Source organism: Lytechinus variegatus, chromosome 1 (genome assembly GCF_018143015.1).
Source record: "Lytechinus variegatus isolate NC3 chromosome 1, Lvar_3.0, whole genome shotgun sequence".
Classification (NCBI taxonomy): domain Eukaryota; kingdom Metazoa; phylum Echinodermata; class Echinoidea; order Temnopleuroida; family Toxopneustidae; genus Lytechinus; species Lytechinus variegatus.
Window position 1 is genome coordinate 87,350,808 of NC_054740.1, and position 110,971 is coordinate 87,461,778.

At 35.8% G+C, this 110,971-nt stretch overlaps 2 protein-coding genes and 1 long non-coding RNA gene across 3 annotated transcripts; 2 read left to right on the forward strand and 1 right to left on the reverse strand.

Moving 5' to 3' along the window:
* Positions 1 to 25,709: 25,709 nt before the first annotated feature.
* LOC121426693 (testicular haploid expressed gene protein-like) lies at positions 25,710 to 31,428 on the reverse strand. Its single transcript, XM_041623070.1, has 5 exons — positions 31,300 to 31,428; positions 31,095 to 31,167; positions 29,057 to 29,121; positions 28,584 to 28,650; positions 25,710 to 28,150 (listed from the first exon to the last, which is right to left on the reverse strand). Exons 1-5 carry the CDS (start codon positions 31,316 to 31,318, stop codon positions 27,598 to 27,600), a joined length of 777 nt encoding a protein of 258 aa, XP_041479004.1. The 5' UTR covers positions 31,319 to 31,428; the 3' UTR covers positions 25,710 to 27,597.
* Positions 31,429 to 35,890: 4,462 nt separating this feature from the next.
* Positions 35,891 to 94,446, forward strand: LOC121426705 (structural maintenance of chromosomes flexible hinge domain-containing protein 1-like). The gene is made up of 43 exons (XM_041623080.1): positions 35,891 to 36,056; positions 55,867 to 55,945; positions 56,961 to 57,122; positions 57,352 to 57,434; positions 58,151 to 58,299; positions 58,965 to 59,064; positions 59,195 to 59,314; positions 59,553 to 59,716; positions 60,038 to 60,345; positions 60,551 to 60,668; positions 61,113 to 61,296; positions 61,819 to 62,013; positions 62,677 to 62,805; positions 63,165 to 63,271; positions 63,522 to 63,604; positions 64,128 to 64,238; positions 65,047 to 65,124; positions 65,453 to 65,572; positions 66,801 to 66,945; positions 67,244 to 67,416; positions 72,671 to 72,816; positions 73,662 to 73,799; positions 74,167 to 74,347; positions 76,045 to 76,258; positions 76,591 to 76,720; positions 77,301 to 77,540; positions 78,113 to 78,238; positions 79,058 to 79,140; positions 79,557 to 79,714; positions 80,159 to 80,345; positions 81,239 to 81,323; positions 82,007 to 82,138; positions 82,553 to 82,699; positions 84,072 to 84,192; positions 84,863 to 84,982; positions 85,649 to 85,734; positions 86,344 to 86,466; positions 87,047 to 87,237; positions 88,043 to 88,155; positions 88,587 to 88,657; positions 88,999 to 89,164; positions 90,404 to 90,562; positions 90,732 to 94,446. Exons 1-43 carry the CDS (start codon positions 35,910 to 35,912, stop codon positions 90,881 to 90,883), a joined length of 6,024 nt encoding a protein of 2,007 aa, XP_041479014.1. The 5' UTR covers positions 35,891 to 35,909; the 3' UTR covers positions 90,884 to 94,446.
* On the forward strand, positions 42,420 to 44,375 carry LOC121426714. Its single transcript, XR_005971620.1, has 2 exons — positions 42,420 to 42,676; positions 43,281 to 44,375. It is a non-coding gene; the product is annotated as an uncharacterized LOC121426714 (long non-coding RNA).
* Positions 94,447 to 110,971: the final 16,525 nt, after the last annotated feature.

Below are 110,971 nucleotides of genomic sequence, written 5' to 3' on the forward strand. Positions count from 1 at the left end.
TTACTTTAGAGCTCTGTATACACAAAAGAATAACAAAGGTTGGGTTGAGAGTTGAGGCTTAGTACTTCACTTTGCCCTATTTTTGGCTCTCCCCCTTGCTTGTTCTTCTTCACAAAATCTTGCCTGTACTGCTGCAGTAACAAACTTTTGTTTACAATATTTACTGGATGGAGGAGCACAAGTGTACATTGTACATGTATGTGTCCAAGCAGTCCCCCTGAATATGAAACATGCATAGTAGATCAGACAGATCATACATTTTATCAACCCCCTTTTCCCCCCAACGAATGACAAATCAGACAAGTCAATTATCATATTTACTCATAATCCAGGTCAATGTCGCTACCTGTATAAATATCGTCTGCATCTGGCTACTTAAGAAGAATAAACCGTTCAAAGTTAAAGGGGAATTTGCCCTGACAATTAAAGTAAACAACAAATAGGTGTTTTTTATTTTGTTTACAGGTACATGAAATAAGTCACTCCAATGAAATATTAGAAGATTAACAAAAATTAAGGCAAGGCCAAGCCCCTGTAAAAGCACATAGTTGAAGGGCAGATCACTGCAATCAGCCAGGTCTTTGCTATAGAATATCGCTGATGATCTTGAAATGATGAAATGAAATGATGTTCTTCCCAAACCTGCCTAATGTAACTTGATGAATGTGTTTTTTTTTTTAAGACAAATGAATCCCCAAACAGATTTCTTATTGAATGATGTGTACCTTATTCTGTTTCACATATGAAATTGCTAGGAATTACCATCCAAGATGATCTGAAGTGGAATCTCCACGTGGAAAACATTATATAGTTTCATAGGCATCTCGTAAGTTGTATATTTTGTGTATTCTTAGGAAGTGCAAAACACCAATTTTAGACATGGTGATGGTTTATTTTTGTTATATCAGGCCAGTTCTCGAGTATGCATGCCCAGTTTGGCATACCTCACTGACAGAAGAGCTAGCAGATAAAATCGAATATGAGCAAAAGAGAGCACTTCGGATCATCTTTGGCCGAAACTATTGCATTGGATGTGTGTGGACTGCCCTCACTCCGCAGTAGGCAGGATGCCCTTCTTCATGAGTTTGGATTGAAGCTATTAAATTCTGTCCGACATAGGCATTTGCTTTCACCATCAAAGGCGAGTAGATGTAGGAGACAGTTAAGGAGCATGTCTGGTTTAAGTATCAACAAATGCAATACCGAAAGATATCGGAAATCAACAATACCCGTTTTGTTGAGACACTTACAAACTTGATTTTTATGACAAATTTAACTGCATGCATGCCTTTTAATTTACTTTTTGAAATTGTTATGAATAATGTTGTAACCCGCAAGTGAAAACCTGAACTGTACCGTCCAGTATAATCCAATAATTTGCAAGCGGGACCCGCTGACCAGTCTGGTTTTATCCCGCAAGTCAATTTATCTTTGAAAAATGAAAAATATTATTTCTGCAATCCCCACACTATACAGGCTCAAATCAGGAAAATATATGCCAACTACATGTATTAACCTAGCCCAGAGTGAATTTACTTACAATTTGCAAATTCGCCTTTTATTCCGGAGAGAAATTTTTTTTGGGTGACTTTGTACCATGAAATGGGTCCGCTCTGATATCGAAATTGAAAGCATTACCCAATTAACTCCTCGGATCGGAGCCGCAGCTCAGCTAGCACATGCTAGCTACGTAGCCAAGGCTGCCTAGCAGCAAAGATCAGCAATGTTGTTTTAGAGTCCAGGTCGGTCGACACGGCGACTCACAACAATTTACAATATTCAATTCTATGGGACCTTGTCTATAAAGTAATCTCCATATTATTTCCTTCTGTTTTTGTATTTCTTCCAATTCTTTGTAAACTACATGTAATACTAACGTGCACAGGGCACCCATGAACTTACATAAACAGCTTGTGTTTGATCTTAAGCTGCATTTATCTTTCAGCTTAATTCGATATGCAATTGATTTTGACTGCGCTGCACTGGCGCTCCTTTGAAAGAGCAACTGGATGTATTATGTCGAACTGTCTCAGTCCTGTTAACTGTTCACAAGACAAAAATACGCCAGCATTTTTTAAAGGAAATATCGACGTCTCTAAAAGAATCCGCCACTTAAGAAACACATGATCCTAACTCAATTTTCATTGTTAATGTTTTTATTATGCGTCGTTACTTCTCCCTTTTTTCGTATGACGATCTGCGGGTTTGAGAATGAACTCGGCCCGGCCCGCAACCCGCGATCGGGGGCATACCGGCAGGTTTACCCATACCACAACGGGAGCGGGTTACAACATTAGTTATGAATTGTTTGTACTTTCAGACGTTCTCTCCTCTTCGTCAACTTCCCCCTCTCTTTCTTTCCCTTTTTTTTCTCCTTCAACACCATCCTTCTTTCCTCTCTCTTCTTTATCTTCTCCTTCTTCATCTTTTTCTACTTTGTCTCTTTCTTCTTTAATTTAATTCTCCTACTCCCATTCTTCTTATCTTTCCTTGTTTACTCTAATATTTGCCATGAAATGTAGACAGAAAATTAGATAATAATGATTATTATATCATATTATATTTGTGAATGTGTAGAATGTTCACAGAGATGCCAACTTTTGGAAATCAGAATTAGGGAGGATTTGCAACCGCCACCAAATAATGTGCGTGTAGCGCACATCTCGAGTGCGGAGCGCTCGACCCTTGCGGCCGGGGTCCAGGGCCCGCCTTAGGGCCCTGGAAGCTCTGGGTTTCTAGATGCTCTCTGGTGCAATCTGACCCTTATTTTGGGGCATTTCACATGTTTTGAAATAAACATTGTTCCCACTTTTTTAACATTAAAAATATCAAATATGCATTTTCACATGCAAATAAAAAATGAGGGGACAAAAGAAGTACCTGTTTAACAACAATAAGGATGAATTATCACTATCGGCTATAGGCAAGTTACATGTACATGTATGTTCCACTATAAATCCAGTAAAGAAAAGCTCAGCGCTGGTCCCTTGCTTGGTGAAATAAAGACAACAGGGTACTAGTGGAGCTCGAAGATCTTGTCATCGCAATCCGTATATATAGGCCTATGCCGTTTGCTCCCGAACGTTAAGTGCTTCCGAATTATCATCACGACCTCCCTGCTAAACTGAAATGTCCACGCTGCAAAATGCATGGTAAATTCCTCTTTCCGACTTCCGAACACACAGGTACTGGAGACTGTATTCAGTCTTATACTTCTGAGACCATTTCTTGGCCTTCTTTTGTTGATTTTCCGCCATTTCGTGTCAATATCAACCCATCAATACGCCAAAATCACACACCGATATTCCACCGCACGACTCGACAAATCCAGTGGCCGCGAGCGCACACGCCTCGCGAAGCTAGCCGGGCCTACCGGCCTGGTGCACAGTGGATTCCCGTTGGGCATATCACATGCACCAGCTTTTCGCTGCTCCTTATTTGTCTACTTTTCACACAGAATTTAGTAGCAGCGAACGTAATGGAGTTACTACATGCTAAAGTTAGCAGACGATACATGTCCTTCCAATCCAATTTGATCAATGCAAAAAAATCGTAATTTCGGGAGGATAAGGATGGTAATCGTAAGGGCGGGAGTTGGGATGAATTTTCGGGAGCCTCCCGATGAAATCGGGAAGGTTGGCATTTCTGTGTTCACTAATTTTTTTGAAAACATTTATGTTCTTGGTGTCTGTCTCCTCTTTAGTCTCTCTGACCTCCCTCTATTTCCCGTCTCAGGTTTCTCTTTCTGTAATACATTTCTACTTCTATCCCCCTGCTCTCTCACATTTCTTTCTCTTATCTATCCTTTTGTATTCAAGAAATACATATATCTCAATGTAAATTGATTTTCATAATGCCATTCAATCATTAGGCCAACATACTGTACTTGTTGTTTTATATTTTGTACTATATTGCTATTGTAAATTGACCCTTTCAGCCCTGCTGCTGGTCAATACATGTATATGTGCATATACCAATAAATAAATAATAAATTGACTATGCACTAAAATTTTGAAGTTGTGATAAATTTGCATAAAACAGATTTTAAAAAAAGAAGAGAGTTTGAAATTGAATATCGTCAGAGTTCGCGCAAGAAATCCATGCAATATTTCAACCGATTCTGAACCAACTTTGCCCAAATAAATAATCCTAACAGACACTGAGAGCCGAATGCAACATACATGTACTATCAACCCTAAATTCAATCATGCAGGTCGAAAACAAAGGCACAAAGTACTGAATTTTTTTTTATCACAGTGCAACTAGTAAGGTTAATTATTCAAAGTGATGAGAAAAGTACATACTTAAACACAATAATCATTCATAATGCACTACCAGGAAAATTAAACCCTGTAAACTGAACATATTTACTTTTTAATCATTCAGGGCAGAAAAAAATACTTGACTGCAACCCAAGAATAATGGATGCAAACAATAGTGCATTGGGAGTTCACTGATGGTTTGAGTAATTTCAAACATGATAGAGAACTTGTGATGGCTGATATATCAGGCCAGTGATCAACATCTGTTACAACATTATGCAAGCCTTCTGATCTTGATCACAAGTACTGTACGTGCGATTTGTCATGTACATGCACACATTATAAACGAAGGCCAAAATGAGTCATGCAGGCTGCCGCATGAGTGTTAGACTTTCACTCAAAATCTGACATTCTTTACAGAAACCATGCATATGATTCTATTACCAGCGAGAGTTCCTGAACAATTACTTCAGATTTGGAAAAGGAAATCATCCAAAAGAGTAGGCCTACGGTATGAAAAGCAAACAAAATAATTTTTCAGAATCTTTGTTTTTAAGACAATGTTCACCCCGAAATCAATAAGTAGTAAAACATAGGTCTGTGAAAATCCAAGCAAGAATATCAGAGTTGATGAAGAATTTTTTTTAATTTTTAAACACCACATACATGTACTTGCAAGCAGCTGTACATATCAATAAAAATAAAAATTACACAAAACCTTATTTATAATGGTTCATGATGATTGGAAATATTGTACTCATTGAAGCATGTATCACTGTGTCTGACAAGAAATTTAATGCATAGGTACATACATGTACATACTGTTTAAATATTATGCACACATTGATTAAATATTTAAATATTAGTTGCTTACATGTACATTTGAAACTTTAAATCTTCATTAACTGTTTATCTATAGGCCTACATGGTGGGTTCCAGACTAACTTTCAATACTATGATTTTCTAAATTTTTCATTATGAAAAAAAAAATTAATAATTATTCGTTGCACATTCATGGCCTTGAATAGCTTTGTTGAAACTTCTATGGTTTTCAATAAATTCTTTATCAGATTTTGAACATTAATGTTTGATGAACAAGTCAGAGTTTAGTTAGCTACATGTAAGTAGTCTGCAGTACCAGACCCAAAATGACTTGAAGAAAAAGTGGTTTCGAGACAAGTGTGTAACTTCCATTGGGTCAGATGTATAAAAAGCAGCAATTGCTTTTGCTTGATACCATATGCATAGAAATGAGCGAGCAATTGCTTTTGCTGATAAGATCAAAGAATAGCTTACTAACTGCTAGTATTTCCTTGACAATTATACTTTATGCAGCTATTGCTAAAAATCGCATGTATAAAGTGAACATTAAAGCACTTGCTTAAAGGGTTTTTTCAAGCTCCGTCAGAGCAGCTTGGGCATTTGCTTGATCAGGGCGTTAGTAATTTTTTAACATGTTTATGCACCTGAGAGAAAACTCCAAGTTTTACTGTAGCCTACATGTACATTTTTTATTCCTAATTAGTGCAAATCGATTGCCAAATATTTGTTGAAAAGAATCAACTTAATTTGACACAATGTCTGAGGAAAAAAATGCATGAAAGCAGTAAATTGCACTGCCATATTAATACCTTCAAGTCCTGCCTTTTCTGTGAGTCGTGTTCACACCAGTGTAACGTCGCTAATGTTGAAAACACTAGCAATTGCTTTTCTGTGTTTTTTTTATTTCTTCAAAGTATATCTTTGCACAAAATGTGGTCACTTCTTAAAGGACAAGTCCACCCCAACAAAAACTTGATTTGAATAAAACGAGAAAAATTCAACAAGCATAACACTGAAAATTTCATCAAAATCAGATGTAAAATAAGAAAGTTATGGCATTTTAAAGTTTCGCTTCATTTCACAAAAGAGTTATATGCACATCTCGCCGATCTCGGTCGGTATGCAAATGAGGAACTGATGACATCACTCACTCACTATTTCTTTTGTATTTTATTATATGAAATATGAAATATTTTTATTTTCTCATCATTTTCATGTGAAATGAAGTTTCATTCCTCTCTGAACACGTGGAGTTCCATTATTTTAACATTTTGTGCTTCAGGCAAGGAGGTCCTAATCGTCAAATTCGTGAAAATTTAAATATTGTATAATTCAAACAATAAAAAACAAAAGAAATAGTGAGTGAGTGACATCATCGACTCTCTCTCATTTGGATGTAACTGGCTCGTTCATATAACTATTTTGTTAAAAATAAGCGAAACTTTGAAATGTCATAACATTCTTAATTTACATCCGATTTTGTTGAAATTTTCAGCATTGTGCTTGTCTGATTTTTCTCTATTGATCCAAATCCACATTTTTCTGAGGTGGACTTGACCTTTAATAGCAAAGGTGTTACAGCTCAAGAGAAATGTCTTACATGTACACTGTACAAGCCTACATGTACATTACCTTTTTTCCAATAAATCCATTATTAATTCCATTTCTGTATTAAAATGTTACAATAAAAACGCAGTTCATATCGAAATAAGTTAGCCAACATGGCCTTCAAATACACACTGCAACTTGGTCTTAAAGACCTGTGTATGTAGTTCCTCATTGTTCACAATAAAGTACGGCCAATACATAATTATCTTCAGCAAAATACCTCAACTATACAGGCATGCAGTGTGATCTCGGTCAGTACTCGCACATGAACGTCAAATTCCAAATTAATATTTACCTGCTCACAAATGAAGCTCATTGAATTCCCTTAAAGACTAAAGATACTTAAAGTTAATTCACATCTTTACCAGCATGTCTGTACAGTTCCAACCTTTGCAAACAATACCACATTATGCTTTGTTGTTCTCCAGCTCTACTCTGACAATGTTATGCATTACATTATCCAATCGTTCACTACAAACACAATAGCAGCGGCTACCATCGTTTGGAAAGGTTAAATTCATTATGCATGCTCAAGTGCAAGCACAAGGGTCCCTGGCTGAGTAGTGAGTAGTCTATGATGCAGACTCTCTTAAATGTAACACTGTAATAAAAACACTTGTGAACTAACACTTGCATGTACTAACTAGTGTAATTCTTTATGCACTACAAATAGCAAGAAAGTTATTACAAAGAGTACATTTACAAATAGCAAGAAAGATGTTACAAAGAGTACATGTACATTTACGTGTAATTTATCAATTATAATAAAAATGTTTGCACATTACATGTATACATATGTACATAAGCCAGTAACAGTTATTTAAAGTTCTTCAAAATAAAAAAAAGAAAAAGTTTGCATGAAACCAATTGGAAGAAAAATACATCTAATAAAAATAACCTACATTTAATAGTCTAATAGAATTCTGGACATACCGGGATGTGACTACATGTACATGTAGAGCTCTTTTGCCTGCACATGGGTGCTGAGTAAACATAATCACATACACGTACACTGTACATGTAAATCCTGCAATGTTCTCCGGAGCAAACATTATGGAACCGAATGTTGAGATCAAGACCAATTATAACCATACATGAAAGTTTTGAAATTCTTGACAAGTTTTGTACAAAATGCTTTGAAAAGAACCAACTGAATGTGTGGCAGGGCTGTATAAATGGGGAGGGGGAATTCCATGTAATTTTTTTTAGCGGCAATTAGGTTTTTAACCCCTACGAAAAACAGCTGAGCATTTGCTGATAGGGTGTTCAATCCCACGAGTGGTAAATACATAAACAAAAATAAATATACAAAATAAAATAAATCAATCAAAAAATAAACAAGAACTTTTTTTGCTTGTTAACAAATTATTGACAGAGAAATAATTCAAATGGACTTGTGGGCTTGCACACTCAAATATTAGTGCCACATACAAAATTATTTTACAGAAGCTTTTTGACATGTGATGTCATGTACAGTATGCTGTCTGTACATTTGTCAGCACTCTATTTCAAAAGACATCTGATTTTTTTTCTGTAAACGATGACTCACAACTAGCTATGCCTTGATCACACTGAAAACCGGGTTTAAACTTGGCAAATTCTCAAGATCAACTTTTGTTATTACAGACAGGGTGCAAGTAAATATATTGCTCTCTTCCATGTACATGCACTTGCATTGAGTATGGGAACACCACATTTGTTTGCCATTGCTTGCAGACATTTCACTTTTTTATTACGTCAAATTATTATTTCAAGTTAAAATTTGCTTTATCGAAAGTCTAAAAACAGCACAAAATATGCTGTTTCTATGAAATTTAAATTATAACAACAATAAAAATAAATAAAAGAAAAAGAGGAGAGCATGCATATTTTTTTTATTTTTCATATACATTTGTAAAATAATAAGTTCATAATTCTTGAACCCCATGTAAAAAAAAAAACGGTTCAGGAGACTACTCAGCACATTCTTTTGTGAAAAGCCACCCCCATTCTGTTGTATTGAAAGGGTGCAGCCTCCGGGGTAGGGGGGCACTCACATGATTGTGGTACGGGGACTTGCCGCTTTGATGACCCTAATTTTAAGATCTCTAGATACTCCAAATGACAAAAAGTTCTGTTCAAAAGCCACCTCACCCTGCTCTTAAGACCTCCGCTACAAAACATCTCAGTTCTCTAGCCCTGCCAAAATTGTCCAGCACAAGGACATCATGCGAGAGCTGCACGCACAGCTTCACAACTCCCTCAGCTAGCAGCTCCATGCCGCACCATACACTGCTAGCGCCCACGTATAAATGCACAGTGCTAGCGTGCACCGTATAGTGTACCGCGATCCCATATTGTAGACCCTATCTTTAACACCTCCCAGCACCCTATATAGTTCACAAGACCCCAAATTTTACCCTTGTGGTCAGTTCCTTAGACCCCATTTCAGGCTTTCGTGAGGCACACCCCCATCAAAATACAATTTGAGTTCACCCACCCCCGGGACAGCCCCCCCCCTCCAATACACCCCCACTCTGCAAACACAGACTGTCATCACAAGCTCTCTTGCCTCCCAGGGTAAAAAAAAACTTTAACAGTTGTCAATTTATGATTATTACAGTATTTGATAGCAAAGACTTGTTATTCTCCTTCCCTTGCTTTCAATTTTAGGGATTAACATGTATGGGAACTGGTCCAGTGGGCTTGTGTGGAATGCAATGATCCTAAAAATCCTGTTGGGAGCTTTTTATAAAACTAAAATAGTATCCAGTAGCCTACATGTAAAGTCTGTTTTATCTGACAGATAGCATATATCAGGCACCTGTAAGCGCTTCTCAGCTAGTGCCCACATATAAATGCACAGCACTAGCATGCACAGTATAGTGTACCGCCATCCCATTTCGTAGACCCTGTTTTTCACACCTCCCAGTACCGTATATGGTTCCCAAGACCCCATATTTTACACTTGTGGTCAGTTCCTTAGACCCCCATTTCAGGGGTTCGTGAGGCACACCCCCATCAAAATATCATTTGAGTGCACCCCCCCTCCCCCGATCAATGTCATTAGATCTGACAACTTTACAGATTACATAAAAAAGGTTGAATTATGCTCTCTTGATAAAATCTTGTAAAGGAATATGGTCTTGAACCCTATTCATGAATGTAGATCAATCTAGCATGGCTTGTGAAAAGAAACCAAGCCCGGAAGCGAAACTGACTGCATGCAAATTTCATGAAGCCTGAGATATCACTGAAGGTGCAATCAACCACAACAAAGACACCCCCCCCCCGCAAAAAAAAATAGTTGTGCCTTATGTGGTGATTGCATGCAAGACGATGATTAGTCTATTTCTAGACGATTTTAACCTGTACTCCGAGGGTACAGGTTCTCAGTTTTGCGCGCACACTCGGCTGGGCATACGCATGGGATAGTATGTATACATGTATATTGGTGAAAATAGATTCGATCAAAATCGTCTAGAACTAAACTAGACGATGATGTGCTCATGATGCCATCTCATTACATTGAGAATATCATGCAGAAACCCAAACATGTCTGAAGTGAAGCCATAACTCCAAAGACCACAAGGATTTTTGCCAATTGGACTTGGAGGAGTACTAGAGAGGGGTGGCTTGAGTGGGAAATACTTGTTGCAAATATCGGTAAATACTGCTAATTTCATGTACATGCAGGGTGACCAGATGTCCCGTATTTCACGGGACTGTCCCATATTTTGCTCCTTTGTCCCGACAAACCCTTCCCGGGACGCCTATTTGTCCCGTATTTCAGAATATTATTATTTCAGAACATTTAACAGTGACGAATTTTCATTAAATAACCAACAGATGACGAAGCAGAGACAACAATTAAATCGATAGCTGTACATAGACTTTTGCAAGTTCTGCGGTCATTTTCTTGCTAATAACCCAATACATTGCAAACGAACTGGCCTCCGTGTGTGGCAAGCTGTTAGCTAGGCATGTACAGTAGAATCGGAGCAAATTCTCAATGGTGCAAACAATCTCACATGATCAACAGTTTTTCCACCAAAATAATCACAAAAATAGGCGGGAAATTCTTATAATTATATTATGGATTCTCAGATTCATTATTTGGAGATGTAATTGGAGGAACAAGTTATTGACTTTTCATAGATCTAGTTATTTCAGCTTTCGTTTTGAGTCTTGGTGTGTACGATGCCGCAATGTTTAATCTAATTTTTTTAAGTTTGACAATATGTTTCACTTTGAAATTTTATTCATTTACTTTAATGAAATTTTAAAAATACATTTTAAAAACCCAAATAACATTATGTTTTTTATTAGATGATTGGATTTGTTTTGTTTGCTTGAAGTTTGAACTTTTTTCTTTCTTTTCTACCCTATCCTTCCTGCTTGCCCTTTTTTGTTCCATCTATCTTTATTTCCTATCTTTCTTTCCTGAATATTTTTTTTCTCCCTCTCTGTTCATTTTTCTTTCTCGACTTCTTTCTTTTACTTTCCTTTTTTATCAAATTTCCTTTTTTATTTCCTTCATTCTTTCTTTCCTTAAAAATACCTTGGCTTCCTTTTGTCTTCCTCTCCTGTTTCTCTTCGTTCTTTCTCTCCTTCCACTGCTTTCTCTTTGTTCGTTCTCTTCTCCCTTCATTCTTTCATCCCTCCCTCTCTTTCTTTCTTCCTTTCTTTATTTTATTTTTTTCCTTCTAATATTTATTCTTTTCCCTTTTTCTTTCTTTCCCTTTCTTCCTTCCTCCCTTCCTGTTTTCTTCTTTCTTTCAAAGAATGAAGGAAACATTACTTAACCACGTTTTCCCTTTAATTCTTTCCTTTATTTTGTCTTTCACACATTTATCCATCTTTCCTTCCTTTCTTTTTTCTATGTTCATTTCAAAGAATGACGGAAATTTATCTCTTTTATTCTTTCATTCATCCTTCTTTTATTCTAACTTTCTGTTATTTTTTTCCTTTTTCCTTCATTTTCTTTCCTTCTCAATTCATCTCTTTTCTTTCTCTCTTTCATTCTTTCGTTCACCCATCCTTCCAATTCCTTATATTTTTTCACAAGTCTAACACTGTGTGTGGGCTTCTTTGTTGATCTTTGTTTGTCAATTGTCCCGTATTTCATTTTGTGAAATCTGGTCACCCTGTGTACATGTATAAACCCATATCAGACATCCGAGCTGGTGTTTGTACCATATTGCCAAAGATTTCATGAATATTGGGAAGGGTTAGGCACATTATTTGTATTTTCCTTGGTCTTTCTGTGCAATTAACATTTGCATGCAGAGACAAAGCAAAATATATCTTTGTATTTTCCCTGGTATCACATCCGAGGATCTGAGGACATGTGGAAAGAGATACCGGTATGTGGCCTACTGTATTGATCTGTGCAGCAACAATATACATCATTATGAGACAATGCTGGATACAGGCCAGGGTCGCAAATTTTCAATTACATGTACCTGTACAACGGTAAAGCTCAGAGGGCTAGCATGCACATGATGAAATAGAATCCCATATTCAAATGTAAAATATCTTAATTTTCACAATTTTGCTCTAGATGTCTGATCTGGATTACAATAAAAAGTATCAACTGGCTACATGTATTCTTTTGGCGAACATCAAATATATTGCCCTTTACACAAGAAACATGATATTGCCCTTGTCTAAAGACTGAACAAGTGGAATGCCTAGCTGGTAGTCTTGACTGCATTTAATACACAATTCTATGTACATGTACATGTACTGTAGTAGCAGTTCTGACTTAAAAAAAAAGGATGACAAGGATCATGTGACCTGAAACTTGCCATTAATGATCAGTAATACCTGATTGGCCTATTAAAAATGTCCAAGTTTCATGAAGTACATGTAGGCCCACATAACTGTACATGATAACAGTTCACAAATCTAACCTTGATTTTTAATTAGACTTCAATGTTGACAACACAACATAGTAAAAGTTCATTGACCTTTAATGACCAGGAACAGTACAAGATGATCAGCGATAATTACCCTTATGCCTACATGCAACTGTCATGAACTAGATCCTTTCAAAGTTATGATTACATTTTAAAAAATTCCCCTAACATACATGTAGTCATAGTTCAGTGACCCTAAATGACATTTGACCTTTAACATGTAATCTAAAACTCACTCAGGACCAGCAGTGATACTTGATCAACATTATTTAAGACGAGTTCATGAAATCGATTCTAATACTTTCAAAGTTATGATATTTCAGAAACTTAACCTTAAATTAAAATGTAAATTCCAGAAACATGGTTGGTTTGCCGAGCAAACAATTTGATTTTTTTTTATTTTTTAAAATTTTTTCATCCAGGGCACTTGCTTAAAGCCGGAAAACTTGAATAGTTTTCTTTGACAATATGTCAGAATAACCTATAAATAACCCAAAACTGAAGCAGTTAGAATGCTGAACAAGAAATTAATACTCTTATGTATAATATATCTGCATGTATCTCAGAAGTATTTTGTTTATGTAAAAAAAAGGGAAATTAAGTTTTCTTCATTTGATTGAAAGTCAATGTAAATTTAGCGTATGGGTGCTTACATGTCAATGAAAGTAAATCAAACAAGTTACATGTATGTTGATGAGTATATACATGTAGTAATGTACATGTAGAGGGCGTAGGAAACCGCATTTTGGTGAATGGATGTTAGTTCATTACAGATCTGAGAATAAAGTTTACATACAGAAATCTTATGACATTTTTATTAGGAGAAACTGACGTCAAATAGCTTTAAAGTGAGCGAATGAATATGTAAGCATTATTAGTTCACCAACCATAATAGCGGTGATGAAGCTAATATTCTGTTTAATTCGTGCAAAGCATGAAGGGGTGATTTTAGTTAGCTCATCAGTTTTTAAGTTAATTATAGGATTTGACAAAGACAAAATTATTGAGAATATACCAATTTTTTTAGAGCAAAGGGTATAAGGTGATAATTTATGTGAAAATAAGCACTATTTACTGCTCATCAGACTCGTGAATAATCATACCAAGTCAGAGGTACTGAAATAATTTGAAGAATGTTTACACTATACAAAAGGAACTACTTCCTTTAAGAGTATCTGTATGCATATAAAGTCAATGAAGATTTTATTTCAGTTTAAACATATTTATTTCTATATGACAACATACATGTACATACGTACATGTAGCAAGGAGGTCAAAATTAAGATAAGGTGTAACATACATGTATGTGTACCTTAATTCACTTTAAATACATGAAACAGATCATAAAGTGCAAGGCATGGATGTTAAACAGTGATTAGATTCAGTATTAAAATCAAACTGTAAACGAGTGAGTCAAATAATGTTTTTTGACAAAAAATGTGTATTTTCAGCATACATGTAGTTATGATGTTTTTCTATTTCTTTTTCTGATTGTATGGCAAGTTCCCCCAAGTCTGTGCAGTCCCCCTTGTCTATGTACGCGTATCTGCACGATTCTAATAAAAGATACACAACGAACACAAACTTTAAACAAAAAGACAGATATTCATTAAAAAATCTGACTCAAAATGGTACAAAAATAATGAATTTTGGGCATTTCATGTGACAGCCTTAAACTGCAGCCTTTCTCATCAAAATATCTGAATCGTGTGGAAAGTGCATTGGTGCGCAGACATGGGGTACCATTTTTTTTTCAATCTGAAAATGACTGCCCGAGGTTTTTTCCAAGAAAATTCTATATTTATTTCAAATTTTTATGAGATATTTGGTACACCTACTTATAATAATATAAGAAACATTATTAACTGAAACATATTGTGAAAAAAAATCATTTTAAATATTTAATTACTCAAATCGTTAGACAAGTTAAGGACCACCGTCATAAAGATTGAATAAAATCTATTTACAAAGTTAGACTCAGAGCTTGAAAGTTTCCTTTCTCCGCACTTGTTCACTGCTTCCATGATATATCATAAACTTGTTCATTGAATGAGAGCTACCACCCTGCCTGTGGGGGAATCTACAGACCTGTAGGACTATGGTACCGGTATGCCAATGTTGTACAGAGCACACACTTTAAAAAATCATTAAAATATTAGTCCACTTTTGTGACCAAAATTACTAATTTCCATACAGTTGCAATTCATTTTTCATTAGTAACTTGGGAATAATTTTTGTATTCACCAGAGCGCTCAAAAACTTGAATTTTGGGCATGTTTTTGTGTACGCCCTCTATTGGTGGAAAGTAATATGGCAAGACAATTTTCATTTTTTGATCTCTATTTCTAATTAAGAAAAAAATGATTTAAAGAATCAAATTTGAATAAGAGCCAAGTTGTATGAAAAATAGGTGTAATGGAAACTGTCAGTGTAAAAAAAATCAAGCATTTTTCCAAAAGAAAAAGGGAAAATAGCCAAACATTGCCACCCTTATTTTGCCACACATAGGATATATACCGTAACTGAGAACAAGGTGAAGGTTTTCTTATAACCTTGTTCAAGTTCATTGAAATTTGAATGAGTGTTTCTCCAGTCCAGTGATCCAGACCAATTGTCAAAATTAAAATTAAAAAGTAAATTTGGGGTTTCTCCTCAGTATGTAACTAGGTATAAACATACATGACATAACAGTACCGTAGTCTAACTTAGATACACTACAATATACCACCAATATGGTCCTATTGACCTATTCACAAAACCCGTGCCCCCAAAATACCTAAATTCCTCGGCCCAGTGCCCCGCGGGCCAGACCGGGCCGTCTCACACCAGTCACTCGCAATCAAACGCCCGATTCAGTCGGTTTGGTTCGGAACTAAATTTTGCACTAAAATAAAATTATACCGAGTCGGTAGTGCCGACCGTATCTATTAAAAACATGTCATTGAATTTATTGTACATACCGTAAGTAACTCTATCTCACCAACGGCTCTATATGGCTGTACTTGAGCTTTACAGAGTAATTTAAAAGGGAAAATAACAGATGATCGAACCTCTTCCCGATATCCCGTGCTTGACATCTAACGAGATTATAATGCTCATTGAGCCCGGCCCACGGGGGACGTGGCCGTGGGGAAGGGGGGCCGGGGGGGGGGGTGTTACAACGGCACCAGCTGGCGCCCTATAAATATGGGCAGAGTTATCAATAGACAGAGTCAAAGACTTGGTCAAACGTCCTGGACGATTTTTACTGATTGGGCAAACCATAACCAACACACACACGCCCGGGCCCGCGCCCTCCACTGATTCACTTACCCCCAGTGATTCACCTTACCCACTGATTCACTTTCCCCGAAAAAAAAAGTTGTTTCATATGACTATTCAGGGTGTGTGTATGCGTGTACTGTTATGGTGTGCTGGGTGTTTGGTAGTCGTGTCGTACAAAATAACAACAGTCCATCCAGGAGGTGGACCAACGAACGTAGAGGGCAGCAACACACAAGCGTGTTGCTCTAAGGAAGGTCAACTCCGCTCGAATTTTGTGACCACTCTAAAAAATAAGGGGGACTTTTCGGAAATTTGTCGAGTTGATTTTTTTTTTATTTGTTAATTTTTAATATTTTTAATGAACAATTATTAGGTCGGTTATTCTAGGTAGAAATATTACAAATATTAATTTTATTTTTAAAGAAATTATTTAGCTTAAATAATCATGATTTTGACATTTTTTCTCATTTTGGAATATTAAGTCTATGACGAGGATACCTCTTATCTCTTATTTTCCTCTGCTGAATTTCGCTGCACCACTAATAAATGCATAGAAAACTACCGTAATAATCGAGGTCAATTTTCTGGCCTGGGCGCGCCGAGTCTGGGCCGGTCGCGTAGCTACTAGTAACGTTGATGATGCGCTGGGGCTTCAGTCGACTCGTCTTAGATCTTCTAGCAACATACACAATGACGTCTAATTTGCCTGGTCTGATTTGAAGTGCAATTGCTTCAGGGCTGATGTTTATCAACGATGATTGTTCAAGGTCAGATTTCAAATTTTAAATTGCATTTACTTTTAAGTCTATAAATCTTCATACAAGGCGTCGAATACCCGAAATCCGGGTCTAAATTTCAACTTCGAGTCCGAGACTATGGACGGCGAAAAAAAAACTCATGCATCGGATGCATTGCATTGGCTGCGCGCTGCGCTGCAGCTGAGCTGCACAGCCAGGCGCTGGCGTCGCGTCGAAGGTCGATAATCATTGAGCAACCAAACTTCCAAAGCCAAATTAAAGCTTGAATAAAATGTGAACATTTTCCCTGGTTTTCTTCAATAATTTCTAAGAAAAATCAGCCAATTCTGGGAAATTGATTGCAATGTTACATCGTTTGCAGAGTGCCATCATCGTTTTGCGTTAGACCTTAGTTATACTTAGATCTAGGCCTAGACTAGAAGAAATGGGAGCTAGATAGATTTTACACCATCTTAATTTATGATTTTGGGCAGTGAAGTAGATTTGATTGACAGCATCCATATCTTAATTTGACCATTGATTCTGTGCAATCAAAGACTTTTACATAATTTGTTTGCCATATTGCAAGAATTGGTAAATTTTCCTGGGCCTGCATGGCCTGGGCTTGGCTGGCAGAACACGTACTTTTTTGGAGAAATTTCGAAAGTGAAAGAGCAAAGTGACTGAGCTCGTCGTAATTTAATTTTATGCATTTTCTAACTGAATTTTAAAGATTTCATGCCTAACGGTAAGGCCTAACGGTAACTTTTCAACCATTAAATCTTCTAGTTCTAGATCTAGACTTTACCCTGTTCCTGTAGGCATTTAACGGACTAAAAAAAATCATAACTAGCGGCTAGCCCATGCAGGCTGGCCTTAATTGAACCAAACTTAGCTTGCATGGACCAACCCTCAAATGGTCTAGATTTAGGCGTCCTATACTATAAAGACAATGTGGAATTCATCTGTTTTTAGTTTATTATTATTTCAGTATTTGTTATTGTTGCATAGACTATCTCATACCAACAAGTCGTGCTAGATCTATATTCTAGATCTACTTAGATATCCAGTGTGGAACAACATCTTCAACAAACAGATCGAGACTGGTCAGAGCATTTGTCTAGTTAGACAAATAAAGTTAGATCTTTAGACTTGGGTCTATCGATCAACTAGACAGGAATAACCGTCGTTTCTGGGGATTTATTCAACAATTTCTGACATTTTACTATAATCTCCATCGGTGAGTGAGCCAGCGCAGTTCAGCAGAGCAACCAAAATACAGAGACTGAAGCTTTTGGTTTATCGATCAACCGATCAAGATCTAGGTTAGATGTAGACTTCACTTATTACTGATTGGAATGTATTTAAGTTTTGGGGAAAATGGTGAAAAGAAATGATAACATACTACTGATAGATACGTGAATTATTTTTTTAATACCCATTGGCATTGCTGCCCGGCTGCTCTAATAAATAAATAAATAAATGAGTCACGGCCTATATGGACTGCAGATAAATGCTGATCGACGCCTAGCAGAACAAGTACCAGTGCTAGACTAGGGGGTTGAAATCTAAGCAGACGACGGAGCATAATGTAGCTTATGCATAGAATGATGATGGGTTCAGCGAAGAGCCCAGAGAAAATAAGGGGGACATATTCAATCCCGAAATGCTTTGCGAGTGGTCACAAAATCGTCTCGGCGCAAATCACCTAATTCAGCCGTCTGGTGAAATCGCTGATAACAACAATCACCGATTTGGTAATGATTTTAGTTTCCTGAAACTTGCATTTGTAAAGTTTTAAATATCGAAGTATGTTTTCATATTTATGTATATCCTTCAACATATTTTTTTATGTTATCTTTGATATCGTTGTAGTCATATTCTTTCATATTCGTTTCTTGATCACTACTAATTTGTTGTTGTATTTGATCGGCATTTGATTTCGTTGTCATGAACAATAAAATATGCGCGCAGCTCAGTTGCATGCGCGTATCGAGTTGACCTTCCTTAGAGCAACACGCTTGTGTGTTGCTGCCCTCTACGTTCGTTGAGGTGGACTATAGACAGAGTGGCGACACGCGCACTGAAAACAGGATACGCGCGGTCAAAGGTCAGCCATGGAGGGCTGAATAGTTCCCCCTGCGCACATGCGATGATTTGGCAATCATCGCAACTGTATTATTCCTGATTAATAGATTTTCTGCAAACTAGCCTTGGTCTGGAAGAAATAATAATCGCGTCTAATTTGTACAGCAATTGTTGATAATATTATGTTATTTCTCCTCTTTGGTGTAGAGCTTGTTGATGGATCCCCGGGTGGATCCCCCAGTAACATTTTGTTTTTTCTGGCATTATTATTTATCAAAGATCAATTCCATTTTTTATTGAAAATTAATGTAAAGAATCATAAAGGTTTGATTTACTCAATCTATAAATAAAAATGAAAATATAGGGGAAAAAAGTAACTAAGAAATATGGGAACACGAAAAATTAACAATGATGCTGGACATAATGAACTGGAAAACTCGGGGAGGGGCAGGGCAGTTTTCTACTTCTAAAACACTACATTGAAATTTTGTAATCACGACGCCGGTATCGTACGAGAATAAGAAGCAAAGTAAAACTGATCACAAAATATATAGGAAAAGCATACATTTTGACGTTATATTTATTTTATTTAGATTTAAAGTTGCATGAAGCAGCTAGAATAGTCCCTGAAAAATATGGGCTTTATTAGGGGGTCAGGCCCAGGTGGCAACTCCAAGCTACACTATTTTCACTGTTAATCAATTTGAAATAGGGGCATTGTACTCGGATCGAATTTCATGTCTGAAAGTGATCTCGAATAATTTCAACAGTCTGAATACTAAAATTTAACTTGTCAAAGGCTTTGTAATCGGATGGGTCGGCAAACCTGCCCCTCTTTATGTCACCTTCAAATTAACAATTTATCTTTATGTTTTGTATAACGAAAGGGGAATAATACTGATTCTTGTTTTGTTGTTGTCATTACTATTACCATTATTATGACGATCATCAATGTCACTGTTGATTCTTATTATTGAAATCATTATATTTACTATGATCATCACTGCCATCGTTGTAATCATTATGAGGGCGGCGAAAATTCTTTCTCTCTTTTTTAACTAAAAAAGTTGAGGTGGTTGTTGCCACCCCCCCCCCTTGGCGATGCCCTTGATCAGCACTATCATCTTTTAAATAGGGGGAAAAGGATCCATGCGTTATATAAATTTTTTATCAAACAAAAATAAGGGGTATATTTAGAGTGACAATATACCCATACAATCGAGAACAGTACTAATTCCCTTCGATTTTCTTTTCTTTGTTTAGACCTATTTCAATGAAAAGTAGTGGGTGATTGCCTTTCAATCCGTGACGCCCGATCATCGTGTAAATATCTGAAGAAATGTAATTTATAAATGTTTCTATTCTAACTTTCATCACCGGCCGTCATGTTTTTATTCTGAGTGAAATGATGTAGGCTTATTCTGAAATTATTATCCATTTAAAAGCTAATGATTTTCCTCTTATTTTCGGCACTTTTTGACCTTCCTAGTAAAAGCAATCTCACTTGATTATAAATGTGCGGTTTGACAATAATTGTTACATTAAAAAAAATACCTCCATATTCTCTGATTGATTTGATCTGACAATTCTTCTGGCAAATGGTGCAAATTGTCAATAATCTTTTTGTTGTGAATGTACATGTTTATCAGTACTACCCATCCCTTTATCCCTCCCTTTGCCTCTCTCATCTCTGGGTCTCTCTCCCCCGCTTTCTCTATTTCATTCTCCGATGTCTCTCTTCCTTTCTCTCACGTAGTGTAATGAAAAAAAGAAAAGAAAAACAGAGTATCGACTAATTAGATGCTTGTAATGCATGTTTAATATGGAAAGCTTATGGCTATAGCAGGATTAAGGACCGTGACAAATATTGAATATGAGAGAAAATAAGTAGACTGCATAACCCGGCCATAGGCGGATCTATTTGCGGAGCAAAGAAAAAAAAGGAAAGGGAGATAGAGGAGGAAGGGGGGGGGGAGACGAGTGAATAAAACAAAGTGAGGGGAAGAGTTGGAAAATACCAAAAAAAGTATCTTTCATATCGCAATATATTGCATGTTTGATGTCTGAGATCTTGCTCAATAGGCTGATATGGAGCTTGAATATCAAGTTTTGACATCAATATAATACAAATCATATTTCAGTTCGGACATTTGAGTTTTCATCATTTTCTTTAACAAATTGATTTCTGGGAAATATTATCTTTCATATTGGAAAAACAGTTTAAAAATTGTAGTCATCTCTTTGATACTTACTCCAAAAATGTATTCAAACAATCAAGAGCTTAAATCATACTGTATAGTTTAATTGATTTACATAAAATTGCATAATTCGTTGAAATAAAATTACAAACGATTTAAAACGATTTTAAAACAATACAAACAGTTTTTTTTTATTATTAAAAAACGTTTTTATTACAACCCTGATGTTAAAATATTATTTCATGCATTCTATTCATAATTACAAAAGTGCTGAACTAAAAATGTCAAGTTTTCAAGCCTTGATATCAACAAATTTTGCGTTCTCATTGGGCTTATTCGATAGTAAATCTTTCATTAATTTCTTTTTGAATTAGGCTTATTCGATAACAAAACTTTCATGAATTCTGATAATTTGATTATCCCTTTTTCACAATGGAATATTAACAAATTTCATTTGGCGTTTAGGAACAGGAAAAGGAAGATTTCCAATTTTCATATGACAAAATGTCCTTAGAATATCCCAGTCCTAGGTTACAATAATGTAAGAAATTTCAGCTCGCGCTTCACGCTCGCATCATCTATTACATGCAATCCATATCCACTTCACAATTTTCATTTTCAGTGCCTGTCATAGGGCTTTAATGATCATTTTTCAGATCAGAATATCAACAATTTTAGGAAGATACCTAATTACCCATCTTCATTGTTTACAAAACATGAATAGAGAGTCCTGTTTCTAGCTGGAATTTGTATTTGTATTTATTTATTTACCGAAATTCACAATAAAAACATAAAAAAAGTGTACAAATGAACATATAAAAGCAAGATATATATATAAAAAAAATAGCAAGTAAGAACAGACAATATACAAACAACAATTTAAAATAGACATGAGAAATAGTGAAATCGGAAGGACAACCGGTTCAGCTCTGCCCATAGACAGTACTGCTCTTCCACGGGGTCCAAGGATTAAAACACAAGAATATAGTTCTTGCTTTTTTTCTCGCTCGCATTTTTCAATAATATATCTGTTCTGTTCATGATGACTACAAAAAATGCTTAGAATGTCCATTTTCCTTTAGGTCGGAATGTCAAACAGTCCTTAACAGATTCCTTCTCTATCAGGCCAGAACATATGTTAAAAGTTTTGCGCTCGCAGTAATTAATTTAGTTATATACGCATCTTGTTCAGGATCACAAACATTACCCAGAATGTTCAATTTTTAGGACAAACTATATGATTTTTTTTTAAATTTAGAACCCGCTTCGTGCTCGCAATAGTTTAAATAGGGCTTTTTATATATGTTGTTTTGTAAGAATGAAGCTACTGTTAGGTCTACCCCTTCAAAGAAAAAAAAACTTTGAGCAGTCGATCGGGGAAAATCTTGGTGAAAAAATTCTGCCCCCCCTCCCCCCACTTGGCGAAAGCTGGATCCACTCCTAATAACCTGAACAGATGCATTTGAAAGAGAAAACAATAATCAGATATCATAAGTGATTACCATGTACAAAATACATTTCTCTATGCACAATAAGATGGATCCAAACAATACTTTGTTTTTAATCCTGCGTTATGCCACTTGATCCTTCACATCCACTAAAGCTCATAAATAACTTTGATTTGCGCATGCACATCCCATATATAAGTCTATTAAGAATGACAATAAGAATGAAATAAATCTCAATCAGAAAATCATATCTTGGTAAAAAGAATAAGGGTGAACATTTTTTTTATTTTCCCATTTACATTATCACATACATTGGATTAAAACACCAGGCTGTTGAATCAATTTCAAATAAACTAGCTTTTTTAATAACAAATTTAAAATTTGAATAACAGACACTAAATTGAACTGTATTTTAATATAAGATAAAAATGATGGGTATACATGTACATGGGAATATAACTTTACATCCTAACACATAAGGTGATGATAAGGGAATTTTATTGAAAATGTAATACAATAGTCCCAATGACATGATGCATTTGTAAACAACAAAGAGGAAATACCCTAACAATTATGAAACTAAAACAACAACAATCATACATAAAATTACAACTTGTCCATTCTTTCCAAATTGCAATTATAAGGGGGAATGAAAATATAATTTACTTTCAATATTTCCTGATTGTGTTAACTTTCATTCCCTGATAAATTATATAAAAAACATTATCAGCTGAGATGTTTATTAGATTATGACTTACCAGAAACCACTTTTGAAATAAGTAAACTCTGTTCAGCTAGTTGTTTCCAAATTTGATGCTTAAAACTTGTAGTCACTGAGGTCATTACCATAATTGCATGATCTTTGAAAACACATGCAATTATGATAACAAAATTAGTGATCAAGTACAATTACCAGCAGATAATCCATAATGAAGATATGAGGTGCTAAAATGTGGCTACACATTAGACCTGTGCAATTTCCATCATCAGTCCAAGCAAGCATTGTTGTCACAGTCATATTAAGGTTAAAGCACATGTAAACACATTTTGAATACTACACTGACATACACTAGGAGTGAATAAAATGACAGTACTGTCAATCTAGCACTATTACTGCTATTGAGGGCATAGACAAAAGCACTTTGTGTCATCATTCCTTCTGTTTGTATTAACTAGAATCTAGATTGATTCACCTGCTGTCTTGAGAGGTAGATTTAAGCTCTTTTATTGGATTTTAACCTCTAAATATCAATTAGTTAGAATCGATCTTGGCCTAACTTATGCTAGGTCTACATCTACTATAGATATTCACCAACATTAGACCCTAGTCCTGAGTATAGACTTGAGCACTGTCTGTAGTTCAGTTGTTAGTTAACAAAGTTTAATCTAATAACTGCACTGCATGCAGTGCTTAAGTCTTATTAACCTTACCACTTAGGCCTAACGTTAGGTCTATTTAAGTTTTCTATAATTTTTTTAACACATTTCCTTTATAAAATATAACGAAAACAGAGTCTAGGGTATAAATAGGAATACTTTCCTCTATATATTAGTAGATTTAAGATTAAGACTAACAAAAAATTTAGTAACTTAGAACTAGGCCTAGGCTAGACTAAAACTAAAAAGTGCCTCCACCCATGATTGGTGGCGCCATCCCTGCAATTAACCGCCTACGGCCTATAGGGTGGGCTAAGGTTTCCGCCGCCGAAAGCTCCGGCGGCGCAGCTCCTTATCTTTGGCTGGGGTCTCATGAAGGGTAGTCCCATATGCTAAATTTTATGAACTGTTTTTGGTAGAAATTAAATGGATTTCCCCCAAAATAACATGAAACAACTTGTTTAAAGATCATTCAACCTTGACAGTCATAGTAAATCACTATTTTCAACACGTTGTGGTAATTTGTGCAAAACATGGTAACACAAAACTTGAAAAAATGCAATTTTTCTCTCTTAACAAACACTTTTTTTGACATTATTTTGGAAGCCGATTTATGCAAAATAAAACCAGATGTATCTACAAAAAGGCAACTTTATATGTTAGAATACTCACATTGGCGTCTAGAAAATATATCCATGAGTTGAAAGTGTCGAGGTATTTAATCACTAAATGTGAGAAAACGTGTAGTTTATTGATATTTCCGGGGGCATGCACCCAGCAGAAGATCACAAGCGCAGAAAATATGCCAGAGGGAACTAATTGGAGCTCCATGAAATATCGGACCAATCAGAGCATACTTCCGGTTTCGCCACTCTGTCTATTGATAACTCTGAATATGGGCAATGAACATTGAAATATTTTTGGATGATATATGAGCTAATAAAACAATTCGAATATTGGATTGATATACAAAGAATTTAATGATTGAAAAATGTGATTTAAAAAAAATCAATTCAACTTTTCTTACTGCAATGAAAATATACATAGGCCAACAAACACGACAGAATAAAATTTTGATATCATAGCCTTCTTTTTTTTTTAATTTCTGTAATTTTGGAGTTCCCTTGAATCATTTCATATATGGTGATTTTTTTTCCTGAAAAAAACAACAGATTTCATGAAGTCATGGACAACTAGCAAATTAGAACCCTACAAGTATCAGCCCCACCACCTCCTCGAAACATAGCTCTCCCCAATGACCCCCCCCCCATAAGCAGCAAAATATGGGAGAAATTACTGGATAATCATTACAGACAAGATAGAGGTGAATCAATGGAAAAACAAATAGAAGTAGGAGAAAAGGAAGAAATGAGAAACAACCTGAGAGCAGTGGTTGCTTAGATTTTAGCGACAAAGTTGTCCTCACTTTCTAAAGTGATCTCTGGTAAATTGATCATATATATCCCAATTTATTCAAAGTCTCCCTTTCTCACTGGTATATCAAATTGAAAAGTCATCATGAATAATAAAATCTATGGATAAAATTTTCTTATTTAGTTGAGCTTCCTTAAGAAGAAAAAGGGTGGGGGCAATAAACTATAATGCTGAAAGAATATATGGAACCAGTGTTCAAGAAAATGTTTTCTTTATAGTTTTAGTTTACATTATTTTTTTTTTAAATGACAAGTATATCCTATTGATACTGAAATGGGGAAATAAGATTGAGTGAATATTAAAACTATAATTTTCAAGCATTTTTTATTCATCAAATGCAGCATCTGTATATGCTGTATTATCGAGAAATGCTACTATTAGTTTTTCTGGTCATAAATATTTACAACAAAATAGCAGAGTCCCAAACCCCTCCAATGCCTCCAACCCCCCCCCCCCCAAAGTTCCAGAGATTGAATAATTGCCTTGGTTGAGACTGTATATACTCGAACAACAAACAAATTGGAACTGAAATTCTAGTACAAAGACACTATGACAGCAAAATATTTTAAGGACCAAGTACCAACTGATTTATTGATGTTTAGCTCCTTTGAGACACACAAGCATGCAACAAAATTATACCACCACCAAAAAGTAACAGATAATGACAAAGAATAATATATTTACAGACATACTGTGCATAGGTAAGTTGTGTGGACGGTAACACGATTTGCATAGTAATATAAAAAGATTGCTATAAATTCATGATAGCAAAATTACTTTTAAAATACTGTAAAGTATTAGCACAATATCAAGAGTATATGGCTTTTCATAGTAATGTCATAAATGGGGCAATATGCATGCAGAATTGCAGATAAAACCTAATTTTCAAAGTTTAATACAGCATCATTTAATTATTTATTGCCAATAAAACATTTGTCAAAAGAATTGTGCATAGTTAATCTGATTTTTTTTTCATAAAGTTCAATGGCAAAACAAGATGCTTTCCATTACATACAGATCATAACAATTTTCAATGATGCTAGCTAGCATTAAGAATAAGAATACATTGATTCATTTACTACTTTCAATGCCATGATTTCATTTCCAAGTTTTTATAAATATCTGGGGAAACACAGAAAGATCATATAAGTTTGCATGTATGAGATAATATTCTCATAGCAGTAATTGTCATACAAAGAATGGTAGCAGATCGACAGACACGTCAATCAATGACTAATCTGTTTTTCTACAATGAGCTCTAATGAGATGGTATAGTATGAGATACACCATGTACATGAACATGTAAAAACAAGTTGAAACTCCATGTAAATAGTCCTATTCTGTCAAAACCACTAAGCATTGCAAGTTTTGGTGTTTTTACTATCATTTTATTTCATTCACTGACTTCTTGTGCTTGACAAAGTTTCAAGTCACTCTTCTGTTTTCACAAAGTGACAGTTGGCAATTCATAGTATTTGTCACTTTAGGAAAATCCCACTGAACATTAATTCAGTTATCGATGTAGAACACTATTGCAATCAATCTGCTCTTGTAGAATTCTATATACACTGTGTAGTCATTTAAAACACGATTTCCTTTCTTTGTTTGCTCATGTCACTTTGTGAAAACTGGAACACTGTAAATGTACTTAGGTTACGAGTGAAAGAATGGTATTGACACTTGTATAAATTTTAATCATGTTAGTTGCTATACTGCTAACCATTATGGTATATGTAGCAGTGCCAGTGGCAGAGCTAGCCAGATAAGCAACAATATTATAGAGGGGCCCCCATTGCGTAAAATAATGTGACTCATTCATCCAGCTAGATGTGCTACTGAATGATTGTAACAGGTAATTTGCATGTTTTCAATTCTATTGTCCAATGATGTTGCATATACATTTGGAATAACAGATCACCTTGGTATCATGCAGAAATGTAAAAGAAAAAAAAGGTTGATACATGTATAAACTCCACTTTTAACTGCTATAAAAAAGTTATATATAATTCCATACACATGAATTATTATGTAAATAGATGCTATTACCAAACAGTTGAAGTATAGAGTTATCATAAAAAACACCTTCTGAAGTATTGTGTCATCATTAGGCACTGGAAGCAAACTGACGTCTTGAGGAAAATTTTGATAACTTGACAAATACACATATTTTGAGAAAATTAAAGAATTTTTCTTTTGGGAAGTTCATCAATAAATCAGAGTTTTAATAGCACACCTATCAAAATTCATAATGACTGTGTGCATACTTAGAATATAAATATTGCAACATACATATGGCATCAAAAACGATGAATAATGGTAGTATATCATATGATATCATATATCATAAAATATGAGTAAAGTTTTCTTTTTTTTTCTTCTGTAAGCTTACTTGACTGAGGTACATACAAATTAGATAAATATATTCAACAATATTAAAAAGAATACTCAGTTTATATTTCCTAAGGCTTCTTTTGACGCATCTTCCGTGGTATAGGCGCACATAGTTCATCTATCCTAGGAGTGGATCTAGCATGAATGGCAGCTGAAGAGACTTTATATGGGTCATATTGCTCATTCTTCCCTCGACTCTTGGGCCGAGCTAGCTGTTGCAGTCGCAATGTGGCGATGGCTTTCAATGTAGAGTCCTCCGTGTTCCACCTTATCGGCTTGGCGAAACGGAAATGGTTGTGCAGTGCTTTGGGTTCAGCCAGAGTTTCGAGGCGTTCAGAACACCGCGCATTCTTGGCAGCGGATGAAATTTCATTGTCCCATTCGTTAATGTCATAGTCCCAGCTTTCCTTGATCTTGAGAGGTTGGTATGTCTTTGGCTTTGCCAAGAATTCAATGCGCTCTGATGCGGTGGCTTGCTGTGCACCTTTGGTGACGTGTGTCATCACGGGTCGGTGGAGGGTGAAATGACGAGCCCAGTCCTTAGGCTCAGCAAGAAATGCAACGCGCTCACTCGCTTCGGCATTCTGGGCTGCTTTGCTGACTACTGACTTCGGTGAAGGCCTAGGGAAAGTGAAAGAGAAGAAAAAGATTATGATATAACAGATGTTCAAGACTTCGAATAAAATAGTATTTGTCAATTCCCCAAATAAGTTTTTATGTAATTCATACAATCATACTACATCTTTTCAAGTAAATATGATGATAATATTTGACATATTGAATGAGCCAATGGCTCTTTTGATTATAAAAAATACACACACTTTATTTTATAAGCTTGTTTGTATGAATTCTTGATTATCTTGTGATTTTAAGCAAAAAGACTGTAAACTTATGCCATCAGATACCCAGCACCTTCTGAAATACAAAATAAGAAAATATATTAAATTCCCCATGAGCACATAGGATGGGATAGGAGTTACACATCAAAATGTAATTTAATATCCATAACCAGATAGGATTCAAAATCTTATTTGACCTTTACTGGTGCTCTTACCTGTCACTGACATATCTGCTGTATATGGGCTTGTGGTTGCTAAGGGCTGCTACCCAGTCTGTACAAGCTATAAAGATAATCAATGAAACAAAAGAGGTCAGACAGTTTTATACTTGGTGCGTAACTTCATGAACTTGTATTGAAATATATCTATACCTAAGGGCTGATGAAAAAGAATTAAAATCAATCAAGTAACATCAATACAAATAGAGCTAATCATTATGTGGTCATTTACTGATTTGCAAATGAAATCATAGAACTTTTTGGAAAAAATAAACACAGGAGATTGAAAAGATCTTAAAAGTTAAAAGTCAAGTCCACTTTGACAAATCTTACACTACATCCAAATATGATTTTTTTTTTCAGTATAATGTTTGTCACTTTTTCCTTTTTTTTGTTGAGGTAGACTTGCCAACTAAGAATATTAGAAAATGAGGCAAATCAATAAACATCAACATTCAGCTTCGACTTACCAAATTTTGTTGTACCATCTGATCCAGGCATAAGAGGGGGCTTGTCTAACCAATAAACAGACCTCCTGCAGAATCATGGGAAAACAAAAATGACAAAGTAAATTTTAAAATACCATACATGTACTGGTAACTTCTGAATAAGGAGGTACAATTTAACTGAATTTTAAAGCCTCACTGGTAGCGATGCGATACCAATTTACAAAAGAGGATTATGTAGATTTATATAGCTTCATAGTGCACACAACGAATTAAACAAATAGTATACAAAATATCCATACATGTAGTTTTGAAGTTGAAACTGAATTTTAAAAAATACATTATGTAATTGTTTTGGTTTATGCAGAGTATCTAGGTTGTACTATTATATAATGTACAAGTGTAAATTTCTTGGGATTGCTCTAAAACCTTTGACATGTATGCAAAGCATAGGACAATGCCTACTATGTTACCAACTTGAATGCACACAACAATAGGAGAACTTGGGTCAAGGCAGCAACCAAGAACATACACAGTGTTTGAAAAAACAAGCTAGACACAAAAACTGGCCATTGTAATCGAAATCAATAAACATCCCTCATGTATAGAAATAAAGCACTCAGGCATAGCCATATGTACCCTTGGACTGCTACATGTACATGTAGGTCATTTACAAACACAGCATTAACATGTAGTCCTAAGGAAAGTACTGTAAGTAACAGTTACATGTAGTTAAGAAAAAACAAAAACAAGATGAATTCAATGGGGGGGGGGATCTCTACTAAACAGCATTCTGTTTTTCTTCTGGAAATTTGAATTAGCTGTGGTTATGTCAATATGTTTTCAATAGAAATCTCAAAACCTGTACAAAATGCACAACTATAATAATTTAGATTTTTTGCAGCTGATAATCCATAACAGTATGACTAAATTGTTTAAGCACATTTATTTCTTATGATAATATATGAAAATATTTTCAGCACTACATGTAGATGAAAACCACAGAGAAATAAGCAGAGAAAAGTTATGAAAATTACATAGCATTTGATCATCCTATTCATATAATCTCTTCAAATGAATAACAAATAGACTTTGCACTTATCAATCCATTTCAATTGTTTATTTAACATTCAAATCAGATGAACTATAAACAGAAATTGGAAACTGTTGCAAACTTGTATTGGTAATTATTAAGCAATTTTGTAGAATGCATTCCTCTCTGTACTGGGTTCATAAAGTTCAAGTTTATTTACATCATTAATAAAAGCAATTTGATGGTGCGCAATGTACTGCCAATCAATACCAACTGTGCTCTTCCCAACCAAAGAAGACAGGCATTAAATTTGAAAAAAAACCCCACTATATTGGCCATCTCCATGTTATTTTATAATATACATATTTTAATTAACCGGTGATGCAAACAAGAATAATTATAATACAAGAATTGTACCATTCACTTTTCACACATCGCAAGCTTACACTCCATTTTACAATTACATGCCAAAACTAAAAGTGTTCTGATAATGATGACATGGAAACAGAGAAGAGATCTATGATATATTAAAGTGATCAGTTTTTTTTATCAATGTCTTTAATCTTAATCATGAAACTGCTATCGTGCAACTGGGCCATGCAATTACACCTCTGGCTCTGCATACCTGAATGCACCATTTCTATAATTATAGAGTCTAGACATTTTGCGATAAGCTTGTAAAAGAAAGAAAATTGAACAGGCCGAATATTTCACAAATAAATAGATCTAGGCCTATATGCAACAAGAAATCACAATCATAGTTGGATATTGGACCTTAGACATTTTTAGTCTAACTTGTATTGATGTTTGTTACATGTTTTTTTTTTGCAATTTCACTTTTCACTTGCAGACTGGGGTTTAACTTATATGTATTTTATGATATTAATACTGGCTTGCCAAGATGCAAATTTAGGAGAATATGAAGCCCTACTACTGGTTAAAAAATTACCAAAGCCCAGGACAAAAGCTGAAGCCTGAACTTAAGGGATCAGGAAGAAGGCCTGAGAGGAAAAAAATGAAGTAACTGACCTGTCCTCGCGATATGTTGGAGGCAGCTGCTTCGGGCGCGCCAGCACGTCCAACCGGCGTGTCGACTGAGGCGCTGAAAATGGAGAGAAAAAATAAAAACAGAATTGATTACCGGTACTGAAAACCGACATAGTTTATATACAGATAACAGTCTCGGTAAAACAATTTCATAATTTTTCTTTAAAAAATCACCAATGTCACTTACCTTCAACTTCAGTTGCCATATTATTAAAATAACAGCCAAAAGATAACCCAAAAAGAGAGATGAATGGAATGTGTGTGACGTATAGCTAGTGACCACTGCACGTTGCCAAGGCTAGGCTGATTTGTGTGTTGTTGAACGGTAACTACGCGATCGAGCTTACTTACTTCCGCATTACTGATGAATATTCATCACACGGCTGTAAAGGTTAGTCTGGAAAATGTAATTTTATTTATTTTGTAAAATAAGTTTTTGGTTTATAATCTTTATTTGAATTTTAATACATAAGTATATATAACAAAAATATTGTGTTGATAAATAATTTGAATTTAGTGATAAAGTAAGAAATTGCAAGTGTAATTTTTTTTATGTATATATATGAGGGCCTAGAAACAAGTCGAACCGTAACGAAAGTTAATTTTTATTTCCCTATTTCTTATGAATATTCATTACGCACGTGTACACTTTGGTGTTTTGTTGTTTACTTTTCGTCAAGAGAAGATTTTTCCCTCACATCCGTACTTTCCCTATGTAAACGAAGTATACATCACGTATAGAGAGATATACCAAACTGGTAACATTATATTTATTTAGAGTATGGTATATACATCCCGGGGGGGGGGGCACTTCCATTCACGAGTGGATACCATGCGCGACCACGGGGTCTCGAAAAGCACCCTAAACACGTAATTTCCATATTATGAAAATGCACCCCTTAACAAGTATGGGCGTGTGAAACCCTACCCTTAACAAGTATTGGAAACAAAACGATACTCTTGACAAATATTCCCTGAAATGAACCCCTAAACAAGTACAGGAATGTTTTATTGTTACGGGTCCTTCGGTCGTCGGCTTTACCTTAATTGGTTTAGTACGACCCCACCTTCGGACACGAAGTGTTGGGGCAAAAAGGACATCCTTTATAAAACATTTTAATTTTGTTTTATCATCCCCGCAAATTCGACCCTAAACACGTAATTTTCCTAGCGAAATAGATACCCTTTTTTCATTATTTTTGTGTTTTTGACACCCTTATCACGTTACGTACGTAACGTGCCCTATCGTGAAAAGGGCATCCTTTTTACGTTTTTTTTTGGTCGCGCATGGTATCCACTCGTCAATGTAAGTGCCCCCCCCCCCGGGATATACATGTGCATACTATATGCTTATGCTATAAAATGATAACATTTCGATTTATCTGAGCCTCTTTTCAGATTTTATCAGAAAAAACATAGCTGTCGACAAAAGCTTCCACTTGAGCACTAATGGGGCCCGTTGCATAAAACTTTTTACCAGAGAAAACTCAGGTGGTTTTTACAGGAATTTTTGTCCTGTGCTAAAGTCAATGGCGGAAATCAGACTAACCTTAGTTTTCAGTTTTTACCAGAGTTTTCTCAAGTAAAAAGTTTTATGCAACAGGCTTCAGGTAACTTTTGAAAATTCCGTCTAAAAATAACTTGCTCAAAAATGATTGAGGGTTGCCGGAAGTGGATGTGGAGCATTAAGAAGAATATGACTTGAAGGTTTTTTTTTCCTTTCCTTGTAATCTTTGTCATTGCCCCCACACGTCTCCTCCGGCCAGCCCGACCAACATGACCAAGGAGTTCTTGGGCCCTACTGACTATCCCTCAATCCCACCCCATTTCTCCATAATCGGCGAAAAAAATCGCCTTGATTTTTCCCCTGTTGCTCCTTGAAATTAGGAGAGAAATAATAGAGTATTGCGCTGACGTGCAAATGAGGGTGGGCGGGCTTGTGGGGCCACCAAAATAAAAAAAAATAAAGGAAAAGGGTAAAATGTTATCTCAAAATCTATCACAAAATGTTCAGTTTTAACGCATTAGTTAGGCATGCCACTTCATGAGAACATGCACACTTATATTCACTGTTCCTTTCCAAGTCAGTACACAAGTATGTATATATATATTTTTAAATCTAAGATCAAGCTCGCGCTTTGCGCTCGTATTGTTCTTGTTCATGATTATACAAAAAAAGTCTTATGTTAAATGTTTAACATCTTTGTTCGAAAAATTGTCAGATCTGACACCTTTCCTTGATTTTGATTGAATGAGAGAAGCACTGTTGCTATGGTAACTTACTAGAGCCAGGGAACACTGGACCAGTATAAGATATGAAATATATCTGACATTTCATATCTGATAGTAAAGCGCTAGGGTAGGCCTATGTCGACCACAAGATCATTTTGAAATAAAGTGAAATTTATAAATACAAAATTAACTTGCCAAGAGATCTCATTCTTCAATCGAAACGGTAAAATAGCCCAAATTCTTTGGCCAGTCTAAAAATTCGAGTTCCAGAAAATACTGGTGGATCCAGGGGGAGGGCACATCCAGCCTGTGCCCCCCCCCCTTGAGAGCCATAATCAAACTTTTTAATATAAATACGCAGTTCTGCACCCCTTTTGAAAGACACAGTATATTACACAAATGAGGACTTTTTCTAATTGTCTAGTCAAATTTTCTTCGGGAAATGCCCCCCCCCCGTTTGGAAAATCCTGCATGGATCAGCTCTTGTTCCCATGACAAAGGAAGTGGTTATATATACTTTTGTCAATCAGGTATAATAGGACTGGGTTGAATGAATATCCTTTGCCTCTTTTGCCATGCACCTGTAATTTGACACATACGGTGGATTTTAAATAATAATTTATATGCTTTCAGATAAATTATGTCATAATTATGTCGGACTGTCCACACAGATTTTCATAAGATGAAATGAGATTACAGTCATTAGTATAATCAATCATTTGAAAAAAAGAGAAACAAATATGAGTATAGGATTATGACAGCATTTTTTTTCTCGAAATTTCTCAGGGGGGAGGGGGGGGGGGCAACGATTCTGACAGAGGTTGGGGGCACATGCCCCCATGCCCCTTTTAGGGTGTGTGTATTCTGAGTTTTGTCAGACGTGTATCAATCAATTATTTCCCTCGGGGACCGACCCTTAACGTTACCATCCGAAAGACGTGAGGGCTCGAACCTCTGCATCAATTTGTAACTAATATGATTTAAACAGATACAGAAAAATCATACAAACAAAACACTAAAATTTTTTCCAAATCGGACGATGAATAACAAAGTTTAGGTAAAACAGTTCTAGGGATGTCATGAATATTCAATGAGCAAACTATAATGATGTCATATCCCCTCATGTTCTTGTGTATTTTATTGTATGAAATTAGGTTTATTCAATTTTTTCTACCAAGAACGGAAAAAAGATTGACAACTATGACATGACTAATTGAGTGCATTAGATATTCACTGCATGCTGCAACCTATTCAATTACAGAGAAGACACATTCACTCATGCTATATGAAAAATGAAACAATTATGATTTCCGATGGAAAAAGGGAAAGTGGGTATGTGACATCATCAGCCTTTCCGCCCATAAAAATGATGCTAAACTTTAAAATTCATGAACTTCGTTTTGTTACCTGATTTTGATGAAATTTCAGCATTCTTCTCTGCGAAGTATACTCTGTTTATTCAGAAATGTATCTTCAGTCAGGAGTATACCCCTTTATAATTGGATTACAAGCGCTGCTGTTGATTTGCTTTTTAAGTGACTTTAAATGAAATGATCGAAGCTTTATGCTTTTTATCCTTAAACAAAAACAAACAAAAAAACCTATATGTTTTTATGCTAAAATTTCATATATCTACAATCAAGATGAATTTAAATCGAGTAGGAATTAATAAAAACATGACTGGTTGAAGGAATAATTCAGTGACTCAGCTGAGAACGATATTTTGACTGGGGCGCTGATGTATTTGAAAAGACAAAAAAAAGGTTTTCACTACAAAAGGAGATCAAATTGGTGCCGAGAAATTTGAAAAGGAAAAAAAAGAAAGAAAGAAAAAAAAACAATTGAAGCTCAATTTTTGTTTATTTGTAATTATTTTTACACATCCTCCAGAAAACCGGGGTGATGCCTCATTGGCGGCGGAAGCCAAAAAATTTAGGGGGTGTCCAGCTGAAATTTTGGGATGGACACAGGTAAAAAATTGGACAAGCGCCCCCAAAAAAGGTCATCAACCTAAATGTTAGGAGTTGCTAACCAAAAATTTTTGACAAGCAAAAAAAAAAAAGGTTATAAACCTAGATTTTTGGAATTCCTTACCAAAAATTTTTAACACGAAAAAAAAAAAAGGTCATCAACCTAAATTTTAGGGGGGGGCAACACACGTTTCAGGGGGGTTCCACGTGAATTTAGGGGGGACGCAGGGAAAAAAATTGACATGCAAAAAGCAAAAAAAAAAAAAAAGGTTATCAAAAAAAATTTAGGGGGGGACACGACCCGGGGACACGACACGTCCCCCCACGCTTCCGCCGCCTATGTGAGTCCTATATCCTATGGAGAATTAGGGGATTCGGAGAATTATACACGCAGCAACCCCAAGGACAATTGTGGAGCTGCTTTTGCACCCCCGCCTCCCAGGGCCATGGACAAATAAATGAATTTTACCTTATTCATAATTGTTCACAAATTATTTTGGATGTTATTTTTTTCTCGGGAAGATAGTATCGCGATAACCATGACGTTACGCGCGATATATATCGATAGCTAGCTAGCTTTTGAAGTTGCAAAAACATGGCGGCGACCATGGCAAGTGAAAGTTCGATGGAAGAAGATTCGACTGTGTACGTGTTCGACCGTCGCAAGGGCTCAGAACCAGAACGAAAAATCACCCTTGGAGGAGTCTTCAGCTTTGCTGATTTTAAAGACTTAATAAAGAAAGTAAGTTGTAGAGCAAGATGAAAGCCGCTGCGAGCGCGAGTGGCTCGATAATCGCACAGCCAAACACGGGTGCCCATCATTTAAAAAGCCAAAGGCCAAGCTACACGGTACACCACGCAACGCATTCCGGCCCCGCTGCTCGGCCCGGTCCGTCCGGTGGGTCCAGCGCGGCGGTAGCAACCCCACGCGTGAGCTGAGCTGAGATTGATGAAAACAGGGCTAATAATGCAGTTTACACTGACTGACCTAGACTAGTAGAGTCATGAGAGTTAAGTCTAAAGGGGGACGGGACAACTCGGACCACGGGACATCTCGGACCGCGGGCCGAGTTGTCCCACCCAGTACGAGATTTTTTTCCACAAGTTTGCGTCTATTTTTCCGTCATTTCGAAATTTCTTGTAAAGATTTTTTAGAGATATGGTCTGATGGTAATGTTCTTCACTTTCTATTACTTTTTTTTCGCTGAAATAAAAAAAAAGTGTAATTTTAGGCGTTTTTCGACAGCTCGCGATTCCCATAGGCGCGCGTGTATTAACTGTGTCGGTGCTCGGCTCGGCCCCGCTCAATAACTGACTTGATTTTGTGATCATTCTCCTCAAAGTACCACTTTTATCGCAGAAGATGGACTTTGTTGTATTCCATTACCTCCATTTTCTCATCACAAGGATAAAATTTGGTGTATTTGCACGATTTTGATCAAGTTTTTCATCTTTTTCTCTCTGGTCGCAAGAAGCGAACAACCGATGAACGGTCCGCTGCTCTTCATCGTAATTCTCCGTAGCTCGGCCGCCTAAACTGGCGGGGTGGGATTCAGACCGAATCCATAATGGAAGTGGGCGTGCACAGCAAAGAGCTGAGCTTGACTGAGTGAGAGAGAGTGAACTCGAGTTTGAAGCTTGGCAGTGTCGTATAGGCTCTGCCTTTTTTTGTAAATATATATTTTTCAATTTTTTCTATATTGATTTTCCCTGGTTTCGAGCTCTAAGATTGTAATGATATAATTATGCTTCAATTTCTTTGACTGAGTGTGACTATGGTGTGGATGTTTGAGTTGCTCAAAAATATTTTTACGTGGGTGGGGGCTCGGGGCGATTTCACTCTTGCCCCCGAAATGCGAAAAAAATATATTCGGGGTGTAGCTGTGTGGGCATGCCGGGCTGAGGCTAGCCATCAATAATTTTTTTTTTTTGAGAGGGGGGGGGCTTAATTTTTCACTTTAAATTGATCATTTTTAGGCCTTTTTTTTCCATTTTATTTTTAATATTGAATTTCCGTGGTGTAGAGTTGAGTTTTAAGTTGCAATAATCAATATGCTTTAATTTCTTTGACTTTGAATGTGACTGTGGTGTGGATGTTTGAGTCGAACAAAAAATACTTTTACGTGGGTGGGGGCTCGGGGCGATTTCACTCCTGCCCCCTAAATGCGAAAAATAGTTGGGTTGTAGCTGTGTGGGCATGCCGGGCTGAGGGTAGCCCTCAATAAAAAAATGTTGTTTTTTTTTGGGGGGGGCTTAATTTTTCACTTTAAATTTATTATTTTTAGGCCTATTTTTTGTACATTTTATTTTTCATATTGAGTTTCCCTGGTGTAGAGAGTTGAGTTTTAAGTTGCAATAATTAATTTCAGTTTCTTTGATTTTGAGTGTGACTGTGGTGTGGATGTTTGAGCCAAACAAAAAATACGTGGATGGGGGCTCCGAGCATTTTCACTCCTGCCCCCGAAATGTGAAAATGTTCTAGGTGTATCTGTGTGGGCATGCCAATTTCATTTTTAATTTTTATATTGAGTTTCCTTTGTGTAGAGAGCTGAGTTTTGGATATAGGGTAAAAGGGACGACGATGTGAGGGATGGCGATGATCTAGCATACCGGCGATAACGAGGGGTGGGCCTTGATGAGAGGGACGAGGAGGTGAGAGATGGTGATGATAAGAGGGATGAGGGTCTTTGATGACTCTTGATGAGGGGGGGGAATGATGAGAGGGACAAAGGGAAAGAGATGGAGATGAGGATGTGAGGGATGGCGATGATAAGGGGTGGGCCTTGATGATGAGAGGGAAGAGGAGGTGCATGAGGGATATAAATAAGAGAGATGATGATGATGACTCTTGATAAGAGGGGTGCATGAGATGGTGAGGACGAGGATGTGAGGGATGATTATGGGAGGAAATCGGGGGGGGGGGGGGACGTGTCCCCCTACCAAAAATAGGGGGACACAATACCAAATGTCCACCCTACTATTTTTCTTCATGGAGAACAAAATAATGAATCATTCACAATTGAAATGATACATGTGTTTAGGACTAAATGACCTTTTATTATTGAAAACCCCCTCTTTTTTCTTGTCAATTGTTTTGGGGTTAAAAATTACCCTACATTTGGGCGATAACCTTTTTTTAAATGTTTGTCAAATTTTGCAGCCTGTGGTCCCCTCTACCTTTGCGGACAGTTTTGCGCCCAAGGGGATGATGATAGGGACGAGGATGATGGGGAGGGATGGGGATAAGGTGAATAGCCGGCAGATAGATTTAAGAAGAAAAATCTGTCCCACGAATGCCGCCATGTAGATTCCGTCCCACATAACCCAAAAATATGGCTTGATTTTTGTTCAAAATCATGTCATGTGATGAAAAATCATATTAGGCCCTACAAGTATTTTGGTTACATTGAAAGAAAATAGGGGTAATCCTTTTTTCCAATTATAAATAAATTAAATTCTTCATTCAATAAAAATGACGAATTTATGATTTTAAATTTAATTTCTTTTACATAGCATGTGGTTTTTCTTTTTGATTAAATTCATTTTATTGCTTTATTTTTCATCACTGTGCATGTCATGATTTTTGTCTCACCTGGATGGCAAAGTGAGACTATAGGCGCCGCTTTTCCGACGGCAGCATCAACATCAAATCTTAATGCTGTCATTTAATAACCGAAGGTTATTAAATGACAGCATAACTTATATCACTGAACATCCTGCAGCGAGTTCCAGGTCACATTATCAAGGTCAAGGGTCATGTAAGGTCAATGAACTTTGGCCACATTGGGGGTATTTGTTGAATTACCATCATATCTCTTTAAGTGTATTGGTATATTTCATAAGACATGGAAATAAGAGTAACCCAGTATCACTGAACATCTTGTGCGAGTTGTATAAAGTAGTTTTCAAAGTCAGCACTACTGTTATATTCAATCACGTGATGCAGGTGAGACCGCCAGAGGCATTCCACTTGTTTTATTGTAGAGACTATACTCTTTCTCGAGAAAAAGAAATAATAAATAAATCATTTAAAGGGATGCTCCGGGATGAAAATATTTATATATGAATAATGTAGACATAGCAACATTCACATATCAAAGTGCTCATTTCATAAAAATCTGATAACAAATAGCGGGGTTATTGAATTCAACTTTAAAAAGTTAATCTAATTTCACATAATAAAATACAAAGAACAAGTGAGGATATGACATCATGTATGAGGTTGCTGATTAAATATCCATGAAGAAACGCCAGACCTGTTTCACCAGAAAAATACAAATCATTCTTTAAAATGCAGCGATAATATTGTTTTTCCTTATCCGATTTTGATCAAATTTTTATTGTTTCTTTGCTCAAATCATATCATTATCAGCCTCGGGTTCCCCATTGTCACTTATATATAGCTCATTAATCTTGCCACAATTTGGTCCAGTTGTTCAAATTATCTAGTAAATACAATATATTTTATTAATTGCAGAAGCTTGTCTTAAGAGTCATTGAGAAGGTGATCATACCTGCAACTTGCATGATTAATGTAAATATATACCAAAAGTCAACAATTTTCTAACTGGTACACCTTAAATGATTTCATCCATACATGATACAAGGAACTAGAAAATGTAGATTGGAAAACAACACAAGGGCAACTTAGTGTTAGATACAAAGTTCACTTTCTAGAATGGGTGAAACAAAAACAACATCACTCCAAAGGAACTGCAAAAATTATTTGATAAAAACCAAACCCTCTTCATAGTTGCTATTTGCAATATTGTATTGACGACTCTTCTCCTGTTTTTAAAACCCAGACAAGAATGACTTGTTGTTACCCCCCCCCCCTCCTTGTACCTGTCATTTCTTTGTATTTTCCCCCTTTTTCTTTGTTTTTTCTGTTTCATTGTTGAGTATTGTCTTTTTTTATTCCAGTAATAGAATATAAATTTAATTGAAATGAGAGTGATGAACATAATGAGAAAGGGAGACAATGATAAGATAAGAATGGAGATAAAATATGATTTGAAAATATTACAATTTACAGAATATAACATATCATTTTCTATTTATTCAAAGTTCTTAATTCATTTTTATTCAGGTTTGCATTTTAAATTCAAACAAGTTAATTAGGTAATGTATTTTGGAACAATACTAAATTAAATACATTTTACTTGAATAAACAATAATTGGTAAAAATGCAAAACATAAAACTTATTTAATTTGGTATTCTTTCCTCCTGTAAAAATTAAAACTAAATAATATGGACATAAGTTCTAGTGGCGAATCGAGGGAGGGGGCACATTCGCCCCCCTTAAAAAGTACTGAAAAGGCAACTTACAACATTTTTTTCTTTTTTTTTTGCTTGTCAAATTTTTCCTGAGAAAAAATTACTGTGATTTGGCAGTAAAGACCTTTTGTCAAAAATTCCTAGACAAAATGCCCCCCGGCCCTGTAGGGAAATTTTGGATCCGGCCCTGATTATATTTCAAATGGGAATAAGACTGAGTGGCCTAAAACTTGATTAAAAAATATTCTAAGCTGTAGGGCAAGGCTTCAGTCTCCAAGCTCACGACTGTACAAGTATGTCCACTTCCATTGGCAATTGTGGCTGAATTCCATCCCGGCAGCCTGACATCCACCCTTGAGACCAAGAAATGAAATTAAAGAAAGTAAATCAGTTTTATTTTAAATCCTGTAAAAAATACAAATAATTAAAAATCAAGCCCCCAAATAAAACACTTTTTTTAATTGATGGCTACCCTCAGCCTGACATGCCCACACAGATACACTTAGATCATTTTCACATTTCGGAGGCAGAGTGAAATCGCCCCGAGCCCCCACCCACGTAAAAGTATTTTTTGTTCGACTCAAACATCCACACCACAGTCACATTCAAAGTCAAAGAAATTAAAGCATATTGATTATTGCAACTTAAAACTCAACTCTACACCACGGAAATTCAATATTAAAAATAAAATGGAAAAAAAAGGCCTAAAATGATCAATTTAAAGTGAAAAATTAAGCCCCCCCCCCCTCTCAAAAAAAAAAAATTATTGATGGCTAGCCTCAGCCCGGCATGCCCACACAGCTACACCCTGAATATATTTTTTTCGCATTTCGGGGGCAAGAGTGAAATCGCCCCGAGCCCCCACCCACGTAAAAATATTTTTGAGCAACTCAAACATCCACACCATAGTCACACTCAGTCAAAGAAATTGAAGCATAATTATATCATTACAATCTTAGAGCTCGAAACCAGGGAAAATCAATATAGAAAAAATAGAAAAATATATATTTACAAAAAAAGGCAGAGCCTATACGACACTGCCAAGCTTCAAACTCGAGTTCACTCTCTCTCACTCAGTCAAGCTCAGCTCTTTGCTATGCACGCCCACTTCCATTGTGGATTCGGTCTGAATCCCACCCCGCCAGTTTTGTCGGCCGAGCTACGGAGAATTACGATGAAGAGCAGCGGACCGTTCATCGGTTGTTCGCTTCTTGCGACCAGAGAGAAAAAGATGAAAAACTTGATCAAAATCGTGCAAATACACCAAATTTTATCCTTGTGATGAGAAAATGGAGGTAATGGAATACAACAAAGTCCATCTTCTGCGATAAAAGTGGTACTTTGAGGAGAAATGATCACAAAATCAAGTCAGTTATTGAGCGGGGCCGAGCCGAGCACCGACACAGTTAATACACGCGCGCCTATGGGAATCGCGAGCTGTCGAAAAACGCCTAAAATTACACTTTTTTTTTATTTGAGCGAAAAAAAAGTAATAGAAAGTGAAGAACATTACCATCAGACCATATCTCTAGAAAATCTTTACAAGAAATTTCGAAATTACGGAAAAATAGACGCAAATTTGTGAGAAAAAAATCTCGTAATGGGTGGGACAACTCGGCCCGCGGTCCGAGATGTCCCGTGGTCCGAGTTGTCCCTGATTCGTCTAAAGACAAGTGCCCAAATATCGGACGGATAAGTACTGGGCACTGGTACTGTAGCCCAGGTTCCGGGACAGCCCGACCCTGGACAGCCCGACCCGCTGCCCTGGACAACTCGTCCCGGTCGAGTTGTCCAGGGTTGGCTCTGAATCGGACAACTCGACCACTTGAATTCTTCTCCAAAATTTCATGAAATAAGATTTCAAACTTTACTTCAAAAGTATTTTCCCGCATAATCCACGTTTCTACAATATATTCTCGACAGAAAATTTGACATTTTAGTTCATTTTGAACTATTTTGAAAGAAAATAGACCGAGTTTCCTTGCAACGAGAATAATCCGATACCGCCGGCGATCTGTGTTCGTGCAACTTGCAAGGTCTGCAAAATTGAGTTGATTTTTCCGTCACTTGACATCTTTTTAATGGTGAGTGTGTGCTATTTTGTATTTTCATATTCCATTTTCACATTTCCTCTACTTATTTAAAGTTATTGCTTTGCACAAAACTGATACTTAATGCAAACTTTTTTAGATAGTTCACCTGGAAAAAGGAACCGATGCGGTGCTTCGCCTCGCCGGCCAGCTGGGCTACCGGCTGTGCTGTGATTGTGACTGAGTGAGGCAGTCATCTCAACTAGCTATGCGAGATCGAACTTATTTTAGTGTGATACTTTTGTATTTTCATGCTTCTTTCACTTATTAAAAGTTTTTTTATGTCACTAACAAAAGGAAATAAAATAGATTTGAAAATGTCTCAGTAGCCGGCCTCTGAAAGTGTCTTTATTTTTGTTTTTAAATAACTAGATATTACAATTTGTTTTATTGTTTTCTAAGTTTAGAAGATCAGGGTGGGATGCACAACTGATAATAGATTGGGTAATTATAATTATCAAAATTGAATAGATTATTGAAAAATGAAATGTATTCTGCCGAAATTGAAAAACTTACCTTTTTTATCAAAATCTAAAAACTTGCTTTTCGTTAGCGAAAAACATGTCTCTCATGTTTTACCTGTTGGTTACTGTCGCAGCTTTTTTTAATGCAACATCCATTGGTAACGGGTCGTCTGGAGGATACAAGCACTTGGGCTAGTACCTGAGTGTACCAACCTACACCAGGGAGGAGAAGAGGTTTCAGACTCAACTTGCGATGGCCTTTCCATTTCCTTCACAAGCAGAAATAATACTGAGTTCCAATGACTTGGGCATCAGAGTGGCAGTCCCTTGATGGATGAGGTAAATACAGCTTCTTAGATACAATGAATCGATTCTTGTGCACTTCATGCAGGCATGTCAGTTAAGTTTCTGTTTTTTTTTTTTTCGAATTCTTTAAAAGAAAAAAGGACAACTGAATTGAACAAAATTTTACTTGTTTTACTTATAAGTTTTGTAGAAGTTGTAACATTTTAAATTAATTTGTGGATATGGTAATGCGAAATTTATGTGGATCCTTTATGTTATGTAAATCTTCCAGATATACCAGATGTGGTTCTAGTGTGTTTAGCAAATTAACTTAGCTTTGATATATTCAAAAATGTATTGCTTCTAAATTGAAGACAAGATAAAGATTGAAAATGGTCGGATTTGTTTTAGTATCAAGAGGTGCAGACTGCAGATCTTCAAATATTTGAAATTACAATAATTTTGTCAATAATTCATTTCATACTTCATTTCATACTTCATTTCATCTTTCCAGCTGTTTGATTGAGTTGAGACAACATGGATTGCAATATAAAAACAAAATTGTAAGGAAGTGCTGAAAGGACAAGTCCACTCCAACAAAAAGTTGGTTTTAATAAAAAGAGAGAAATCCAACAAGCATAACAATTGTAGTTTTAAGATTGTCCATATTGTTACATTGGCACCCAAAGCAGAGGATATTCTCAATTGGAGTTACGAATCAACAAATATAACTACTGGCACACATGAATTTGTGAATATGCACAAATAGTATACAAATATAGCAGACTTTAAGGAAGTATAGCAGGAATTATTTGTCTGTTGGACTGGCAATTGCTAATTATACTAAGAGGCATAAGTATGACTAGGCACACATGAATTTGTGAATATGTAAATAGTAAACAAATATACCAGGAATGGTGCACTTTGATTTTCTTTATGTTTTTTTTTCAACAGCATAACAAGGCCGTGTTTTGTTATGTGATGCTATACTGTTTGTAAGATATAACAGAAAATTATGTGTTACTTAGTAATTTTAGTTGTGATCAAGTTTATCATATCGTTACATAGAAAATAAATAGTCTACTAAAAAGTATTGTGGATATTGGGTTCTATTACTTCCGACTCCGTGTATTTATTTTTTCTGCTGAACCTTTTACCTTCAAGTGCTGTGGTGATCAGATTGACATTTTGGGAGAGATGAAGTTGAAATTGGAGGGATGGAGACGATGATATGAAAAGGATGGTTATGAAAAGTGGGTTGGGGATGAGAGGAAGGGTGGAGATGATGAGAGGAGGGATGGAGATGAGTTGATGAGATGATGCATGGAGATGAAAGGAAGGATGGAGATGAGAGGAATTATAGATGATGAGAGGAGGGATAGAAATGATGAGAGGAAGGATGAAGGGGATGAGAGGGATAGAGATGAGAGGATGCATGGAGATGAAATGAAGGATGGAGATGAGAGGAGGGGTGGAAACTATGAGAGGAAGGATGAAGGGGATGAGGAGGCGATGGATAAGAGGAATTGAGATCAGGGGATGGAGAGGAGGAATGGCGCATCATCAACATTATCATCATCAACATCATCTCTATCATCGCCAAATCATTGCCATCACCACCATCATCACCATAATCACTATCGCTATCATCATCGCCATCATCACCATTGTCATCATCACCCAATCGCTATCATCATCGCCACCATTATCTTAATCACCATCATCGCATTAGCATTCAACATCATCACCAACATAATCGTCTCTATCATCACCACCATCAATATCACAATCATTGCCATCACCACCATCATCATCCATCATTATTGTCATCATTGCTATCACTACTATATCATCACCACCAACATGGTTGTCATCCATCATCGCCATAACCACTATCATCGCCATCATTATTATCACCATTATCTTCATCATCACATCACCACCATCACAGTCATCATTGCCATCATCACCACCATCATCATCACATTATCCATCATTCTTATCGTATTACCACCATAATCACCATCATAATCATCATCACCAACATCACCATCGTCACCGTCATCACCAATGTTCATCATCATCACAAACATCTTCATGACCATCATCACCATTGCCACCAACATCCTTTTCATCATCTCAGGAATATTATTGAGAACCTCTTGGAAATGATACAATCCCGAAGGTAATTGTCTCGATCATCCCCCATCCCTCCTCTCATCATCTCCATCCACTCATCATCCACACCCCTCTCATCAACTTCATCACTCCTCAACATGACCATCCCAACTTTCATCATCTCCATCCATCCTTGTATCACCCCTCCTCTCATCATCTCCATCCACTCATCATCCACACCCTCTCATCAACTCCATCACTCCTCATCATGACCATCCCACCTTTCATCATCCTCATCATGACCATCCCACCTTTCATCATCTCCATCCTTCCCCCCCATCTTCATCTCTCCAATCATCTCCATCTGATTACCATGTGACACAACATTTGCTCCTGCGACAATTGCCCCAGGCTTAATTTTTCTAAAGCCCCTTTCACAATTTGTGGTGCGACTGCTTACGACCCTTCACCGTTGCAATTCTGTGCAATATAATATTGTGACCAAGTGATAGCAAACGATCGCACGAGCAATTGTGAAAGTCCCTCAAGATAGAGGTTTAGGGTTGCAATAGGGTTTTAAGTTAGGTTTAGACCTTACTGGTTGAAGCTGTTCATAAGATTATGGTGTAGAATTTACAGCGGAGCAATTGTTGCCAGAGCAAATGTCATGGAACCCGTCACCACAGCTCTCATTAAAAGGTAAATACTCAGTGAGAAAAGGGATACAAAATAGTGAAAGAACCGAATATTCAAAATACTTCTTGGAGTTAAGTGGGTTTTATTAAGTAACATTAAGGTAAACTTGATCAGATCTAAAATTACATAGTAACACACATTGAACTTCATTGTAATAAAAGATATTATATCCCACTTAAAATAAATACTGGTTCAAAATTTCATATAGCATTACATTACCAAATTACAATGTATGATAATAAATATGACGCAATTCCAGTTGGGAACAATATCCTCTGATTTTGGTGTTTACGTAAAGCTAATAATAAGGACAATCTTAAAATTACATTAGTGCCAATATGAATTAACATTTATCCAACAATTGCACTTTCAGGAATATACAATCTGTTATACATTATTATATTTGGTTTCCATGGCAATTACATGATCCCTAACTTAGCTGGAGGGATTTTCAACCCTCATTTTTTTGTCATACAAAAACTGGCAATACAGAGTTTGCAATTCATGTGGTCTCAAAGAGCTGGAAAGATAGAAATAGAAAATAAAGTAGGCCTATTGACAATGTATAGTACTTTCAACTACTTGAAGCTCTGCACCTCTTTTGCTACTGAAAAAGTCAAACCATTTTAACCTTCAATTTAGAAGCAAATACATTTTAAAAATATATTTAAATTAAGTTAATTGCAACTCAATCTTAAAGGGAAAGTTCACTCTGAAGAAAAGTTTGTTGTAAAAATAGCAGAAAAAAAAAATATTGGTGAATGTATGAGGAAAAGATTAAAAATGTTATTCGAATATTAAGTTTTGGATTTGTGGGGTCATAAACGAGCAGCTGCCCCATATGTTATGTAATATAAAATGCATGAATTTAATTTTTTCAATGGTTCCTGATGACTTATTTTCATGTTTGGGTGTGAAATGTTTTGTTTTTTGATATACAAAAGGTAGAGTAAAACCATTTTCTCAGAAAATGATAATTTCTTGATTTTTTTCTCCATTTATTTATATGTAGAAATGCTGCTCGCATATGACATCACAAATCAAATAATTTAAATTCTATTACTTTTCAATTCTTTGATGGATTTTCTTCAAACCTTTGGCAATATTTTTTACTATTTTTTCTGCTGTTTTAACAATAAACTTTTTGTCAGGGTGAACTTCCCTTTCAAGCTCACTTGAACGATACTTGGTATCATCTAGAAGATGTGCATGACATAAATGTTCCACATGAATTAAGCGTAACCTCTACATGTATACCCAAAATTAATTTAGAATGTTACAACTTCTACTTAACCTAAAAATGTATTGGTTACTCACATTTTTAAGAAGAAGCAATTTTGAATTTTTATGAATACAATGTAGATCTATGTAAGAAAAAATCAGTTAAATTTTTGTTCAATTCAAACAATGTATAAAAGAAAAAAAATTATTGTTCAATTCAATTGTACTTTCTTTTAAAGAATTTGAAAATACACACCAAAAAAACCCAGAAATTTAACTTTGACATGCCTGCATGAAGTCAGGGCTCCACACTAACCCATTTTTTCTACTGGTCCAACCTATTCATGTCGGACCAGTAGATACCCAGTTTTTCAAATTTTTACTGGTCCGAACCTAAAATCTCCTGGTCCCAAAAAATAAAGAAAACGTTAAAAAAGGCGCAAGTTTATTTTTATAGCCTTTCGTTCCCCCCAAAATAAAACGAAGGACAGAAACGAAGAAAGAAAGGAAAGAAAGAATAAAAGTAAGGAAGGAAGGAAGAAAGAAAGAAAGGTAAAGGATAAATGTGAAGGAACAAAAAAAACGAAAGAACTAAAGAAGGAAAGGAAGGAAGGAATAAAGAAGGAACAAAAATAAGAAAGAAACAAAGAAAGAAAGGAAGGAAGGAAGGAAGGAAGAAAGAAAGAAATGAAGCAAGCAATACAGAAAGAAACAACAAATCCAGAAAGTAGTAAAGGAAAGAAAGAAGCAATAAAAAAGAAAGGGTAAAGGGAGAGATGGAAAGAAGGACAAAATGAAGAGAGGAAGGAAGGATTGAAAGAAGGAAGAAATAAAGGAAATGTAAAATGATAGAAGGAAAGAAATGAAGGAAGGGAAGGAAGCAAGTAAGCAAGAAAGGAAGAAAAAAAGAAAGACTGAGAGACAAAGAAAGAAAGAAAGAAAGGAATGAAAGAATAAAGGAGAGAAAGGAAGCAAGCAGTAAAAAAAAAGAAAGGAAAGGTAAAATGATAGATTTAACAAAGGGAAAACAAGAAAGAACAAGACAGATAGAAGAAAGGAAGGAATGAATGTAAAAAAGAGAGAAAGGGCTGAAAGAAGGAAGAAATAAAAAACAAGGGTAAATAAATGATGGATGGAAGGAAGAAAGAAACAAAGAAAGTAACAAAGAATGAAGGAAAGAAAAGGGTAAAAAGAGGGAAGGAAAGAAAAGAAGAGAAGATGAATATAGGATGGATGGACTCAAGAATTAAAGAAAGAAAAATATCAAAAAAAAGAAGAAAGAAATAGAGGAAGGAATGAAGAAAGAAAGGAAGGAAGGAAGGAAGAAAAAAAGAAAGAAAGAAAGAAAGAAAGAGAAAAAAGAAATAGAGAAATATATTTTTTAAAAGGAAAGAATGAAAGAACAAATCAAAGAAAAAAGGGAAATTAAAAAAGTAAGACAGTAACACAAAAAGTGAAAGAAGAGAGGGAAGAAACAAAGAAAGATTGAAAAGAAAGGAGAGAAAGATAGGAAGAAAAAAGAGGAAGAAAGCTAAAACTTTCATCATAAATAATTTATCAGTTTCTTTTTGGCAGTTTGGCTGAATTAAAATAGCTACGAAAGAAAGTCAGAAACCAAGTGTATCAACACACCATAGAGATGTATATTGACACTAGAGTAATTGCTCGCATTGACGCGCGCGTAATGCGGCTGTGATTCCATGTATTGCGCAGCCGCCATCTTAAAGAGGGCAAGAGCGCGGATTTATAACACACGGCTCTATGGGAGAATATCACATATTTCACTTTTTTTACATTATATTTTCAATTTAATGCTGTATGCAACGTTAAAATCACAAGGCAAAACATTTTTATGTTAAAATATATGATAACCATGCATATTGTGTAAAGGAGATGGACTGAACATCCAGAAAAAGGGGGAAAACGAGGTCGACTGAGTAGTAGTTATTCAATTAGCCATCATATAGCATAGTATACCGTGACAAGGGTGTCAGATAAGGTCAACTTAACACTTTAGAGTGTTCATATGTTCTCTTGATTTGGTGCTCATTTGACACTCAGTGTTCAAGCAATATACTGTATTGAAACAACACTTAGAGTGTAAAATAAACACCAAATACTCAGAAGTGTTGAAACAACACCGTGACAGGTGTTGGATAGAAATATTTTAACAAAAATTATTGTTGAAGTTACACTTCACTGGAGTAACTCAACACTAGTTGTTGGGGTATTTTAAAAAAATACCCTAGTGTTAAGTTACACCGTCAGGCTGCAGGTGTTGAAGAACTTGAAATCGGACACCAAATGGTGTGAATCCGAACCGTGAAACAACACCAAAGCTGGTGTTGGTATTTTTTTTTACACCAATGGGTGATTTAAACTTTCGTTTAAATGTTCGTTTCTGCAGGTGTTCGAGGGTGTCAAATGAACACCAAATGGTGTCAACTTCATAACATTCTCCGACTCGTGTTCAAATCGAACACCAAGACTGGTGTTGATATATTTTAACATCCTAAATGTTGGTAATCTTAACACCAGTGTCAGTGTAACTCCAACACCAGATGGTGAGGTCCTTTATTGATTGGGCTGCTAGATTTAACACCCGTGGTGTTAAATATAGCTATAACGTCGCATAGTCTCCAATATTATATTTAATGGGATTATCAGTGATTCACCATATGATTTCTACTTTGATTTCAGACTTCAGACCAAGCCCTGATATACATCATAGGTAATGCACGTACAGCAACCTATTTTTCCCCCGTTTTCTGGATGTTCAGTCCATCTCCTTTATAAAATATGCATGGTTATCATATATTTTAACATAAAAATGTTTTGCCTAGTGATTTTAACGTTGCATACAGCATTAAATTGAAAATATAATGTAAAAAAGTGAAATATGTGATATTCTCCCATAGAGCCGTGTGTTATAAATCCGCGCTCTTGCCCTCTTTAAGATGGCGGCCGCCCCGAACATGGAATCACAGCAATTTGATGAAGTCCGCCCTCTAGTGTCAATAATATACATCTCTATGCAACACACACATAAATGCATATGTGGGGCTATTATGTATTCAGACGATATGACCCGAAACCCGATCTGTTTGAACCAAAACAGAAGTGAAAATTTCTCCTTTTACTGCTTACAAATGACAGAGTTACTCCAAATTTTAGGAAATATGGACATTATAAGAGCCTTTCATGAGTATGAACCATGAATTTTGACAGTTCTGTGAGAGATTTCTGCCAGAGTTTAACCAAGCTTCGTTCACGCAGCCAGTACAGAATTGACCACATGGGTTTTGTGGCTGGCTTCATGTACACGTATGCTACTCTAGTAACACTTATGTGTGATTCATTCTGTGTGTATTCTGTGTGTGAATGGCTGAATTTAACAGGGGAGGAAATGGTTTGCAGTCAATTTGACCATTTCTGGAAAAGTTATTGGCCCAACAATGGATTTTATTACTGGTCATGTCGAACCCTTAATTCTTGCTATTTTTGGAAAAATTACTGGCCCGACAATGATATTTTTTACTGGTCATGTCGGACCAGTAAATCTTCTTATTTCTGAAAAATCTACTGGCCCGACAGCGATTTTTACCGGTCTGGGACCGTCGGACCGCCGCTAGTGTCGAGCCCTGATGAAGTGCACAAAAATTGATTTATTGTCTCTAAGAAGCTGTATTTACCTTATCCATTAAAGGACTGCAGCTCTGATGCCTAAGTCATTAGAACTTGGTACTATTTCTGCTCATGAGGGAAATGGAAAGGCCATCGCTTGTTGATTCTGAAACCTCTTCTCCTCATCCTTGGTGTAGGTTGGTACACTTAGGTACCAGCCCAAGTGCTTGTATCCTCCAGAAGACCCGTTGTTACCAATGGAAGTTGCATTAAAAAAAGCTGCGACAGTAACCGACAGGTAAAACATGAGACATGTTTTTCGCAAATGAAAAGCAAGTTTTTAGATTTTGATAAAAAGGTAAGTTTTTCAATTTCGGCAGAATACATTTCATTTTTCAATAAAACTATTCAATTTTTATAATTATAATTACCCAATCTATTGTCAGTTGTGTACCCACCCTGCTCTTCTAAATTTAGAAAACAATAAAACAAATTGTAATAGTTATTTAAGAACAAAAATAAAGACACTTTCAGAGGCCGGCTACTGAGACATTTTCAAATCTATTTTATTTCCTTTTGTTAGTGACATAAAAAAAACCTTTTTAATACGTGAAAGAAGCATGAAAATACAAAAGTAGCACACTCTCGCCAATAGAATATTATGGGCAGTATGTCAAGAGACAGACAAATTAACTAAAATAAGTAAGTTCGACCTCGCATAGCTAGTTACCAGTTATTCGAGCCGACTGCCTCGCTCAGTCACAATCACAGCACAGCCGGTAGCCCAGCTGGCCGGCGAGGCGAAGCACCGCATCGGTGTCCTTTCCAGGTGAACTATCTAAAAAAATTTGCATTAAGTATCAGTTTTGTGCAATGCAATAACTTAAAATAAGTAGAGGAAATGTGAAAATGGAATATGAAAATACAAAATAGCACACACCACTAATATATGTCAAGTGTCGGAAAATCAACTCAATTTTGTAGACCTTGCAAGTTGCACGAACACAGCTCGCCGGCGGTATCGGATTATTCTCGTTGCAAGGGAACTCGATCTGTTTTTTTCAAAATAGTTCAAAATGAACTAAAATGTCAAATTTTCTGTCGAGAATATATTGTAGAAACATGGATTATGCGGGAAAATACTTTTGAAGTAATGTTTGAAATCTTATTTCGTGAAATTTTGAAGAAGAATTCAAGAGGTCGAGTTGTCCGATTCAGAGCCTACCCTGGACAACTCGACCGGGACGAGTTGTCCAGGGCAGCGGGTCGGGCTGTCCGGACCCCATACTGTAGCCTATAGTCTTGAGGCCTGAGGCTGAGGACTCCATGATGATGTCTTAAAAAAAATTGACATAGGCCTAGGGCTAGGCCTATAATACTTCTTCATCATGAGTCTTGAATCCCCGCCCATATACCCTTAAGAGAACCAAATAAATAGAGATGGATTCCCCTTGGAAATCCATCTTTTTTATTAAAAATCACCTAATTGGTAGTGATTTTATTTAACTATACGCCTTTCTACACCTAACAGTAGAGGTGCACGGCCTATATTAGAGACTGTCTCCAGTTTTGGAGACCAATTTCCTTTGTTTATATTTGCAGCAAAAGGATTACCTTGGCGGCAAATAAAAATGTGATAAGCAGATTCCTCATGAAAAATTACCCCTTTTCACCGTCTACTTTATAAATTCACCATCTACTTTTGTTTTGATAAGGATTTTTCTTGTCAATCACACACAGAACAAATGGGCTTCTGACCTCAGTGAGACAAAATTTTGGGTGGAAAAAATCATGCTTTTGTTGGTGTTGTTTCTTTTGTCCTTTTGCAAAGCGAGTCTCCAATGTGGGAGATTGTCTCCCCTATTGGAGAGAGTCTCCCATATTGGCCGTGCGCCTCTACTGCCTAATGCGTAGGAAGGTTAAAAAAAGGGGAAAAAAAGGTAGGCCTAAGAAAAAAAGGATTCTTACAGACCGATGTCGCGTAGACCCCTCGATCCACATGTAATACCGATGTAAACAAACGCAAATACAATGGCATCGACCCTTGAACCGCTTATGTATTACGTACTTCCGATTAGCGATGCCGTTCTGAAGATTAATTTATAGATAAAAATCATTCTACAAATAATAAAATATATTACGTGATTATAAATAATTAATATGATTATATCAATTATTTATAATCACTTAATATGTTCTGTTATTTGTAAAATAATAATTTTTATCTATAAATCAATCTTTAAAACGGCATCGCTAATCGGAAGTACGTAATACATAAGCGGTTCAAGGGTCGACGCCATTGTATTTGCGTATGTTTACATCGGTATTACATGTGGATCGAGGGGTCTACGCAACATCGGTCTGGTAAGAATCCTTTCTTTCTTACCTTTTTTCCCCCTCTTTTTTTAAACCTTCCTACGCATTAGGTGTAGAAAGGCATATAGCTAAATAAAATCACTACCAATAAGGTGATTTTTAATAAAAAAGATGGATTTCCAAGGGGAATCCATCTCTATTTATTTGGTTCTCTTAAGGGTATATGGGCGGGGATTCAAGACTCCATGATGAAGAAGTATATGTCAATTTTTTTAAAGACATCATCATGGAGTCCTCAAGACTAGGTACCGTAAGCATAATTGGACCAAAATAAAAATAGATCATGTGTAGGCCCAGTAGTACTGCAATCATGATGATGAACATTTATTTCCGTAGAAATGTAAATACAAATGTTGAATATAAAAAAAGAATTGAAAAATTATGGTAAACGGAAATTATTTACTAGTTATTACCAGAACAGAAACTTGTTTTTTGCCAAATATAGGTATAGGATACAGTTTCCAAATATTGGATGCGTGCGCTGCGATCAATTTTGGCGATTTAAATCATGCTCTAGACCCAAAAATAATTGCTTAAAGGAGAATGTAACCATTGGAACAAAATAGCTTGTGTGCAAACAGAAAAATCAAAGAAACAGATCAATGAAAGTTTGAAAAAAATTGGACTAATAATGAGAAAGTTATGAGCATTTGAATATTGCGATCACTAATGCTATGGAGATAGCAAATTGGCAATGCGACAAAGATGTGTGATGTCACTTGTGAACAACTCTCCCCATTACTTTAGTATATATTTCACTTGAATTGCCTCTTTTATCACATCTATCCATAAATCATGTGTTCTTTCTACATGAGGGCATGTAATACATATTTTTTAAGAATACATCATGGATAAAGAGTTTGTATCATCATAAGAAAAAGCAAAAAGAGACATTTTGAGGGTATGTTATAGTCCACCAAAGGGAAAGTTGTTCATCAGTGACATCACACATCCTTGTCGCATTGCCAATGTTAGGATCTCCATATCATTAGTGATTGCAATATTCAAATGCTCATAACTTTCTCACTACAAATGTATTTGTCTGATTTTTCTCAAACTTTCTTCATTCTTATTCTTTGCTTTTTCTGTTTCTACACAAGCCTATTTGTTCCAAAGGTTTCATTCCCCTTTAATTGTTGATAAAGCAATTAATTTTAGCTGTGCAAATGCCAAATTTAAATTATTACTAGATCTATCAATAATTTCGAAATACAGATTGGTAAATAATGAAAATTTACTTACCAAACAGACCTCTTTCGGCTCCGAACATCGGATGTCTTCGCTCAGCTGTGTGCAACTTCATTCTGGAAAAAAGCTTGCGTGCCTCAATAGCATGCATTTTCAATTCAATCGGTGGATATGTCCGATGTTTGGGATAGTGCCATATTTGGAAGGGTGTCGAAGTTCCTGCCATGAGGACTCCATGATGACATTTTTTAATATTTTGACATATACTTCTTCATCATGGAGACTTGAACTGCCTCCCATATATGTATAAGAGACATATGACAAAGATGGATTTCCCTAGGAAATCCATCTTTGAAGATAGAAATCACGTAAATGTTAGTGATTTTATTTATACGCCTAATGCGTATGAAGGTTTAAAAAATTGGTAATAAAGTGAAAAATTGAAGGTTTCTTACCAGACCGATCTCGTGTAGATCCCTCGATCCATTTGTCAACAAAGCAAATACAATAGGTGTGACCCTTGAAACGCTTCGTTATGACGTACCTTTGATTAACGATGTTACAAAATGCTGTTTTGAAGAACAGTTTATAGATAAAAACTATTATTTAACAAATACTAAAATTTAATACTTGATTATAAATAATTATTAATTATTTATAATCACATATTAGATTTTAGTATTTGTTAAATAATCCCCTATTAAATTTTAGTATTTGTTAAATAATATTTCTTATAATTAGGTATTAAATAATCAAACTTGCATGTAGCTTGTACATGTATCTATGTTTTGGATTTATTTATAAAACTGCTGAATTGTACCAAAAAATCAGACATGGGTTCCTACCCCCTGTTTTGAAGAACAGTTTATAGATAAAAACTATTATTTAACAAATACTAAAATTTAATACTTGATTATAAATAATTGATTATGATCAATTAATAATTAGATTTTAGTATTTTATCCCGTATTAAATTTTCGTACTTGTTAAATAATATTTTTTATAATTATGTATTAAATAATCAAACTTACATGTAGCTTTAACATGTATCTGTGTTTTGGATTTATTTATAAAACTGCTGAATTGTACCAAAAAATCAGACACGGGATTCCTACCCCCTTCATAATGAGAAGATTGGTAAATTTTGATGTCCATTTTCAAATTCTATGTACTTATTCAAGCCTCATCATTCTGTTTGTTTGGTATTTTTAGGAATTTGGTATCCCAGATAATGGCAAGTTTGTCATTGCTACCACCAACAGAGAAGAGATCAATACAGATGAAGCTTATGGTAAGCTATGTTCCTACGTTATGCACAATCATCAGTATTGTTAACCTTGGGATAAATTTCACCAACATTTGTTGTGCCCGATTCATAAAGGACTTACAATAGTAAACAGTTGTGACTTTTCCATTATGGCAATGTTCTAAAATGATTGCACAAAATAATTTGTCCAGAATTGCATTGACAATTTCATGATATTCAATATGAGTCATGACATCATTGATAAAATCATTATGATATCACAAGTTTGTTCATGTTACTTTAGAAGAGCAATGTATTTTTTTTTATAACAAATTGGTATCTTTTCTCACCCGTCTGAATAAGGCATTATGATGATGCCATCTACCTAGCTACTATGTGCTAAAAATGTCTGATGAATGCTATGGATGCAGAAAATTGTTGGGTTTATGTGGACTAAATTTTCTGAGACCTTTTCTGATGGTGACTGCTGTGGTGTCAATGTCAAACTCTAAACCCAGGTCAAGTTTTGAAATTTGAGCTTAAATTTCAATATTATAAGGACCCTTTTCATGAAACTCAGACATTGTGTAATCAAATGTCACTGATCATGTGGTATGAATTTCAGGTTACATATTCAGTTTTGTAGTCATGTTGGGTCTGTGAACTTTAACCATGTATGAAAATCGAAACCTTAAGCATAGGTTAAGATTTTCAATTTAAAAAATAAATCTGTGTTGAATGGTTTGTAGTAGTTATTGGAATATAAATTCATAATAGCCAGGTCAAGGGTCTTTTGAGGTCAATAATCTTTTAATATTTTGTGATGTAACATTGAAACTTAACTGAAGGTTAGGACTTAATTTTCAATTTAGAAATTTATACACTGTATTTTGCAGAACTTGGATATAACGATTTTCAGGTATCAGAAATTTGTTAAATTGATTTGATATCATGTTAGTATGCTTTCTGCCAAATACATTAAAAATAATTGATTCCATGGCAAAGGGGCAGATCCTTTATGAGATCAAGCAAATAAAAGATATTTGTTTTACCATTTCAGAAGAGCTGGTGGAGGATGGAGACACTCTGTATCTTCTTGTGCATCTTAAACAGGCCTTGCTTGCCCCAACTCAAGAGAGGGTGGAGTACCAGCCTCACTTTGACACCCTTATTAGGAGTGGAATGTATGAGTACTATGCCAGTGAAGGACAGAATCCATTACGTAAGAATGGGATATCTTGTTTTTAATTTCAATTCAATCAATTCTTTTATTCATTTAATTTAGATCACAAAACATGTATAAAATAAATCTAGTGCAGAAAAGAAATAATAGAATATATCATCATTATCATATTGCTGATGTACAAAATTATACAGTATGAAAGAAAGTTGGAAAAAAAACACAACAAAACACATAGACCTTGATTATTCTTATTACGATTTCCTCACAGCTTTTGCAATAGCTGAACTGATAGACAACTCTCTTGCAGCCACGATGAATAATGATGGACCCAGGTGCATAGAAATCAGATTGGTATGTGTTTGGATTTTTTAAAAGCTTTTTGTAAATATGCCATGTTATTATTTCTGAATGCAAGTTATATGTTTATGGAAACAGTCTTGTAGACTTTGACCATATTCACATTCACTATCCTGGATCAGTACCTACTGAACAATGAAATCAGCCCGGATGATTGTTTCATTAGCATTCGTGGGCAGTTATTAATGTATGTTGTCTGAGCAGCTCTCCTGTATTGCCGGTTAGTTAATGGCTCTTGATGATACTAGATATTGATATAACCTACATGTAGAAATGTTAGATATTGTGTTTGATGAAATGCACAGGTGAAATCAATTGAAACTTCTTGAGAAAATTGTAGATTATCCAATTTATAGAATAAAACATGGTAAAGCTTTTGGCATGTGACACTATAAAATAAATACTTATAAAAATCCATACTGGTTATTGTCTAATGTAATATTGCTATACTTTCATTAATAATGATACTGAGCATTTGATATCTAGGGCACTTAAACTCCCTGTATTTTGTTTATAACTGAAACCTTAGTAACAAATTGAAATCAATGTAATCATGATTAAATCAAAATATTTATGAAAAATCATCTTAATATAAAAGAATTATGAAACAATTGATACTATAAGTCAAGTAATGTTTCTCTCATTTGTCTTGACATCTGGATGGAATTCCCTTTAATGATTTATTGAATTGTACTTTCACTTCCAATCAGTACCTGGATGAAACGGGGGATAAGAGCATGGTCTGTGTCATTGACAATGGTAAGGGCATGACAACCAGAGAACTCAACAACTGGGCCATCTATCGTCTCTCAAAATTCAACCGAAAGAGGAGAAGACATAGACATCAAGAGAATAACGGGTAACAATGCCTTATCAAACAACAATGTGTGATTAAAGAAGGGTATCATGTGTTATGATTCTGTATTAGATTATTTATCTTTGTCACTCATCAGAGAAGGATACCAAAACAAGAGAATGGTGGGCAGTAGCACATTATTATACAATGATTCATGAATAATTCATATACATCATAGTATATACATCATCTTGGATGATAATATTTGTAATAAAATACTCCGTTTGAATTTAATTCAACTGGAAGAGGAAAAGATCAAAACTAGCGAACAATTGGTAACGTCACTTCTATGACTATGAATATTAGATTGTAGATAATGCGTCAATACAGATTTTGCAATGGCTGTAATGCTGCATTACCCCTGTCCATATAAAAGTAACTCTCTGATATTGTTATGTGGATTCAATAGTGTTTGCATGATGAGGATTCAGTCAATTTAGGAGGCTGATTATGACCCAAATAGAAGTTCATGTAAAATTTCTATTTATACCATATCTAAGATAATTGCACAGGCAGTGATTTTGTCCATTATTAATCATTATCAAAAGACAATTTGAGTGAAAGAATTTGTGTCTGCAATTAGAACTTTAGTTCTAAGTTCTAAGTAGCGAAACAAAATTAAGGCATTCAATATTATTGATGTGTTATTTCTATCAATGTCATTACAGTGACGAAGACAGAGAGATTCCAAAATCTCTAAACAGTGACATCTCATACTTTGGAGTTGGAGGAAAGCAAGCAGTGTTTTTCATTGGTGATTCAACTAGGGTGAGTGAGGGAATCATTCATAACATTTTATTTAATGTAATATACATTGGATACATGGGATGGTATTATGGTATTATATGCTTTTCATCTCTTTCTTATCTAATCTAATTTTCTGCCTCTTTTCTTACAGATGATCAGCAAACCTAAGGATTCAAAGGATGTTCATGAGATGACCGTATCAAAAGACGAGTTTGAGAGGAGAGAGAAATGCAAAGAAGACATCTACAAGGGCATCATCCATAACAGACAGGTGAGTGGTAGTTTCAAGTCATTTGTCCAGGAGGCATTATTGTGCACAAATAGTGCACAGACCAGTCAATTGACAAAGTGTTATGCTGATTATTGGTTATTTATCATTTTCTACCAGAGTCATTTCTCGCGTAGGCATGTTTGTATACATACAACTGCTTATTAATTTTATTGGATTCTTTTTCAAATTTATTACGTGATCATTACCACAATTGGCAATCATGTTTATTCTCTTGAAGCCTGGTGAGGGTAGTCATGTGCCTCCTGAGGATGAGATCTTACACAGTCTGATCAAGGAAGAGGAAGGCAAGGAGAACTTCACCCATGTCGTTATCACTAGTGTCAAATCACAGCACATCAAGTTCCTCAAGGAAGACTTCACTAGGTGGAGCAGGCAGCTAGCGTAAGTATCCATTCTCTCTTTCCAAGAACTCGTTGTTTATTCTATTCTCCCTTCTTTTTCTCTTTGTGGCAGTGTGTCACTTCTTCCTATGCACTATTAAAATTTGAAACCACTCACCAGGATCTGAACGTAAAGAAAACATATGCTGTAAACATAATTTTGTTTTCCCATAAGTTAGGCACAGAGTTAGAATATGGCCTTCTGGACTTTAGAATGAAGGCCTTATTATTAGTAAAGGCAAAGCTGTATGTCATTAGGCTGCTGCTGGTTGCATATTTTGACTCTTAATAAGTGGCTTTTCTGTCCCTATTGTTATTTCAGACACATCTATCACTACTACATCCACGGACCATCAGGCAATCAGTCCCACCTGTCCAACTCCATGTTTCGTACACCGAGCCCTTACAAGAACATTGACATTAGCATCACCATGTACAAGAAGGGCCATACACCACGCCAGCTCAATCTCAGAGACATTGAAGATGATCATCAGTCTAACTTCATCAGGTCATCCAAGGACACATTTGAATTCCGTGTATTGGTTGAAGGAACTGGTCTGGTAGAGGGCGTGCTTCGTTATCATCCATTTCTCTTTGACAGAGAGTCCTATCCTGTGGACTATGGTTTAGGTAAGGGGGAAATATGATTTGGACTGAATTATAGATCTGGAATATGTTGGAATATAAAAAAAAGCTATAAGCTATTTACAATTAGTTAAAACTTAGATTACTTTATGGCTTCATATTGTTGTTTTTTGTGGAAAAAATAAACACATTATTAAATCAGAGCTTGAAATTTACTTGACATGTTTTACTACATACTTTGTTTCTTTAGCTGTTCAGGAAGTTGACGACGAGAGTGATTTCAACAGAGATCGACCTGCGAGGGGTAGCAAAGCCATCTTTGAGTGCTACTGGAATGGAAGACTCATTCCATATACACTTGTCCAAGAGTAAGTAGATATATTTAGCAAAATCCATTATTACATATCGTATGTGAAAAGAGAGCATGAGCGAAAAAAGTTGAGAGTAGAATTAACATTTTTCATCCGTAATTTCAGACCAATTTCTCTAACTGATTGGTAAACTTGAAACAACATATTTTTTTTCTCATGTTCTATATTCAGCAAGTCTTATAGCATAGTTATTCATTTTTTTGGAGGGGGGCGGGGGAGGTAGGGAGAAGGGAAAGCGTTACAGTAAAAGGAATGTGCAGGGTAAATTATTATTACCTTCTACTAAAGCCTCTTTATTTACTAGTCCTGTTCTTGTTACTATGGAAAATTGTATATTTTGTGGACTCTCTGTAGTTATCATCAATGAAAGGCATTCTTTACGCTCCATTGCGTATGTAGCAGAAATCGTTCAATTTGACCTATGCTGTTTGATTCATCTAGCTTTGACTGGTGCAGCGTGCCAAAGAGGCGACTCAGCATTCCTGTCGAGTGCTACAACAGGGTGTCTGGCGCCCTCTTTGCCAACAACAAATTTGAGGTCAGCACAAACAAGCTGACCTTCATTGACCTTGAGCTGAAGCTAAAAGATAAGAGTGCTGTCTTTCAGAGAGTGGTAGGGGGTCAGGTAAGAAAAGAAAAACAATCTTTGTAGACTTGTCTTCAATGACTTCAGTAGGTAAACCAATATCAGAGCCCTTTAACATTTAGGTTAATTTAATTTTATTTAGGACTGTTCATGAAATAATTGTATTTTATTTTTCATATTTGAAATTAATGACAAGTTTTCTTGTAATTGGCCCCAGGTTGGTGATAATCTCAGAGGGATTCATTATAGATATATATTGCATATATATATATATATATATATATATATACATGTTACAGAGGTATTGGTTATGCAGTGGATGTGTTAGAATGCTGGTCAACAGTTCATTGTATGTTGTTAATTTTGACAAAATATTAATCTGGATTTTCCACTCTTTTCCAAGGTTTTAAATGAGGATATTTGAACTGAGAGTAAATGTTGTGGAGATGATTTGAAACGAGTTAGACAGGCTTCAATTCAGAATTTGTTTGTATAATCTGAAATTGTTTCTAATTGGTTCTAATGTAAAAGTACAAGCATGTTCTTTGTCTTGATATCCAGCCCCAGAGAGTCAAGATCGACAAACAGTTCACAGAGTGGCTGCATGAGTGTCATGAGAATCTTGACAAACAGGTCTGTTTCAAAGACTATGTGGGTAACATCATTAGGCATGAACTACCCAAGAAACAGCAAGGACCTTGGGCTGTCTTTGAGACTGTGGAGTGGGACGGAAAGACATATTCCACAGGACAACAGGTACGATTGAGAATGGTCAAGATGGGATTCTGGCGATGAGATACTGTGATGGACATGAATTACAGTTCCCATTTCATTTTTTTGGCCAGACATTTAACTCTCTCTAAAAAATAACATTGTCTTTAATCTTTATTGAAATTCGAGGAAGCAGAGGAATTTGTCATTTCCTTGTGTATATTTATGAGTGAAAAATGAACACATGCATTTTCCAAATTTCACTAAATTTATTGGTGTGTTAATTTGATGATTTATGAGCTTCTAGTTTAATTCCTTTTGAGCATTTGGCAAGTGTTGTATATGCCAGGTATAGAAGTTGCAGAATTATCTTATATGAGATGATGGATTGTGAAAAGTAGATGATTGAAATATTTGTCCAATATCTAGCTGAAGTATTTTGTAATTCAGGTTTTAAATCTGGCATTGTCCTTGATTACCTCACATTCAAAAAGATTGTTCTAATCCTCCATCCGTTTTGGTGTTCCTGTCCCCCTCCACCACTTGCTTCCTTTTCTCCTTCGATTTCCTCCCCCTGTAACCATCTGCCCAAATTTAGATCGCTATCAAATTGAACAACAGCTTCAGTAATAGACTACATGAAGAAGTTTGTTAATTGATTAAGTGATTTGTATTTAGTACGTTTTGAAATTATTATTGTTGTACTAGGTACGAGTCTTGAGGACAAGTCCAATTCTGCATGGATCGATACAGCGCTTCATGTTGTTTGGGGACTTTGAGAACGAGATCCAGAATGGGACATTGTTTGCAACAGGAGGAGAATTTGAAATTGTACAGGTATGATGCTCCAAGAATCATTTATATTTGTCTTGACTTGAGTTTATTCTATTTCTAAATAAGAGGTGTAAAAATCAGTATGTCAATGTTGCAATATACTGGGAATTAGGATTGTTGAACTGTAATCATGATCAAAATGTGAAGCATTGTTTAGATAAGTATGGAGTGCTAGTCATGCCAATTCTGATTGGTATTTTTATACAAAAAAGAACCCATTATGAATCAGCCTGAACTTGGTTTGCAGAGGTAATGAAGGCCTAGTGTCAGTTGCTAAATATTCAGTGAGAACATAAAGATTAAAAAAGAGAGGTTTGCAAAGAATGTAGAATCAATTTCAATATCAACATTTTATTTGACAGGAACCAAGGCTATTGTACAATGAAACCAAGATTTACCCCCTAAGTAAACTGGACAGGACAGCGGATGAGAGGCAGATTAAGAAACACATTGATGATGAAGAAGGAAAGTAAGTCCATATTATGATTGATAGATCACTTTATTTCATTTATCATAAAAGACATTAATAAGATAACAAACAAAACTTAATACATCAAAATTTAACACATTATTTTCAAGAGAGTTTTATTTTCATGAATTTCGCGAATTGCCTGAACGGCCGCAAATTTAACAACATGCAAAACTATTGACACATAGAAATGAGACTGTAGTGAATGAAATGATTAAATCAAGATTGTATGATGAACTTTTATTCCCAGACTTCCAGGAGTTCTTGTCATCTTCTGGCCTGAAGCGAATGAGGTCCATGCAGGAGAAAAACGACCAGCTGGGAAACTAATAGGTTAGTGAGAAGTGGTGGAAAAATACAAAAATGTAGATTGAAGTTTAATTTGTTGTTAAAGAAAAAGTAGTTGTTGCACAGCTCTTAATATGCTTGAACCCACTGAAGCTGGTGGTTGGAGGCATGTTTTTTTGTGATGCATTCAAAATATTATAGAGCAAAGTTATCTAATTGATCAGTGGTAAACACTTCTGATTTTTTGTCGGGTACCTAAGTAAAAGGATGTTTGTTTTACATTTTTTTGAAATTGTAGAATTAACACATATTTCAAATAAATAATGATTATTGCATGCAAGTTAAAATGCAAAAAATTGACACCCCATTCCCCTAAAAAAACACACACCAAAAAAACAAAACAAACAGAAATATATTTGTGAAACTAATCAGTTTAGCATTTGTTTGGAAATGCAACAAGGGAATTTGACATCATGATTTTTTACAATATTACTTGTATTTTCTTATATTATTTATTATAGTCTCATATTAATTTGTCTGTTTCGTACACTTGTTTGTATGTATAAAGGTGCAATCAAAGCTGAGATCCATAATAGGAAAGGTCAATCCATGTCGAGGCTTCCTGGAGCTCAGCATAACTCTAAGAAACTCATGGTGGAAATGAAGATCATCTGGCATTGTGAGTAAGACACAATCAAAACCCTAAACCACATTTATTGAGGGTCGTATCTTCCACTGAGTATGGTTGAATCAGTCATATTATTGCAGAGCTGCCAAGTAGTACTGATTTTCCGTATTTAGTACTGAAAATAGAGAAGAATACTGATGGTTTCATGCAAAATACTGATTTCTTAACTTTCAGTTTATGTGTTGTCCTGTGGTATTCCTGTGAAAATACTAATTTCCTCACCAAAATACTGATTTTTAGCCTTGAAAATACTGAAATGTTCTTGTTCAGGTTGGCAGCTCTGTTATTGACCAATACTTGCGGACCCATTGTGTACGTTGTCAGCATATCAGCATGGTGATGTCTTCGAGTCAGCAGGGCTCATAATATGCATGATACTTTGTGCAAACTCTCGCTTAAACTTGTTCTAGATCTAATTTGCCATTTTCCATCCCAATTAAGGCTACCTTAGAGTCAAACCAATGAAATCTTCAAACCGACATGTGGTTTATCATTTGAAATAACTTAATAGATTTGGTTGATTGGAAGTTGATTCCCCTATGTGGCATTACTGTAAAGAAATGCTATGGATGGGATTGCATTCAAGGGTCAAAGTTCAGGGACCGATTGCATAATACTTGTAGTGAATGGTAACTTTAGTGTCAATTGTAACGATCATGGTAACATTGCTCAATAGCCAATAAAGATTTTCACTGTAACTGTCGTTGATTGTAATCATCTCTGCTAAGTCAGTGCCGTCTAGGTATTGACCAGTGTTACTGATAATTATGAAGCAATCGTTTGTTTTCCATTCATACAGCCAACAGTGGTGACAAGGTGATAGTAACCCACATGAGTCAACATCACAAGACATGGGCATTCTGGTTCAGGCAGATGGGTAAGACAATCGTATTCAAATGACATATATGTATATAATGAATTATCAGGTATTTTGTTAAGGCATTCTATACAGCAAGATGAATATTTCTTTTAATATCATATCTTAATTTTATTCAAGATGTTTATATATTCAAAGAGTGTGCACGATGATGATTATTCATCATCCTTTTTTATTCTTTCAATATTAAAGTAGACTTTGTAATTTGATTTTGGCATAGTCATAGATTTGCGTGACTTTATTTTGACTCTGTATAACTTCTTTACCTTGAAGATCCTGAGTGATATTCAAAAGATTAAAATGGAACTTGGTTTGTCATTTTCTTTAGACATTGTAAGGAACCTTGGCCCCCATACCCTGATACTGCAGGCAGTCCTTGGGGAGGAAGGAGCCACTGACTTTGGAGGGCACCCACTACCAAGTCACAAGATCAAGTTCACAAGTACAGGTGAGTCTCAAGATTGGTTTGCTTGTCAGACTATCATTTGCTCTTGCCATAAAGGGTATTAATCACATAAAGGGTATTAGTCACATAACTTTCAGGCAAGTTCCACTATATTCCTATTTATTCCCAACACAACTAATACTAAAACACTGAAAGATTGTATCAGTTTTGGTTTTGCTGCATATCATTATAAGTGACCATGAAGTGGCTCTGATGTGATTGGTCAATTTATCACTTGGCATTGAACGAGTTTGCAAAGTTCATCAGCACTAAAGTGATAGAAGTGAAGAAATATAAATAGTTTATTTCTTCATAATAAAAATGTACTGTCAGAGATACAGATTTGTTTGTCTGTGTGTAACAAAGCAATTGAGGTATAGCATGTGTGTAAAGAATGCAGTAAATGATCTGTTTCTTTAGATGGTGCAAACTGGACACTTTGCACAGCTTGGCACTGATCTTAACAAATCCAACAATTCGTCGGCGTTCAATTTTGAGATTTTTGCAGAAAATGAATGAACAAATCCTATTCATAACTGAATATCTAGGCAGCAATTTATTTCAGTTTCTGAGATATGAGAGATTTTCACGGCTATGCCAGACAAAGTTTTAATGATATGCGCAAATTCTATTGTAAACACGTACTGTAGCAGAATTGTTGGATTTGTTAAGATCAGTGCCAAGCTGTGCAAACGTTTTGACTGACCGCAATATAAATGTGCGCGGTCAGCCAAATTGTCGTATCGGCCATCTGCACTGCATTGACTTCGCACGTGAAAAGCGATACGACGTTTTGACTGACCGCGCGGTCAGGGTTGTTGTATTCCCTATGGCGTTTTTGAACAGGTAAATCTAAACCGCTCAAACTGAAATAACAAGCATGAAGCTCTTGCGATATTTTCTATGATCTTTGCTTTGTGTAAAAATTAGGATACCATTGCCAAGCAGTTGTCTTGGTCTTTCCAACCATGTATTTTTTCAGCAATGAATATGCTGTAAGGCTGGAGAAGTAAGTGTGAAAATTGTAGTAAATTTTGAAGTCGATTTTCTCTGAAATGCGTTTTGCATCGTCGTATGTGGATGTGACAGTTTGGATGACCGCCGACGAATTCATGAAAACACATTGGTTGTTGGAAATTGGGCCTTACATTGCCAGATAATGAGAATTGAATTATGTGACTCTTTTTAAATCCTGCATTCTGTAAAAAAAACTATTTTCTCGGTTAAACAGAGGGTCCACCAAGCAAGTTCAGCATTGATATCCTGGATCCACCGTTCAGGGTAGATGTCCCTTTCAACATTCCTCTTCAGCTACAAGATGAGTTCAACTATCCAACCAAGCCAACGAACAACCTCAAACCAATCCTTGAAGCAAGGTATACTAGTCAAGCTTTAGATACAACTTAAAGGAACTTATTATTATAAACAAAGGATGAAAAAGAATGATTAGATATTGGTCCAGATGAGCACTGACAAGTTGCTTGGAATTGGGGAGGAATACCCAGAAAAATGAGTTTAAGTTAAGGGAAAAAGTTATAAAGCTAAAAAAAAAAATCCAGACCTATTAATGAAACATTGGAGAGATTGGTTGATATTATTGGAAATTGTGGTTGTAGATAACAAATATGAAGATAAGAATGACGATTTAAGTCATAATATTTTTTTAATTTTTAGTGGCCTTGCTATGAGCTATGAGAAAACTGAAATCAAGGGTATGTCTTTGATAGTGAAAGGAGTGAAGGCATCGGGGGATGTAGGATCAGCCCAAGGAAAGAACTTCAATCTAACCTTGAAGATACCAGGACTGGAGATCCCAACACAACAACTAAAGATCAGAATCTTGCCGGGTAAGAAAAGGAATATCACTTTGATGAGTGAGAATTTACCCTACAATAATGTAGCATAATTACTCTGGCTTTAGCAGAGCAGCTTGTATATGCTTCTGTGTTTCAAGGAATAAATATAGAGAGCATGTGTAGCTAGGTATCAGTAGACTACTAATTATATTCATCTTACAAATAATTCATGGAATTGAGTGCGTGAGTGGAAATGCAGTGTACGTGAGGTTTGTTTAGATAGGTGTCATATTATGCAAAGTATGCACATGAATGAATTAAGTTAAGCCAAAAAGAATCATTGTGACTTTCTCTACAAGTTTCAACCTCTTTTTAAGACCACCGAATAATCGTCTTCTCTATAGCATTGGACATATTTTTCATCTTCGCTGTTATGCAGAAAAATCAGCATAAACCATGGGTGTACCTGAGAGTTTTCAAAACTACCATTGTGAATACAGGCCATTACCTTTTTTTTTTTTAATTTGCACACATATTTTTTGCCAGTATTTGCATCAGTCCTAATGACATATTTTTTCAGCTCCTCACTAAAAAAGTAGAATCAAATATCAAACTGATCTTTTTCTTGTAGATCTACTGGATCTTGCAGGCATTCAAAATCACAGTCCAACTTCTGGAGATCTATCTTAGCAATTTTGGGATGATGTGAAATTTCCTTTCAGTTCTCAAAGTGCAGATTTGAAAGATTCATTTGATGCAGGAAATTCCTTGTCATTGATAATATCGAACCCCCTTTTCTTTTGGTGGATATTTCAGATATCTTTTCAAGCTATGATGGAGATTTAGATGTGAAGCTTTGCCGGTAACGACCCGGATGCTACCCAGAGCTTCCTTGTCATTCTTCTGCTTCCGAGCGCCCAGCCTGAATCCTTTGAGAGCTCAATTGAGTTTTTCAAGGAAAAACCTTTCAAAGCACTCATCGTCAATGTAACGGCTCCCTCCTTCCAAATAAGCATAAAGGCGCTGGCTGCTTTGAAACTGCTCTAATTGTATATTTAGGTGTGGTAGATGTTAACTTTTCGGATATTTCATCCCTGGAGCGGTGTTCAAATCCCCATGAATTTGCATTCACACCAATTTTGACATCTGCTGTGAGCGATATCTCTGTGAAAGCCTAGGTATCGATAGCTTACATGTAATAGGGCCTCTATACAGTGGTTGAAATTGTTAGAAAGCATGTGCACAATGGTAAAAAAGCGTGACAATACCTTGAAACAATGACATTGACTAAACATACTGGTTCATATCACCTTTTTGATCTTTTTGAGCAATTATATTAGGTAAATACTATTTGTTGTACAGTCAAATCGGCCAATAGCATTACAGAATTCATGAAAGAAATGGCCCACTAAGAGATAAATGTAAATATTGTCATACAGTTCTCCCTTTCATCACACATATCACATTCACAAGTGTGACTTTTGTTGATTTCCTATAAGCATGCCATGAAGTAATCCTGGAAATTATAGTTTCAAACTTGTTTTTTCTCTCAGTTTCTCATCAGTTTCTATCATAAAGTATTACATTAACATAATTGCAGCAAACAAAATAATGAAGAGTAATGCCAGATTCACAGTTCAATATATATTCTTGGATGACATAAAACATTCAAATTATAATGTGTCAGTCTAAAGCCCTAATATTTGTATAATTAACGTTTTTTCACTTCGAAAGCTGCAGAATTCTTCAAATTTTGCCAGACTCAATTATGAGCAATGAAATAAAGAACACCAGGGGCCTGTTGCATAAAACTTTTACCTGAGAAAACTCTGGTAAAAACTGAAAACTAAGGTTAGTCTGATTTCTGCCATTGATTTTAACACAGGACAAAAACTCCGGTAGAAACAACCTGAGTTTTCTCAGGTAAAAAGTTTTATGCAACGGGCCCCAGAAGTGTTTGTGACACTCAATGCAGTTCTTAACCACCTATTAATTCCCCTGACTGAATGTCCAAATGGCTTTCTGGTTCTGAACTCTGACGTTGTGGTACATTGTATGTCCCACAGGTCTGAAACCAACTTTCTATGGCAGGTATGTCGTTGAACTCTGCCTTCTGAGACACCTTACAATGAGATCAGTACAACATTAGATCATCTAATGTAGGTGTACCTAATCAGATTAGCTCACCAATCTGTTTTCTTGCATTTCATTATAGAAAAGGCACGCTCAACTTCATATTTTGACACAGGAAAAACTTGGACGAGTTAAATCAAGTGGAGGAAATTTTCAAAAGTCGTCTTTCCTTGGCAGGAAAAGACTGCTGCACCGGGCATCTGTAGACTTCATCTTGTGACTTAAGTGGTGACGCCGGATCATTTTTTTAAGTCACATCCATTCGAGATGATAAGCATCTGTCTGTATTAACTTGCGGAATTGATTGGAAGTGCTTGAGAAGCTCAGCAACTTCGATGTCTCCTTCTTCAAACCATGTTTTGAATTAGCGTAGGAATGGCAGAGGGATCTTTGTTGGTCTTATGGCATCCGAATCTTTCCTTTCAGCAGTGGATTTGTGGCTCAACAACCTTGCAATCCACATCTCCAGGATCAATGGACTCCCAAAGTTTATCACCATAGTAGCTACTATCACTGCATTCCCTTTTGCACTACAGTCATTTTCTTCAGAATATCAGGAATATAGGTGTCATCTTTTTGAAAACGGAAATCTGAGCAAGTTCAATAGTCATGTCCATGTACAAGGCAACATGTACATTTAAGATGGTGATTTCTTCCACAACCCTCTGGCCTTGGCTGCAATTTACCCATCTTTCTCTTCTCTTAGGATTGTATCTAAATGTGCTACCATTACTGGATAGTTGGTCAAGAAGACCAGCAGTGCTCTCCTGTGATGGTCCAACCATCTTTGGTCTCACTACTTGGCTGCAAATGAAAAAAAAGTTCATAAACATAGTGACAATTGAAATTGTAAGTGTCTCTTTGCGTAAATGTCTTGAAAAAGGAAGATTATTTCAAATCAGAATTTTTTTTCATCAAAATGTCACTGACAAGTTAGGTTGGAGGCCTTGCTTCGGCTATAAGAGTTTCATGATAATCAAATGACAGTTATGATAAAAATGATTGAAAAAAATGTTAATATAAAATATTTTTAAGAGCCCTTTCTGAATTGTCACTACCGAATTACGAATTGGACAAAACTAATAAGTAGTATACCTGAAAGCAACCATCATCCAGTAGTATTTAACCGAGGAATCACATTTGTGGCAAACCGTTGGCCTCTTTGAGGTAGATGTACACAATTTCTTGCTCGAAGCTTCCACGTCAATGCTAGTATCAATCAAGGTACTGAAATTCCTTCATTTACAAATTTTATTGTCAAGAAACTTGATGCAGACAAGCGTTTCCAAATACTGAGTGAAATTCTATGCTTGAACATGGTTGGAATATGTCTTCCTCAAGTCTACACCATGGCATTATTTTAGCTCAATGATGTCGGTGAAATAATGGCAGCTCCTGTTTCGTAAGTTGTAAGCAGTGTCATAGCTTGACGAGGCAATAGGGTGCCTTGATATCCAATTTCATGATTAGCCCAATTGGTACCTATTGTTTGTTGGGCTTATTTTTCCATGTTTCTACATAAATAGGAAGATAAAGCAATACACCAGAGCTATGTTATTTTGGGAAATTGATTTTTTTTTTATGTCAACTTCCTATAAATTACGGTGATCATTTATTTTATTCTAGTAGCCTGGATCCACAGAAAACCAGCAGCAATATAGTGTTGCAGAAAATTATGGACTATCATTCTTATGTTTTACTTACTCCTTTATCCTTACCACGTCATACTGTATTGTAATTTGTTTGTTGAGCTGGGAGCCAACAAACATGTCAATGTTGCACCAATCAACGTCTGTAGGGAAGCAAGATAGCGAGGATATACTGTGGTCTTGTTATGGTTCGACTTAAGAAAGACAACTTCCCCGACCAGTTGGATAGCTCACTGTGAGGGTGATTTGCTTTACCTTCAAATTGAATTGAATTGGAAAGTTTTTTTATTGATATTGCACTTTGCAGACAAGAGGCTGAATTGTTTACAATTTACAGTTTACATTCATAGTGTACAAAACTGGTTAAAACTAAAGCATCAAACTTGAAATAATATATTGCAACTCAATAAAGAGTGTGAAAATGCATACCAAAAGGAAAAGATTAAGTAAAAAGTAAAAACTGGAAAGTCATCGTGGTGGAAGGATGCATTTTCCTAATCATCCTGATTTAAAAAGAAATGGTGAAAAGATTTCAGCAGGTGACAAAAAGCAGAAGGGAGTCGAGTGAGCAGGATGAGCGAGCAGTCAAATTCAATGCACTGCTCCAGTCAGAGATCATCAAACCCACCACCACACCATTCAACCAGAACAGTGGAATCAATTATTCACATCCATTGCTCCGGTGGAACAGAGCAGGATCGGCTAACATCAAATGGAACTAAGCATTATTTAGGCCAATGAACAAACAAACAAAAAAACAAACACAAAACACACTCCTCATACATCCACACTCATGCCCGGGCAAATGACCCTGGAAAAACCATCTAGACAACTTACTTCCAACCCTCTCGTTCAGCAGTCACCTTTCATACCTTGCACTCATTAGAAATGGGGATTAAAATTTTTTATGGGGGATTTTGTATGGGGGATGCACGTCCGAAGACTCATCCTACTCAAACCTGAATGCATATGTACTTAAAATGTGAAAGATGATGTAATTTGTTAATTTGTATGAATTATAATAAATATTTATACAAATAATTTAGACGTTGAAAAATTTTCAAGCATTTTATGGAACAAAATGACACTTCAGTTCGTCTAGCAAAGCATCATGTTGGTATTGGTGATGATTTGCTTTTCCTTATGGTTTCAGGAAGTTAGCCGACTGTCCATCTCATGCTTTTTGTGGTCCTCCCTCTTCCACGCTTTTATGGCCTGCCAATTTCGTTGAGAGACAAGGAGACACTTCAAATAGTGTTCTAGTAGTTAGCTGTGCTGCTGGTAGCACCAGTCATGAGTGATTTTCATGCCTAGTTATTAGGCCTTTCCCAGAGTGATATCAGAGCAGAGCAGATCAAAATCGCTCGCTGCTCCGAATGTATTTTCAACATTGATCAGGTATAGTAATTATTAAGGTGTTAGTGTTTATTGTGGTCATAGCAGTACTCATAGGGGTATTTATTTTAACACTTCATTTGTTCTGTTCAAATTTAATAATGTCTCCATTGTCTTTTCTTCTTTAGGTGAGCCACACAAGATCATTGTGCCAACATTTGAAGAAACAGATAAGCTTTGCATAGAGAATGGCAAAGTGCTTCCTATATCAGTAGAAATCAGAGACGGAGCTGGTAACTTCTCGATGCATCCAAAACTCTTAGTACAGTGCAAGGTAAGGTGCAGTATAGCATGGAAGCGTCGTGGTGTAGCGTTCTTACTGTCGCCTTGTAATCAGAGGATCATGTGTTCGAATTCCACCATGGCCTATCGTCCTTTGGCAATGCGTCAATCCACAATTTGCCACTATCCACCCTGGTGTTGGATGCGAAAGCCTATGTAGTATGCCTAGCAATTGAGTCTTGGAACTCTTGTTTGAATGCTCCCCAGCGAGTGGAGTAGGTGCATACATTATATGCGGGCATGCCAGAATCCAATGACTGGGGTAAAATATATCTAGAAAACGCTAAGATTCGTTGTATTAAGCGCTATATAAAAGCAGATGATTATTATTATTATTTATTTCTGTAATATGTACATCAGATTTAATTCAATTAAAACTGTTAAAAAATATGAGAATAAAATGTTCATTAGTGATATGCATGCGATAACTTTCACTTCAAGATTTTTGAACAAAACGTGGAGATGAGTAGGAATGCTATGCATGTAACTGACATTGACTGACATGAATATTTGACAAGGTCACCTTTGTTGGAATATGATTGCAGAAGAGAACTAGAAATGACATCAGACATTCCTTTGATTTGCATATTAATTGGAACCCATGACAACCAAATCCCTTTATTTTTCAGAACACTTAGTAGCATCCTGTATGATAAAACCTAAACTGTCTATGTTACATTGTCAATTACTATTTACATGCGGCTGTAAGTTTGATTAAAAATATATACATTATTGTCTGTGATAACTGGTATATTCAGAATTTATTCAGGCAAATTTACGGGAACCAAACAAAGACAGGCGATCTCTTACCATACTGTCTTACCTTTATTTTGTCAGTTTCTTGGTGCTGTTGGATTGCCTACATACACAGCAGACTGCAGTAACTCAGGGAAGGCAACCCTTACCGGCAATCCCATCTTCATCAAAAACATCTCCAAGAAATCACAGAAGATCAACGCTAGAATTGAATTACCGGTAAGTTGGAAACTCCTAAACATATCCATTTTAGTTTTGCACCAACACCTTTAAAGTAACGCACACACAACCCCCTCCCCCAAGTACTTGAATTAATGAAATAATTATGATACTACTTCAAGATGAAGAAAACACATAGAATATATTTATACCTCATAAAATCACTTAATCTCTTATCTTACCCTTGTTCCAGATGACCAATTTCTGACTCATGTTTCTTATTATTTAGAAAGAAATGCTTATTATAGTAGAAACTACAATACAGTAACCCATTTTTTAAAACAGGTCCCTGGACCACCCCTCAAATCAGCATTTTTGAAAGTGTGAACACACCACAATAGTCAAGTATGATTCAATTTCCCCTCAGCATATGAAAGGAGTCAGCAGTGTGGAGAAGGCTATCGTGGTCACACCAAGCACCAGTGCGTGTAAGATCAACGTGTTCTTCTGTCAACATCAACACATAAACGACCAAAAAAAGAAACCTGTCAAGATGAAACCACAGGAAGAAATTGAGTGGACGGCCGGAGAGAGTACATCACATATTAGTGAGTAGAGAAAACTTTGTAACTTTCCTGTAACCCAAAAGCCAGATCTTATACCTTCCATTGGACAGGACTTGTGAAGTGACCAGAGAGGAAGAAGATCTAAAGCATACCTGAAAGCTGTGGTTTGAATCTGTACTTTAAGTATGAGTAGACATGTGTACAAAAACTGCAAAAAAGTTTACTGGACTTGTGTGATATTGGAAATTTAAAGATTCATTTCCTGTCATTGCAATAATATCTCATTTCTTATTTTCAAAGTTTTATTTCCAGTCAGTAAAATATCATTTATGAAAGTATATATTCTGATTACTCTACCCAAGGCTCCACACTAACCCTTTATTTCTATTGGTCCAACCTGTTCATGTCGGACCAATAGATACCCAGTTTTTCCATTTTTTGTCTCACCTGCATAGCAGAGTGAGACTATAGGCGCCGCCTTTCCGACGGCGTCAACATCAAATCTCAACCGAAGGTTAAGTTTTTGAAATGACAGCATAACTTAGAAAATATATGGGCGACCTAGTTCATGAAACTTGGACATAAGGTTAATCAAGTATCACTGAACATCCTGCATGAGTTTCACGTCACATGACCAAGGTCAATGGTCATTTAGGGTCAATGAACTTTGGCCGGACTGGGGGTAGCTGTTGAATTAATATCATAACTTTGAAAGTTTTATGGATCTGATTCATGAAACTTGGACATGATAGTAATCAAGTATCACTGAACATCCTGTGCACATTTCAGGTCACATGACCAAGGTCAATGAGCTTTAGCTACAATGGGGGTATCTGTTGAATTGCCATTATAACTTTGAAAGTTTATGGATCTGACTCATGAAACTTGGACTTAACAATAATCAAGTATCACTGAATATCCTGTGCGCATTTCAGGTCACATGACCAAGGTCAACGGACAATGAACTTTGACTATAATGGGGGTATCTGTTGAATTACCATCATAACTTTGAAAGTTTATGGATCTGACTGATGAAACTTGGATGTAAGAGTAGTTAGGTATCACTGAACATCCTGTGCGAGTTTCAGGTCACGTGATCAAGGTCAAAGGTCATGTAAGGTCAATGAACTTTGGCCATGTTGGGGGTATTTGTTGAATTACCATCATTCATGTACTGTACTGTATCTCTGTAAGTGTATTGGTCTAGTTCATAAAACATGGACATAAGAGTAACCAAGTATCACTGAACATCTTGTGCGAGTTGTTTTCAAAGTCAGCACTGCTGATATTGAATCGCGTGATGCAGATGAGACCGCCGGAGGCATTCCACTTGTTTTCTGGTCCAAACCTAAAATTTCCTGGTCCCCAAAATAAAGAAAAAAACATAACAAAGACAAGTTTATTTTGCAATCTTTCATTATTATTAACCCCCCAAAAGTATAATTTATGAGAGCCATTTTTTTTTATTTAAATTTTTTTGAGAAACCATTGCCATTTTTAAAAATTTACAAAAGAGAAGAAAGTATCATTTGTATCACTTTGACATATTTTTGAAAGGTCATGTCAGATCAGTAATTCTGGCTATTTCTGAAAAGTTACTGGCCCGACAGCAATTTGTAATGGTCTGGGACCGTCGGACCAGTGCCAGTGTCGTGCGCTGCTCTACCTAGTAGAATGACCCTATAGACTTGATATACCACTTCCCAATTGCACCTGTTAATTGATTGATTTTTCTGCAGGTTTTGCTCTGTTTGATGAGGGTGACCACCACATGAGGATCACCAAGGAGTTAGCCAACAAGTTTAAATTCAACTGGCTACCTTCTTTCGACCCCTCAATCCTCATGGAAGGGTACCTACCCCCGATCAAGGTTCCTAATACGGTAGGAGATAAGACGTTCTGTCAGCTGAGACTCACCGATGGATCAGGCCTAGAGTTCTCCTTCTATGTCAAGTGAGTATGACATTAGATATTTGTAAGAGCATCAAGACTTGAAGAGCAGGGGTTTATTTCCTAAAGATCAGTGTTGTTTTGAATGGTAATTTGTAGCAAGGGGCTTCAAGTATGCCTAGCAAAACACAGTTTATGTTCTAACATAGCAACCAGTCTGGCTGGTTGCCCACTATTGAGATTTTTTTTTTTTATTCTTTGGAAGCCCAATAGTAATAGCCATCTAAGTGATGGTGTTTTGAAGTTGGATTGAGCTATACTTAATCAAGGTTAGATCAATTTTGCTATTAATACTGGCTAGAGCTTTAATTTGAATTGAATGAATTTGTTAACAGACCACTCCCTGGTGAGGCAACGCAGATTAAATGTCAGAGCAAGGGAAGCAAGAAAGTGAAGCTAGGAGAGACCTTGGATGGTGAGATCGTCATCCATGTCACCGATGCATATGGGAATAGCATGAAGAAGGTATGGGATGTAAAATATCAACATTTTCCTTTTGAAATGCCATGAACATTGAATTTTATTACTCAATAAAATAACTGAATTAAATGAAAACTTGAGTGTCGTTTTAAGTGAGATTACAAAATTATTTTTTTGAATATTTTTTTTGTAGCTTTTTGTCAGGAAGTACATTACATATAGGCTAAGACTGATAAAAAGCGCCCTTGTAAAGTTTGCTTGAATCCATGTAAATTGTTGGTAATATTTGTAATGAACAGACGTAGTCCCTGTGCAGAAATATTGACAATTTTATATCACTATAGATAAACATCACATTTCCCATCATGTATGATTTTTTGCATCAGCTGAAGTTGAAATCCAATCTTTTTAGATTAAAATTCTTGTATTAACAACCTATTGAATGCATTATGTTTTATTTATCAAAATTTGGTTAGGATTAAAACAAATTCACTCCACTAAATAAAATTATGTACATTAATCAGCACAAGTACGGATCACCAAGTTGTGGGGATAGGCATGCTTAACAAACAACTTTATGATATAATGAACATCATGTAAGTTACCGCTTTCGTATCTTGATCAGCTACCACATGGATCCTTGAGCAACCTGAGTGTGACGGCAGACGATCTGGACACCAAGATCCTGCAGAAGGCACTTCTTCCCAATGTGGGATTTGTCCTTCGGAATGTCAAGTTTGATGGGTCAGCGGTAGGGGTTAGGGAAGTCATGGTGAAGTACAACGACTTTTCTGACCATATTAGGTTAGAAGTGCTTCCAGGGAAACCTGCCAAGCTACTTGTGATCGGCTGGATGCCAGAGGAGGTATGTTGGTTTGGGAATTTTTTTATTCTAGATTCAAGACTCAAGTGATGATGATGATGGATGGTGATGATGGCAATGACGATGATGATGGTGATGGTGACAGTGATGATGATGGTGAGGTTGATGATGCATCAATGATTCAAAATTATATATATTCATTTCACTCTGTATTATTTTGTTGGTGACAATGGTCTTAATGATAAAGGTAATTATAGTAATTGTTTACCCCTGCTTCTACTCCTGCTCCTAATTGTAAGTTTGGTTTTTAAGTGGTCATTTTTAGACTGTTCCCTTTTATTGTACACAGGCACTTCATAGAACCGATATCCCTGCTACGTACTGATTTACAATTTCATCTTCAAAAGTGAAGGAATGACTTTACCTTTTAAATACCTCTAGTTTTTGTGAAGTACAACTGAAAGGCAGTGGAGATGAAGTAATTGAAAAATCAATGAATCATTAAAGTTGCTGTCATGGTGACATCATAAACTGAGGACATAAAAACAAAGTGCTGTCTATAAATCCATGAGATATTCAATAAACTGGTATCTATTCTCTTCTCCCCTCTTTAGACACTGATAGCATATGATGGTGCTCAGATCAACAATCCATTGGGCTTTCAAGTTTGTGATGAAGCTGGTAATCATATCTCTAATGTCAATTCAACTATCTCTCTGCAATATGACAAGGCATTGAAGGTCAGTTCACTGTCTGTAAACTTCTCATTCATTTTCCCAGATAAGAGTGAATCTCGTATAGAATCACTTATTTTCATTTCTTTGTGAAAGTGGTTCCATCAGAGACTTTGTACATATAAACAAAATGAAGTAGGCTGCTTAAAGAGCACAATGATCAGATCTTAAAAGTGGTTGACAATATGTAAAAACTCTAATTTGCTGGCATTCTAAAATCTGGGGCATGTTGCATAAAACTTTTTATCTGAGAAAACTCTGGTAAAAACTGAAAAACTAACGTTAGTCTGATTTCTGCCATTGACTTAACACAGGGCAAAAACTTTGGTAAAAACAACCTGAGTTTTCTCAGGTAAAAAGTGTTACGCAACGGGCCCCTGGTATAAGTACTCTCTTGAAATTACGGCAACTATAAACTGACAAGTGCTTTGTTTTCAATGCTCACCTGGGTTTTTATTGCTGGCATTCTGAAATCTGGTTTAAGTACTCTCTTAAAATCACAGCATCTATAAACTGACAATAGCTTTGTTTTGTTTACCTTTTTTTTTTTGTGTGCATGTTTTAGTGGTGGAAAACCCAAACTATTCTATGTACATGTATCATTTTTTAGACAAAATTTTGTATTGTCAAATTAGCTGATAAAGATAAAGTTTGACTGCCCATATTTAAACCGTATATTGGTTCATTTTAAACCTGTGTCTAGAATAGAGACCTATATCTTTTCAAAGAATTTATCTAAATCTGTGAATCATAACAAATTTTTATTTCTTCTCATTTCATGTCAAATCACTATGATTACCATACTGTAATGTTGTGTACTTGTAGGTATCGTCTACTTCATCATTGACAGCAAGGCCATTTGCTGATGGTCAGGTTAGCTTTGGCAAGCTTACCTTATCTGGTCCCTGGTGAGTAGATTCATGCTATGGTATCTTTGAAGAAGAGTCAGTATTTACCCTTCAATTCAGCCTGCCCAAATAATAATACTTTTGCAGACGAGCCCACATTTGGCATATCATAATAAATTGGTGACGTGAATGATGGATTTGCACAGACCTCATTGCAAGATGACTGATGTAGGGTTAACTTATTTGTAGAGGTGTAGTGGCTCAGCAGATAAGTCTCTGGGACTTTGAACCTCAAGGTCTGGGGTTGAAATCCCATTGTAGCACTTGTGTCCTTTTGGCAAGGCATTTTCCTATATTGCCATTCTCCACCCAGATGCTATAAATGGGCACCCAGTAGAGGAAGGAATCCCTTGAATGCTCTAGTGCCTGATCCGGGTAGTCTGGGTAATAGTATGCTTTTTGCTGGTCCATTACAGTGGGAAGTATACGCTTCATGCGAAGATGAACCTTGGAAGGTCTCCCCTCACGAGTTCTGGTCTCACGGTTCAACTCAAGCCAGATCCAAAGAAGGCTCACAGGCTTCAGGTAGACTACAGGAAGGAAAGAGTCTACATTGCTGGGAATCGTTTCCCAGGTGAGCACGGGTGGTGCGTGATGATGATGGCCAAAGACGATGGTGGTAGTGATGATGATGTTGGTGATGATTATTATGATGAGAGAAGCAAGAAGATGATGACAGAGATGACCATGATGAGGATAATGTTAATGATGACGATGATAATTATAGTGATGACAAATATGATGATGATGGTGATAATGATTGTGATGATAATGGTGATGATGATGATGTTGATGGTGATAATGATGATGATAACGATGCTGATGATAAAAACTATAAGCATGATACGAGTTATGGTGGTAACATGGATTATAATGACATAGACTAAAAGCAAGGCGAGCTTGTATTGATAATATTTAAAAAGAAAGACAATTTCAAGCCTCTATGAAATTAAACAAAAGTAATATATTTCACTCTGCCTCATGGATTTAACATGTTTCATGACTGATGTACTACTAGATTTTGATATCTCTGTAATTGCTGCTGATGAGAGTACAATGACCAACATTGCTCACAAGAAGATATCAATGAGGATGTGGAAGTCAGCTACAAAGGATCCACACACTGGTCCGCCACCATCGAGGGCGCTAATAACAGAAATTGACAAACCCAGCAATGAAGACAGGGAAGGTCATTTTTACTGTAGGTGAGAAATACATTGAATGTAAAGTGTTTTTTCTTAATTTTTTTTTATTAAAAAAATATCATTTCTATGAAAACTGCTTCCACTAGATTAGAATAATTTGTACTTGGTGAATAATTTTAGTTGCCTTTCTACAAAATAGTGGTCTGAGTTAGACTACATTTAGATGTCTTGCATGCATAGTTGAGAGAGATTACAGGTGCCGCTTTTCCTGCGGCGGCGACAGCGGCATCGTCAACATGAAATCTTAAGCAAGGTTTAGTTTTTTAATTTTCATCATAAATTAGAAAGTATATGGACCCAGTTCATTAAGCTTGGACATTACTATACATCCTGCCTGAGTTTCAGGTCACATGACCAAGGTCAAAGGTCATTTAGGGTCAATGGACTTGGACCATGTTGGGGGAATCAACATCAAAATCTTAACTGAGGTTAAGTTTTTGAAATTTCTCCATAACTTAAAGTTTATGGATCTAGTTCATGAACCTTGGACATAAGAGTAATCAAGTATCATTGAACATTCTGTGTGAGTTTCAGGTCACATCACCAAGGTCAAAGGTCATTTTAGGTCAATAATTTTTTGGCCATGTTATGGATCTAGTTCATGAAACGTGGATGATAGGGTAATCAGGTATCATTTATTGTTTTACAAGAGTCTTAGATCTCATGATTAAGGTCAATGTCATCTAGGGTAAATGAATGTAGTGTTTTATTATCATATGAATGGTGAATAATTATTTATTAGTCGTTTTCAAAGTCGGCACTGCTGCTATATTGAATCGGGTAATGCAGGCGAGCCTGCCAGAGATGTCCACTTGTTTTAGCTTTATCAATTGTATTAAAAGAGCATCAAGTAAGATATGTTATTTACCAAAAATACATTTTTGTTTATGCAGGAGGAGAAAACTTCCAGTAGAGGCCAGCATGCACTGGATAATATTCCAAGCTTCATTGGATCAAGCTATTTTCTACTCAGAACCAGTGAGTAAGGAGGGAGAGGTTAGATGGTGGTGGGGTAGGGATGGGGAGGGTCAGGATAGGATTGGGCTTATCATCTGGTTATACATCCAAGATACAGTGATGTATGGAATGATGAATTTAGGTTGCATGCTTGAATTTAGGTATTTTGCCTGCTTTCAGGCCTTGATCTTTTCAGGATCTATATTTGAAGGACATATGAGGGTTTTTCTTGTGGCTTTTTTCAGACTCATTTAGTAAAACTTGCTGGAATTCCTGTTTGCATGGAATTTCATTCATAAAGAAACTGAATTCCTCATGGTTATTTTGTTGCAGTCAATAGGTTGAGATACATTCAAATTAATTTATGTTGTTCCTTTTATGTTGTAATAGAGTATAGGTTATAACAAATGCTGGTTTACTATGTATGAAACTGAAAATTTGAGAATCTCTTGAAAGGTACACAAAGAATTGCTTAGTTTGTCATATGTTCTGTTATTTCATGAAATCATGAGTAAACCATACTTGCTGTGATACTTACTGTGGTAATTAAGATTGATATTTGCCATCCTTTATTCTTACACTTTATTCACTTATTATTTTTATCTAGTAAAACATTTCATGGCCATGTAACAAAAATGATTGCATCACATGTTTTGAGTAGTCATGTTTTCAATTTTAATCAGTGTTTTTTTGTGTGTATTCAGATTGGGTTTGACATCCAGCCTGGTCCTCCTATCAAACTGATCCCAGAGATAGCCCCACCTACACCCACTGTCTCTAATACACCACGCTCACACAGTAGAACTCTCATCAAAGCTCTTAGACTACAGCTCGTGGTAAGTCTCTCATCTGTTATTTCCCATGTTGTTAACATGGAATATGTAAAAAATATATAAAATAAGTCCAACATTGCATAAGGCATGTTTTGATTCAATCAATGTATTTTTATATCCTATTTTTACATTATTTGATCTTTGTATTGTTTCCCCAGTTTAGTTAGTTAATGTTATGAAAGATATTGCAAGCAAGTAACTGCAGGGCCTCATAACATGAAGCTTAAGCGTTTTATAATCAGAGGGTTGTTTTTCAACATTGATTACATTGATCATACAATCAATCATCTTACAATCAATTGTACAAATAAAATGTATGATTGATCGCTTAGCTTCATGTTACAGGCCCTGATTATACAAAGAAAACTTTAAAGTGATAATCTATTAATGTCTTCTGTTATTTTTCTTCTGTGTTAGGATGATTTTGGAAATTTGACCGGCAAAGACTTGGCGGGTAACATTGAAGTCCACATGAAGGGCAGCAATGGAGCAGAGCTGCCCAAACTCCAAGGCAATAATAGTATGATGCAGTTTCCATTGAATAAAGGCATTAGCTTCATACAGGTGAGTATCAAACAACTCCATGCTTGCTCCCTCCCCCCACTCTTGAACTGCCTATCTAATATTCCTCTCCTTCCAATGTAACATTGAGGTCAATGAAATTTGCTTCATTTTCATGAAAAGTTTAGTCATTGATTTCCACATACAAATCCTTTCATCTGATTGGCTGAGAGCAAATTAGGCAGTGAAAATCACCCTTCTTTGTTTTGTGAAATGCTCTCCCTTCTCTTTCCCTGACCCCCTTTCCACTCCACCATCTTCATCTCCTTCCCCTCCCTCACCTTCTCCACCCATCTTTATTCCTTCTCTCCTCCCTTCTCTCTATAAAGTTGCTGATTGGGCTTTCTGTAAAATGATTATAATCTGTTTTGTACATTCAAATCTTAGCTTCCTCCTTTCTGAAGGCCTGGTCACACCGCCCGAGCATTGTTGGAGCGGTCGTGGAGCGGTAGGGAAAGAGGGTCGATTTTCGCTCTCAAAATTGGGGAAAAAATCGATAACAAAAATAAAAAACAAAACAATCAAAATCGAAAATGGTGAACGGTAGCGAGTGGTGATTATTTTCTCTCCGCTCCGCGACCACTCCAACGACGCTCGGGCGGTGTGACCATGCCTTTATGTACATAATTTTAGGAACGTTCAATGTGCAGGTGATTGATGACCTTGCCTGAATGATAGATAACATTTCATACAACACTTTCCTTAGACTTAGTAATGACTTATTATATGTGTATAGTTTGATATTACAACATTTCTTTAAGACTTCGAAATGATTTGAAATTCATGTATAGTTTGATATTTTCCTACAATATCTACCTTAGTAATGATGTATAATCTATTTGTAGTTTGATATTTAATTAAAAATTTACCTCAGTATTTACTTATAGAGTTCATGTTTAGTTGAGCCTTGCTTCTTTGATATCAGTATGCATGTTCTTGAAAATTAAAAAAATTGAGGGTTGAAAGACAAAAGGCCGTCACTGAAGAATAGTGATTTTGAGAAAAGTGATGTTTGATGATCATTTTTCTACCAAACAAATTCATTGAGGTGTGGTGAGATGTTATGTTTCTTCATTAGACGTTCTAAGTTGAAACAAGTTCCAGTTTTATGTTTTTTCGGAATCTGTAGATGTTACTGATTATTTCAGTACCAAAATCTAAAATATATAATATGTCCTTGTGTACATGAGAAAGCATATATTCTAGGATTATCTAAATTGTGGCTTTTATAGACATAAGATTTGCTAAAACAGGAGGGTCTTTCTATATCAAACATGAAATATTCTTTGGCTACAATTTACAGATTTCAAACATGAGAGGTCAGAATAAATTGTATAAAAACATAACTAGTAAGTTAATTCCTCTTTGATATCAGAACATCTCTATCCAAGAGAATACACCAGGCCATGATGGGAGTGAGTATAAATTACACTTCTCACTGAAGAGCAATGGACCTGAAGTCAAGCCGTTCATTCAACCATTCCTCTTCTATAACGGTAAGGTCATGCTAAATGTATGTCTCTTGCTTTATGATGATGGTGATGATGATGATGGTGATGTTGATGATGGTGATGATGATGATGTTGATGATGATGATGATTACTGTTTCGAATATGATTATGACCCTTGTTTCTTAGAAGCTGCTTATGTGATTTCCTGAAAAAGAACCCTTTTATCATTCCAGTCATTGGAGGTAGGGATTATTGTGGACATTGTGCTGGGTTGCTCAACAGGGAATGTGTATACAGTTTGTGTGGTCGAGACAGATTTTTACAACTGGAGATAATGTATCAAAGAGGAATAGCAATTATTATTGCTGTGTACCTTCTTTTCTCACTGGATAGTATTTTTGTATTGCCTCTTTTAATGCAAATCCAATCTTATGACATCGAGTTTTAGTGCCTGATCGCTTATTTAAAAGAGGGTTGTCTCGCCATGCGGAGACTCTGGTTGATTTCCACCTGCTATACTAGTGCCCTTTGCCAAGGCATGTATTATTACTAGGTTCCTTGTAGGGGATTATAAGCCATAGACTTACGTGCAATCTCATAGATATCATGACTGGTGTAGTCCTTGAAATGAGGTAGAAATTAAGAAAAATGGGGGTAGCAGAAATATGGTTGATTATAATTTTGACTCTCCCAAATGCTTTATTTGTGTATGTAGATGCTAAGAAACAGCAGAGGATGTCACAGCTGTCGAAGGAGAGAGACACACTCAAGGCTTCTATCAAGACATACAAGGAATTGTTTGATGGGAAAAAACAGCTTCTGCAGATGTTCAAAGGTAGTAGTCCACATAAGGAAGTCAGGGATTTACTGTTGGCATTGGATAAGTTGGAAATCTCATTAATTGGTTTACAAGCTTCCAAACAGTAAAAGTAAACTAATGAATTTTCTTTAAGAAAATGACCTTTATTCACAAAGATGTGATAAGTTTAATCATAATTCTATAGTTATGTCAAATGTGATGAAATATGTTTATGTGACTGTGTTCTTTATGTCTATGTAACCTAAAAGTTAGTGATTGATTTCAAATGAGAAAGAAGAGTTCTCATTGGTTCCAGGTCAGTGTTTGGAACAAATTGTTCATGCAACAATGATCTTGAATGGTCAATTTCATTCATTGATTGATCGCAAACTTTTATGCTAAAGAGCCCTGCGCTTTTATCAGTAGTAATGGAATAGGATAAAGGTATTACTCTGCATTTGAGAAAAAAAAAGATGTAGACAATTTCCTCTTACATTTTTCTATTACTCGGGAAATAAAATGTATAGAGCAAATTGGGGACTGTATAAAAAATTTGGAATTGTATTCACATGGAAATAACAAGTAGGAACATCTAGGAGTCTTCACTGAAATAATGCATTACTTTCTATGGTATACTCACGCTGTATATATATTCATTTACGTATTTCATTCAATTATCCTTTTCTGTTTGTTGTTCAACAGAATCTGCTGAGGATGCTGCAAGGCACGAGGTCCAGTTACGTGGAGAAATGAAGCATTATGGGGTCAGAGTCGCCCAGATAGCAACGGTAAGGAAATGGAGAAAATTGAGATGTATATTACTGAATATTTCATCAAAACCAGACGTGAAATAAAAGCTGCAGTATTTTAGAGTGTTGCTTCTTTTCATATAAATAGTTATAAGTGCATCCTCGATGGTGATTTTTTTTTCTGTTTCTTAATATGAGATGTCTCAGAATTCAAGCTTTATCAATATAATACAAATATGTACAATCTAATCATGGAAGCCCCTGAAAGCATATGAATCTATTATGAAATAAGAAATCTATGAGGGGTTGCGAGTAGAGATACATGTTCAGTGGTGCTAAAAGGTTATTGAACCCCACCAGAAAATGCCCTCCTTCAAACTAAGTGTTGAATGGAGACAATAGTACTACAATGTTCGGCAAGCCCAGAGAAACAAACTTGATTGAATGTAATCCTGACCTTTCAATTAAATATCTAAACCATGGCAGAACTTGAACACTTGAAATATCTTCATTTTTCTGGTGGGTTCACTAACTTTTTAGCACAGCTTATTTTGTTAGCCGTGTGAATATATTTAAGTTGATAATCAACATCAGTTTCATTAAACATCAAATTGGAACCTAAACAATTTGTTTTGTTTCATGATATAGAGGAAAGGAGCAGAAGAATATATGACATCTACTCAAGAAAAGATGGTTCAGTTGAGGAGTAAACCAAGGAGGCAGTGTGGGATGCAACGGTATGAGACACGCGATGGCGAAATACTCGGAAAGGTGTGTAGTTATTATCTTTTTCTTGCATTTTTTTGGCATGCATTTTGATCTCTTTATTGTAATCTTTTGACCTATATTCTGTTGTGGTCCAGTGGATTATTTGTGGGTGCTTAATAACAGGGAACAGTGGTCAAATCTTTGAATGGATTTGGACACACATGTATAGAGCTAAACTTAGAAATAATCCAGAGTACTTGATAAAATCACCACAAAATAATTGGTGTTGCTGTCAATAGGAGTAAAACTGTAAACTGGGCGAATAATATCCAATTTTTTGGGGAAATGCATTAGAAAATTGTAATGTAAATCAGCATGTAGTCCCACATAGTTAATTCATTGTTCAGTAATGTATAGTTCCACATATTTCATCTTTTCATTTTATATCAGTATGTGTTTTGGTTAATTATCTCTGTTGCTAATATGCAGTCCCATATATATTACTACCATAGTTCATCTCCTATATCAGTGTATGTCCCCATTAATTGTTCTGTGATATCAGTACGTGCTTTCACAATAATTGATCACTTATATCAGTCTGTGTTCACACTAATTATATTCCTATCCCCTGCACCCTCCATAGGTAGCACACTTGGCTGAAGTAGAGGAAGAGAATGATGCCTATGTCTTATCATGGCACATGGCATCGGATTTAGACTGTGTCCTCACCACCACAGTTGCTAAAGCTAAAGAGGTGTTTGCAAACACCAGAGGGCGCCAGCAGGTTCTTCCCATCGAGTCCATCTACAAAAAGGGCCTCACAGAGTGGGATAAGTGAGTATGCATTGTAAAACTTTTTCTTTTCCACAAGAATTTTGGTAGAGAAAGCTTATTAGTGTGTATTTACTCTGCATAATGGAAATAAATTCCACACTAGATGAACTCCAATAAACATATATCTATATTGAAAATGTATTCAGATAAGATGCATCATATAAAAATGTTTTAAGGGAAAAGGAATAAATGATTTATGTGTGCATGTTTGTATAAGGTACTTTTGTACATTGATGTGGGAATATCTTAAAAGCATAAGAAAACATTATAGACATGTAATAAAAAAAACATAAGGAGAGATGAAATATGCACATGGATGGCTTTCTGTCAACCTAAAAACTCTGAAACCAACCAAAAATCAAAAGAAATGCTTTTGATACGTTATAATAAAAGATTATGTATAATTTCTATCGTGGCGATAATAGAACACATAAGTGTATGTGATGAAATTAATATGGTGTTTCGGGACCCTTTATATTTCACTTTTTTGAAGCACTGAATAATGAATATTTTCAGACGCGATTTTTTCTGGGCTTCATTTTTGTAACTTATCACAGACACAGGTAACAAATGGGACCTCGCAGCTCAGCTTAAAAAAAGTCAAATCAGTGTTAGCCAATGCCTTTAACAAATGTTTTACAAATATAAGGCGAGACGAATGATGAACTCACACAGTCTCGTTGATTGTTCTAATGCACCTCCAAATCGTTTTATTTCCCTCACACTTGATCCTTGCAAAAAAATACATCTTTATTTAACATGGATGTGAATGATTGAATTTTCCCATGGCCTTTTGTTTTTGTAGGCCTCTTCCTCACAAGAGAGTTCCTATGAAGCATGGTCATACTCCACCAGGCAACCCGGTCTATGCAAGACATCTACTAAGGTTCACAGGACATGAAGCAAACTGTAAAATAGGTAATTCAAAAAGTAACTGGTATTTGATGATGATAGTTAAGATGACGGCGATGATGATCATTATAGAAATGGTGATGGTAATGATGATGACATCAATGATGCTGCTGATGGTAGTTGAAATGATGATAATAATGATGGAGATTGTGATAATGATGTTCATGATGATGATAGCAACAGTGATGGTGACGATGATATAATAGTGCTGATGATTGTAATGTTTATAATGTTCATGGCGGTGGTGGTGATGATGACGAGGACGGTGATGGTGATGGCAATGATAATGATGTTGGTGATGAGAATGATGATGATAACGATGATGAATGACTATTGTGATGGTTTTGATGGTCTTGATGGTTATGTATTTACATTTTATTATCACTAAGTTAAAACAAATCACAATATATTGCATATTTCCATTTTTGTTTCTGCAGCCTTCAGTCTCTTGCTACAGGATACCATACTCTTAGATACCCTAGATGATGCGACAGCATACAGGCAATCGGTAAGCTAAAAAGAAAGTGGTTGTATTTCAATTTGACATGTTGTTTCATGGGAACTATTGATCTATATACAAAGGAATCATATTACTTTGTTGTAAGGACATCAAATGTCTCTTACTTCTTCGGTGATCTTGTGTAATCATATTAATCCTGAACTGTACTCATGTTGAAAGTATGTGGTTATTTGCTAATTACTGTTTCTATAAGTTCGAGCAAATTTAACAAATAAGAGAGACAGCAATGGATAGAGTCTAGCTAAGAACTGTTCATACAAATCAATATACAGATTGCTGATCTCAGAGTAGCACCAGTGTACTATATGTTGTTTCTGTCCCTTTATCAGATCGTTAAGTACATCCACTGCCCAACGCTGCTCACCCGTGATGGTAATCGTATCCGTGGTAACGGAAAGTTCGGAGGACTTCAGAACCGATGTCCATCAGACCTAAGGGGATGCGTCTTTGGAGAACCTCCTCCCAAGGAGCTGGAATCTCTCGAGAAGCAGATGGGTGAGTCCATATGGGAAGAAGTAGTCTCAACTGAATGATAATGTTGATGTACAATCTCATGTTATTCAAATGGGGTCATGTGGTCCACTTTGATAAAAAAAAGGCCAGAGAGTGATATCTGTAAGGTCAGCCACTTTGACTGATTAACCTAGACGTAAAGTGTTTCCTATAGGTAATTGGTTATATGCTGGCTTGGCGTTTACCAGGAAAACGCTGTCCTGCCGAGTTTCTACGGGAGTTACCATAAACAGAAACAGAAATGCAGATATTGCTATGTTCAGCAGAGTATAGCTTGCAAATTCATTCCTGAACAGTTTTTGAAGAAAATGGGACTTCTATGTTTCAGTTATCTTAAATTCATTCATTCATTACGCATTCAGTGGTTTTAATCAACAGATAATTTCATAAATTATGTACCTCTGACCCACTACTTTTGTGACCTTCCTGAAATGACTTGTCTCTGTATTCTGTTCAATATGAAAACTTGTAATGCTTTAACTTCTGAAGGCTTTCATGGCTAAGAATGATTCAGTACAGAGGCTTCACAGTACACTATGTTTTCTTTTGTTGGCGTATGCTTGGCCGTGAGATGTAATGCTTTCATTTTATCACGGCTTGAGCAGATCATGGAATGGAGTAGGTTGTATATAAAAGGTTAATTTGATGAAATTGCCCAAATATGACAATAGAAATATGAACATGCAAGATTAAGAAATGGAATTACATATATGCCAATTACTAGTTTGTTTGTGTTCGTCCAAAATACAGTAAACTACTGAAGTAGTTTACTGATTGTATCATTTAGTGGCCAATGAAGCAGAAAGTATACTTTATTACTGTAAAAATGAAGGTCTCTATTGTTGAGGCTTCTGATGCATTCTCAAGAAGGGTACAATTGTTAAGACAAGGGAATTACAAACCAAGAACTATATTTAAAGAAAAAATTTGAATCATGAAAGAACAGAGCGAATTGGTGCCATTGTAGGAGTTGAGTTATCATTTTTGACATTAACAAATTCTGTAGTGTTATCATATGAATTAAATTGTATTATATTTTGGTATGTTTTCATTCAATTTACCATAAATGTTTATTTTAAAAAACACTTACTGTTCTTGTAATACTTTTATTTAAATTAGTGATTCTTGACAGACTTAGAGTATATTGTATATTAAGGAATTTCAAATCTTGGAACGAACATGTTAATATGCACTTATGATTTTGTTCCTTATGTATTTTAGTAATCCTGGAAAAGATCATACATGCCATAAAGAGCCGTGAGCAAGCTCAGGTTGAATACAAGGTGCAGGAGGCGGCCCTAAGATCAGCGGATATGGTTGCCAAGCAACGGGATTGCCAGGAAGCCGAAGAACAGCTTGCTCTTGTCAATCAAAAAATCAGTAAGTAAAAATTGAATCAATTTGATTTTGGATAATTTGGTAAATTAAAGATTTTTCCATAGTTGAATATTTTGAGCAGTTTACATTGTTTTATTGTCTTTGAATAGTCAATCTAAAATAAAACAAAATTATGAATATAATCACCTTTCATTTTGCTGTTCCTTCACAGAAATGGCTGAAAGTTCTACTACAGATCGTTCCCCAATTCCTTTGTCTACCACATCTTCCAACTCAAGAGGGCAGGCTACAGCAAGAGGGACAACGAGAAGACCGGCGCCCTCTGTACCGGAAAGTCCTCGAACCAAACGGAGAAAACCCTAATGGTACTACCCGCCTTCCACTGTGATGTGTGTGCTGCATTGTCTCCCCCCCTTCATCTCCATTCCACACTGCCAACCAAGGTTTGTATGTAAATAGACTATTTTAATGTTGTTTTTGTCTTCTGTGCTCTTGTTTGCATGGGAAAAAGTTTTGCTAATGAATAGAACAAGGAGGTCAAATTGTATATTCTTATTTTGTATATTTTATCAACTATAGTAAACTTTGAATAGACGAATATGTTGAATGTTTTGGCAATTAATGCTTTTAGAAACCAGTCGACAAGTATGTCTATATACACACAGTGACATCCAGCTGTGTAAAGTCATAGGGTGATTTGGATCCTCATTGCTATTTCATGGAATATATTCCATGAACAAGAAGATGAGTGAACACCTACTTCATGAAAAATACTACTGACTTGATTTGGGTCAATATCTGTGAGGTAACCGCATAATTGAATATCTTTCTGGATCTTGACCAGAGCCTATGCAGGGCTGGTAAAGAGTATGTCCGCCACATTCAAACTTCTTCTGTCACTACATTTGTTTTTTATTTCAAGCTTTTTGTGGACTTAATTCATTTATACTTCTGCTGAACAGCCTGTTCTACTTTGATCTCCAGGGAAGTCTGTGGTTCCTTCTCAATTTTTGTACATGAACCACAGATACTTCTGCATTAAGGTTTCAAATTAGAAACATGACCATTGCTTTTAAAGAAACCTCTCACATGTGTTTTTTTTTTTCATTTACTAGTAATCTACATGATATATGATCTCTGCTTAAGTGTACCACATTTTTTTGTTTTAAAAAAGAAAAAAATTATGCCATTCTTACCTCATTCCTTTCCCTGTTCTATATACATATGATAATAAGCGCCATTGTTTTGTCTATTTGTCTTCTGTCTCTATCTATCTATCTATCTATCTGTCTGTCTGTCTGTCTGTCTGTCTGTCTGTCTGTCTCAGTCTCTTTCAGTCTGTCTGTCTGTCTCAGTCTCTTTCTGTCTGTCTGTCTCAGTCTCTTTATCCATTTTTTAGACTCTTTGTCTCCCTCTCTCTCTATCCTTTTCTCTGTGATCCACCTTCTGTGTATAGCTGCACATGATGATGTTAATGTGTGTGCATATAAATCTCATTTCTTATGTACTCTAATGCTTGCATGGTTTCATATTTTAAAATATAATTGGCATGAACGTAGGACGAGACGGAATTGACAGTGCCTTATCTGTGTAAATATGACAGTAAAAGATTTTTATTGGAATAACCAGCAACATGACAAGGATGTTAACAATGAGAGAGAGAGAGCAAGAGAAAAGAGTCATGAACTTATTGTCAGTCTTATCATCCTGTGCGTAGATGTTATAATGTGGAAAAAGGAACCATATATGCTTATATGCATGCTTGATCTGTAATGAAATCATAAGTCAGAATTTTTTTCTTCTGATTTATGATTTCATTACAGATCGAGCATGCGATTGTAAACACATAGGAGTAATGCTGGAAAATTTGTTTACAAATTATAATTTCTCCTATTAAATCCTCTTTATTTACTACATATATGTTGTTATTATTTGCACTTTTGACTTTTGTTTGCTACATACAGTCACATTTTTTTTTAGATGATAGGGAGAATAGTGTTTGTCAGTTTTATTTAATTTTGTTGTATATTAAAAAAAAAGTGTATTAATGTGAAGTACAATTGTGATTTCTTGGTAGGGTAAATTCCCTTCGATATGGAATAATTTTCTTTATGAAATTAACTTGTAAAATAAAATGTAGTAAGTCAATGACATTACTTTATTTACGTGTAGAGTAAATTTAAAATGCACATCCATCATTTTCTCTTTGTATTCACTAGAATGTTTGATGATATTACTGAAAGCTGTTAACATCTGATGATTCAATGATTCTTGTAACTGTATTAATTTCTCTTCCATAACAGATTAATGCAAATACATAACAGAGCCAGTACACAGCAATTATACATTCTTTCAAGCACCAATGCCTGAATGAATTATATGAATAAATATAAATCTATGTAAATACAATCTCAATGTTATTAATTACTAAGTTGATGAAAAGTGTTAAAGTATACTAGTTTGAGAAGTCTTTGTTGAATACTTTTTCTGACAAGGATCACATTATGATGTTATCAGTTGTTCATCTATTCTAACCTGAAGAAGATAAATTTTGTCATAAGGATAATGGTACAGTTTTAAGTGTATGCAACATTGCTATTTTTTAATTACATTGGCCAGTAAAAGAACCAAATCAGTATTTGTTTTATTTTTAGTTTTGCTAAGCGCCATGGGGTACCAGATACCCATTAACACTGGATGCCCATGTGCCTTTAAAGTAGATGCTGTGTTTATATCTCACTTATTATGCCTTGATGTATTTGTTGAAACAATATTCTCTGTCAACTGCTGTGTTTTTTAGTTACATTTCCCACTAGTCTGCATGACTAGGATGTAATGATCAATAACTATCATCTTTGAGATTCGATCAATTTCTGTGTTGCTATCTTTCCATAATTACATGTTATGACTATCATAGAGATTTAGATTTCATGAAGTCGGATGTTGCTGATACTTGGTACCAGGTACTATACCATAACGTTGATTAATGTAATAAAAAAGATGAATTATTCAAGTGATAAAGAATAAGAATATATCCACTGGATAAAAAATGAAATAAAGGTACAGTATTCTGAAGTTTTTGTTGCTTCAAGGAGCAAACCAGACTATGTGCAAATTGTCTGATGATATCACATGATCACTCTGTCACATGAAGTATGGAGTATGCATTTTTTTCTGCTCCGAAAATGTAAAATACAGTTGATAAAATTTATAGCTCATGATGGAGCCCCTGTCATTAAATAGCTAAAGGCCACCGCACACCTTACAACTGTTCGCGATTTGTTTTTAGAACAAATCGCACTTTGATGAATGGAACATATCATTTCATTTGAGGTTAAAATTAATTGAAAGAATATTAATATAACCATTTTGAAAGATTGCAAACCTTTATTTTGGAGTAAAGCCAAATTAATTTTAAATCGTAGCCAATCGTACGACTGCTATCACGTCATTACGTCTAGATATTAAATTAGCTTTTATTCTAAGAAGGATAGCATAGTCACAGATTGGAACATAGGTATTCGTACGATGATTTCGAACATTACACAGTAAGATATTCCAAGTCTCAATATTAGCTTCAAATTCTACATTTTATTCTGAAATCAGGTCGCCTTAAGATTGTCAGTACTGTAACTTATTGTGACACAAAGGAGAGATTGTTCATGCACACCTTTTTTTTTTGTAAGAGGAAATATTCAGATTTTCTGTAATAAATCTTAAAAGAAATGAAATCTCTTTTGATGTAAGAATTCACTTACTCACATGCAACCTTTTTGTCACCATTAAACTTAGTATTGCAAACTTTATTGTATTGTAAAGATTTCAAGTATTATTGTTAAGATTTATCCTTACTCTCATCAAATTGATTACCGGAAAATTAAAATGTAAGGCTTGCAGATCAATTTTATTTCCTTAGAATCAGTCAATTAAACAAAAAGGCTCTCATTTATTTATTTAATTGCCTTGGTGTTAATTCAATTCTGAATGAATTATTCTTCTTCATTTCTGTTTTATTTACCAGAGTATGCTATTAAAAGCATTAAAAAATGCTCTTTTTTTTTTCACATTAACTTTGAAATAAATTTTGAAATGAATTTCAGAATTACAAATCAATTTTGAAATTTCAGAATTGATTTTGAAATCTCTTTACTGAAATTTTAAAACCAATTTGAATGTATTGTTAAATCTAGGTTACAATAAACTTTTTCTGTTATTGGTTGACTGTTAATCTCCAAATTTACATTGTTACAGTAACATCTATTTCATTTTTTTAAATAATGATTTTAACATCGTTCTTTGCCTTGAACTTGAATTAAATGTCTTTACACCCTTTGTATATTTGGAATCAGTTATAAATCTTTGTCTCCTTTTTCTTCCAGCTACATAAGAAAAACTCACAAACATTAATTTTGAGCGTAAATGAAAGTTATTGACAATGTATTCAATTATTTGACCAGCTAGTCAATATGACTATTAAAGATGACCCGGCGTGAAAAAAAGATCCCTGTAGTATATATCATGTGACCAGCTATTGATCAATCACATTTTAGTATTTGTATTAGCCATCATAATTCTATGATGCATGTACTATGTATTTATTCAGTTATATGTACAGTGTATCCCACAATATTTCAGCTTTTCCATTAGTAGGACGTTGCTTTATTTCCTTAGTTTTATGTTTCATAACTAGTAGCATATTCATTGCTGTAGCCTGTCTGTTCTGTGCCCTGCCTCTCAAATTGTTGCAATTGATCCAGATGAAACTCAATTGATATATTGATTTCAAAAGGTAATTAAAGTGTATAACTTGAGATCAATTACAATTTGATTTGAATCTTTTCAAACTATCTGTAAGACAGGGTCCTTCTGTTTTCACATTGTGTAAATATTTGTATATAGATCTCCATCTCTTCATGATGAAATCATACTTTATATGTGGCTGCATTGGCAACTCTTGCCAACTTTGTATGTCTTGTTATATATGTTTTCCAACATGGTTATGTTGAAATGCAGGAATAAAGGGAAATGTAACAGAGCTTATTCTAGGAGTGATAACAGGAGATGATTGACCAAAGAAAGAGAGAAAGAAAATTCTAAGATGGAGATCTATGTAAGGATTAATTAGATATCAGTTGATACTCAGTTTATTAAAAAATAATGCATAAAATGTATGAATGAGTGTCTGTATTTTCTACCAAGCCTACAGACATCTCACCATGTGTTGTCTTGTATCAGTACTCTGTAAGTTTCATTGAATTGACTCTTTGTTTTCTTCATTGCATTGTAATTATCCAAGTTCAGCATTTTTGTCAATGTGTTTTCATTTAAGTCAGATTCTACCATATCTTTCCTTAAGCCCAGCACACAGTATGCGATTTTTTTGCGATCCAAATTCCAAAGAAATTGTACTAACTTTTGATGTGGACATTCCAACCGATAAGATCTTAGCAATCAGAGTAGTGAAATGACTACTGAATTCAAAATTCAGTCCAGTTTGAGCTGCCCTGAAGGATTAAAAAAAAAAAATTTGAAGCAAATCAAATCCAAATTGTAATGTCGTCATCATCGGTTGCAACTTGAAGCTGATTTTGACTTTAATCTGAACACAGGGATTGCAGCAAAGCAAATTATGATTTTATTATTCCTAAGATTATGCCGAACTTTAAATGAATTGATTTACTTCTTGGAACTTTCACATTTAATATGAAAAACAATTGTGTCACATTTGATCATTCAGTGTGCGCTGGGCTTTACAGGGATAAGAAACTGCAATGTAACAGAACTAAAAACAAGTTGCCTAAATCCTGTCACAGACTTAGGATACCCTGACAAAAAGATTATAAATAAATTATTTTATGCTCGAATATCTTAGAACGACTCTTACAGCATCTGACCAAAAGTGTTTGAGCTGTCTGAAATGAAAAGTTATAAGTCATTTTGTTTTCATTGTAATTGTTTTGATTATACACGTACATAATTATCCTTATTGTTTAACGCGTATTGAAATGATCCATCCCTGATTGAACCTCTCTGAAAACTTTGTAACCAGTAGTAGGATGGAGATACATAATGTTTTTAGTTTTACTTTTTCTTTGACCCTCTTATTGTTAATTCTTGTTTAGTCCATGTATGAGCTTAGATACCTTTGTACTAAGTGCCTTATTATAATGACAATAATGTTGCAGTTTATAAATTGCTCACTGCAAATCTAATCTGCAGGGTTCTCAATACAAGATTATTGAGTATCAAAGTCCCATTGTTGGTCACATCGTAATGATTCCAACCAATAAATCCGTGCACCGATGTATTTCTTAATTAGAGCCAGTGAAACTTGATTGTTAGCTCCCATTGACTTATGAAACTCCCATGAAACAGTAGAGAACCACTTGAATTCGGTATGAATGATGCTACTTATTTGGCACAGTTTCGTACAATATCAAATGTCTTGTCTATGAAGAAACCAGAAAAGGCTGCCATTTAATACAAATATTTCATTTTATTCTTGTATCGCACCTTGTCCTGCATGGTTAAATATTAAATATTTTGATGAAATCAGAATGTATGAAACAAAGTTTGTAAACAATGTTTGTACACAATCTCTAACAACTCCTTTTAAATGTAATGACAGTACTAGAAAATGTGTGTTATCAAGAAAATTTCAGTAAACCATTTGGTAAAGGAGAGGCAACGATTCTGTTCAATAAAATCTTGCGGCTGAAAATATTTCTGTAGCAATTTGGCTTAAGGTTTGAATGACAAATTTGTCCTACATGTACTTTATATCTGTATTTGTGTAACATTTGTTTAGTAGTCATTAAATTAATGTAGCTAAAATGTGAATAAGTTTTGGGAGAAGTCACATGGTTTCTTATTGAAGTTTTTGATTTTGCTTTGTATATATGTTAAAATTTTGGAATGAACTAATGAGATTGATTTTGAATAAAGGACAAAAGACCCTTATTCTTCATTTTATTAATGTTATTCTATTAATCAACTTGGTTGATAACAGTCATATTTGATTCATAATTTGTTTGTTTAAAGGCAGTTTCCTGTGTTTCATAATTTCTTAAGCGTCCCTGCTGATGCTACATCTGGAAACATGGTGTATGGTAGATGGACACAAGTTAAAGAGCAGAATGGGAAGTGTTAATAAATAGACGGAGAGAAAAAGATAATTGGACAAGAAGTGTAAGAGGGGAGGGGGAGAGAAAGCACATGCAAAAGATAAGGAACACATAGTAATCTCACTTATCAAAAGTCGAGCGTGAAGCGCAAGGTAATTTTTTTCACATTCAGACCTTAAATTTGCCATTTTAAGGAATTCATGAAGAACATATGTATCTCATCATTTTTACATTCAGACCTAAAATGTGGACATATTCAGGCACTTTTTGTAATCATGAAAAAAAAGGGGCTTGTCACTGATGAAATTATGAAAGCTTGAAGCTGGAGGAAAAAATATTTTAAACACCATGCAGGGGCGGATCCAGGATTTTGAAATAGGGGGGGGGGGGGGCGCCAGCGGCGAGGGAACGAAGCGACCGAGCGGGGGGAGGGTGTGGGAAGGGGGATACCCCCCTCCCACGGCAAGGACTTTTTCAAAAAATCATGTCCAAAAGTCGTATTTTGAGAGCACCTTTAGAAGAAAAATGCACACTTAAATCACTGTAACTTCATGAATAAAAGACACATACTGACTCATTTAGGAGCTGGTTTCCAGTCACACACCGTATAAGCGGTCATTCAAAACATACATTTGGCAAAGGCTCTTCACTTGCTTGCATCGTGTGATTGAAACGTCAAATTTAAATGATACGAAACTGAGACTTGTAATCGATAAGTTCCGAATAATCCATTCTGTTTATTGTCATTTGTGTATTTACATTGTGTGTTTCAAACGAGAATTGTTTAGTCGTATGGCAACATGCATAAAATTTGGTTCTTTTTTCCCCAAAATGCACAGTAAATTGTTACAAACTACAGAAAAAAACGACATCATCTTCTGGTAATCAACCTTTTCCCTCGTATTATTTTCAAATCATCTTCAATAATCCAGTCATTCTGCACAACCTCAAAGTAATATAATGCTTCTTAAGGGGATTCTCATCATTTTTATTGTTTACGTTCAAAGTCTCTCATCGCGTTGCCATCTTAACTTATGACCAGCCAGGATGAAATTGTATTTATATTTATTTTAACATAAGATAATCAATTTTTACGAAGCACTTGTTAAAACTATACCACAAAGTTGCCTCAAGTCACGTCAATCGGACGGGTGCGCAGAGGAACACATCAGGGAGGGGGAAATCTGTCTTCCACCAACCTCCTTGGTCAGATGGATTTGGGTTTACGCGCATATCATCGGCAGCGATCGGGGGGGGGGGGGGGGCGGGGGACGTGTTCTCCCTCAAATATTTCGGGGAGGTCGTCCCCCCCTAGATTTTTAAAACTATTTTTTTTCGATTTTGCTGGCAATTTTTTTTAAAAGATATATTGTAATCAGCAAACCTATGGATTATCAAACATTAAAAATGGGGTAAGGGGGGGGGGGGTTAATGTCACAATTTCTACTTTTTAACAATACACAATGTGCCCTCGGGACGTTTTTCCCCAGCACGAAAGTATTTTTATTCTCCCCCCACCCCCACCCCCCCCCCCCCGTCACATAAAATCTTCGCTCCTTACGCTGACATATAGCTGCCTATACACAGCAAACGCGGAGTGGGGTCGACTGGTGATTGAGAATATACAATTTTGCTCCTTGATAATTCGTTGGAATGATTGCTTCGGCGAAACTTAGTTGGGGCGCCCTGGATAATATGCCTCTGAATCTACCAGAAAGTGTAAAAGTTAGTTTACATTAAATACAAATATGTCTGACCTATACATTTCAGTGAAAACGTACATGACCAAGGCAGAATGACAATGCTGCGCACGTGGCGCCCGATATAGGGCTTCATTTTAGAGTGAAGAATAATCTCGGGGATAGACATTATCATTCGCATCGTTCACACTTTCTCTCGCGATCTGTTACTTACAATTTACATGTATTTGCCATAAAGACGGACAGACGCATGTTACAAAAAACACAAAATTTCGGGAAAAAATGATATCCCATCCAACATCTTCACACTGGTCACTGCACTGCAACTCCCGATTACAAGTGGTGCAACTTTCCAACCAATCGACTTGCGCGCCCTGGAATTCCGGAATTTACATATTGCAATACAATATGAAGAGGTGCATTTGTGCGAACACAAAGGCCATGAGCGTAAGTTAAAATATAGTTTTGACTAGATCTAGCCCTTGAAATTGACTACATTGTACCAATCCAGTAAATATAACCATCAAAAAAAAAAAAAAATCGGCGAAAATAGGGGGGGGGGGGGGCGCGCCTCTGGATCCGCCACTGCCATGTAATCCCATTAGACGGGAATTATGTACTGCAGAAAACAGTCTGCATGTGCCCGGAAGAGTGAACACAGGCCCTAAGCAAATTATTTTTCATCAAATTCTGAAAAAAAAATCTCTTTTCCAACGAATATTCTCTTTCTTTCTCCCTCGGGGGGGGGGGGGGTAAGCAAGGGCGCCGGAAACGGGGGGGGGGGGGCAGGGGGCGGGGCACTTGCCCCCCAAATAAAATTTTTGGGGGGCAAAACAAGATTTTGCCCCCCCCCAACGTGCCCCCTAAAAGTAGAAATATGATTAATTATTTAAGGACAAAAGTAAACGATGAAAGCACTTTTCTGCCTACAAATTGCCATTTCCATTTTCAAAAATGAAAAATTTTCGCCCCTGACGGGGCAATTACATATCATAGTAAGCCTCGCGTATTTTGATGAAAATGTCCCTCTATGAAACATACTTTTGATAAGCGCCTTTTCCATCTTATTACAGTCTGATAACGTTTAACCTTTTAATGAATACATTTCAGACTAAAAGTAATTGTTTTCTTCTTAATAATATGTACATTATGAACTGCGGTAATTTGTTAATCAGTTCATGCTTATTTACAAATGAATATTTCCTTGAATTCGATATTCATCATTTCCTATCTATGGTCACATTTTCCCAAGAAAATATGTTAAGAAAAAAGAAGATTTTGAAGGAGTCATCAAAAAGTGCTTCCCAGCCATACAAAACATGCAAAAAGAAACACATAAATCGAATAATATTTTAAATTTCAATGATTTTCAGAAAGGTTTAAAATTGTTAGACAATTAAGCTTGTCATATTTATTTTTCCTCCAGTCAGTGGCGTAACTACGGGGGCATGGGGGCACGAGGAAAAGGAGAAAAAGAGGGAGAAAGAAAGAGAAACGTAGTGGGAAAGAAGAAATTATTAATTTCATATTACATGTATATTGTAATTATGTTATGTTGCTGTATATAACATAAATAAACATTTTTGGGGTCATAACTTTATGAAACATAATTTGCTCAGGGCTTATGTCTTCATTGTTCTTGGTGCTTGCATTGTCTGTTTAGATCAAATAGAGACGTGACGTTGTCAAATCAAGTCACTTTACACCAAACATGTTTCTTCGCACTTCCAGCTATCATTTTTTTTTATGTAGTGACATATGCTTCTTTTTCATGACTAATCAAAGTGATCGCCCCATTTATAATGTAAAAAAATTCCTGTCCGTGTTTAACGTTCGCATTTAAGGATTGATGAGATATGTCTGCTCTTCATTAATTTATAAAATCAGTCCTTAAATGTCCCTTATTCTGATCTGAATATAAAAAATATTCAGCTCGCGCTTCGCAATCGCAATATTTCATTAATAAGATGCGTGTGATAATCATGATAACAATGACAACAAAAAGTTCTCATGTGTTTAGATGTAATTCAAACCAAATCAGCAAGCGCTTGCCACTTACATTAGATGACTGTGGTGAGATATGTATACACTTAATGGATTCGTTAAAAAAATAGTCCTCAAAATATCCCCTTTTCAGCACTCGCTTCGTGCTCGCATCATTTGGTTAGTGAAATATGTATGGTCTTAGTGAATTCCTACAAACAAGCCTTAGAATGCCCCTCCAGGTCTGAATTTCCTAAATTTCAGCTCGCGCTTCGCGCTCGCAATATTTGATTAGTGATGCGTATGATAATCATGATTACAATGACTACAAGTGCTTCCTGTGTTTATATATAGTCCTAACAAAATCAGCAAGCGCTTCGCACTCGCATTAGAAGAATATGGTGAGATTTGTATACTCATGATTTCTAAAATATAGTCCTTGAAATGTCCCTGTTTGGGGTCAACATAATTTATACAAAATATTAGCTTGTGCTTCGCGCTCGTATTGTTTGTTCAGCGAGACAGGAATGTAACATGATTAAAGCAAATTGCTGACAATGTCCCTTTCTAGGTATGAATGTCAAAAATTTTCAGCTCGCGCTTCGCGCTCGCATTGGCCATTGCATGATCAGTTAATGGCACTGTCCTTACAATGTCTCTTTTAGGTTAGTGTACCTAGCAACTGAGTATCTCACGCTGTCCAAAATATTGTGCCCCCTTCCGGATTTTGCCCCCCTAAAACTGAAAGTGTTCCGGCGCGCCTGGGGGTAAGTGCCCCTGTGTCCACCGTAGCTATTCCACTGAACGACATAAAGTATGTGGGGGAAGAAGAATTCCAAAAAAAAAGGAAAAGGAAGAGAAAAATTGAAGAAAAAAAGGGAAAACCGGGGAATGATGAAAACATTAAAAAGAATTAATTTTATATTTTAGAAATAGTCGATGAGACGCAATGATCCTCAAATTCATTTAAAGGTCAAGTCCACCTCAGAAAAATGTTAATTTGAATCAATAGAGAAAAATCAGACAAGCATAATGCTGAAAATTTCATCAAAATCGGATCTAAAATAAGAAAATTATGACATATCAAAGTTTCGCTTATTTTTAACAAAATAGTTATATGAACGAGCCAGTTACATCCAAATGAGAGAGTCGATGATACCTCCTTGCCTGAAGCACAAAATGTTAAAATAATGGAATTCCACGTGTTCAGGGAGGAATGAAACTTCATTTCACATGACAATGACGAGAAAATCAAAATATTTCATATTTCCTATAATAAAATACAAAAGAAATAGTGAGTGGTGTCATCAGTCTCCTCATTTGCATACCGACCGAGATGTGCATATAACCGTTAGTGAAATGAAGAGAAACTTTAGAATGTCATAACTTTCTTATTTTACATCCCATTTTGATGAAATTTTCAGTGTAATGCTTGATGAATTTTTCTCTTTTTATTCAAATCAAGTTTTTGTTGGGGTGGACTTGCCCTTTAAAATAAATTAAGAAGTAAATTTGGACCGGTTTCATGTCACCAATTTTGAATAAATTGTGACATCTTTTCACGAATTCCTTTTTTCTTCATTGGAAGAGATCAACCTGATCAAATATTCATGCCAGTGCACCTTCAACAATGCCATATCGTTTTTTTTTTTATATATAATTTATTTGAAATGCAGTGCTATCACACATTAAATGTCATCATTTGGTTCGACTATGAATATCATGACATGCCAAAAGACCTCGAAATTTTGAAATTACAACTCCCAAATCTCTCCCCAAAGGTAAGGGGGAGGGAACCAGAGGCTGGAAAATTTGACAAGAAAAAAAAGGGTTATCACCCAAATGTAAGGCCATTTCGAGCAAAATATATTTGACAAGCAAAACAAAAAAAAGGGGGAAAAAAGGGATATCACCCACATAGTAAGCGTCCAAAATACACGTTTTATTTCTTTGATTTTGAATGATGTATTTCTTTCCATCTTAGAAGACCAAAAATAGTAGGGGGACATTTTATATTGTGTCCCCCTCCTGCTATTTTTGGTAGGGGGACGCGTTCCCCTGTCACCCCTTGGATTTCTGCCCTGACTGCCCATGTCATTCGGTATAATCATCTCAGTTTTTCCTTGGCTTTCCAAAATAATACGAAGAGCGCCCTCGATCATGTAGAGATGGTGAAGAGCGAACAGTATTCAGCTTATAGATTTCCTTCCGGTATATGTTTCGTATTCGATATCAATCTTTCGATCTGAGCAGGGAAGTGGCGGGGAAAGTGGGAGGCTTGGATATGAGAAAGACCTGTCGAGTTCTGTTCCATTCTTTATGTTATAAGAATATCCGGATTAATTACGAAAATTAACAGTACGCAAGAGCATTAGAACGATTATTATATACCACCATGGGTTTTATTTACTACGGAGAAGAGATCGCAATCGTGTCCAGCACAAGGCCCGTTCGACTTGACATTGGGGTGCGTGCAATGAAAAAGAACGTACCTGGGAGCCACTCATCCTGGGCAACTAGATTGATCATCAAGCGCCTTGATGGACCTAATGAAGGACCAGTGGAGGATAATCACGAGGTGGGAATCTTCAGTGAGAACGACGAAACCAGGCTAGATGTTGGTTCTTGGTCTATGAAAGAAGAGGTGCCTTCTAGTCATGTAAGCTGGGCAACTGTTCTCAAAATTAAAACCGTCAAGGGCATCAGGGGCCGGAAAAGGGACAAGAAGGGTCGTCAAGTTGTCCAGTACGGGGATAAGGTCGGGATATTCTCCAGCACTGCTGATTATCGTCTTGATATTGGTTCGGACGCAGTAAAACCCATAAGTAGTAGCCATGATAGCTGGGCTACTCGCCTTCATATTCAAAAGATCCATGAGACAGAGGATAGTGGTATCGCAAGGAAGTTTATCGACGGGTGGCCACATGCAGCTAAGATTCATATCCAGGTCTTCGACGATCGCAACCACTCCGGTCTGCCCGTCAGTGTTGCCAAGAACCTCTGGAATAAATCGGGGCTACGTCAGTACAAGGAGAAGAGAGAATCCTTTGATAGCGACGACTTTTGCTATGTCTACAAGGGAGCTGTGTCCAGATACGTGCACGATGAAGCGATGGAATGTCCTTATGCTGTGGGCGTCGTCTTTGGGAAGAAGTCAGGAGCAAAGCATGCTTGCAACGTATTCCTTGATGAGGAGAACAATGTGAAGATTTTGGAACCACAAGATGGAACCGTTCTTGATGGGGCCGAATGGGAATATACTCCATATTTTGTCCTCATTTAGGTTTTCATCATTGCAGATCGATATTATACAGTAACTAGGGGATGCATCAGGGCTCAAATAAAAGGGCCATTGCTGACAAGTTAATGGGCTCACTCAAAGAGACATGTGCATGTGATAATGGTGAAGTGATACCTCTTTTTGAAAGTCAACATGATCGAACCAGGGAATTATTAATTCTAATGAGCCATACTGCAATAATTGCGACTTCGTTGTCAAAGCGTCAATTAGTCTTGAACCATAGAGCTATAATGCCACCATCATAGAGCTAGCTCTACGGACCAACCTTTATGGCAGCGTTTATAGCTGTAATGAAAGGGCTTCAAGTCCGCATATTAAATACAATTTATGCCAATTGAAATAGCAAGGCAACTGACTCATTGAATAATTGATTGTTTTTATTTTTTGAAAGCCCCCAGTTAGGGCTGTTATAAGATTCATCTACATATATATTTATGGACATTTGAGCTATGTGATATTATATTGTTCTCACCGACTACACCGCACAAATGAATAGGATATATCATACACAACCATGCAAATGGATATAACAAAAGAGAATACAAAGTTCGACCCTTAAATATTGAGCGCTGTGTATTTACCTTTTTTTCTATGTATGCATAGGTGCGTGTACCCATTCATTAATTTGTAGGTGATACTCTGATGACTGCACGTTTCAAAGCTTAAAGGTCAAATCCACCCCAGGAAAATGCTGACTTGAATAAATAGAGAAAAATCAAACTAGCAAGGTGCTGAAATTTTCATCAAAATCGGATGTAAAATAAGAAAGTTATGACACTTTAAAGTTTTGCTTGTTTTCCACAAAACAGTGATATCAACAACTCAAATGAGAAAGTTGATGATGTCCCTCACTCAAGATTTCTTTTGTTTTTTATTGTTTGAATTATACGATATTTCTTTTTTTATAGATTTGACAATGGGGACAAACTTGACTGAATCATATAGTATTAAACAATGCTCATTCTACATGTTCAGGGAGGAATTAATCGCTGTTTCATTTGACAATGAGGAGAAAAATAGAATATTCCCTATTTCATATAATAAAATGCAAAAGAAATACTGAGTGAATGACGTCATCAGTCTCCTCATTGGCATACACACCAGGATGTGCATATAACTGTTTTGTGAAATTAAGCAAAACTTTAAAATGTAATAACTGTCTTATTTCACATCCGATTTTGAAGAAATTTTCAGTTTTATGTTTCTTGGATTTTTCTCTTTTTATTAAAATCATTTTTTTGTTGTTGGAAGGACTTGTCCTTTAAAGGAGGAACTCCACTCAAAATAATTATCTGGATAAGAAGAGAGAAATAAACGGAACATAAATGCTGATAATTTCATCCAAATCGGTTACAAAATAAGAAAGTTATCGCCAAGGAGTTTACTATTCATTGTTATTATTATCATTATTTTGTCATCGTTATTTGTCATTATCATTATTAACTTTGTATTAATTATTCATCCTGTTAATCCATATTTTCAGTACAAATCATGCGTGACGTAGCATTACTCAATGTTCCCCAGAGCTATCCTCTGACAAATGTTGCTACAGCTGTTAGATCACACTCACCAACACACCCACCCTTACATACCCACACACACAGCCACCCTCACACACATACTCTTACACACACACACCCGTCCCCCGCTCCCCACACACAGAGTAAATAAACATACATCTTCACCAATCTTTCTTTCCTTTTGGTGCTTTCATTAGTTGACACGATATGAATTTGTATTATATTTTGTGTGTATGGCCTATATTCTGAAGTCGGATTAACTTTTAGCCCACGGTCCAACTTTGTTTTGAATAATAGGAAGCCGGAAAAATCACTCTTTTTATATCATACATTTTCTCGTATTTACTATTTTCCGTTATCATTCCCCGACTGTTATAAACGATTTGATAATCAAATTAATTGACGAATTGGACATGTACTAAGAGACATTTGTACCACAAATGGACATCCACACTGTAAAAACTGTGGTGTTAGAAATGACACCAATTGGTGTTAATAGAGGACCACACCCTGAGGTGTTAAATCAACACCCTAGAGATTGAACATAACACCAAAGAGTTTAAATGTAACAACCATAGGTGTTGTAATAACACCTATAGGTGTACAACTAACACCACCAATTTAACACCGGTGTAAAATAACTAATGTGGTCCTCTATGTACACCGGTTAACACCACAGTTTTTGCTGTGCATAGTTAATCCACAACTTTAAACAGAGTTTAATTTAAACCCAAGTTCAGAATAAGGGCCTATGTGTCCAATTTGATTCATAAATGAAATAAGATATTAGATTTTATGTGGAAATGGTAACCAAAGAGTACTTTGATGTAGAAATATCACGCCAATCTTAATGCCTGGAAGAAATCTGTTCTTCAACATTACGTCAATGAATATGAAAGTAAGATTTTGAATTCTGTGAAAATGAATTATTCAACACAAAATTTAGACATTTTGCTGACTCACTTTGTTTATGAAGAGATATTGGAGGTTATCATACACCTCACAACCTTGAAGATTTTGTACGTCACTGTACAGTTCAGTTTAAACCAGTTAAATTATAAATAGAAGATTTGTGACTGATATTCTTTATCATTTATCATTATTTTACCCGGGTATCTTAAATGTCAAATTGTAAAACTGTTAATGAAATCCAATGTTAAGTGATCGCGATTGCAACGGCCGTGGCCGAGTGGTCTAAGGCGCCTGGCTATACATAAAAAAGACCGGGGTTCGATCTTCGGCTGCGGCAACTATGCCTGTGAGCAAGACATTTAATTCATAATGCCCTTTTATCCTGCATTAAAATAAATGTAAATGCTATATGTATTATTGGTAACTAGGTGTGAACTTGTTTTAAAAAAAATCATTCTGAATATCTTTTCTAGAAAATTTATTGGATTCAGATGCAATAAAATACCTGTCAAGTTCAGTGCTAATATATACAGCTGTTCCATTTTCATTCTTTGGTGTCTAGATATAAATTCTGTTTAAAATATTTACGACTCTCAAAGTCAAAATCCTGGAAAGGTCACACGAACATCAAATACAGTATTTGCAAAGTTCCAATGATGTCAGATATCACGGATGTGTAATAAAGATTAAAACGTCATTCGAAAAAATTACGTCATACTGGTTCGCCCCATCAATGAACGATTTTATAACGGGTAAAAGATCAATGTCATCCTCCCTTAAAGATAACATTAAGAGATAAAACAAACATGCCTAGTGTTTGTTTATGCCTAGCATAAAAATTGCCTCATACCTCTACCCTTTATCTCATCCATTTATCATCCGCCACCCCGTCCTCACACCCACACACACTCGCACACAAACACACACACACACATATATCAAGGTTCCCTAGAGCTATCTACTCTTTGGAAAAATTGGTGATGCCGAAAAACCTTGATTTAAGCTACGCCTACCATTGTTCTCTTCATCCATTTCTTTACAATATTTAAATAAAAAAGAGTTGCCAAAAGCTGTTGTACATGTAAAGCTTTACACACACACACACACACATATATATACGCACTGAATATTATGAAAAATATAAGAATGCAAAAAACTATATTACTTGTCTTATCCGAAAGCGGAAACAAGAATATTTCCATGATATACACAAGAAACATTACAATAATTCTAAGAAGTTATAGTCAGAACTGAATAAGGTTCATGGGGTGTCGGAATCTGTGGACCCTAGTTGTAATATTGAATGTAATGAAATGAATTATTTTTTATTGATACTGGTAGGAATATCTCTAAATCATTTTGCAAAGAAAAAATAAAGAGGAATCAACCACCATGTATCTATGAATTCCATTTTCAACCAATTGACTGTTCAAAGATTCTACGGCAATTGGACAATTTGGACTCAAATAGTAACTTCGATATCCTTGACTGTGATACAAAATTATTGAAATCAGCTGCCCCTTTTATTGCCCAATCCTTATGTGACATCTTTAACACTAGTCTAGATACGGGAATTGTACCTACTGACTGGAAAATTGCACGTACGACACCAATTTTCAAAGGTAAGGGTTCAAAAGACGAAAAATCTAATTACCGACCAATCTCAGTCGTTAGTCACATCCCCAAAATCATAGAAAAGGAAATACAATCTGAAATACTATCCTACCTTCAAAATCATGACATGATTTACGTTTAATCAATACGCATTTCTTCCGAACCATTCAACAATAACGTGCTTACATCGTGTCTTAGATGATTTCTATGATGCATTAAATATGAAAGAAATGGTTGCTGCATGCTTTCTAGACATCTCAAAATGTTTTGATTGTGTAGATCATGGACTTCTTCTATTCAAACTCGAAAAATATGGAATTATCAATAATATGCTCACTTGGTTAAAAAACTACTTAAATGATAGAAAGCAAGCTGTATTTTCCAAAGGTAAATTATCTATAATAAAAAAAACTTTCAATTGGAGTACCGCAGGGCAGTGTTCTGGGCCCCCATCCTGTTCTTAATTTTTATTAATGATATATCTGAATGTATTACTGAAGGTACTTGCAGCATATTTGCTGATGATGTAGTAGTATTTGCCTCTGACACTAAGTTGGAAGATGTAACAAAGAAATTACAGAAAGATGTAGACGCCTTAATTGACTGGTATAACCGAAACCGATTATGCATTAATACAAGCAAAACCAAAACAATACTAATTAAATTAAGATCATCTGATACATCGAATATATTCATTAATAATGATCTGATTGAACTTCAGGTAAAGTCTATAAGGTATTTAGGCATTGTGATAGATGAAAACCTAAAGTGGAATGTATATTTAAGAGAATTATGTAAATCGATTGCCTATAAGATCTACTCTGTAGGCAAGTTGAGTAAATTCCTGAGTTCACATGTACTAAATATCCTGTATAAATGCATAATTCAGCCCTGTACAGACTATGAAATCTCTGTTTGGGGCAACTGTCCAGCAGCCTACGAATTGCCCCTAAATAGATTGCAAAAAAGAGCTGCCAGATATGTATCTGGAATCTCTGACTATCAAATTGCGAGCGGGAATGCATTGATAAATCAACTCTCCTGGCAAACTATTGACCAACGTCGAGATTATTTTCTGGCAATTCTCATGTACAAGTGTATAAGGGGCGTTGCCCCTCCCCGCTTATCAAATGAAATTCAAATGTACTCCGATCGCCATGGCATAAACACTAGAAATGCAAATTCACTAAATGTAGTATTACCAAACCCTAACATATCCCTATTTAAACAATCCTTTAAATATGCCGGAACAGTGACTTGGAACAAACTCCCGGAAGACATCCAGAATGCCATTTCTGTTGAAAGTTTCAAACATCATTACAAGAAATTTCGCTTAAATTATAACAATTATTTAACTGTTCTACTTTGGTCCATATATATCTGTAGTTTTGATACTATAAGGATGATTGCCAAATAATACACATCTACTTATCATCAATTATTATGTTTTCCTATGAGTATTAATATTGTTACGATTCCTTCAAATGGGACCCATTCCTGTCTTGATATCCATGTATAAAACCTCTTTCCTTTTCCTTCACTTCTTTATCTTACTATGAGATAAATCTTGCTAATTGTTCTTTTTTCTGATGTTTCATTTTTAGCATTATTTGTATTTTAATTATGCTGTATATATAATTACTTGTATTCCTAATTATTTGTAATCTTTCTTTTAATGTGTATATTTTCTTTATGCAGGACCATTATGTGAAACAGCCTGTGAGCTAATTAATGTTTTATCCTGTTGAAAGGTGTTTTAATAAAATAAAATAAATAAATACATAAATATAGTGTGAAAGGAATGGATGAAGAGAACAAAGGTAGGCGTAGCTTAAATCAAGGTTCCCCAGAGCTATCTACCCTTTTGAAAAATTGGTGATGCCGAAAAAATGTCCCTGCCGGGAATCGAACCCGAGCCCCTAGCTTTGAACGCCGGTGCCTTAACCACTAGACCACAGAGACGGATTAGTTGCAAGGGCGACCCTGATCCGATTGACCGTCAGATAGACAGATTTTCGACACCATACCAATTATAATTTCCTTTGTCGGGTGAAGTTGGGTTTTGAACAATGAAAAGCCGCCATGCCTCAGCTGCATCAAAGCTATTGCTTTGATACAGTACACGTATGGGAGAAAGTATACAAATGTGTGAAGTTATAAATGTACAACAGCTTTGGCAACTCCTTTATCTAAATATTGCGTGAAAGGAATTAATGAAGAGAACAAAGGTAGGCGTAGCTCAAATCAATGCCAGCTTTTTTTTTCTTGCGGGTTGCTATCGTAGATTTGGGATAGCA

Coding starts and splice junctions, on each gene's coding strand:
- LOC121426693 (XM_041623070.1), bottom strand. Junction 28,651..29,056: donor AGATGGTACAACAAAATTTG/GTAAGTCGAAGC, acceptor TTATCTTTATAG/CTTGTACAGACTGGGTAGCA. Junction 28,151..28,583: donor AGCAGATATGTCAGTGACAG/GTAAGAGCACCA, acceptor CACTTTCCCTAG/GCCTTCACCGAAGTCAGTAG.
- LOC121426705 (XM_041623080.1), top strand. CDS start 35,910: ATGGCGGCGACCATGGCAAGTGAAAGTTCGATGGAAGAAGATTCGACT. Junction 58,300..58,964: donor AGACATCAAGAGAATAACGG/GTAACAATGCCT, acceptor ATGTCATTACAG/TGACGAAGACAGAGAGATTC. Junction 82,139..82,552: donor CTCTTAGACTACAGCTCGTG/GTAAGTCTCTCA, acceptor CTTCTGTGTTAG/GATGATTTTGGAAATTTGAC.